Below are 144,179 nucleotides of genomic sequence, written 5' to 3' on the forward strand. Positions count from 1 at the left end.
AACAATAACAGGGGAGGGTTCGAAGTAAAGTAAAGAACACAAGAAAATGAAGATAGGCAAAAACGAAGACGCAGAATCAAAGGCAAATGTAATGTAAACGGGATCATTTTGCGTCAAAACAAAGTGAGGCTGGTGCGAGTGGGATGGTGCTATACAAGACAAGCGGGGCAAGAGGGAGAAGAAGCGACAAAAGTTGAGAGAGAGAACGCCACTCAAAGAGCGTAAAAGAGCAAAGAGAGCGAATAAGAAGAAGAGCCGCCGTTATTTGTTTGACATTTATCAAGAGCAACAATAACAAGAAACTAAAACAACAAATGCAGGGAGAGTGCGAGCAAGTGAGAAGGGGATAGCCATTTGCTTGACATTTTTAAGAAACAATAAATAAACAATAATAAAATGTTCCCAATCTAAACATACAAAAACATATCCATCAAAAACAACAATAAATCCGGACTTTGTAGGAAAACATTTATAGAAAAATTAAAAATGATACAATACAAAATGACGCTTTGAAATTAACAATTAGAAAATAAACTTAATGACAACATGCACAAAATTCAATGCACAATTATAACCAAAATAAAAGCAAGAAGGTAAATAAAACTAAACGATGAAAAGAAAACGACAAGTCAGCGTCTAAGAAAAATGCCATAAAAATAAACAAAGATTAACGAACAAGCGTGGATGGGGGAAATCGTTGACTTCTATGCAATTTTCCGCCTATTTTTACACGCTCTTTATGCGAAGAAAGGCGTGAGAGAGAGAGAGAGTGGGAGAGGGAGGGAGAGGAAGAGCGTGCTTAATGCAAAAAAATATTAAACATGGCTAAATGCGTTCAACCGCCCGCCACCCACTCTCCCGCCGACCCTCTCCCCCTGCCGCTCAGCTAGACAATAAGGCAAACAGAAGGAAGAGAAGAAGCGGCAGAAGAAGACGATGAAGAGGCACCGTGGAACGTAAATGCAAATGGCAATGGGATAAAGCAATTACCAATGTGCATACATACATATGCTTGCCGATCAATCTATGGATACAGTGGATATGCGAATGCGATTGGGAATGGTACACAAATTTGAAATTCTAATTATCCAAAATACGTATACAACATCCAGAATACCACAGATTACATTGGATGCTCGTCCTCAGATAGGCTAAATATGCCAATTGAATATATTGCTATAATCTTTAGATCTAGGAGGGTTTATCTATAAACCAGATACATAACATTATTGCGAACGCGTGAAGGGCACCCACATTTATATGCCATATTTTGCAAACCTTGCGACACTGTGCACCATGAGCATGAGCTACATATCTCGTTGGCGTCCCATCAACAACTTTTTTGGGTCTATATAGCCACCGATTCGGATCCACATCTCTACACCTCTGGCTGCTAAAAATGTTTTTGTTAATGCCTTTGGATTTTCGCTTTTCTGTATCTTTACTTGTGTGCTTTTCTGTATGCAGTGCCGCTTTTGATGATCGTTTTGTTTTCACTTCATTGAAATTTAATACATCTACCGGCACCATTCACAGGATCGGAATATAATAATAATGAACATATCTTTTGACTTTATAATTACGCCCTTATTTGAAAAGTGTTATATTATAATTATATCATTAGCAAATGTTAACCTTTACTTTGTATTATCAAAGTTAGTCACTTTTAGGATAATTACTAACTACAGTTTGGGATTTTCCTACTCAAGGTCAGAGTTATCTTAAAGATTTATCCAACCATAAGTTATAGACGTTCTACAATGTAGAAAAATGAGATTATAAGGTTAAGATAACGCGTTTCGGTTTCAAATAGTTTACCCCCCTTATAGGAAGTTCTCTTTTCACACACACACACACACACAGATACTGTATCTGATATCTTCAATCCGATTCCTATGTGAACTGTGTGTGATATTGTGCGTGTCTTTTAATTGCATTCAATTTCGGTGCTCGACATTTGCATATATTCGAGTCCAATTCGAAACTACATGCGACATTGGACGGGTTGATGGTGATAGTGGCGATGATGAAGATGGTTTGATGGTTCGGTTTTGATGGGATGGTTTCGTGGGAGTGCGGATGCGTATGCGTGATAGGGATGGGGATGGTGCTGTTGTGGTCTGGGGTTGTACATGGCAACAGAAAATTTGTCGGGTTTGTTTGCTTTATTGCTCCACTTTTGCTTGTGACTTTTAGTGCCCTGGCCGCTGTCGCTGCTATTTGATTTTCACATTTTTCTTTATTTTGGTATCACATGATTATACAAACATACTCCACACTCAGATACAGATATGTATACCTGCGGCCTGTATGTGTGTGTGCGTCTGTGTGTGTGTTTGTTCGGTGGAAAATGTCTTTTTCGAAACGTTCTTTTTGTTTTGTTTTATTTCTTTTTATTTGGTTACTTTTTAGTTTCGCTTTTTGAGTGACTGATCTGTTGATCTCCACATTTGTCGCTGTCGTCGTCGTTTGCTCTGCACAGCAACAACATGCACAGTGACGTCAAAGTTTACCTTCATTCTTTAGTTATCTGCAAATATTAAGAATTCCAAAGTAGTGCTAATGATGTCGATTAATTATTGCTCTTCTACAGCTATTCCCCATTATACAAGCGCTTATCGTTCGACTGAATCGCTGATAACATAATAAGGCATTTTTATGCATTTCAGATTCAACTGTGGAGTACAGTTATCATTTCGAATGATTACAAAGAAAAATTAAAATCCAAACTTGAATTAATTATAAGTGTAAAAGATTAAAGGTTATGTTGAATTCAAAAATTTTATAGGGTATGGAATGTGTGATACGAATATATTTTTAAATCACGTGTTGTTGTTTGGTACGACGAATTAGGGAGCTTTGGTCACTCTGAAACATGCTCTTTCTAAGCTTTTGCGCTCTCTTTTCGCTCTCTTTTGACTCCGTCTTGTTGTGCTTTTTTTGCACCTGCTTAACTGTTTTTGTTTTTTCGCCGTTTTAAGCGTTGTTTTGTGGGTGCGCAGGGGCGGGTTGGTAATGTAAGCCCCCCCCTTTTAACGTTGCCATGGTTCTAACTGGTTTTTCGAAATTCCTTCGCACTGCAATTTCACTTGCCCATTGGTATTTGGCCCCCAGAGCGAGTTGTATAACTATTTATGTGAGATCGTGTATATAGACCAGGCGACAACAACTACAGTGCGGCCTCCAAAGCAGCAATTACTTACGAATAGTTTTGTGACCTTAATATCAAACGTTGATTGCGTTTCAGTATACATAGTCTTATAACTCAGTTAGTCTAGGTTTATAAATGTCATAATTATTACATAATTATAAATTCATTTATTGCCAATTAAAGAAGTTCCCACTGTACCACAACGATAACCGCATGGCAAAACGAATGGGAGAGCCAAAGAGAGCGACACAAACACAGTGGCGTCGCGTAAATAAGTTGTGTGTAAACAATTGGGGCCGCTCTCTTGCGTCTCTCAATTCACATCTTTGCGAGAGAGTTTGTTTATGCGCCGTTTGTCCCACATAATTTTTGTTTGTTAGTTTTTCTCCAGGGTTGTCATATGTCAACAAAACTAAGCCATTGATATATATGTATATTCTTTATACAAATATATTTCAAGACCATACATGAGTTTATAGAAAGTGCTCTTTGAGCATCTGCATATGTATTTTCAATTTTACAAATATATGATTATAAAACCTATATTAAAAACACCCATCCCATTTATGTATGTTCATTGAATGACAACCCTATTTTTCAGCTGCTTCTATATGAGCTTCAGCTTTGTTTTTCTGTGTGCGAGTGTTCTATTTTCCAACACACACGTTTTTCGTTTTCGTTAATTTCGCTCTTCTCTCTATCTCTCTCTTTCGCGTATTTTTGGCCAAAGCCACGTTGTTGGATAAAACGGTTTGTTGGAGGCGAAAAACCGGCCGGAAAATTGGGAAAACAATTCCTATTGGAGTTCCGCGAGATCTTTTCTCTCTCTCACTTTTTCTCTGTGCGCTTGTGTTTTTCTGGGCAATCATCAAAATTTTGTATATTTCTTTTGGATGACAAACGAAACGATAAGAACTTGCTTTTTTTCTTTTTGTTGCTTATCGTCATTCTGACTTTCTTTAGCTTGCCTTGTTTGTTTCCTTCAGCTCTCTTGCCCTTTTTTCATTCTCTAATTAACACGTTCGCATTACAATTTTCATTAATAGAACAAAAAGCGAAGAGAGTTACCAAAACTAGAGCGATATTAAAATACAAAACAAATACGCACGCAGCGTAAAAACAATAACGGAATCTCTCTCTCACTCGTTCTCACCTAATAAATGCCGATACATTGTATTTTTGTTATTTGCGCGCGGGTGGGTATCGATAAAAACAATAACAACAAATCCAGAGAGATAAAGAGAGAGAAAACGCGAGTGTATTGATGTGATTGACTTTTTCGCCGCTGCGTGTGACATATGTTCACCCACACAGAAGCAGTTTAATACAGTGTGTAGCATTTATGTAAATGCGATGAATACCTTTTGCCGATAATAAACACCAAGGCACAGTGGGTCAACAAATTGCTATTTTCAGCTTGTAATACTAATTCGCACATAATTAGGTTGTATCATTATGACTAACAGTCACTAGTAATTATAATAACATGTACATTTGTCTCTAACTTATTCTGTTAGCTTAAACAAGACAATTCAACACAATTTTAAGTTTTGTAGTTGTAGTGATATTATGTTGTAATATTTTATTTTGTTGAATTATTATCACCTTTCTTCCCTTAATATGTTCCACTGTGCAAGAACAACAACGCGAGGTAACTGTAAGCGCTGCGTCTTCTTCTTTGCTACTTCTAAGTTTTGGCAACAACAAAAACCATGTGTTTGCCACGCGCTCAATGCGCTCTTTGCCTTACACAGAGCGCAAGAGAGCACCGCTCTCTTCGATGCCATGTGTTTTCCGTTCCATTGCTGAGTTTCAGAAACAAATCAAAATCAACAAATTGCAACCATTTCAATCAATTAGCCGTTTGAGCCTTATGCTAATACGGCAGCTCGAATATCAGCAATGCCAGATTTAAGTTTTCCACACGAAATATTTTTCGACTGAAAAGTAATCGAACAACTGTGTGTGTTTTTGTTTTATTTGTTTTTTTTTTACGCTTTTCAATGTTGTTGTTGTTCTGCCTCAGCTGACGGCACCGCCGACTGCGCTGCTTGTCGTCTGGTTGACGTTCTCGCGTTCGCCGCCGCATTCATTTTTTTGCCTTTCAGCGCAGCGGACGTAGAAACGTAAATGTATTTACAAAAAAGAAGAAACCCCCTTAAACAATAAGCTGCAATAAGTAAACATCAGCAAAAAAAAGAGAAAAGTAAAGACTCCAAAACAAACTCCAAAACAAAGCAAGCAAAGCCGTTGATGAACCAAAAATAATTCAGTAGGTATGCCAAATATTTTTTTTTTACAAGTGTATTTGTGTTTAATTAATTTGTGATAATTAATACCATAATCCAATACAAAAATTGCAAGTGCCGCCAGTAAAAAAAAGGAAACAGAGATTCGCAAAAAGAAAAAGAGAGAGTGCGCTGCAAAGCCAACAAAAAAAAACAGTGAGTGCCAAAAAAATAACAGAAAAATAACAGGGAAAGCAGCAACAACACATAAAGCAAAACTAAAACAACAAAAAGCTCAAACAACGTGGTAAAACAGCAAATGTTGTAGGAATATTTTCAGTGCTGCCCATAGTATGTGTGTGTGCGGTGTGCGTGTGTGTTTGTGTGTCACCAAATGTGCGTGTGTGTCCCCCGCTATGTTGTTGTTGCTGCTGCTGCTTCTGTTATTTCCACTTCTTTTCACGCCCCCCGCTTGGAAAACGGGAAAATTGGAAACTGGAAGCAAGCGAAATTATCAATGATCCCTCAAAACAAAAAAGGATAGGGGCGTTTCTACTGAAAAAAAAGGGGCGGGGCACCCGCATGAAAAATTAAAATAATCCAAACCACAATCGCTAGTTACACACAATATTTTTCAAACTACTGCACACACAGAAGGAAAACAAATTCAATTTGATATTATTTTTAGACCAAATAGCTGAATTGAAATGTCAAAACGATGCTTTGAAAAATGTCACTGCAATTTTTGATAAACTTTCCATTTCTAATTGGAATGTTCAGGAATTGAAAATGTTGTAAACTCTAGTTAAGCCGCAAATTTCGAGTCTTCGAGTCTCTATCAATCATTTTCAAATTAAATCGTCGCCACCTGTTGGCCTTTTATATAAGCACACTCGCACACACACACTCGTGCAAAGAACGCATATCAATCAAAATCTGGGTTATTTTACCCTCTTCGACTTCAATTCTAATGCAAATCCCATGCCGAATGTTTGACACCCTTTTACCTAAGCCCATTCTACCCCGAAAAGTGAATGTTTGCGCTTTACAATTTACACCAGCTACTGGTGGACCTAACTATGATGAACTTAAAAGTTCAATTTTGTAAGATCTCGTGTAAAGAGCTTTTGGAATCACTGATTTAAGATTTGTATATAAATTAGAAGTGTTTAGTGTTATCTCTTTGTTATTTGAATAACACGTTTTTTTTGTGGCTTTAATGATTTTCCACTGTAATCCACTTTGGTTTGTTGTCACTTTTTTCTCGGTTTCGCGTTGGCCTGTTACCCTTACATGCACACACAAATCTACACACGAGCGTGGTGTGTGTGTGTGTGTGGAGAGGGGGTTGGGGTAATGGGCGGGCAGGGGAGGGGGTGTGCGTCGCCGCTGCGTCAGCAAGAAAATGTTCTGGCAGAGAAACGAGGCGCAGAATATCGACAACGCTTTGTCGTTGATTATGCCCTGTATTTGATGGCCCATGTGGGTATATTAGGCAGATAACGCCATGTTCACTTGTAATTTGCATACATCAAATCCAAATACAAAGACACACAACGATTTGTAGTCGTTTATATAATATGCTAGCACGAATTTGGAAGTTTTAGCAGTTACAAAGTGATGATGATGATGATCGCGATTGGTTTCTATGTAGGGTATGCTTCGTTTGATTGACAATACGCGTTACTGGTTTTATTTTGGCGTCGTTGTTGTTAGTGCTCTTGCATATTTCATGTGTGAGTTAGCGATCGTGTGATTTGTTGCTGCTCTTCGCTCTCCTCTTCTGCCCTCTTTCTCTCCCTCCCATTCACTTACTCAATCAGTCACTCACTCTCTTTCTCTCTCCCTGCCTGCCTGCCTGCCTGCTTCTCTCCCTGTCTCGCTGCCTTTCTCTATCTGACCGAGACGCTAATTTGTTGTTGCTAGTGGTGCTATATAGCATATATAGCATATAGCGTCGTGTCTTGATAAAGCGACCTCGCCATTGCCTGCCTGCCTTCTTTTTTTCCATTTTCATTTTCTTTTTTTTTTTGTTCCCTGATAGTTAACCGTCTTCTATAGTTTGTAAAATTCAGTTGTATATCATCGATAGAGAGAAGTGACGAAACACTCCGCTAGCACTTATGCAGATTGCGAAGATCACGTGAAAATAGTAGCTTTAAGTTTGGATTTAGGGTTCATAGGCACACGCTGTGCTAATTGCAGGGCGATTATGCAACGAGCATTCAAGAAAATCCAATGAATACTTCAGACTTTCAAAGCTCTTGGCGTTGTGTGTATTGTTTATTGTTTTTCCTACCAATTGTTGTAGTTTTTCTTTTTGGTTTTTGGGGTTGCGTGTATGCGTGTAGCGGCAATTTCCGACTTAAAAACCAATTGGAAATTGAAATTCCTTGACGCTGGGCGGGATTAAAAACTAATTGAATATCGGCCGTAACATTTCCGACGTTTCGGGGGCGGCAAGTGGGTGGTTTTTGTGGGTGGTTGTCGTCGGCACGCAAGACGCCCACCACCCAAAAACAACAATAAAGCCAAAAAAAAAAACTCGTGCTGTCGTAGTGGCTTCTTCTCTTTTTATTTCACCTCGTGTATTTTTGTTCTTCTCATGTATGTAACTTCATTCCAGTTTTTAATGATAATTAGGGCAAAGGTATTACAAAAAAAATTTAATTTGTTCCTCGTTTAACAATTTAAATAAGCTTTTCAAAATAATAAACATTTCTTGTTGATGTGACAACCACAAAACAACAACTTCTTAGTTCTTGTAGAACTTTTGAATGAAATGCTTTTGTAAAGTGTATTTGCACTTAATTACTATAACTAAGAGATTTGAATAAGCTGATTTATTTGAGCTGCTTGCGATCTATGCACGTGACCGCTGCTGTAAAGGCGTGTGGTGTGCTTTTTTTGAGAACCTCAGCATAGAAGGCAAACTGAGGCTGAGGCGTTTCTGTTTGTTGATTACATAAAAAATGAAAATAATTATGTACGTACAGTGCGTGTGTGTGAGTGTGGGAGAGTGTGTGCTGGTGTGTTCAACTAAAACGCACACACGTGCCACGAGAGCTGTGCCAACACACTCACAACCAAGTTGCTAGCGCGATAAGATATAGCGACTATTAAAAAACAACAACTAAGCGGCGGTAATAGTGCGCAAAATGCAAACAAAAAATAAACTAAAACACAAAAAAAAAAACACTTAAAAGTAGCAACAGGAGACGACAACTTTGTTGTTTCGTCGTCGTTTGTTATACAACAGCCAAGGCGGAGAAAATAGAGCAAACGCATCTGCATCCAAATTAGAATTGGAATTCGAATTGCAATTACAATCGGATTTAAAATAGATGCAGCGGAAATAGCAGGTCAAAAGCACGTTAGCAACACGTTAATTTATATAAATGTATCAATGGTTATTATTAACAAGGATTTGCGGGAAATTAGCAGATTTCAAGAAATTAAATGGAGGTCGAGCATATAATGTTATAAGTCAAGTTCCTAAAGCAATCACAAGTGGCATATTTTTAAGATGAATAATGCCTCCTTATGCGAACTACAATTAAGACTCATAATTGGTTTTTAGATTTCACTTTGCAGCGATATACATACATACATACATACATACATCATATATTTTTCGTTTTCATTTTCAACTCGAGGGAGCATACATATTTTCCATTTGTAATTGTTTAGAATACACCTGTTTCCCACTCTCCGCCCATTCAGACTTACATATATGGAATGTTTTCCCAGCTGTTAGCACATGGTTCACATGTTCGTTTTTCACTCAATGCTGAGCAAATGCAGTATGCAAATTAATATGTATAGGAGAAAATAATACAACTTTAATAATCGTTAGCCAACAGTACGAATACGTAATGCCAACCGCTCCAACTTGCTCCTATTTCCATTCAATTATCAATCCATCTATTTAACCAAATGTTTAACGAAAAAATAACGTGGCTTCGTTCGTACTCTATATTAGTTTTCTTCTTTTTTTTTTTCTTAATGTATGTTTTTTTTCTGCTCGCCAACTCTTCAACATCAACGAATGTGCTAATTAGTGGGAAACGTTTAACGTACGAGTCTGTGTCAATTGGTTTAAGTTGGTTGATTGAAGGGCATCCCACTGTGCCTGTGCATGTGCCTGATGCCCACTGTACGAGCGTGCCAAACAAACAAACAAACGAGCGCAGTGTTTGTCAAAAGTTTTCATCCCATTGCTAACCATTTGCCAGCACGCACTGATCGCTTACAGTGAGCACTCGCTTGAAAGGAAACGATGCTGGGTCGAGTGGATTTGAAAATGCCAAATAATGACGTTGATAGTTTGCTGATACAAAAAATTCACTTGAGAAGGTGCCGCGTGCCGTGTTATGGAGTGCTCCCTGTAGTTTGCGATGCTTAGAAATGTGGATTTCAATCAATTTTCGACCATTTGCTGATATACACATTACACATATGTATGTATGTACGTGTTAAACATGGCTGGCGACACTTTGGTGGACTGCGTGAAATGCATTTGTGGCATTCAGATTCAGATTTTAGTTAGTGGACAAGTATGCTCCCTTATTTAGCCACATCACGTATACGCCACCGATGCACAACGTTCTCGCTGTTATCAGCAATTGCTGGTTTTTCTTCTATTTTTTTTTTTTTTGTTTTTTACGTTTTTTGTATTTTGCTTTTTTATGTGAGAACGTTTTCGCCTGCTGCCCACAAAAGGGTAAACAACTTTTGCTCTGTCAACACTGAACACACTCATTATTCATTATTATTTTTGCCTCCCTTTTGTTTTGTTGTATGCACACATATTGCTTTTCATTTTATTATTATATTTGTGCTTTTTTTTTTTTTTTTTGTTGTGCTCTTTTTTTCGCGAGGGAAATGTGCGCTTTGGCTATATTTAGTTGTATTAATTGCGGTTGACCCAATTTGTTGTTCTTGCAAAGGCGACGCCTTGTGTAATTGCTTCGAGCAAAAACAAAGAATAAAAAAAAAGAAGCAAATTATAGAAAACTAGTAAAAATAAACTCAACTAAACAGCAGACGGTGAAATGCAGATGTGCACGAGGAAAAGCCAAAAAGAACACATGATGGGTTTATTTTGGTTGAGCGACGACGACGAAATCAATTGAAATTGAAATTTTTCGTCGGCCAAAAAAAGTCGAGTAAAATCAAGCTGAATAAAATCGAAATTGTCAGTCGAAAAGGTAGCGTTCGTAATTCGTCGTCTCAGATGATCGAGGTTGTTTTATTTTTTTTTTTGGTTTTCTTGATGTATTTGTTGCTGAATTTTTGTGGGGACTATCGGGGACTGTAAGTTGGCCTGGCAACAGCGAAAAAGTCCTATGTATGTAAATGCCAAAGCGACAAAACAGCAAACAAAATGTACTAGCAACATGCCTGCATAAATGTATGTACATACATATGTATGTACATAGATGTAAAGACATTGTAAATACTTTCGATACTGCACCACTTAAATCGAACTATTATTAAAAATAAAATAAAGCTTATATTAACCAATTAAGCAGGTCATTGATTAATACATTTTACATCTATGTTTTGAATAGGGTATCAAAAATTTAGCACATAAATTAAAGTAAAAGAAATATATATATTCATATTTTATTCAAAAATGTAGAAATTGCATCACTACGTATGTGCGATATTTTGCATATAAAAAAAGTTTATGCAGTTCTCTTAACGTTTGTTATATTATACATATTAGTAAAAAGTTTACAAAGTACCGAATAATTGTGGTTAAGTAGCCAGTAATATAACCGCAATTGTGTGCAGATTTGTAGATACATAGATGCATGCACACACATGTATGTATGTACATCTATTTATTGTACATCTGAATACATACTTGGCTTACGTGCATTCATTTATATTTAGTTCTTTCTTTTGTTGTCTCTCCTGCTGCAGTTTTCACCGTCTTCTGCTGCCCATTCCTTTGGTTTCTTTTTAGCTTTTTGTGTGTGTCCGTCTTTTTTTGGCGTGCCCAAAAAGCCGGCAAACTTCATTTGTATTTACGCTCTTTTCTTCTTCTGGCGCTTAATGCTCTTTGAAAAACGCTCGCGCTCTGTGATTTTCTCTTTTTTCTTCTTCTTGTTTTTGGCTTTGTTTTTTTTGTTTTTTCTTGGCGTTTTCATTTTCAATTTCGTTGTTGTGCGTGCGCCGTGGAATGGGGAAAAAGTTGTATAAATTTATTTATATTTTCAACAAATATAGGATGATACATAAGCGGTCGTCGTTGTTCAATTTTCCGCTGCTATTGCTAAAATTAAATATGGTTAAACGGCAACACCGAAAAGCAACAAATACGAAACTAAAAACAACTCAAACAAAGCGTGTGCACTGCGCGAAACTTGCTTATATTGTTCAGTTATATGAAAGCATGTAAAGGGTTTAGAACACGTTCTATGGAAAATTTATATGCAAACAAAGCGCAAATAAAGAGATTTTCTAATAGATTTCATACTAAAATTTGCGAACATTTTTAAAAAATTTGTTGCATTTTTTTCAGTGCGTTGCTGCATTCGATATGTTGTTGGTATTGGAATATTTGCGTTCGCTTAATTTATTTAGTGAGTGTGCGTTTGTGTTTCGGCTTCTTGTATTTCCTGCTTTATCGCGTACCTCTTTGGCTCTCTTCTCCCCCTCCTCCCCCACCCTCTTCTCGCCCAGTTTTTGTCGCACGTGTCGCTTTAGATTGTGTGTTTTTTTTTTGTTTTTAATTTGGCAAGCGGATAATTCGCTGGCGTTATATTAATTAATTTAATTATGCGTTTAAGCAACTATTGAGCTGGTTTTTTTTTTTTTGTTTATTTTTTTTTTGGGAAAATAAATGTTTGCGGTGTTTTTTGAGGCTTTTAATGACGTGTAGTTTTAGTTGCTAATGTACATGTGTGTACTTCTAAGTAATTTAATCAGGCACTTGACTAGATTGTTTTATTTCATATAAGCTTATTTTCATAATTGAACAAAACATGGGCAGTTATTGGAAAACGCTATGACTTTTCATAAAAGCATCCGATTTCTCTTATTGTATAAATTTGAAGAAAATTATGACATCTTTTTTGATTGTTACGTATAATATTTTTAAACTCGTGATTTGGTTTTTGGTCACTTAGGTCATCAAATTTGTTTGGTAAATTGAAAATAAAATTAGTTATTTAGTCAGAAGTAATGACGTATTTTGTTGAGCACACATTTAGCTGTTGCCATTTTGTTTATTTATAAATATTTTGAGAATTGTCATAAAAATACAGACTTTCTGAGTCACTTTAGCTAACCAAAGAGCGCAGCGAAGAGAAGTTTGAGAGCGGGCCAATTGAAGTAAGAGCGAGAAAGAGTTATTTTTCAAGCCTAGCCCAAACAGCTGTTTGTTGTGCCTTGTTTTTGTTTTTGCCTGTGGCTTTTGTTGTTGCCACGAGATCCTTGCCAAAAGTTGTTTATGTTAAGGAGAAGCAAAGAGGAGGAGAAGGAGAAAGCGGCAAGGGCTGTCTGCAGATAGAAAGAGACGGATAGCCAGCAGCCCTCCATAAGCCTCAAATTTAAGTATTTGTTTTTGTTGTCAAAGTATAGTTTTATTTCGCATTTATTTGTCGCATTTGTATTTGTTTCTGCTCACTTCAATAAATGGCAATGTCATGCGCGAACGCACAACACACTCGCAAATATATAGAGAGGTGTACAGTAGGCACTCGAAAATGGGCAATAGAAATCGATATTGTATTAGAAGTACGTGGACTTTCTAGAAGTTTGTCTAAACTGGTACTACAGTGTGATTTAATAGTGCATATATGAATTGAAATGTACTGGTTAACAATTAAGTTATTATGCACTAATATTCACTTTAAAGTTATATATTTTACTGTACCTACTCACTAGCTTGTTTACGACGCTTTGACTTTGCTTTGGCTTTTATTTATTTTTATTTATTTTCGCTTTGCCGGCTCTTTTTCTCTCTCTCGTTTCTTTGCTCTCGTACACAATGAAAGCTTTGTGTGATTTTTGCCAGAGAGAGAGAGAGCGAGCGTGTGGGTGTGGTGGTGTGTGTGTGTGTGCTGGGGAGTGTGGCTGGTGGGGGTCGGTTTTTCAATTGCTGTTGCCGCCGCTTCGCTTCATTCGTTTGCCTGCTCGCGTGCTTTACGGTTCGAGATTAACGAGAAAATCTTGTAAAAACCTTTAAACAAAAAAATCACCTACTGGTTTCATAAACAAATTTTGCGAACAAAATATATAGAGGCACATTAAACGGAGAAGCTAAAACCTTCAACAATTTCCTAAACATTTAAGCATTTTATTTTTTTTGCGTGCAATAAAACGACAACGAAGCTGCGAGAACGCCTTGTATGGAGGTATGTGATACTGAATCAACACAAATTAAATATAAATACATTATAGAAGAAAACAAAATATTTAAAAGCGGGCCATAAAAATAAAATAAATATAACAAAAAAGTGTGTGTGTGTTGTTGGTTGGTGTTTGTGTGTGAGTAAAACAAAAATAATAATAAGAAATACGAATGGCAAACAAAAAGAGAGAGAGAGAGAGCGAGAAAGAGCGAGTGTGAAAGAGAGACGGAGGATCGCAGATTACAATTTGAATTTTAAATTGGTTTTTTTCCAATCAAATGTACAACTTGACATTTTGTCATCGATTCCCCATTTGAGCTATTTCCTTTATTTTGCGTAATGCCCAATTTTCTATACATTCTCCGATTTCATAATCATGCCTTAAACTTAGCCACTAAATGTATAAAAATAACAACAACTAAAATAAAAAAAATGCCCACGAAACGAAAACCACGTTGAAATTTCATTTATATCCCACTCTTTCTCCGGCTGCCCTTTCTCTTTGGCATTCTCTTTTGGTTCTCTTTTGCCTTTAAAGCAGTTAAAACTGCTTTTCCACAGTCAAAGCTCCATAATTGAACCAAAAAGGCTATTTTTAAAGTATAGAAAATGTATTACGCTTAACTAAAGACTACTGCACTTTTCCGAAATTGATAGTAATATTAAAACTCATGAGTAATTTGTTTTGGAGCCAGATTTTTTGTAAAGAGTACACTGCAGACTAGGTGACACACTAAAAAAAAGAAGATATGCTCTTATCGTCCCCACTCTGTCTCTCTTTTACGATTTCTCGCACACACACGTGCAATGACATTTATTTTTGTTTTTTTTTGTTTTATGAAAACGACGCGAATAAGCTAACAATAAATAGACAACAACAAAAGCGATCAACAGCAATTATAAACGCCAAAAGCGCTTTTCTAGCGGCCTTGTTGCGTTTTTCAGTTTATACAAAAACCAAAAACAAATACAATACAGACGTGTATATAGAAAAACTTAGCCAAATTTGTACAGATTTGTTGCTTTTTTATTTATATTTATTCCAAGCACTCGACTGTATTGTTTCAATATTTTTTTTCAAGAACTTTGTGTTTGCTTAGTTTTTATAGGTATTAGATGGGTATTTAGGATAGTATTTATAGATGGTGGATGTGCATAAAATATAATACAAATCGGCATACTTGCGCAGAGTTTCAAAGTTTTACTTTTCATGCACTATATTTGATGCACCCTTTTAGTTTTTCAATGAGTTTCCTTTACGAATTCATATTTTTCATAACTCATACGCCCTGTTGTCGGTGTTTTATTATTCTTTTCGATGATTTGACCCAGGCGTATACGTAATGTGCAAGGCAAAGCGTAAGAAAGAGGGAGAGCGAGAGAGCGCGTGAGAGAGTGACTTACACACACACATACGCACACTTACCGACACCAGTGCAGAATCACAGACATGGCGGCCACAACGTCAGGCATTACGTATACGCCGCGTGGTTGTCGCCATCGCATTTCTTATTTTCTTTTCATTTTATTTATTCTGATATTTTTTTCTTCTTTTGTTGTTGTTGCTGTCGCTGGCATCGTCTATCGAGAAAATTCTGAAAAATTCTTCGATATTGATGATAAAAGTAAACCGTCTTGTTTTTAAGCGCATTTGAACGAAGTGTCGACCTTAAAATTGGTGGGAAAATAAAAATACAACATATTAATTTTAAAGCGTTTCACAAAAATATATTATAATTGCTTATGATACTTGCAGTTTATGCGAATAACTAACAAGCAAGTTATACAATTTCTTGGATACTGGAGTTTAAAATTCTTATCGCGGTTGGAAAAACCAAACCCAACAGAAAAAATCGAAATCGCAAACATGTATTATAAACATTTTCCTCTACGTAATTGTTTAAAAAACATTTTTGATTCACCTTTGTTCTCTGTTATTTGAATGAATTTCTGAAATTTTTGTTTATATTTCATCAAATGAGAGAGAGAGAAAGAGAGACAACGCTAATAACACAAAGAAAGAGAGAGAGAGAAGTTCTCTCAAAAAATGCTGCTGCTGCTTTTCCTTTTTCGCCGTTTCTCGCTTTTATTACACTTTCTGTTGTTGTTTTTGCTGTCATTTAGCTTTTTGCCTTCTACGAGTAGTATGCTATCTTGTTGATGGCCGGAAGTATGCAAAAGCTTTTTTCTCTTTCTCGCTCTTTGTTACGTGAAATGTTTTGAAAGCTGTAGCCATAATTTTACCTATTTGCCTATTGTATATTTTATTTAAGACAAATCAAAATAATTAAACACAAATGAAACACAAACACAAAGCATTGTAAATCAAGGCAATTGCCATTACATTTTATTCAACGATAATTGTAAATGTACATAAAGTGGAAAATGCCGGCAACTCATTCTCTTTGTGCCATCTGACAAACGTACATATTTGTATTTTAATATATGCATCATTATTATTTTTTTTTTGTGTTATCTCACGCTCTTCTTTTTCGTATTACTTTTATTAAAAGAGGAAACAACTCATTAAACATTTTTCCATAGATTTTTCCCCATTTTCCCCACTGGCATTTCAATTGGGCGACAATTTTCACAGCAACAGCAAGAAAAACAAAACATGCTGGCTCTCAATTATTTGTTTGTTTGTGTGTATTATTATTGAACCAGTCGCACGCTGATTATTCCACGAGGTTTAACCATTTTTCAACCGTATGCAGGGTATCAATTGGAGTAAACGGTTGTATATAGTCGAAAAAGTGGGCTAGGAAAATTAGGCGGAAAAAAGCTGATCTTTCGTTAAAATCTAAGAGGGGTGATAATGTAATTGAATCATTGCATAGAAATTTGCATTATGAATTCTTGAATAAATGTATTCATATTCATATTTTCGTAGTATTTCTTTCTAATTTAATGGGTATCAACGAGTTGGGACTCGCTATCGAGTCGTGGCTTAACTCCACTTGCTAGTCGGTGGTTTTATTCGCTGCTAAGTGGCTCCCTTACGATTATTTTTTTGACACGCTCATAAGCATCCGTGTGCCGCATTTGTGCACACTTTGCTACACATATATCATATATCTGGATGAATCATCCTCCATCATCATCATCATCACCGTAATCATCGTCATCATCATCATGTTCTCCTCAGTAGCTTCATGGCGTTTCATTAGCGTGGCTGCTTCTATACTATTTTCTATTCCTTTTTTTTTTGTATTTTGGCTTTTGTTTTTTAGCAAGCAGTTAGCCCAGGTACAGTTACCACTGATTATTTTGTTTTTGGCTTTTGCTGTTAATTGGCTGGCAGAAGAAAAGACCCAAATGCAAAACCTGCATTCTCTCCTGTTCTCTTTCTTTCCGTTTCCTATTTTTTTTTGTCGGTGGGTGGATGAATTTGGGGGGTTTTTCAGTTGACATTTAAAATGGCTCCATGCTGGAGAAAGGTCTTCAGGTCACAGCCTAAAAGCTAAAAAGCCAGCGAGAGAGCCATTTCGTTGACGGTGACGTTGACGTTTCTAGAACACAGTACTAATCTCGCAACTTTTACAGTGCACGCTTTAAAATATAAAAGAACAAAGTTACCAGCGATTTCCGAGTAAATTTAGTTTGTTCTGTTACAAACTGAGTCCCAAAGTAATCAAATTAAAATACAAATTCATAAACGAGTTTTGCCTGTTCGCGTTAGGAAAGTTCTACTGTAATAACAAACCGTAGCTGCGGCTCAAAATCAAATGCGTAGCTTTCTCTCTTTTTTGTTCTCTTTCGAACACAACAATAAAGCTGAGATAAACAAATTCCAACTGAGAGCAGCGGAAAAGAGAGCCTTTCACCGGGCAGAGAGAACAAGAGAGAGAGATGAAACATATGTATCGGCATTTTGCGATGGAGTTTTTCCAGTGTTGCATTGGCCAAAAACTGCTGTTGCTTCTCTTATTCTTATTCTTATTCTTATTGTTCTTGTTTATTGTTGTTGTCGCCATGCGGCCATATTTGCTAATTAATTATGTCAAAGGCAATAACGCACCACCTCCACCTCCGTTTCTCTTCTTCTAATCTCAAACACGCTGTTTTGCTCTCGCTCTATTTGTTGCCGCTCTCTTGCGACGCTGCAAAATAAAATATTCGTAAGCGTCTTGTTATTATTTTGTTGTTGCTCAAAAAAGAAAATACAAAACAATACAAAAAAGACAAAATAAAAAGTTGCCAAGACAACGAGTAGACTTTCGAAAAAAGAAAACAAAAATTGCGTCGTTTTTGCTACAATAAACGAATTCCAGACTATGCACAGTAACAAATATTTAAGCAGATTGGCAGGAAATGATTAAAGTTAGATTAAAATGAATCTTATTTAATCAATTTCATAATTGATTTAAAACAAATGTGTATTACTGTGGCATTAAAGCATTTTTTCTGTAACTGATGAACGTATCTTCTCGAACACAAATTCCAAGCATTTGTTTTCCGTGTACAAAAATAAATACATTCCAGGCTGTACTATTTGTTTGGGCGGTCAGTGTAATGACGCCGACGTTGACTGCGCTGTCGGCGTTGGAGGTCAGCGGAGCTTTGTATTTATTGTTTTTGTTGGCCGTGCGTTTCGTTCTCGTCGCGTTTGTTGTGTTTTTCGCATTTACGGTTACGGTTTTGTTGTGGCGCGCACTTTTCTGCCTCTCCTCGTTCTCGTTCTCTTTCCCTCCCCCTTCCCCTCGTTGTCTCTTTGCCCTTCCTCTTGGCATACGTTTTGCACATGCAAAACAATGGGTAATAATCAGGTAGGTTAGCGCAAGAAGAAGAAAAAGGAAATACAGTGTGCACTCGAACGGATGAACTTCGATATGATTAAGAAATCAAATATAACACTTTGATAGCCTATCGCAAGTTTTCGCAATTACCGGAAGTATCGCAAGTTGATACGTTCGTTTTATCGCGGTCCCACTGTATTAGCTAGTAAAAGTAAATTTGCTTCTTGGACATTTCTATTGTCGAGTTTTCGTTAGTTTCCGTAGTTATTCTAGCAGTGCCTGCCCCCAAATGAAAATCAATAAATAATAATACACTTTGTTGGCTGCCCCACTCCCCCTTACCGCTCGCCCCCTCTCTGTTTAACCAACTATTCGCCCTCTCATTCGCACGTTCGTTTTGCGATGCCCAACGGCAAATATATGTTGCCCCTCGGGCAAAATGAATATTTAAGTTAATTGCCTTTGATGTAATAGCATGTGATGAGCAACTGACTGAATGGATGAATAAATGATGTATACATTACTCGATTACTTTGGCTATCGATCGATCATGGATCCTAGAATTATTAAAAAAAACATTTTTTAACCTCTGAACCTTGAAAATGAAATCTTTGGGAATATAATAAACATATTTTCACTGGTGGCAAATTAAATATTCGATTACTTTCGTTTTGATTGGTCATCGATCATTGATCTTTGGACTCTCATTGATTTTAATTCGAGTCACTGGGAACTTTAAGCTGAAGAAAATAAGTGGAAACTATAAGGGAATATACGTCCGCATACAGAAATACTGATAAGATAATCTCCACACAAATTTAGAAAGAGAGGGGGCTACGAGAACAGAGAGAGACAGGTTGATTATTTGAGAAAGAGAGCAGGTGAAGTGCCAACCCCGTTGGCGTCATAAAAATGCCACAAAAAGCAAACACGCGTAAATTAGAAGTAACAACAAAAAAGAATAAAAAAATGTCTTCGATTGCATAAATTTTAGGAAAGGCATTATTATTATAGAACGGGTGGGAAAATACCCAGTAAAGTATGCAATAAAAAATGGCGAAGGACGTTCAATAACAATAAAAACAAACTGATAAATAATTACATATCTCGTCATCAATCGCACTTCCCGAAAAGTCAATTTGATGACCGTACAAAGTGCAGTGAATTGATAATTTCATCAAACAATCATTAGATCATCAGCGTGTTGGGCTAAAAATATAAACTTGGCTTTAAATAGCCGGATAACCTAAAAGGAATTTCATACCTAATGATGAGGCAATCAACTGAGATGTTTTAGCCACTCATAATGCTTGATGATCGCATTCTAAAATGTCTGAATGTAATTGATGTCATACCAACGGGTCACGATCCCAATATCACAATCGTTTCTTGTACCAATGCAATAATTATTACCATATGCGATATCTTTTTGTGTTGTAAGTGCAGATTATAATTACGATTTTTGGATTGGCAAACCTAAAGTTAAACTGGGCGAATTGCAAACTTGCAAACTCTGACTCAGAGAAATGACCAATCCTCTGTGTCTAAAATCTTTGCCCGATGATGTAATAAACAATAACTGTGGTTTTGATAAATCATGCAAATTAAATTAGATGTTGCACAATGGCTTGAATTCTTTAAAAAGCAAATGGGGTTAATAACTAGAACTTTGGACTAAACATCTTCTGTTTACTTTTCACTTGCAGCATGTCCACAGATAATCCCACACAGTTGCTGACCACCCGTGATTTGAGCCAACTGCGTGGACATCTGCAATCCGGCACAGTAGCGGTGGCCTCCACGCCCACTTCTGTGGTGGCAGCAGCAACAGTGGCTGCCGCCCATGGATACCGCACCATTGCACAACCCCAACAACCCGCCAACAGCAGCAGCAGCAGCAGTAACAGCACCAGCACCAGCACCACAGCAACATCTGCAACATCTGCAACAGCAGCAGCAGCATCTGTAGCAGCAGCAGCAGCAGCATCAGCTCAACCACCTGTAATACCACCAGTTATATCCACAAGCAATAGCAACATGCCGGCAAGTGCCTCAAAATATGTATTTCTGCAACACAATCACAATGGTGGTTTTACGGCATACGACGGCTCTGCAACCACAACAGCGACGGGCAGCACCGGAACTGTGGCTGCCACCGGTGGCAATATAGTACTCCTGGCCGCCGCGCCACTGGATGCGAGTACCGGCGAGACTTTGGTCAATGTGCGAACAGCTGAAGATGATGGAGAGTTGCGCTCGCTGTCCTGGCTCAGCGATACCAATCTAATTAAGGGCATTGTGACCACAACAGCCGGACAGGCGGGAAAACGTGGTGCAACGGTGGCTATCAAGGCGACGGCCGGAGCAACAGGAACAGTAGCATCCGGTGCAACCAATGGCAATCTGTGTATAGTCAGCGATTTGATAGAGGAGCTACCCACTAATCTGAGCGAAACTAGTGAACAGGAGGCGGCCGGAGGGGCAGCAAGTGGGTCACCAGCAGGATCGACTGTGTACAGCACCACAACGGTGCACAAAGGAGCCAGTGGCACCACCACCGTGGTGGAGTACAAGGCCAGCAAAGCCAGTCAACAGCAGCAACAGCCGCAACAGCAGCAGCAGCAGCAACAGCAGCAACAGCAGCAACAGCAACAACAACAGACGACCTATTTGCCAACGCCGACAAGAACCACTATGGTGGGTCACGGCTATATGCCGGTGGTGGTGAGCAGTGCCAGCCAACCCATACTCTCGCCCGCCAAACAGCAGCTACAGCAACAGATCTATGTGACCAGCAATGGTAGTACAACAGCCAGCGGAGGAACCATCTACAAGGCAGCCAGCCAGGCACTTAGCTCGCCAACCACCAGCAGCAGCAGCAGTAGCAACACCACCACCCACCATCCGCACAAAAAGTATCTGCGCGAAAAGATGCACGTCCAGATGGATCATAGCAGTCACGTGGCCTCAACTGTTACGGTGGTCAGTTCGCCGGCCTCCTCGAACAATTCCTCGATTAGCAGCTCCAACACTGGCTCCGTATCCGGTTCGGGATCCTCGACAGCGGCTGTAAATGGTGGCAATAGCCCAGTGCCGAAGGCCAGTAGCTTTAGCACCGTATTCGAGGCGGTCAACTATGCCACATCGGCTGCCAACAACAGCAGCAGCAGCAGCAGCAGCAACAACAACAGCAGCACACCCAACAGTCAAGCCATACTCCATGGCCAGGAGCCACCGGCTGTGGTAACCACAACGACTTTGATCAGTGCCGGATCCCTGCCGCCGGGCTATAGCTTCGTCAATCACGTGGCCAGCACGCCGCATGTGCTGTGAGTTCAGATCCCCGATTTTTTTGAAGAAACCAATAACTAACGCCTTCTCTTGCAGTGCCACACCAGCGCATGTTGCCTCCCCGGAGACGCCACCCGGAGCGGCTTTGTTGCCAGGAACATATTATGCCACAAGCACCACATCAGCGGGCACAACCACAACCACTTTGCAGCCGCGTAGTCTGCAGTTATCCGTCTCGCCACCGCCGTCTAATTTGACGCCAACGAGTCAAGTGCACAATGGATCACTAGGAGGAGGAGGAGGAGGTGGAGGAGCTAACCTGCGCAGTCCCAATAGTTATGCCAGCTACGAGAACGAGGATTCGCTAAAGGAATTCGATCTGGTGGTCAGCTCACGCATGCACACAAGCACGCCGCAATATTCGGTGTCCAAAAGTGGAGCCAACGGTTATGGTAGCGGCAACAGCAATGTGAATGGCGCCGGAGCTGGTAACAATACGCCGCAAAAGCAAAAACATCCCAATAACGTGCCATACGATCCGCTAGTGCATACCAATAACAAGCCGCCATATAGCTTTAGGTGACTATATATATACACAAAAAATGAGATAATTGAGTTTATATTTAAATGTTATCAATCAATTGCAGTTCCTTGATCTTCATGGCCATTGAGGGTTCGAATGAGAAGGCACTGCCCGTTAAAGAGATCTATGCGTGGATTGTGCAGCACTTTCCGTACTTCAAGACGGCACCCAATGGCTGGAAAAATAGCGTGCGCCACAATCTCTCGCTGAACAAGAGCTTCGTTAAGGTGGAGAAGGCGCCCAACATGGGCAAGGGATCGTTGTGGCGTGTGGAGCCACAGCAGCGCCAGAATCTCATCCAGGCGCTGAATCGTTCGCCCTTCTTTCCCAACTCGGCGGTGGATAAGATCAGTCCCTCGCTTAAAAGTCCCAGTGGTGGATCCGCATACGATAGCCTCGATGGCGGCAGTATTGCGGTATCCTCGATTCAGCCAGTGGCTGGGGGTGCTGGAATTGCAGCTGCCGCAGCCGTGGCTCTGTCCACGCCCACCAAAAGCAACGGTCTGGTGCTGGCCAATGGTGCTAGTCAGGCGACAAACGCGGCCAGGCCGCATAGCCCCAATGGTGGTGGCAGTGGCAGTCATGCCCGCTTCGATCCCAAGCTATTCCCCAATCTGTCCAAAGCTTTTCGGAATATACGCGAGGATACAGTCGGTCAGCCGCTGTTGCAAGATGCCCTCGATGACGAACTGTCCGGCGATTATCACAATAATAATAACAATAACAGTGGCAGCAAGTACAATTTCGTGGGCTTGAATGGCAGCGGAGGTACTGGTTCCACCGCAAATGGAACTTCCGATGGCATCAATTTCGCGCGATTGGCACGCGATTGCGGAGCGGACAGCATGGACGATGTGCATGCGGCGGCGGCGATGCTCTACCTCAAACACGGACCAAAGGCCTTTAGTGAGCCCTTCCAGAATGGGTAAATAATAACCATATACCTCTTCTAGTCGATCCTAGTTATCTAAGCATTTGTTATTCTCGCCCTACAGAAGTGCACCGGTGATAACGAGTTCGCCCAGCGAGGATCACACTTATTCGGCGGGTGGCAACAGCAATGCGGACAGTGGCTCCTCCACGCCACTGACCAATGGCAATGCCCTGGCCAGCGTGGCGCATGCCGTCGCTCAGGGTCAGAATAACCAAGGAGAAGCTGGATCCGATAGCAACTGCGCCAGCTCGGATGCTGCCTACGATAGCAGTGAGGAGAAGTGAGTTTTCACATAGCATTTGCTGTATAATTGATGTTTCTAAGTAATGGCTTTTGTAACGTTATCTCATCAGTCACAACATCACACCCGAAGAGATGGCCGATCGGCAGCGACATCGCGACGGCGTGGACGCCCTACTCTCGCTATCTGGCTCCTCGATAGTGGAGTGCGGTTCGGTGGCCACCACGCATTATCACAGCAACGGCAGCAGCGGCAGCAGCCATGGATCCCCGCACAAGCGAGCCTCGAGTCACAGTTTGGAGGAGGAGCACCAGCAGCAGCACAGGGAACAGCAGCTGCAACAGCAGCAGCAGCAGCATCATCTTCAGCAGCAACATCACCACCAGCAATTTGGCAGCAATCAAGCCGTCTACACCAACGGCAGTGGCAGCAAGATGGCATTATTGAGCAGTGCTGCCGCCAATGTGGCACTCGCCCAACAGCAGCAGCAGCAGCAGATACACCAGGATCTGTACTCCTCGACGGCTGGACACAATGCCAGTATGTATCTGGGTGGACTGAACAATCACTGTCTGCCCGGTGGAGGCGGTGTAGGCTCGGTGGGCGTGGCGGCGGGCCTGTTGCCACAGCATTTGAGTGCTGCGACGGTGGCAAGTAAAAATAAGGTGAAACCACTGCGGGGATTACGCACCAAGTTTAAGCGAAAGTCCGCCTGGATGCGGTGAATATGGCGACAGGCTGGCGGCAAATGGACCTAGTACAGCCATCCAAAGATCGCCATCCTAACCCCGCCCCTAATATACGCCCTCCCGCCCCTGCGATCTGTTGTTGTCTCTTTCTAGAGCAAAAATTGTTCAAATCACAGAGCATTTAGACTAAATTTCGTAATCTTAGAAAGCCCATATTTTCTGCCTTTTTTTTTTTTTTATTGCTCTACCTTTTACAATTTCTTGTGTGTTTCCGTTTTTGTTATACAAGTTTTTTTTTTTGACTACAATTTTTTTTTATTATTATTTTTTAACTTTAGCCCTAATGTTTTAGGTTTTTTTTTTCTGTGACTTTACTGTGCCCCGCAATTGATTGTTGGCCATTTAATTATTACTTGATTAACTAATACTATATGATTTATAAGCCATCCTAGCTGCAATTTCTTACAACTCCTAGCTGTTAAGTGACTTCTTATATTTTAGCTTGTAATTTTAAATTGTGCAAATATTTTACAGACCAATCGCAAAACGAAATTAATTTTAATGGCAACCATTTGAAATCGAAACCAGAGTAATAATGGAAATGTATCTGGTTTTTTTTAGGGCCCACAATTTGTTGTTAGTTTTTAATACATACGAAACTGTAGTTTATTTGTTTTAACTCGCGACACGAGGGACACAAACGAAGTGAACTTTTCCAGCGTATCAGTGACAAAGTTTATATCAAAGGAAAACAACACATAAAACACCAACAAATTGAGCTAAGTAGGAATGTAGCTAAGTAAAAGAAAACACGAAACGAAATAACGAAACAAAACAAAAAAAAATTGTAAAAAGCGCAAGAAAACGGAAAAAATGTAGAAAACAAACGCAACGTTTGTACAAAGAGCAACCAGAATTAAGATTCTTTTTTATTTCGGGTTTTGTGCCGCAAGAAAATGTTTTTCCTACACTTATAAGATCCAAAAAAACAAAAAAAAAACACCCTACTTACATGATCTAAAAACAAGCGATATAAAAATATATGCATATACATATAGAAGGAGCGTTATATAGAGAAACTTAAGATAAGCCAAGCAAGAAACCCACAAAGAAACACACATTTAGCGCCTTATATATTGAGTCCTTAGCTAAAACGAAAGAGAGATCTGTTGAATTGTTTGAACTGCTTTGTTATACGAATGCATGAGTACATATATATATATATAAATATACATATATATCTATGTATAGTTAAGACCCCTACCTATTTTGACCCGCCCAGTAATCCCCTCCCTCCCCTCACCCCACACGACACTCAAGCAAATGTTAAATCAAAGATATTTAGTTGTTAAGCCAGGGAGTTAATTGTAAGCTTCATTTAGATGGTTACGTAGTTGAAATGCTAAACATTTGTTAACAAGAATCAAACCGTAAGCTAGCCGATTTTAGTTGAATGAACCTCCTGCGAAAAATTTCCTACCCAGGTGTATATACAGAATGGATTTAGCTGTTGAAATGATGCTGCACATCTTTACATAGGCATATTGTGGAAACCAAGAAATACTTATTAACAATTAAATAAGCGAATGGAAGAACTTGACAAAGAACGCCCTAAGTGTATACACTTCATGTACCTTTTTAGCAAAAAAAAAGCAAACAAAACGCAAAAGCAAAGATCGCATTAAAATTATATACATACTATATTTAAACTACCAATTACGAAACTAAACTAAATGTTGATGTCAAAGAGAAACCAATTTGCTAGTTGTTACAAACCAGAAAAGAAACGAAAACAAAAACAAAACAAAAAAAACAGAAAAACCGATAAACAATGTTAAAACTATTTTGTTTCCTCAAACACTTATTATTAAGATTTAGATTACGATTATGGTTTTTGTTTTTTTCTTTAGTTCTATTGCGTAAGAATATTGCCTTGGTGCAAATTTTTGGGGAAAGGAATGTGACTAAAATACCAGAAGCGAGAGCAACAAAATAATTGTATACCTAGCTTTAACTTAAGGTCGTAAAAAACAAGCAAGAAGAAAAAAAAACCAAAACCAAAATACACACCTTTTTCATAGAAACCTACGCACGACACACAGTGAAAGACAATCGCCGCCCGTGTTGTTGTCGTTGTCGCTTAAGTTTAAAGTTTAAACAAATTCTATGTAGCTATAGTAATATATATATAAACTACACACTCACACACACACACAAACACAGCAATAGCAAAGTACATATACGACAAATATTGTTATGCAACCTTAAGCTTTAGCGGAGATAAGATGGAGAAAACTATCTGCCCGATCCCACAGCTTCTATATCCCATATCCCATATACACTTTATATCTCACAAAAACAAAAACAAACAAAAAAACAATCGATGAGCTAAGCAGTTTTGTTACCGTGTTTTTCTTCTATTTTAATTATTATATCGCATCATTATTATTATTATTATTACCGTATATATTCATGGTATATATACTTACATATATGATTATACAACCTTTTTTTGCGTACCAAATACACACCAATCAAAATGTGAAATACTTTTTTTTACCAACTTTGTGTTTTATTTCGGTTCGATTTGATCCTACATCATTTTATCATTTTGTGGGTTGTTATTTTATTGAATTTATTTCTATTTTACTATTCGACAGCGATGTGAATATAGCTTGTAATAGTTGTACATAAATGAGTATATAGGGTTTATATAGAGAGATCGGATTCTGTTGAACTATATTAAGTGCCTGCCTCCTCCCAAGATGATGTTGAAAATAAAAGAAAAGAGTAATAAATTAAATTTAAAACCCTGGGCCAAATCCAGAGTAGAGCTTTGATTAGACGACGCACTGTTGCCAATTTTCATAGATTCGTTTGTTGAAATGTTAGCTTGAAGCTAAAAGAACTCGATCCTTAAGCCCCGCCTTGCTTTAGCCTGAAAAATATAACAAAATATAACAAACAACGATAGGACACTCACAAAACACACACAATGTACAGACTACAGGGTATCCAAAACATCTCGAACTCGACAAACCGAAGGGATTAAGATACATTTGCCCACATGCAGATACTTACAGATACATAAAGATACATACGTGTGTATCTCTCTGATGAATAGGATGATCAATCTGTTTGCCCTCCAAGGTTTCAACTAGCGCCTGTTTTTATGTCTTTAACACCTCTGTACCAAACCAAGCAAAAAAAAAAAAAGAAAACTAATTCAAAAGATATATAAACACATACAAAAGCAAAGTAAATCAATTAAGATACTTAAGAAATACCAAGCAAAATTTAAGCAAATCAAACATAAATTCTATTTATATATATACATGTGTACATATGTTTGTACATACATATGTATGAAAGCAGAGAAGCAAAGAAAACAAAACAAAAAATGGTTAGGATGAAAATGTTACCCTGTATTTTTTTAGACATAACATTTTTCTACTTTTTGGACGATGTAAAACTCAAAGACAAACAACAAAAACGGAACAAAAAAAAAATCCAAGAAAAGATTGTAAAAAATGTATGCATATGAAAGGTAAAATGTATCATTTCAATTTGTTGCTAATTTATAGAAAACACACGGAACAAGACGAGCAAACCAAGTGCGAAATGCGAAACCGATTTGGGACTGATCTTTGGGCCTGTATCTTTGTGTATAAGCGAATTGTGTATGAACATACAATAAATAAATTACTCTCCACCTATCTGTTGATATCGAGCAAAACCGTCTGGCTTTTTCATTTTTGGCAATATTTTATTTCAATATCTATAATATCTACTTTTCAGAGTTGGTTAAAAACTTTTCTTTCAATTATAAATGCCTTCGATTTTAATATATTTGTATTTATGTACATTTCAATGGATCTCTTAACAACAGTCAATGAAAGAAAAAAATTTTTGTTAAAATCGTTTTATATTATTTATAAAACCGTTATTTAGTAAGCTTTTTTAATTTTACCAAACTCACCAACTCAAGCGAATACACCAACCCACGTAGCGGAGACACCTTCCCCATCTAGCGAGTGCTCACACCCAGGCGGAAAGCGCATAGATATGCGGTTCAAAATGGTTTTGTAGCAAGCAGCTTTCATTTGAAAAACAGCCGGCTAAATTCAAATAAAAGTTAAAATAAAACTTGTATTTTAGTTTCGTTCGCTTCCCCAAAATGAAATATAACGTTCGTATTGGAATACAGTAGATTCGTCTTTATTGAATTTGATTTTTCTGTTCAGTTTTACATGCTATATAAACTAGTTTATTAATCATATTATTATTATTTATATTCGCATTATCTCGTGTTTCTCATTTCTCGCCTTTTCGTCTTTCGTTTGTTTTTTTTTTATTTTTGTCATATTTTGATAATTGTTTTCGTGGCTGTTTCCTTTTTCTCGTTTGATTTCTTGAATGCGCTTTGGTTTTTTTTGTTCTTTGCAAACCGCTTGCTGGAAAATCGTTTTCAATGAGTGTGAAATCAAAAACACAATTACAGTTTAGCTTAATTAAAAAAAAATATTCATTACCTGTTAATTTATTTTGTTTTTGCTTGTTAATTTTATGCTCGTGTGCATTTATACAAGAAATGCTACAAAAAAATGTTTACTTTTGTTTTGGTTTTTGTTTTTGTTTTAAGTTTATTTTGGTTAATTTTTGTAAGTTTTTGCTTTCGCTTAGGTCTTAGAAAATGATTTCGAGGTTGCCAAAAATTGTATGTGCTTAAGTTTAATATCTATGTATAATATATATATATAACTATATATGGTTTTTCTTGTTGTTTTTGTTTTTCTATTTACTTTTGTTTATATGTATATTTTTGATATTTTTGCTGCTTTTTCTTTTTCAATTGTTTCTTTGGGCACATTTTGCTAATTTGCTTAAGAGTCTCCTTCATTTTTTGTTAGTCTCCTCGCTTCATTTTGCATTATTAATTTATTCTGGTTTTATTTTGTTATTTGTATTTTTTGTTATTTGTTATGTTCATTGCATTTTTGGGCGGATTTCAAACTGAAAAACGGAGCTGGCTGTCCTCATCTCAAGATCATTGTCGGTTGAAAACTAAGGGAATCGGTTTGGTATCGGTTCAATAGATCTGTTCTATGTGTTAACTACGGCTCTTTATCGTTATCTTTATCTTTATCTGGTTTTTCTTGTTCTGCATCTCATCATCATCATCATCATCATCATCGTTCATAATCATTTTGCATAAACACTATTATGTTATATAGAGACTTTTGTATATATGCATATCTGCTGGTTAACACTATATGGTTATTTCAAGTCTGTTTTGTATTTACTCTTTACTTTGGATATACTTTTTGGATCTGCTAAAATAACTTGCTATATCCCATCCACTTCTTACTCCTTATGCTTGTATGCTTTTAACATAATATTGATATGGTCTGGTTTTTTGTTTTCTCATGTTTTCATGTTTTCATATTTTCTTTCTGATCCATAAATTTTTGCGGGTTTTCCTCTCAACTTCTTATGTACAGCTAATGTGTAGTGGGTGAAAAAGAGGAAAAGGTGGAAAATGTAGGACAATTGGCAAAGTGAGTGGAGTGTGTGCGCATATCACCATGGGCTTAAATTCACTTATATTCACGTTTATTCAGATATCTCTGTCTAAAGGTCTACAAAAAAAAAACACAAATCATTTCTTAGTCGGTATAAAAATGTGTGTGTGTGTGTGTCTGAGTGTGTGTGTGTGTTTCGAATTGGAAGGATAATTTCATATATATCGTATTTACAGCTCAACTCTTTTGATTTGAATCAATAAACGTTACCGTTTCAATTGCTTTGTTTAAAATTAATTACGTATGTCTTTTTCTTATTGGGAGCAGTACGGATCTATGCAAAAAATGTCCACTGCCTACATTACATATACATATACACATATATGTATGTATGTATGTATGTTTGTTATGTGGATCAGCGCCTTTCCATCGTTAATATCTGTACGCTTTACTTTACTTGGCTAGCACCGCATATTGTTAATAAATATAACTATTAAATGGTGTGTATAAAAATGCTGATCATGCATATATATATATATATATATATATAACTACGTCCTATATAGGCTTATATCGGCTATCGGCTGGGTGGCGAGGGAAACTCCCAAAAGTATGCTATACAATTGCAGAGTGTTTCTGTGTCTGATCTTTTCATTTTTTTTCATTTCATTTCATTTTTGGACTTCCGGGGTCAAGGGTTATAGGTCATGGGGTTGAGGGGATTACAAGAGATTTGCGAGTACTTTCGTTCCTCAGCGGCATTTTCTGCGATTTTGGTGGTTTTTTTGTTGTAGGAAAATAAAAAAGGATATCGATGGGTTTTTTTTCGTTTAAGAAAACATTTTTATTTGATAAAGTTTCGATCATGTTCATGTATTATTGGTATGTTGTCGCTTGTGTATTCGCTTTTTTCCTTCGTTTAATGTATATATATTTATATATATATATAATATTTATATTATAATTACAATAATAATAATAATAATAATAATAGTAATAATAAAAATACGAAGACAAAAAAATTGTATTTAAGAAATAATTAAAACTAAAAGTTGCGAACCATTTCAACGTGTCGTGTAGGTTTTTTTTTTGTCTCAGCTCAACTTTCTTTATCCATATTTTGTATATATTTTATATATATTTTATTTATTACTTGTTTATCTCATATCCATATAGATGTAATTTATTCATTAGCTAAAGCGTATGAAAATGCAAAGTATTTAACTCGATAACTTAAACGCAAACAGGAGGAAAAGAAACAAATTATAAATTTCAAGAAGATCGTAACAAATTTCGCTGACAGCGGGCAAAAATTGTTTGCATATTTTTAAAAAATATTTTTTTTAGTTCTTTCGTTTTTTGTTTCTTGTATAAATTTCGCAAATTGTATTCTTTTTGTTTTTTAAAGGTTTTTGAAATGTGTTTGGTATATGTTGGTAATTTGTTTCTCTTTATTACTCGTCTCATATATATGTATGTAATAATAATAATAATAACGCGGCAAATTTTGGGCCTATGCAAAAATGGTTTCGTGTAATTTTAATTTATTTAGCTTTTTTTTTTGGTTTGAGAAATCTGTTTTTTGTTTAGCTTAAACATTTAGCCTAGGAAAAAAAAGGTTTAAATATTTCTTAAAATTTGTTTTTTTGCTCTTCTTGGTTTTCTATGTTGTCTCTCTTGTTCATATAGGAAAACAGATTCTTTTTTGTTTGTTTTTTTTTTTATTTTTTTTTGTTTGTTTATTTTATAATTTATTTAAGATTACGATTACGTTGTAAACTTAAGAGCTAGGCAAAAAAAAAATTGGCTGTCTTAGATTACTGTTTTTGTTTTGAATTTTTTTTATATTTTTCTTTTGTGTAATTTCTTTAGTACGATATGCGGTTTGTGTTTTTTTTTTATTTTTATCATTAAATATTTTAGATTCACAGAAAAAAATTGTTGTTATTTATGCTAGGGTTTAATGCAAATTTAAATTACCGTTAGGCTAAGTTGATAAATTTTTCACTTTTCGCACTTTATATGCAATATGTATAATTATATATAATTATGTATAGAATAATTAGATTATAAATAATTTAGTGCATTTTGCATGTTTATTTTTGCTATAATTATGAATTACTCAATTTGTGTTTGTGTGTGTTTTTGTTGTGTAGGCGTATTATATATGTGTGTGGGATTTTTTATGTAAATTCAGAATTTACAAAGTTTATTGTTATATATTTTTTGTTCTCGATTTGCCTTTCCGTTCCTCATCGACATATATTTTGTATTATTTATATTTTTAGTTTTTGGGCAACAAAATAAGGGAAAACTTTTCTGCTCGCTGCAATTCAGCTTTGCTTTTAACTATCTTTTACTTTGGATTTTCATTTCCATTCCTTCCACATTTCCCCTATCAATTTCTGCTTTACTTTGTTTTGTTTCCTTTTCCTTTTCCTTTTCGTTTACGTTTTTGTTTTATTTTGTTTTTGTTTTTGTTTTGCTTGAGATCAAAAGATAGTTAAACAAGTCGGTTGCTGAGGGTGGTAGAAGGTAGGATTTTTGTTTAGGAAGAACGACAGCAAGATCATGCCTCGCAAGAAATCTATGTACAACGTCAATCGTTAATCATCATTCATTTAATTATTTATTTACACTTAACCAGCTACACTGCTAATAATCATATAATAGTTTCTCAAAAAAAAAAAAAATATATATATATGTATATGTATGTATAGAATAGAATTACGTGTGTAGTTATCAATCCTACCGCCTTTGCTTACAGTCTTCAAGTAGAAACAAATCGAAAAATCGAAATCGAAATCGAACATCTTTGCAAGATCAAATCTTTCACTATCAATTGGATCTCGACATTTTGGTTAAAGTTCTTCGGCAAGTCGGGGGTACTTAAATGGGGTTTATTTTCTCATTAATACTTTTGCGCTGCTCTCTCATCATCCTTATCATCATTATGATCATCATCATCATCATCATCATCATTATGATCATTATCATCTTCATCGCATAGCGTCTCTAAACTTTTAGCTACAACTATTACAACTCCTCAACCTAAGGCTACCTTAACGGCTACAACTAACGCCTATATTTAGTAGTTAATGTTTAATAAAAAAAAAACAAAAAAAAATATATAGTTTTCTAGTGCCTAAGTGCTATTTCTATGTATGTATGCATGTATTTATGTATGTATGTATGTATGTCTCCTGGGTCCTCACATCGTTCAAACATTCAAACTTAATCACAAGTAAACGCGTTTCCATCTCCGCTCCGCTCCTCTCTACACATTGCACTGAATTCATATTTAGTTCGATTAATTCGGTTAATTCTGTTAATTACTTTAGTAATTCCAAGCGGCTGCCGCAGTTGCAGCTGCAGTGGTTACCGCTGGTGTGCTGCTGCTGCTGCTGCTGCTGCTGTTGCTGCTGCTGCTGCTGGTGGTGGTGTTGCTCTCTCCGCTGGCAACGGAGGAGGCAGTGACTGCTGGAGGTGGTGGTGGTGGCGCCAGTGGAGCTGGCATCTCCTCGGAGGAGGCAGCGCCAGTGCTGCTCAGTCGGCGAACTCGCACCATGCGCAGCTTCTCCTCGTTGATCACCTTCAGTTTTTGCTGCTCACTGCTCGCCGTCTCGTCGCTGTCCAGTTGAATCGCTTGCTGAACCGTTGGCTCATCATCGTCGTCCTCCTCCTGTTTGATGTGCACCTCCGGCTCCATGAAACGCTGATCGATCTCCAGCTGGGCATGCTCATGATCGGAATCGTTGCCGCCATCCGTTGGCTTATTGCTATCCGCATCCGTATCGCGTCCATACTCGGATGCCTGCATCACGCACACACCATTGATGATGCGCTCATTGTCCGCTGCTGCAGCGGCGGCGGCAGCAACGGCGGCGACAACAGCACTGGGATTGGTCACCGCGCCGGCGGGATTGACCCACTGTGGTGCAGCTGGCTTGCGTCGCGAACTGCGCACCGCATTGGACATGTAGGCGGCGGCGGCGGCCAATGCGGATTTGTGCAGCACCTTCTCGTAGTCGGTGGTCTTGTCCTCGGGCTCCTGGCCCTCCAGCGATTCGTTGTCACTCAGATTGTGACCAGCGCCCTCCATTTCCATATCATCCTGATAGTCATCGCTGCGTTCCCGCTTCAATGTGGGCATCGATAGATCCAGACCGCTCATCTGTTCCTTGAATGCCTGATTCAAAGCCTGCAACTCATCACCGCCAGTGGCGCCAACAGCGGCAGCTGCTGCAGCTGCTCCAGCGGCCGCAGCGGCACCGGGAATCCCCGCCAGACTGCGTCCCAAAATGGCAGCGGCCGCAAAGTATGGCGGATAGGGTATGGGGGCACCGCTCATGCCCATGCGCTCCTTGTGCAGCTCCAGCAGGCGCTGCTGCAGCAGGATGCGGAATTGGACGGGATCGAAGGGCGTGGCACTGGTACTCTCGCGACTCGGAATCGGATTATCCTGACCGGCCGGTCCATGGGGCACCTGTTGCTTCAAACGCATGCGATGATTGTGGAACCAGTTGGTGATCGTACGCGTTGCCAGACCCAACTCGTTGGCCAGAAACTCAATGGTGCCCACATTTGGATACGGATCCAAGGCGAATGCCAGACGCAGTGCCTCCTTTTGCTCCTCGGAGAAGAGGACACGTTGCTTTTTGCTTGGCGGTGCACCACCGACACCAGAGCCCACAGATCCGGGACCCGGACTGCTGGTATAGAAATCATTGGTATCATTGCTGGAGGTATCGCTACTATTGTCCTGCTGATTGGGGCCCGTGCTCCTGCGCCGTTTGCTGGCCTCCCGTCGCTCGTTCTTCAGCAACTGCAATCGCTCCACATTGTTGGCATCGCTGAGCCACAATTGCATCCGGATGAATGGTTCCCGGCCCTTGATGGAGAGCATGTGCCATGGTTTCGGTTTGCTCAGCAGCTCGGACACGGAGCCCTGAGAAAGTCCCAAAACGGCTTCGCCAAATATCTTCTGACCGATATTGTTGGCCAACAGCGCCTCCTTGATCTTGGTGGTGATGTCGTGCGTGTCCAGATCCTGGGTCAATGCGGCCATCTCGTAAACGGTGGGCGACATATGCTGATGCAGACTACGCATGGCATTGGTGCCATGCACCGGCATCAGCATCGGTTTCTTATCGCTGTTCGATGGATTCGAACCGCCCTGATTGCCACCCGGACCACCACCTGGCTGTGCACCACCACCCACCGCCGATGGTGGCAGACTGATGGCATGTTGGGGCGGCAATCCCGGCGAGGTTAGCAACATGCTTTGGTGATGCAGCGCAGCAGCGGCGGCGGCCGCTTGATGATGCTGCTGATGTGGATGCTGCTGCTGGGCGAGATGTTGCTGCTGCTGTTGCAGATGCTGTTGCGCCTGCTGCTGCAGATGCTGTTGCGCCTGCTGTTGCGCCTGCTGCTGCGCCTGCTGTTGCGCCTGTGCCACTTGCTGCTGCTGCTGTTGCATGGCCGCCGACATGGCCGCCGCCTGCATTTGCTGCATCAGATGCTGCGCCTGTGCCGGCTCCTGCAGCTTCAGTTCGCTCATCATCTTTTGCATGGGCAGCGAGGCCGCTTGCATTTTGCTGGCCAATCCCTGCGGCATCTGCGGACTGCCACTGTAGCTGCCCGTGCGCATTAGCTTCTCGGGCGCGATCTTATACTGGCTGGCCACCAGCTTGTGCACCGCATTCTCATCCTCCAGGAACATCTTCATGCGTATGAAGGGTTCACGCCCCTTCTGCGTCAGCATGTGCCATGGCTTGGGTCTGGCCAGTAGATCGGATACGGATCCCTGCGACAAACCCAGCACAGATTCGCCAAACAAACGCTGCGAAATGGAGTACTGTGAAAGGGCCTCCTTCACACGCCGCACAATATCCTCGGTGTTCAGATTGTTGAACATATCGAACTGTTGCTGTGTGATGGGCGGCAGCACCGCCTTGGTGGGTCGCTGTGGTGTACTGTGGTGCGGCGTCACCGGCGGTTGGGTTATCAACGAATTGGTAATCGATGCCATGCGCTGCAGCGGACTGGCTGTCGCCGCAAACTCCTCACCCTGGCTGCTCAGTGCCGGCGGCAGGATGGAGTTGCTCAGCGGACTGGGTGCTGCCGAATTGCTGCTCGCACCGCCGGCTGGCGGTGCGGCTGTTCCAGTTGGTACACTGGCACCACCCGATGGTGGGGCAGGTGGTGCGGGTGTGCCGCCACCCTCGGATTTGCGTCCGTGCAGTGAGCTGGCATAGGCATCATCGCGTTCGCCATCCTTGGAGCAACTGCTGCTGCCGGCGCTGTGTTCCAGCGAATTGCGCTGACCATTCAGCTTGATGTCCTTGGCAGCGGCGGCGGCCAGCGAGAGATCCTGTGCACCATTGAGGACCTGCTGCTGCAGCGCCATCAGGCTGGAGAAGTTGGGGAACTGTGCCTGTGCCTGGACAGCCTGCTGCTGTTGCTGCTGGTGCTGCTGCAGCTTGGCAATCTCGCGCTCGAAGACGTGACGCATATTCTCATCGGCCATGGCGGGAAAGGCATTGCTGGCGGCGCCCGGCATGCCAGCGGCTCCTCCAAATAGCGAGGGTGAGAAGAGAAAGCTGCGAAGGAGACACCACAAGATGATGATGATGATTATTGATGGCATCAGTTAAACGTTTTGCTTCAAGTGCCAATCATTTTGAGGATCTGACGATTAAACTTACCTTGGAAATGCTGTTTCACGTGGCGTGCGTGCAATTAGCTCCTGATAGAGACGTGCCATCTTGTCCTGGGCCAAATCCTCGTGCCGCAATCGCTGCTGCTGCTCCCGTTCCCTCTCCCGCTGCTCGCGTTCCCTTTCCCGCTGCTGGGCAGCGGCTGCCTGGTCGGGATTGAGATGCTGGTGCTGCTTCAGCTGCTGTTCCACCTTGAAGAACGGCGATGTGCAGCTCTGCGGTGGCGATTTGCTATCCTCATTGCTGTGCGAATCCTCGCCGCCGTGACTGCGATGCTGGGCCACGCTGCTCTGTTTCATCAGCGATGAGGCTTCGCTGAGGATGTGGGCAATCCGATCCTCGGACATGGAATCATCGCCGCCAGCGCCGCCGGCACCACGACCCGCATACTGCGGCAGTCCAGAATCTGCAAGATGACAACAAGATTTCAGATATATTCCAGATTAGTGGTGGTGGAGATGATGATGATGATCGTAAAGCCCATTAAATGCTGTAAAAATTTATGCCAAGCCGGATCATTTATATGGGGCTATGCTCGCTCGATTGCCAGGACATGGACATGGTCATCGACATGGACATGGACATGGATATCGGCATGGATGTGGAAATGGAAGGGGGACTTGGAACCTGAAACCTGAAACCTGAAACCCAAACCAGACTGAAACCAATTAAGCCATAAAGCGTTCAAAAAGCCAAAGCGAATTTGCGGCCATAAAGCGGCGCTGCAGTTGAAAGGGTTCCGCCAAGTGTCCACCAAATGCCACGCCTCTTGCCCAGCCGCCTAGCCAATGCACTGGCAGAAATTTCGGTCATGGGGCAGCTCAATTATAACCAGCAAGCACAAATACAAACACACACAAAACACCAAACCGAACGAACACAAACGCAGCTCATGAATGGTGCGCAAAAAAAAAAATGTTTGTGTAAATTCGTGTTATTTTTGTTTTTATTTTTGTTTTTATTTTTGTTTTTATTTATATTTTTTTTTGGAATTTTTTTGTACATCCCCAAACCTGAGTTTTTCGCAGCCAACGCTGGACCTCAAATAGTTGTTCGATGCAAAAGCGTTGCGCTAATTTGGCACGCGCCTCGCCTCAAACCCATGGAAATGCTCATCGAAGCGAGCGTCCAGGAGTTGAATAAACGAAACGAAACGAAACGAAACGAAATGAATAAATGAATGAATTCAATTGCAATTGAGAGCGGTCGGAGGAAATGCACAAAGTAAAAAAATGAAAATGAGAGAGCGGGGCTGGGAGATCATGGAAAAAATGTAAAACTGAAAATTGTTTGGCTGAAATTCAATTGAAAAGCGAAATGGAGAAGCGTTTTGCTTTTTGACTTTTTGCTTCTCGTGACAGAGAGAATCGAGTAGTAAATTGCAAAATAATCACACAAGTGGTTCCGAGTCACCCACCTACACTCTGTATACTCATACCCATACTCATACCCATACTCATACACGTACTTGGCGTGGCGTGGCGCCCGAACAGGGACCATTGAATTTCCTGTGTGATGTCCTGCGGCATGTTTTTGTGGCTGCCACAGCCAAAAAACATCAATCAGCCGCACACGTTCAGCGGCATGGAACGCTATGAATCTGAATCTATGAATCTGTGAATCTGCAGCTAATGGGTATGGGTATGGGAATGGCAATGGGTTTTGCGAAATGAAATAACTGAAAATCGCTTTACAATTGCCAAGCATAATCGATGCCCAAAGGAGCAAACACTTGGCCGCAAATAAAACTGCAAGAATCGGACGCAAGCGGAAACGGAAATCAACACATGAATGACAAATGTCCAGGCAACGTTTCCTCTTTCCTCTTTCCTCTTTGCCCAACATCCTGGCTGACAGCCATTGAAGCGAGAGATTTGAAAAATCTAGGGTGATATGATAGGGTGAACTCCTGAACTCCACGGATACGAGAGTAGATGGATAAAGGCGATCAAATGGCCAACTATAGTACAATAGCTACTCCATTCTATTTTTTTTTCCCATTTCCATGGCATAAAAATTGGAAAAACGATTTTGTGAGCATTTCTTCTTGTGTTTTTTTTTTTTTGCTATATGTATGGGAGACATCCTTGTCGTCGCTTCATTTGGGGATTACAAAGTGTTTTTGTGTTATAAAGTCGAAGATGACATTGATGACACCTGGACCTGGAATGACCCAGCCCACCCATGGATGGCAATTTGGTCAATAGGTATGGCTCGGTTTGGTCAGACACAGACAGCTTAAGCGGTCTTAGTGGATGATTGTGGCCAGCTGGATGAATTTCGCTTTTGGGTATTGGATGTATTGAATTCAGTTGGCTTTAAGCTGAACTATTTGCTGCATTCGCAAACTTAGGAGTTTTCTTTTAGCGAAAGCAAAATTCAAATGGGGAAACATTTGCTACTCAATTTTTATTGCTATTTGCAATTTTGCTACTTAATTTCCATTGCTATTTGTAATTTTGCTACTTAATTTCCATTTCTAAGTATTTGTAATTTTGCTACTTAATTTCCATTTCTAAGTATTTGTAATTTTGTTACTTAATTTCCATTGCTATTTGTAATTTTGCTACTCATTTTCCATTTCTAAGTATTTGTAATTTTGCTACTCAATTTCCATTTCTATGTGTAATTTGTAGCGTTCATTTTGATAATTTGGCCAAAAATTTAAGAGTCTCACGTGGCGCATTTCATTTGCTGAGCAGACAAAGCTTTGGAACCCATTCTCCAAAGGCATCCTTGGTACTATGGTACTATGTTCCAAAAGGACTTCCCCCTGAAGTTGCCCGCAGTTTTTTGGCCCAACTTTCGCTGCCATCCTTTATGGCCATCATTCAACTTTTTACTATATATATATATATATAGAGAAAGAGATATAGATAGCGAGTTTTTTTTTTTTTTTTGGTAGTTGGAGGCAGCAGATATATATTTGTCGTTACCGTTGGCCACTTTTTTGTCTGCGATTTGCATTATTTTTTCCCGTTGTGTTGTATGTGTATGTTGTATGTTGTTTGTTGTGTAACCCACACCACGCGGTGTGTGGCTGTTTGGATTTTTTGTTTTGTAATTTATTAGAGAGGAACATGTTGACCAAATTGTCATTCAAAGGGATTTCGGACCGGCAATCGGACGAGCGAAATATGCGCACCAGATATGAGCTATCATATTTGTCTAGCACATACCAAATATATATACCTTTATATATCTATATATATCGTATATTTTTATATGACAATCTAGACCCATGCCCTTACTCCTATGGCCTACCTCGCAATTTGCTTGATGAATATTTGCCTTTTATAACAAATCAGAGGACGAAGAAGCCCCGGCAATGGAAATGGGAATGGAAATGGGAGCCCAGACAGTGGAGTGAAGTGGCTGCTTCAGCTGCCGAAGTTCTTGGGGTATTGGAGCCTTGGGGTTGCTCGATTCGTTTGTGTTTTTTTTTTCTTTTTTTTTCATTCTAATACAATAAATATTTGCCAGCACACAAATATGTAATCATACTTCAACATGTCGCGTCGATCTGAAAGGGTTATATATCTATATATATATACACATATGTATGTATATATGTATGTATGTATTTAAAGGGTAAAAATATGAGAGGACGGAATTGAACGGCACATTGAAATTGGCACACGCACGCAATTTGCATTAATTGCAAGAAAAATTTTCTAATTAAAATGCCAGTCATTTGTTTTTCCTTTTCCCTTTTCCCCCGACTCACTGGCTCCTTTGGGCTTCCCCCTTCTTTCGAATATATACCCCTTATTTTGTCAGTTGCTCCTGTGTATTAGCAGAAGTGTCAATTAAAAATAAAAGAAAAAAAAAGAAGCGAAATGAAAGACAAGGCCAAGTGGGTTTTTACAAGTGGGTGGGTGGTTTGTTGCCTTCAAATGGAATTGGAAACCAAATTGGAGGCTTCTTCTTCTAGCTGAGCAGAAAGCAAACGTAGCATGGCGAATTGAAGAGTTTCGACAGCATGGGAAAAAATGCCAAAGGCAAAAATGGGCTCTACGTATGTGAACTCATATTCTGCACTGCAGCAAGTCATCAGCTGTTAACAAAAAAAAAAAAAAAATAAATAATAATAATAATAAAAATAAAAATAAATAAAGAACGTTTTGCTGGCATTTAAGCCATTCGAATGGCACTTTTGCACTCATTGTTTGTCTTGCAATTAAGCAGAAAATATGCGAGAAAGAGATGGCTCTAAGGCTGGTGCGAAAGAGAGGGCATTGGGGAAAGAGACGGAGACAGAGACAGCAGCCAGGAGAATTCGATGTATGGATGGTATGGTATGGTATGGTATGGTATGGGTAACGTGCAGCAACTTTGTCTTGCATTTTAATTTGTTTTCGTCATGATTTCGCTTTGTTCTTCCACCTTTCAAAACCCCCCACTCCCCACCCCCCTCCATGGCCAACATCCTTCGCTGCTGTTGTCAAAGTTCATTACAAAGTAATTAGCTGCCTTATATGCAAAATAAAAAGCACAAAAATCAAGCACGAACACGACATGTGCAACATTAATTTGTTGTGTGTGTGTGTGTGGCTTAAAAAGTTTCCCATTTTGTCTGCTTATTTTTTTTGGTTGATTTTTTGTTTTTGTGGGTTATTTTATTTATCTTTTTATTACAGTATTTTTCGGTTAGTCCTCATCAAATTATTAGCACTCCCTGATCGGAGGCCATTACTCTTCGGCCGTGGCGGCACTTTCATTCCTGATTGCCTCATTTCGTTCATCACAGAACATATCAAAGAAATTCAAAATAAAATAAATTTTAGCTACGCTTTCTTGGTCTTTCTTGGCTTTCTTCGTCTTTCTTGGCTGCTCTACAACGTTGTTTGTTGCTGCTGGCGATCGTTAGATTTATGAAAATTGTTGAGCGAGCTTTATGCTAATTTATGCATATTGTTTGGCCGGCCCACGCAGTCGAAAAATCTTTCACCTCCCTCCCCTTAAAACAAAAAAAAAAAAGAATAAAAAATAAAAAACCAACTCATCTGTCTGCTTTTGCTACCGCAATGAGTCGCCACACTTAAGCGATGCCACTCAATGAACAATATTTTAATGGCCACAGTGACAAAGTGTTGTTGCATTGGGGATGTCACAAAAAAAAAAAAAAAAAAAAAGGAAATCCCTATCGTGCATATCATATTATACAAATATACAGCACTGTACCTGTCTTTACTGTCTAATGTCTTTAATGTGTATAAATAAAATCAAATGAAATAGAAATGGGAATGGGAATGAAAATGAAAATGGAAGGGAATACAATCGAGTGGGGGAAAAGGAATTGATACGCCCCGTTGGTCACTTAGTCAGAGCAATATCTCCCAGCATATATGTATTTTCTTTAATTTCTTCGTGTGGCATCAACACACACACACACTCGCACACTCGCACACTCACACTTTTAGCCCGCTTTATGGCTTGTGACAAATAATTTGTGAAGCGGCCGCAAATAAATGTGTGGCAGTCTGCCTAGCTTTTTTTCTTTTTTTCTATTTTCTATTTTCCTTTTTATTTGTTATTTTGTATTTTGTATATTTTCCTTTTTGTTTTTACTCAGCCGCATCTTTTCGGCGTTTGGAATGCTTTTGTTTTGTCGAATGCCGTGTGCGTTGTGTTTTTTTGCTTCTATTCTTAGGCACTCGCACTCGCACTTTTTTTTCTAGTTTTTTTTCTGTTTTTTTTTGTAGTTTTTTTGTATCTTGTCTTGGCCCGAGTTGGCCTGGCTAAAAGCAAATAAATGACAACGGCGGTGCCTGCTGAAAATTATGTGTTAATATGCTCGTATTATTAGCTGCTATAATGGCTCCGTTTGCCTTCCGCCTCTCAACTCCTCTGAACTCCACTCGCTCTCCGCTTTTGTCCGCTTTTGACATTACGTATACGCCGCGTAATTTCTTTTCTATTTTTGTTTTTTTTTTGCTTTGTTTATTGCGCTGTATTTGCCTTGGCTTTGAGCGCCATGCTAAACGAGTTTCAATTGAGCACTTAAATCTCCCCCTGGTCTTTTCTATTTTCCTACTTTTTCTTCCCTATCAAAAAAGTCCTGTCTAAACTTTTTTTTTATTATTTTTTTGCATTTGTGGTTTAAGCAAACTTTACGTAGTGAAAAAAGGGAATTGACCTGGCTGCAGCGCAATAAATCAAACAGTTTGCCACTTATCGATGTTATATTTGAAATAAAAGCAGCTAAAGATTCACATATTTGATTTGCCAACCTTTAAATTGCTATAGCCCCATAAACTTTCATCGATAGTTGAACTCGTGCGCCCCAAAACGTTAACCCTTCGCTGGCAGTTTAATATGCAACAATTGTCGTTAAATGTAGAAAAGCAGGGGAAACAGCAAATAGAAGCCAGCAAAAAAAAAAGCAAAATAAAAAGAAGGGAAAAAAGAGAGGAAAACAAACCGAAAACGCAAAAACTTTTGCTTGAAGCTAGTGCTGCTATGCATACCCTGCAGTGGCATGCCACCCACGACCAGCAGGCACCACCCTAGACCACCCTAGACCACCCTAAACCACCCAGCACCACCCTCTTTTTGGCCAGCCACAAAGACGACTTCAAACGCTCGGCACGTCAACGTTTTGCATGCCTCGTTGAAGTCAGTTGCAGTTGCTATTTGTTGCTGTTGCTGCTGTTGTTGTTGTTGTTGTTGCAGTTGGTATTTCTTGTTGTTGTGCTTGTTGTTGTTGCTGCAGTTGTTGTTATTACTATTGTTGTTGTCGTCATCGCTGGTTGTTGTTTACATTTAATTCAACTTCACGTTGTTCGCTGTATGTATGGCTATATATGTATATATACTTTTTTTTTTTTACCATTTTTTTCTGTTGTTTTTTGTTTTAAGCCTTTCACAGACCAATTGTCACGGCAGTCGTCGCGTCGAACCAGCTCCTTCCCCTCACCCCCCCACCACCCTTTTAGCAACTACTCCCCCCCGAAAACCCCCCGCCCATTTTAGCGGTTTCGTTCATAACGCGCTTTAAACAATTACAATTCAAAATTCATTGACGCGCATCCTGGGTTAACTTTTGCCACAATGACTTCAAAGTATTGTTAGCCAACAGAGTTGACAGGGGCGCCCATTGGCAGGGTTGCTTAGAATGCACTTGGAAAAAAAACGTCAATCAAAGTTGATAGCTAGTTAATGCTCATTAATAAATTATAGTTAGTAAACGAATGATTGCTGGCCCAACTCTTTGTGTTTGCCTATAATTACCAATGGTAAATGGTTATTCAAAAAAAATAGAAGTAGAATAACCTCCGTTGCACTTTAACCCCTCTCACCCCACCCACCGCACTCTTAACCCTCTGCTGGCCAACTTTAACCCCCCGCCGCCGCTCTAGCCATCAGCGACTCTTCTCTATAAACAGTCACAGTTAGTTTAGCTGCCATGAGTAATCGTCATAAATTAATTGTCAACATTTGCATGCACTTAGACCAACACACACACACACACACACACACGCACATTTGATTAACTTTGCAGCAGGTGAGGAGTGGGGCTAGGGGTGCTGAATAAAAGGGGGGGAGGGAGGGGGTGTTTCGAATGCGTGCTAGCACTTTCCACATACATACATATGCACATACTTTTGCATTGACATATTTTCGCTTTTTGCGCTGCCAGCAACTTTCGTGCACTGATGACAAACTGATGACTAATCAATAAGGGAGCGGGAAACCAAGACAACTAGATAACAAGAGCAACTAATAGACCAAAAATTGTGAAAAATAGTGGTAGTAAATGTGGTTACTTTTGGCCAAAATGTTGGCGTGAATGAAAAACGAAAAACTAACAAAAGAATTCAAAACAACAAAAAGTAAAAAGTAAAAAAGAAGAAAACATATTAGATTGAAAAACTAACAAAAAATTCAACAATTCAAAGTAAAAAGAAAAAGAAGAAAACGAAGAAAAAATTTAAAAATTCAAAGTAAAAAAAAAGAAGAGAACATATAAGATTAAAAAACTAACAAAAAAATGCAACAATTCAAAGTAAAAAGAAAAAAGAAGAAAACATATTAGATTGAATAACTAACAAAAAAAAAATGCAACAATTCAAAAATTCAAAGTAAAAAGAAGAAAACATATTAGATGGAAAAACTAACAAAAAGAAATTCAACAATTTAAAAATTCAAAGTAAAAAGAAGAAAAAGAAGAAAACATATTAGATCGAAAAACGAGACAACAAACTGAAACGAATTCCTGTTCATTTTCACGCCTAATGTGCGAATTTGCCGAAATTTATGGCGACAGCCAAATGGCCGCTCCAACTGCACCGCAAATGTCTCTCTTTTTGGTCCCCAACGCCATGCCACGCCCCCCACCCCCTTGGGTGCCGCTTCTGTTACCCCCAGTCCCCCCCCCCCCCCCCCCCCCTCTTCTCGCAAAAAATGGCGTCGTCAAGTTTGTTGTCGCTGCTGCTGCTGCTGTTGCTGCTGCTGTTGGCACGTTGATTATACGCAAAAATCAAAAATAATTAAAATTTCACAATTTAATGTTTTGGCCGGCGGCCAAACGAAATGAGAAACGCCAAAAGGCGCAGGAAAAAAGAAGAAATCTGAAATCTGAAATCACAAAACTGAAAACTGAAATCGGAAAGCGGCAAAAAGGAGTGAGGACATCGAGCACATCGTTTGAAGTGCGCGCTAAAAGGATACCAGCTAGTTCACTGAGATACACTGAGATTGCGACTGAGATATTTTCGCCACCTGTAAACTGTAACCAACTGGCAAAGCCCCATCTATCTACATGCATTTAACAGTATTAGTATTGCCACTCACCTTTCTTGGGTATCAGCGATTTGAGCAGCATGACGGCATTATCGTCACAGGCCCAGGCGTGCATCTTGCGATAGCTATCGCGTCCCTTCTCCGTCAGCTTGTCCCACGGCTTCGGTTTGCTCAGCAACTCGGACACGGTGCCCTGCGACAGTCCCAATATATATTTGGCAAATAGCCGCTGGCCAATGTTGTGCACCGAGAGCAATTCGCGTACACGTCGCGAAATGTGCAGGGTATCCAGCGCCTGATTGGCATACTTGTCCATGTTGTAGCGCAACATCTCCTGCAGCTTGGCCTCCATGGGATCACCTTTGGGTATTAGCGATTCACCCAAACGACCGGCCATTGAGGCGCCCGGTGGCAGCTGCAATTCGGAGTCGGCGAAACGATAATGGCCACGCCCATCGCCACCGGCGGCCACTTGAGCGGCGGCGGCAAATTGAAACGCAGGCGGCAGGCCGGGCAAAAAGCCCGGTCCCAGGGTAGCAGCCGCATGCTGGGCATGTGCGGCCATGGCGGCAGCGGTGGCCAAACCATTGCTGGTGGCATCATCCTGCAACAGCGATTTGCCGCCATTCAGTGTGCTGGCCAAACTGGCCGCCAATTGAGCGGTGGTGCTATTGGCATTGCTGCTGTTGCTCGCACCACTGCCGCTGCTACCACTTGCATTGCCCAGCGCTGTGGGTGTGCTCGAATTCGAGTTGGATTCGTTCGCCGCCTGATGGTGCAGATGGTGCGCCGCCGATGGATGCAGCAAACCGCCATGACCATGGCCATGCAAGTGATGACCATGATGACCATGCTCGTTGCTTGCCGCATTGCTGTTGTTGCTGCTGCTGCCGCTGTTTGGTTGCTGCTGCTGTTGCAGGTGATGATGATGTTGCTGGTGGAGGTGTTGCTGCTGCTGGTGGTGCTGCTGCTGCTGCTGGTGGTGGTGCTGCTGCTGGTGGTGTTGGTGGTGGTGCTGCTGCTGCTGCTGCTGGTGGTGGTGGGCATCTAGGCGAGAAGAGTTTGAAGAGTTGGAAAATGTTGAGTTAACCAGTTGACTAAGCAGCGCTGTGGACGATGGTCCATGTTGCTGTTGCTGTTGTAAATGTTGTTGCTGTTGTTGTTGCTGTTGCTGTTGTTGCTGTGAAAAGTGTAGATGTTGTTGCTGCGAAAGGGGTGGTGCTGCTGTTGGTGGTGCTGCGGGTGGTGGCGGCGGCGGCGGTGGCGGCAGCAATTGTGCCTGCTGCTGCTGCTGCTGCTGCTCGACCTTAAAATTTTGATAAATTGTTGGCGTTTTGCTCCCATTGCTGCTGTGCCCCGTTTCAGCGACAAAGCCACGGCGCCAATAGTCGTTGACCAGTTGTTGGGGCAGGATCACCGGCTGCTCATCGGTGGCAACCTCCTCCAGCTCCTCCACCTCATCGTCATCCACTTCTTCGATCTCCTGCTTGGGCGCCGCATTCTCATGGCTGGCTTTCGCCTGCATCTCGCACTGGCTTGCCACTGTTGCAGGTGCTGCAAGTGTCGCCAGTGTTGCAGTTGTTGCAAGTGTTGCAGATGATGCAAGTTTTGCAGTTGTGGCAAGTGTTGCAGTTGCTGCATGTGCTGCAGTTGTTGCATGTGCTGCAGTTTTGGCAAGTGTTGCAGTGGTTGCAAGTGCTGCAGTTGTGGCAAGTGTTGCAGGTGTTGCCAGTGCTGCAAGTGTTGCACGTGTAGCAGTTGCAGTTGCAGTTGCAGTTGGCGACACTGCGTCTTCTTCTTCTGCACGATTTCGGTTGGTTTCTGCGGATAACAACAAACAAATTGGGCTATTTGTTGTTGCTGCTTTCGAAAAGCAATAGCATATGTGTTCTTATTGTATATTTGTATTTTTGTTTTGTTTTTATTTTGGTCAACAACATCCATGGAACATAACGCCAAAAATGAATCAAAATTTTTTGTTGTTTGCTAGCCAGTTCTTTGTTTTGTTTCACAGCCACAATTTTTGTCATTCATTTATCAAATTTGATTTTCTCGGTTTTTCTTTTTTGTTTTCGCTTGCCAATTGCCAATTGCCAAAGTGCAACAAAATAACAAAGAATCTTCGCCGTGTTGAAGTATTTGTGTATAAATATATACTTGTATATAATAGTATAATCGTATATGAATTTATGATTGAAATTAGCGATAAAGAGAGATGGTGTGTGTCGTTCTGCTATCGATAAGCATGCAGAACTCAACAGCAACAACATCAACTTCATTAACAACAACAACAACAATATCAACAACAACAATATCAAGAACAACAACAATGATAACAATTTGATATGAAGAAAAGAACAACAAGAGCAAGAATCGCTCGATGCAAATATTTTGCCAGAGGTGGAAATGAAAGGCGAGTTTGTAAGTGAGAAGGAAAAAGGAGAAAAGAAAACGCGAGCTGTTTGCCTTTTTGGCCCATAAAATCTGGCGCCGTCTGTGGCTTTATTGAAGTCCCTTCCTCAACTCACTGCCCCCTTCCCCCCTCCGCACCCCACCCTTCCTCATAATATAATTCTTCTTCGTCTTCGGACGGTTTATCCTCCGCCGGCGATAAGCGCTCAAATAAACCATAAAAGAAACAAAAAAAAAAGAAATACAAAAATAAAATAAATCAAGAAATACAGCCTGCGAACGTACGTACAGTCGTCGGTTGGAAATCAAAGCGATTGATAAAGCCAAGAAATATCGGACAAGCGGAGCATGCTGCTTGGTGGCAGGAAGTAAGCAGTGGAGGCCACACACACACACAAACCGGAAGTACGCACTGAGTTGAAGTGATTGCAAGACGACTTGCTATGCGAATCAAGAATCAAAATCAAGATCGAGAAATGTTGCTGCTGCAAGTAGATATGCTAACTCTGGAAAACTATTTGCAAATGTATTTTTTATTTTTTGGGAATTTTTGCAAACGATACAGCCTGCTTCTTGTATCTAAACTGCTGCTTGTATCTAAACTGCTTCTTGTATCTAAACTGCTGCTTGTATCTAAGCTACTGCTTGAATCTAAACTGCTGCTTGAGTCTAAACTGGTCTTTGAATAAAAAACTGCTTCTTGAATCAAAACTGCTCCTTAAACAAAAAACTGCTCCTTGAATCCAAACTGCTCCTTTAATCCACACTGCTCCTTAAATAAAAAACTGCTCCTTGAATCCAAACTGCTCCTTTAATCCACACTGCTCCTTAAACAAAAAACTGCTCCTTGAATCAAAACTGCTTCTTAACTCCATACAACTCCTAGAATCCCATCCTGCTTCTCAAATCCACCCAGAGAATTGAATCCACCCTGCTCCTTGACTCCACACTACTCCTGCAATCCACACTACTCTTTGAATCTAACCTGCTCCTTGACTCCACACTACTCCTAGAACCATTGAATCCACCGCGCGAGTATGGAGCACTTACCTTCGCTGAGGGCATCGCTGGCGCCATTCTTGAGCGCCTCGGCGGCCAAGGCCTTGGTCCGCTCGATGAGCAGTGCCTGGAATTTGTTGGGGTCATTGGCGCAGGCGGCGGCAGCGGCGGCCGCGGCTGCAGCGGCGATCGCCGAATTCGGACTGAGCACATTCAGATCCAGCGGACTGCTGCAAGTGTAAGTGTAAAGTGCATTATCAGTATTAAATTGCATTGCTTAAATTGCATTGATTTTTCCCCCAGTGTAACTTGCGTTCCCTTTAGTACATAGTGTATGGCATACGTACTGCTGTTCCTTTTTGATTTTGAGCTCGTTGCTATCGATGGAGTTGCTGTTGGTGCTGGTGTTGGTGTTGTTGGCATTGACCGCCTCCCGATCCTCGGCCTCGTCCTCCTCGTCGTCCTCATCCTGTTGATGCGACTCCTCTGGCTTATCCTCCGCTTCCTCGCTGTCCACCAGCATGGCCTGTTCGTCATCCTCATCCTCGTTCGCCGTTGCTAGTGGCGCCTTTGTGGACTCCGGCAGATCGGCATCCATTGCTCTATCGGCTGCGGTATTCAGCTTCTTGTTGTTGTCGCTGCTCTGGCTATTGTTGTTGTTGTTGGTGGCGGCGGCAGCTGCCAAGGCGGTTGCCTCGGCCAGCGCCTCATTGATTTGCTGCTTATCCAGACGCGCCTCCAAACGGATGATGTGCTGGCGCTTGACCTCCAGGTGCTCCTCCAGTCGCTGGATCTGCACCAGGTGCGTCTGCTCCTGTGCCCTCAAGCGTTGCAGTTCGTCCAGCAGTGCTTTAATCTGCAATAAGTCAAGCAATAGTGATTTAGATTAGTCAATTTTATTTAAACAACATATAGGCTTATATATGACTTCTTAAGCTCTTGCAGTTCTAAAGTTCTTCTCTATCTTTATGCTATTGCCATTTCCCATCGATAGCTGTTGTGTCTTGTGTTTTCATCGTTTACCTTCGGGGAAATACACATTTTCCTCACATGAGCATATGTACGTGTGTGTGTGTGTGTGCGTGAAAAGTTCTCGAGAGTTATAAAATAATTTTTAATAAAATTAACAACGACGTCAATGTCGCTCGTCGGTGATTGCCAGGGTGGTGATGGTGATGGTGATGTTGGTGGTGGCACAATCAGCCCAACCACTCAACCACCCAACCGCCAAATGCCGCCAGGTACAGTGAAGCCCCAGCCCAGCAAACGAGGATTCCGCCCCCAGCTTTGCCGATGTGGGCTTTGTTTGGAACTTTGTTTGTTTGATGAAAATATGATAATTGGCAAATTTGACAAGGGAATTTTTCTTAAGTGCGTCGACAACATACACACACACACACTCATACACACAAACTCTCATCCCTTCTTGATTTTCTTGCCCCTCCCCCCACACACACACACACCCTTAAAAACGCCCCTTTTCTTGCTGAAAGTTGACAAGATAAAGTTTTTCGACAGCGCCGTGTGGTATGCAACGAAATTTTTTAATGTCAGCCAGGTGGGCGTGTGTGTGTGTGTGTATTTGTTATTATGTGATTAAAATTAATTTTACTGCGCGGTTTTTAATTGAAGCATCTGCCACGGGGCTCAAAGCCAAACTTTACCTGCTAGAGTTTACGCTAAAATTGGAATATACGAGTATCGATCTCAAGATGGGAAGTGACTTTGTAACCAGGTGACTTTATTGAAATTGATTAGCAAATTAATCACATTATATTTGGTTTAATGCTAAACAAAAACTACCAATATCGAGGCTGTTTAAATGAGGGGAACTTTATCCATATGCAAATAAATAAAACTAATAAGTTGTGGAATCAACATAACTCTAACTATGAACTTGCGTGTCACTGCGTGATTTGTGTCGAACATGGGCATAAACAATAATTTCATCAACATGGGAACACCACCAATACCACTTCATGTGTCTATTTTATCAATATTTGTGGGTGGTGGCCCCTGATGATTATTGGCCATAAACAATGGGCCAGAAGCATAGCACATAATTGGCATTAAAAAAGCATCAAGCAACATGCGTGTATTGCCGCATTGCCATGTGGCATGCCGAAAAATGCAAAACAGCCGCCAGCCGGTTAATTCTATTATCAATCAAAGGATCCAGGACATGTGAAAGAGTTCGGCTATGGGTATGAATGTGGGTATGGGTATGAGTATGGGTTTGTGTATGGGTATGAGTATGAGTATGGGTATGAGTATGAGTATGGGTATGAGTATGGGTATGGGTATGTGTGTGTTTGGGTTTGGGTTGGGTTGTACGAAAATGTTGGCATGCGTGTTCGATTTTTCATTAGCATACGGGATACAGCGAACTTACTGAACCACCCTTTCGAATAGAAGAGACATGACAAGACGACAAACGACTCAAATTAATTGCATAAAAATCCTATGGGTGCGGTAAGCCAGGAGGTATTTTTTTTTCTTTCCATCTCCTGAGGGGGTGGCTCTTCTAATTGCCAACTGCTTGGCAGACAAGCGAAGCTCACAGCTCACAGCTCACATTCCCCTTCATTATTTTTTGTTTTCGGGCAGAATGTAAATTTTTCAGCTTTCTTAAATAAACGTAATTAGCGAAAGTCGCACGGAAAACACTCGTCGCTTGGATTTTCTTCATCTTACTCATTCAACTTGGCATCCTTGCGAATGCGGAGTAGTAGTCACACATGTGGCAACTGTACCAACTGTACCGCAGGATCATGTTGCGATTCTTAAAGATACCTTTACTGCACACTGCTACACTAAGTGAAAAACTTAATTAGTACACATAAATGACAACGAAGTTTGGGCTCAGCGACGTATGCAAATTGTTAGCCAACAAATTGTGGGGCGAAACTGTCATTTCGATTTTTGGCATTTGTTCGAAAAACGAGCGGGCAAATGAAAAATATGAAAATATGAAAACGATAAATCAACTTTTTGGATTTTCAGCACACCGCACAGACAGCAGAAATCATTTTCAACCCTTGAGCACAAACTTTCTGCAACTCCTTCTGTGGTTGATGAGGCTGCAAACTGCTATATATATACATATTATATATATATATATTTACATATATATATATGTAACATTCAACAGCAATCAAACAAACTATAACAAATAATTTTTGTGGGGCAGGAGGCGGTGGTTCATTGAAGGACGCCTGTGTTGGTTTTTGCCTCCTGTATTGACTGTGAAAATTATGAAAATTTACATTTTTCCCGACCCCCCAGCCAAAAGCTGGACAAAAGAACTGGACAGGAGAGTTGCTGTTGTTGCCACTGGATTTCCCTTAGTTTTGGGCCATAATTTCTGGCTACAAATGTTGGAAATTGATTGGGAACGGGAAATGTGGAACATTAGCAGCGAGCGCAAAGCAAACGATTTGTAATTAACAAAATTGCCAAGCAGCCGAAAAGCCGAAAAGCATTTCGCATTTTACCCTTTTGCATAACAATTGACAAAGCAGTCAATATACATACGACTATATATGCGATGGGGGAAGGGGGTGGATTTTTTTGGGGGGCGGAGGTTTGGTGGAAACAACAATAACAAACACTCGAAGGCAAAAGACGTGAAACGTCGCACAAAATTGGCAGCAGGAGTTGCGCCTACACATGGAAAAATCTTCAAGTGCTTATAAAAATTACGCACTTGAAATTAAGTGTTGATTCAAATGATTTTGATTAGCGCTTCGATTGCAACGATTTGTGATTTGTGATTTAAAGTTGCGTTTTCAAATGAACAGCAATTTTTCGCTTAGTGCGACAGAAGGAAGCATAAAATGCCAAAAGGAATTAAGGTTATGCCTCAGTCTGCTGTCTCTACACACACATATGTATATATGTACTTATGCCACATGAGGCAAGGGTTTTGCAGCAAGGAGAGTGGGTGGTGGTGGGGGTGTAAAAAAAGGGTTTAATCAGCGAGCAGCAGCATCTCACACACACACACACACACACAGATACACAGACACACTTGCACACAAAGACACCAATCTACAAATACAAATTAACAATAAGCAATCAAAGACACACACACACACACACACACAGAAGCAACGAAGCTCTTCAGGGCTTGCTTATAAAATAATTCTCTTCTGTACTTTTGTTCCATATATATACATACATATATATATATACATATATAAATATTTTTTTTTTTAACTTTTAGGCCGTCAGCTGCCAATGGCAAAGGCAAAAACCGTCAAAGGAATTAAAATTCATTCGGGCATAAAAATTTTAAAATATATATATGACTGCCAGCAGCAGCGAAAGTGGAGTGATGGATAGAGATAGCGCATGTATAAAAAAGGGGTAACTTTTGCCAGCAGCAGCATCAACATCAGGTGGCCGGGGGAGGGGGGGGTGCTTGGGGGTTGACTCTGTTGTTAATTTCCAAAAAGCCAAAAGACAAATGAGTAAAAGGCAACAGCCGGGGAAGAAGCTGCGTCTCAATGTCGTCAACTGTTTTTTTTTTTTTTTTTTTTTTGCTTCCTTGCTGAATTTTATGTGCCACACAGCGAGAAAAGACATGTTGCTCATCAGCTAACAGCTACTTGGGAAGCGTACAAAAGACGCAGCATTTTCTCGCAGTGTTCGTTCTTTGCCGTGCAGCTTGTCATTGATTTTTGATTGTTTCAAGTGTTGCCAAAGGAGTATGCAGTATGAAGTATGAAGTATGAAGTATGAAGTATGAAGTATGAAGTATGGAAGTATGAAGTATGGAGCATGGGGAATGGACGGACTGTGCGGGGCCTTCGAGTGATAAAAAATCGAGAGAAAAAAATTTTCCAGGGGGGGGGAAGCTTAAAAGTCTGCCAAGTGCACCCCAGAGCTTTGACGCCAAGGCTTTTGTTTGTTTGCCTGCTTGTATCGCTGTGGATGTGGATGTGGATGTTGCATTTTTGCAACTGGCAATGCCCAAGTTGGCAATTTGCAACAAAAGATAACAAAGAATATGACGACCGAGAGCGCAAACAGAAACCAAAAAAAAACAAGCAAAAAGAAAAATAATAAAAGAAAAGAAGCGAGTGAAAAGCGAAGAAAATAAAAGCGGAGAAAAGCAAACATATAAATACAGAGCAGAAACAAAGACCCCGAAAGAGGTCACATATGGAGGAGTCCCTATAGTAAGTATAACCACCCCCCCCCTCACACCCCCACCCTTCCTTTCACCCAGCTTTCCCATCCATGCAGCTTCAACTTTTATCCTATCGAAAATGATTCATTTGGAAGATTTCCGTATTTATGATATTCATGAGGGTACTTTCGTTCACATTCACTGTTTACTTCCACTTCAGTTCGAAGCTGCTGGCAAAATGTACATATTATTGGGAAAAAATCCAACGTGGGTATCATCCATTGAATAACCACTTTGTTTGTAATATCCATAAACGAACAGTTCAATTGAATATTTGGAACGTGCTTTTGATTGCACGGCCTTATTCACTCATTCAATCGCCTAATTCATTCACTTATTCATTCATTCCCACTGACAGACAATTCATCAACTTAAAGACCTCAAATCGCAGGTAATTTCGCCAGTATTTTTGCATTATTTGTCAATTGCCCGGGGGTTTTTCAAAATTCCAGGGGCGGTGGGAGGGGGGGTTTACGAATTCGAGGGGGTAGGGGAGCTCTGGCAATTTACAACAATTCAAAGGCATAAATCAAACATTTTGCAAGTTGAAGTTGGCACGAAAACGTGCGTTTTGGGTGGCTAAAATAGGGGGAGGGGAGGGAGAGGGGGAGTTGGGGGGTGGGGGATTGTCAGTTAGTCAGTCAAATAGTCATTCAGTCAGTCAGTCATTCGTTCATTCGTTCACTCGCTTATTTGCGCGTACACGCACACAGTTTCACAGTTATTGAATTGATTTGAAGGGGTTTTTCCAAGGGGGGGGGGGTGGGGGGTTGATTTTCCAAGGGGGGTTGGGGGTGGCATCTGAAGCTCCCCCTTGGGGGCACACGCAATTCGCAACTCGTTCGTCTTTCGCCTTTCTTCCCTTGATGTTGTTGTTGTATTTTTTGGATTATAAAGTTTTGTAATTAAAATTTGACAGCTTTACAATTCCCAGGATACCCACACCCCTTCCCCCCTTTTGCTCCACCTTATCATTCAGAAAATATGGAAAGTGGGTGGGGGGTGGTAAATATCTTCTTCCTTACCGCGCATTTTCTTATTAGAATTTCACAATTTTACAATTTTCGATTTATGTTTCGATTTTATTGTCTGCCATTTTGTGCGTGAGAATGGGAAGACAAGGATTTGTGCCATTGCCCTTGCCCATGTTTAACCCTTGAGTGGGCGCACTGTGTGCCTTAACCCCACACCTCCTCCCCCCCACTAACAAACGTGCTTACATATGTATATTTTTAATCAAAGCTGCCCACCTTTAACCCAAACTGTGCTCCAACTTTTGTTTCTAATTCGTTAAACTTTTGCTTAATAATTGTCTGGCTGGCACATCAAAAAAAAAAAATAAAAAAATAAAAACCCCTTGACTTTTATTCATATTTGCCAAAAAATAATAATACAAAAAAAAAAGTGTAGAATCAGGTTTTTATATATTTTTTGTGTCGATAGGCACTCGAAGTGAGTTGGTATGGTGGGTGGTTTTGGGTGGTTGGGGTGTTCCATGGGTTATTCGGTTTTCGGGGCCCAGTCAGATGTCTAATCCTTTTGCTTATTGATATGATATCTGCACACGCAAAACCAAAAACAAAAAAAAAACAAAACAAAAAAGGGGAAATCCGAAAAAGGTTGTGTATGCCAGCGAAATTTTATTATATAGGTTTTTTCTTTTTTTTTTTTGTTGTTTCTGTTTCTGTTTCGTTTTCTGGTTTTTGGGCCGGGGGTTTGAGAGGTCTTTCATAATCAAAAAACGTTAAAATCATAGTCTAGACAATAATTTATGAGCACGGCACATTGCTCATCTCCTCGGTCCTCGGGTTTTTTGGTCCTGTTTTTGGTCCTTTGCCCGCATGGAGGAAAGCCCCCTTACCCCCTTCCCCACTAAACCCCATCTCCCACTTAACCCTCGAATGCCAATCAACATCTCTCGAGCAAACAGTCGTAAGGCTCGAACCGAAAGTCCTCTTCATCCTGTCTGCTGATGATCCTGCTGCTCCTGCTCGCCGTCATTGTTTTCTGTGTGTGCTTTTACATTTTTTTTTTGTTTCGAATTTTTTGGTTATTTTTTATTCGTGTGTTAGCCCTCGATGGATATATGAAAATATGAGCAACGGATGGGTATAAAATTCCAAATGTGGGGTTTGTCAGTTTCTAATGGTTTCAACTTCCTTCCGCTTGCAGTTGTCCTTTTTGCCAGCCTTTTTTTTTACTTCTGTGTTTGTGTGTTTCAAGTGAAATTCGTGAAAAATTGGAGGTTAAGCAGGTGTCTGCAACTGCAACACACAAAGCTACTTAAGGGGTCAAAGGAAGCACGTTGGCTCAACGAGAGGTTAAAGTCAACCAAATGACAGCAAATAATGGCGAACAAAAAAGTAAGTAAGATATCGATGAAATCGAAATAATCGCTAAGCAAATACAAAATGTATTTCGAAGCAAAGAAAGTCACTGTTTTTTTTTTTTTTTGGTACCCCCAGTTTCGTGGGCGTGGCCGTCAGAGGGGGCGGCACTATGACGGGACACTAATTTGATTTGAACATCAGCGTCAACTTCTAATTGAATTTCAGCCCCTCATCGCTGTCTGTGCATCGATTAACTCGCCTGCGTCTCCTTCTAAACTCAATCTTCGTTTGATGACAATTTCATTCCTATTAGACGGTCGGCAGTTGGAGTGGAAATGCATAAAAAGCAGCGGGAAAAGAAGTCGAAGAAAAAAAAAATAGATATGGCCAGCTTATTTTAATTGCCCGCCTTGTTTCGACCAAGAGAGGTGGGGGGGTAAAACGGAAATGGTAGTGAAATTGGTTGAATTTTTGGCTAAGCAACGGTGGGTTAAAATGTGCATTTTATGTCAAATGATAGTTACTCATTGCAAACTGCAAAACTAGATTTACTTTTATTTTATTGCACACACAAAACATTTTGTTATGCGTTCAAAAACCGAAAGAAAAAAAAACAAACAAGAAAGCGAGAAAGCGAGAAAACAAGAATAAAATCAAGTGTTACTATTTATAAATTAACCCCACAACGCCCACTGTGCGTCGTCTGGGTCTGCGGTCGCATTTTGACCGAGCCACGGCAATTATTTTGACGACGCTTAATTTGCGTTGAGTTGGAGATTTCTCGGATGCGGATGATGACGAGGAAGACGAGATGAGTTTAGATGCGATGCCATGCCATGCGATGCGATGTGATGCGATGAGTTCAGATGAGTTGAAGACTGGCGATGAAGATTGGGAATTGAAGATGGGGAATTGAAGATGGAAATGGGATTGGGAATGGGAATGGGAATGGGGTTGGGGATGGCGACGATGTCGCGGTTAACTTGCATCAAAATTGAAGCGACAGCATAGCAAACTAATTAAAGACCAGGCATTTACCGCCCCAAATTGAATGATTTTTATGCTTAGCCTTTTTTAATTGTTCGAATTTCGTTGAATTGCTCTGGGCACTGCGTTTGATGGCCTTCCTTTACTCCCACCAAAAAAAAAAAGGAACTAAAATGCAGAGCATCAGGCATAAGGCGCTATAATGACATATTTCACGTTCTATGAAATGAAATTAAATGAAATGAAATGAAATGGCTTTTTTTTGAGCCACAACTCTTCATTCATTTTGAAATCAATTGTGTAGTTAATTGCTAAGCTTGCTAGCTGTCTAGGTGCTGTTTTCTTTTCCGCACATCATACAAATATATGATCATCATATATGTATGTCTGGTCTTTATTTAAATTTGTTTTCTTTGTGCCATATTTAATCGCGTGTTACTTGCTTACTACCACTTGGCAATTGTATAAATTCTTGGTCTTGTTTTTTGTACTTGGCTATCTATCATAATAATCGTTTTGGACTGTCACACGTACACACAGCGCCGAAGGTTGGCAAACAAAAACGCCAACGGAGGCTAATCAAACACATCAGCAACATCAGGCAGCAAAAGCAACAGCAAAGCAGCAAAAGCAACAGCAAAAGCAACAGCAAAGCAGCAACTTTAACCATGACTGCTTGAATATATCTGCATGCTTTTTGCCACTATGTATCTTCAAGATAATAAATTCAAATGCAAAGTTAATTAATTGCCGAGTTTGCTATTTGCCGTGGGATCAGCAAAAGAGCAACATGTTGCTGCTACCTATCTACCTACCTACATACCCATGTATTTTACCAACGACGACGACTGCCTTGCAAACTCAATTTAATGGTAAATTAATAAAAAGAAATGAAATTTGATTTATCGACAGGGCAACATGAAGATGGAAGATGTGAGTTGCAAAAGTGTCGTCGTCTTTTGCTAATTGAAATGCTAAATTTCCGTTCATGCCTGTAATTGACTTGGAGGCCCAGAGGTGCGATGTGAAATCGAAATTGACAATTTTACAGATTGCCCAGAAATTTGTGTGTGTACCAACAAATATTAATGGCTACAAGACTTTGGGCCACGACTTGGCAGATTTTTCATTTGAGCAAAACCAAAACCAAACAACCCACCCACCGCCACCAACTTCTTCACTCGATTATTTGTTGGCCATAAATCACGTGCGAATTTGGTTTTTCCTTTTGGCCAATTGCATTTTCGACTTGTCACCGTTTTAATGGCCTCCAATTAGATAGAGCCCGTGTGTGCATGTTTCTATATTTATAAAGTGGCAAAAGAAAAACAAACAAACAAACAAATAAAAAACCATAAAAAATTGAAAAGATTTTCCCTTTAATGAGGTGTGCGCGGGAAAGTTGAAAATCCCAACAAATAATGCTGAAATGCTAAAATGCTGAATTGCTGATTTGCTGATGCCACACAGCCACGTTGCCGCAGCAACAACAATAATTTTTTTAAATTCCAAATTGAACTGAACTAGCTCACGCAACAACAAAAGCCCAAGCGAACGAAAATAAGGAAATAATCAATTTAAAAAAATCAAAATCACACATTTACCCGCCACAAAAACTATACTAAGTACTACTACTATATACCATACATTCATTGCTCCGCAACGCAATCAGTCAATGTGCGACAGAGAGCGATACACAGCGAGTGAGAGAGAGGGGGAGAGAGTGATAGAGAGAGAGAGAGAGGGAACTATCCATATGGCCGAACTGCTCAGACACACTCACTGATCAGAATCCATATGCGATAAATAAATTGAATTTATCCGCAATTGGTCGAAAATGCCAGGGGGTTGGTGTCTATAGGCTACCAAGTGTGTTTGTGACTCGTCTCATCAGTGGCGCACTGCAAAGGGGATCAAGTAGTTTGTGATAGAAATAGCAGCTTAAAAATAATACTAAACATTGCAAGAAGCTTAAGAAGAAGGCGCACTTTTATTTATCGAAACTCCGTAGTTTTGCCTACGCCACTGCATATAGTACGATAATGACTGTTTTTCACTTTAATCAGCAAATACAAATAGCAACCACAGCCACGATAAGCGCAACAGCAACAGCAGCAACACACAACAGCAGCAACACACAACAACAGCAACACACAACAACACACAACCCACAACACACAACCCACAACACACAACATCAACATACAGCAATGATTGCAGGCAGTAGTAGTCCTAAACTAAGCTCAATGTCTCCAGTAATCCATGTGCTTTGGTATTTGTGTGCTGATTGATTTGAATTGAATAATTGCAATTGTGCGACTTGTATTTTTGTATTTGCATTTGTATTTGTATTTGCATTATTATTATTATTCGTATTCGTATGTCTTTTTGTACATTTTCAGTTCGTTTTTGTGCTTGAATTGAGACTAATGACATGTCGAGATGGATGGAGACGACCATTTCAATAACTAAACCACTAATCCAATACGAAATACGATGTTCTGTTGCCCTCACCCGTTTCATAATATATGTATATCCCCTTGTGAGCAGCGCACCAAAAAATATATATTTGCTTATATATTGTATATTGTAGTCAAACTTTTGCTTCGATTGGCATAATAATTCATACTAAATTCGAATAGTCGCCAATAATTTGGTTTGCTTCGTTTCAATTCTTGAACATTTGACATGTGCAAAACGCAGCAACAACAACCACACACAATCAACCTAATATAATGAGAATCAAATTAATAAACAAAAACGAACAAAAATCTAAAATAATTGAGCTCTTGCCTTGGAATCAAAGATTACGAATTTCAATTATTTCTTGTTTGATTAGAAAAAGAGAGACTGCGAGCGCAAGTAAAAATTAAGCGACAAAATAAAAATAAAAACCCAATTTCTCAGGCAGATCGATTCCGATGAGTTGTTTAAACAGTTGATCTGGTTTTTTTAGCCGCCTTTGCCGGCTGAGTTTAATTTTAGACCATTTGCGTTAGACATTTGATGGATTTTCCGCTCGATTTGCATTTAAAAATAACACAACGGCATTGTCTTTTGCCTGGAGCGTGTATCCAAATATTTGGCTCTATAGCACATATACCATATTTATATATTTGAGACAACCCTTTCGGGGTTTTGCCTCTGACGTGTGCGGTCTGGGCAAATAACTATTCAATATACATACATATATTATGTCTATATATCTGTATACTCCAATTCCAATTCCAATTCGAATTAGTTGAGCAAAAAAGCCATCCGTCAATGCGAGAATTAGAATTATATTATTTTTGAGCGCCCATCGTGGGATCGAATTAAATGTGGGGATCGTCGCAGTCACGCGATGATGATGATGTTGATGATGATGATAAGCACAAATCGAATTTGTGCATGAAAAATTATGATTATTTCTATTATTATTTCCAAACCGATTATCTATCACGTCCCAAATGTCCGTTTTATGCTGGTCAACGAGATGCGAGATGCGGGACACAAAACTACTTGTACTATATGTGCTCAATAATCGTGTTGGTTATCAGTCAAATATATGTGTTTGAAAGGTTCCCAAAATGTTTTTATTTGAAATATATTCGTTACTTGGCAGCTCTTTTTTATAACCGCATTGAAAAACCTCAATTTTTTTTGAAAAAAAACACACCCCTTGTACATAAATGCCTGTGGTTTTCAACACTGCTAATCAGATATATTTTCGTTTTATTTTTCCTTCTAGTGTTAGGATAAACAGCTAAATCTAGCCGCAAAACACTGTAGATACAACCTTGATTTCGCTTTTTTCACTCGTTGTTTTTATGGTGCATAAAAAAACAAGTGGATGTCGAAAATTGTTGATAAAAAACTTTTATAAATTGTATATATACATGCACATTTTTGTAGGGCAGATAAAAACCAAAAAACAAAAACCGAAATTGTGAACGTTATTTAATAAATACATTTCTTGTATTTCGCTGGTTTTTTCCGCATATGCTGTTTGTTTTTGTTTGCGGCGTGTGATAAAAATTTATAACAAACTGCCACCGTACGTGTCGTTTTTGTTTGAAATTATTATGTGCTTAGTATTGGCAAAAAAAAAAGAAAACAGAAAACAAAAATCGAAGCGGAAGCTGCTGCGTTGGCTGCTAATTTGCTGTTCATTTGTTTGCTCTGTCAAGAAGCATTTCATTTTGCTTCTCTTTTTCTTTTGTTGCTAGCTTTTTTTTTTTGTTTTTTGATAATATTTTCTCATTTTTTCGATGCGTTTTATTTTTGGAAGCAATGCGCGGCCCAAAAGCACTTTGTCTATAAAAATGCACTTCTGCGAAAAAATAAACACATGCCTCATAGCCAAAACAAACGCACTGCAAGTTGCGGAGCTGCTGCACTTCGGCTCTAACAACAAACAACTGTTGCAATTCCATTTAACATCATTTCTGGGCAAAAACGCACAAAAACGCGCAAAAACTCGCCCCAAAACTCGCGCCCCATACAAATGTATGCAAAATAATAGTATTCGGAGCAAACAAAATGCATTTCCCAAATGAACTGAACATGAACATTGGAAATAATTCTATAATGTAATAAATTATCAAGTTAAAGCTTGAGAATATCCTTTTCTTGTATTTCTCCTGTGCCATTTTGCTATTTTGCATGCAAGACAACTAGCATTTTGAACACAATTGTGTATCGTATATCCCAGGGCCTCTGCGCTCATATGCCTGTCGATCATCTTTGGCTGCCGCCGTTTCGAGGACAAAAAAATATTGTCGCATATTTATGAACATGTGTAACAGATAAATCTGAATCTACGCACACAGCGGCGCTCATAAGTGATTTAGTTGTCAGTCGAGTGCATTTATCACAGCTGTGCATGGACAGCGGTTTTCAGGGGGGGCGGTGGGGTTTCAGGGGGTTAGGGGGGAGGGTGGGTGCTTGGAGAGGTGTCGTCCGGGCGCCAGTAATCAAACTAATGAGCTTGGGCCCACCAACAGGCGGCGAAAATAGCTTTAAATGGATTTCAAATAAGAAAACGCGCACAAAACGCGAGCAAAACGCAGGCTAAAAGCCAAAGCCGCGCGGAATGGCAGTGGCGCGCAGAGGGGCTTTAATTATACATATATTTCGCTTGAAATTTAAAAGCTAAAGTAAGATTTTCTAGCCTTTCAAAATCAATATATGCTCAAAGAATTTATGAAAATTTTTTTTTTTAACACTGAGTTTTTAAAGCCCCCATGCACGCCACTGTGTGGGTGGTTGGGTGTCTGGCCAAGTGAAGTGATAAAACATTAAAGAAATGCGCTTCTCCTTGTATTTTGTTGTTGTTGCTGTTGTGCTTGGTCCTCTTCTTATCCAGCAACACCTAGGGGTTGCTAATGGAAGCGAAGCCGCTGCTGTTGCCGCTGCTGTTGCACTTAATGGCAAATGATAATGATTGATGCTAAAATGCAATGTGCAGCACTCCCGCCGAGTGCACATCTTCGAATCGCCACAAAAAGCCGCACGAAACACTTCAAGTCAAAGCTTTTCACTTTCACGGGTGGTTTTTCTGGATAAGCAATCATTCAATGCGGTGCATTCATTACAAAAAGACAAAGCAAAAGCAAAAGGAAAATTAAAACGAAATGGGGAAATGGTAAGGATTGTGTCTTATTTTTGCATTAGGGAAATTGCTCGGTTTCTGGGGACTTCTTCTAATGGGTATGCTGCTTATAGAACGAAGTCGCTGTTTGATTTACGAATATTGAGATTGCTTATAGAACGAAATCGCTGTTTGATTTGCGAGTATTGAGATTGCTTATAAGAGAAAGTCGCTGTTTGATTTGTGAATATTGAGATCCCTGTTTGATTTGCGAATATTGACATTCATAGCTGCAATACTTTGCAGCTTCAAGCCCGTAATGTCAAGTAGTCATTGCTGTTTTATCCATCTCATACCCATTTCCACAAGCTACATCTTTCATTCATTTTTTTTCTTACCCATTGGGTACTGTGTAAACAAAGGCATTCAACAAATTTGTAGGCGTAAAAATTGTCTTGTCAATATTTTAATGATATCACTTTACACCCCCTGCTTTTTCCAGGGTCCTTGTCCTTGTCCTCGCCTTCGTCCTCGTCCTCGTCCTTGTCGTTGTCGTTGGGACCCCGTCGTCCTTATTTGCCAGTCGCCAAAGTTTCCTTCTAACTTTTTCCCTTGACTTCATCGTGTCGCGTTGAGTTCGCTGTCCCAGGGAAAAAGGCTCAAAATCCCTGACTGTATGGTCCGATTTTTTTTTTACTTATTTTTTTTTTTTGGTTGTATTTTAGCCAGTTTGTCCCTTTTTGCCGCTTCTTCTTGTTCTTGGGCGTGTAAAGAAGAAGTCAAAAGTCCCGCCGCTCATTTGTTTGCCTTGCATATATATGTATATATAAATATATATTTTTTTTTGTTTTCTATTTTTCCCGGTTTCGGTTTCGTCGTACTCGGGCAACATTTTTTCTGTTTGGCTAGAAAATTACAAGAAAAGTGGCCGAGTGGTTGGAAAAGTGTGCGGATAAACGGGTGGGAAGGGGGTAGGGGGGTGTTTTGTTTATTTGTGCAAGTGTTTTCTCAATTGTGCGTACTGGTTTGAGGGGTCGGCGGTCGGTCAGTCGTGCGTCGTCGTCTGCGGTTGAAATTCCTATCCTTGCTACTCTGGTTAACTTTTTTACGCTCCCTTCACTCCTTTTGCCCGCCCACGGCATCCTTTCCCAAACGCTTTTCCCCAACCGCTTTTCCCAGCCGCTTTTCCCAGCCGCTTTTTCCCCACTTTTCCCTCACTTTTCCCCCACTTTTCCCCCCGGTTAAAAAACACACTTGCACATTCCGAAATTCCGGTGTGGGCGGCGACGTTTGTCTAATCTTAACGGTTTTACATTTCATTGCGCCGGGTAATTGTCCGCCGCTGGTTTGGGTGGCTATTTCAAGGATATCAAGGATATTCGACCTTAGTGCGCTGCAGTTTATTAAATTAAAAAGTCACTTAAAGTTGCTGCTTTTCTATGCTCATAGGGTTGCGTTTAATCCCTAGTACTGGGATTACCTGGTAACGAGGGCTTAAGAGGTGGACTTTCCGTTAACAGTAGATATTTCAATATATTTATTTAACCCCTCTGCCTAACAGTATATATTTTTATATATTTATTTAACTTCTAGTTAACAGTATATAGTTAACAGTATATATTTCATTTAACCCCTCTGCTACATATACTTGAATATATTTAATACTTTACTTTTGGGCTATATTTTTGTTGGTTCATGTAAACTATTAGCTCTGTTAAACTTAAGTTTATTGCCAGCACCTGTGTATCGGTTATGGCCACTTAACCTCCGGTTAGTTGGGACTTACCTCTTTATCTTTGGCAGCTAGTAGAACAGCAGGCTGTCCATTGTTGTTGTTATTGTTCTTCTTCTTGCGCTTCTCGCTGTTGCCGCTGCTGCTGTGATTGTTGTTGTTGTTATTATTGTTGTTGGTGCTGTTGTTGTTATTATTATTATTATTATTGTTGTTGTTGTTCGTGTTGGTGTTGGTGTTGCTGGTGGCGGTGTTGCTGGCATTGTTGTTATTGCTGGTATTCGTATTGTTGTTGGCGCAATCATCGTCCTCCGCCGAACTTGCAACATGTTGCTCACTTTCATTGCCGCCACTTGCAGCGCCACTGCCATTGTTGTTCTTTCGACTACAACTATTATTGCTATCGGTTGTTGTATTGTGATTATTGCTAACATTTAAACTAGCCTCCCCCGCATCCTCCTTCTTCTCCGCAACATCCTCTGCATCCTGCTGCTGTTGTGTTGTTGTTGTTGCACTTGGCTCAGTTCTGGTTTCTTGCTGTGCATCCAGCTCCATGTCATCAGCATTCGATTGCATCGAGGCATTCTCCTCCTCCTCATCATCCTCCTCCTCCTCATCCTCATCCTGCTCCTCCGCCTGTTCCGCTTCCGCTTCCGCCTCCTCCTCGTCCTCCTCCTCCTCCTCTTCGTCGTCCAGCTCCTCCTCGTCCTGGTGACTGTTGTTGTTGCTGTTGCTGTTGTGATTGACGTTGCTGCTGTTGTTGCCGCTCTTCATGTTGCCAGTGGCAAGCGTTGTTGCTGCCGCTGCTGCTGCTACTGCAACTGTTGCCGCTGGCTGTTCTGTGGGCGTGGCAACTTCATTCGCCGGCGAATGGAGGGGCGATTGCTGTTGCTGTTGCTGCTGCTGTTGCAAGGCCGCCGCTGCTGCCGCGGCTGCCGCCTCCATCATCATCATCTGCTGGGCGTGATTGAAGAAGAGTTTGGGATTGAGGCAAGCGCCGCCAATAGCGCCGCCAACACCGCCGCTCTGTTGCAATGTGCTATGCAACTGCTGCTGCTGCTCGGCGCTGAGCAACGGCGGCGAGGGCGACGGCGTATTTGTGTTTGCCAGCAGATTGCTGCCGTTCTGCTGCTGCAGCGTTATGGCCGCTGCAACAATGGAGCTGTTCAGCAGCTTCTCGCTGTCCGTTTGCTGCAACTGTTGTTGCAACTGTTGCTGCTGCTGCTGCTGCTGCTGCTGTAGCTCGATGTCTTCGATGTCGTTTGTGTTTGCTGTTGCTGCTGCTGCTGCTGTATCGCTGTTCTCGCTGTTGAGATTGCTGTCGGGATTGCCGGTGGATAGCTGCTCCTTGAGTGTGTTCACTTCCTTTTCGGCAAGGGTTGCGCGCTGCAAAAAAAAAAAAAAAAAATGAATTAATTAATGTATTAATACTAACGTCAAAAAACAGATATTATAAATATTTATGCAAAAAAACGACGTGGCAAAAGCTGTGCAGCAAACATTAGGCGCATATGTTGCTTTGAACACGAACAAAAAGCTAAAAGTTTACAACACCTTCCCCTTCTCCTCTGCAACACTGCTGCCTTATTCAGACTTTGCCAACTATCGACCCTCATTAATTTTACTTTTAAAGTCATTACGGGTTAAATTTAGCCAAATTAATACGTTGCAAAAACTTTTGCCAGCACCAAACACACACACACACACACAAACACACACAATCACACGGCAAATAGGCCAAAAGGAGTCAGACGGAAGGCTTAAAAAACATTCCGGGCTATTTCCGTCTGCATTAGCAACCAAAACAACAACAGCAACAACAACAAGGATATAGGAGCAGGACCAACAAGAAATTTATAGTTTATCGTCGGTATCGATAAGCCCAACTTGAAAATGCTATTCCCTGCTATTAGTGACCTGACCTTCGATGTTTCTCCTACTCTGCATTCAAATGCCAAAATGTGAAATTAAAACAACAAAATAGAAAGCATTGCAAATACAACAGAGAGCAAAAAACACAAAAAAAAAGAAAGTAAGGAGAGTGTAGAGAAACTCCCAAAGAAGGTTACAAAAATATGCGGTGCAAACTTTTTTGGCAAATTAGTCTGGAACCCAAACCCAAACCCAAACCCAGACCCAGACCCAGAATACCAGAATCAGGATCTCCCCCAAGTTTTAAGGCTTCCATTTCCATTTCCATACCATTTCACCTAAGCCCCAAGCTCCAAGCTCCAAAGTCCAAAGCCCAAGCACCAAATGGCAATGACTTTTGCTTCGATTTTCCGTTGATTTGCTCAGTTTGGTTTGGTTTGGGGTTTTTTTGTGCAATTTTATTTGTATAAATACCGGAAGCTTGCAAAAAACCAGGACTTCGGTGGGCGTTGCAGGCAATAAAGAACTTTGGAAATTAGTCGTTGGGCTAGTGCTTACTATTTGGTGTGAGTTTTAAGCCTTTGCTTTTGCTGTTGCTTTTGCTGTTGCTTTTGCTTTTGCCTTTAGTTCTTGGCCAAATTGTTCCACTTCATATCGATGAAGGTCCTTCTGCCCACCGAATTGCCAAATAAAGTTAAGCAGGAAGTCGTTACACCGAGTGCAGAAATGGGCAAAGGCTATGGCTAGCTCTCTAGTTGAGTTTTCGTGCGCTGTGACTTCTGATATTTCAGCATTAAAACATTGTACATGGTACTTAAGAAATATTGGTCAGTTTGTGCGGCTTTAAAAAGCAGCAAATATACATTGTATGGCCATAACATTCCCTTATTGAACTTTCCCTAAAACTCAAGCCACAAATCGTTCGACATGCGATGATTTGGAGTGCGCTTAATGACAATATCCCTGCGAAAGGCGAATGGCAATGCCATTCAGGCATATTTGTCAACATCATCATCCTCATTACGAGCAAATCGAAGGGATGGGGGGTTGTGGGGTGGTGGGGTGTGGGGTGGTGAGTCTCGCATAGATATATATTTATGATATTTAAAAGCTCTTAAGTACAAACAACAGACAAGTGGTTGGGTGCAGTTTTGTCCTTCGTCCGACGTCCTTTCGAATGCCAGACACACTGGCAGACAGCTGGAAAGTGGGTGGGCTTGGATGGTTTCTGGCCTGGCTTCCCTTTACCCCTCTTTCTCTCTCTCTCTCTCTATCTCTATCTCATTCCCTCTATCCTGGTGGCTCAGTGGTTGCTCTGTTTTAAGACCTCGGTTGGCGGCTGCTGCCACTGTCTTGTTGTTGCCGGTTGTCGTTTCCCGTGAGCTGCTTAAGCTTGAAAATTGTTTTCATAATGGCCAAAAGCGAGCGGCTTGCAGAAGGATACTTTTCCGTTTTCATTTTCATTTTCATTTCGATGTTGTTGCTGATGCTGATGCTGATGCTGATGCCCGGTTTCCATTTCTTTCGCTGACTTTTTGCTGGACCACCAAAATCGATCAAACTGAAAAGCAATCCACGTGGGAAAGGCAGCACTTGTTTTTCCTGTCCAGCTTTTTCCACCTCGCAAAACTAGTTTCTTGGAAAATTTTATACGCAACGCAGTCGTCTGTCTGCTGGGCAAATCAATTAATGCCCAGCGAGTCCAACGATTCTGGATTCTGGCCCACTTTGAGTACGGCTTAGCAGCAGTTGCCAACCAAATGAGTTAATTAACTAAAATGCGGGTGGCTTTGCTCGGCATTTTTTTTTTTCTGTTTTCTGTTTGGAGCGGGTTTTCCTATGTTGTATTTATTTTATTTTTTTTTTGTGTTTTTTTTTTTTTTGTTTTTTGAAACTCTGCCCACTTCAAGGGCTCGCGTTCTCGTCCTTTTGGCCCGTGTGTGTGGTCAGCTTATGGCAAGGCAAGGCTTTTCGTATTGAGCACCCTTTTAGCGTGCCCCCCACAGCTGCCCCGTTTATTTTTGGGTTTCATTTAATATTTTGCCGGTTGCCACTTCAAAGGAGCTTTCCAAAAAAAAACATATATATATATATGTATATATATCGCACGTAAAAACGGGTAAAAACTCTCGCGCGCGAAGCAAAAATGTTAAGTGAAATGTTAGCCGCTCGTCTAAGGGTCTCTTAAAATTCCAGTCATACTACAAATTGAATTGAAATTGGGCATGGTTGGCTAAATTAATTATATATATATATATATATATATATATATATAATATATATAAGTTTAAGTGGATTAAATTCAACTGGCATTTCTATGGCTCATTTGTTTCGTTCGCAGACTGCAATTGTATCAACTATCGGCAAGTTCAACTTGAAAGTACTTATCCCATTTTGAACGCCTGTTTCGGTTTCGGTTTCTGATTCAGATTCAGATTCTGTATTTTATTTTTTCTTTTCTTTAGAATGTTTTGTGTGTCCATAGCCATGTGTGTGCGTATGTGTGTGTGTGTGTGTGTGTGCGTGTGTTTGAGTTGTTTGCTCGCAATTGTCGTGTGCTTGGCACATGTCAACTCATTCGCCAAAAACCCCGTGCCCCTTGCCCCTTCTTCCTGCCACCCCGCCCATTTTGCACACCCTCTGAAGTTGCAGCATGCGGCATTGTCTCAAGCTGTTTGTCTGAAGTGAGCTTGCCTCAAGACCCGCGAAAGGGGAATTCTCTCTCTTTGGAAAGGAGCAAGCAGCAAGCAGCAAGGAGCAAGGAGCTGAGCAGCTGCTGTCAGGACTTCGGGACCTCAGGATTTCTGAGCTTCTGAGATTCTGAATTCCTGAATTTCAGTATTTCTGGATTACATGATTCCCGCACTTTTCTCCATTTTTTTATGTAGCAGGGAGGTTGGGCGAGAGCACTTTTTGTAATTAGTACGAAGGCAATGTTATGAATTGTGCTTCAACTTAAGCTCGAGTGCCTTCATCTTCATCTCCTGCTATTCCAAAAAAAAAAAATAAAGGGGGCACATTCAACCCCCTGTTGCCCTGTTGCCGCCAAGGGGTAGCAACATCGGTATGGACATGGGGTATGGGTTAACACGCGAGGCTGCATTGTGCGGTTTTTGGACAATAAATCAAAGCAAATCAATGCAACAGCAACAACGCATGGCGAGAGTGCAGGAATGGGGTCGTGAGGGGGTTAAGGTGGCACACGCCGTTACTTCTGCGATTCTTTGATGCCAGTACTGCCCTACTGCCTAGTTAGCCGCACAAAGTCGCAGGACTTGTGACAAGTCCCTCCCTTAACCCATGACTGCCACTTAAACGCCTACATGACATGACAGGCATGACAGGAAGAAGAAGCTGTGCCCCCAATCGCCCATAAAAAAACGAGTAGCGTTTTTTTTTTTTTTTACAATTACACACACATTAAGCAGCACAAGCCTAAGATAAAGCAGAAGATGGCTACAAGGGGTTAAGCATAGATGTGTATGTGTGTGTGTGTGCCTGTCTAATGAGAGCGAAAAATTATTGCAGACAAAGAAGGCGGGTGACAGCCACAAATGCTAGAATAAGGATATATACATATGTATATATATTCTTGAAAATTGGAGCATATACTATATGCTTAAGCAGATATTTCGAAAAATCAAAGGAGCTGCATAACCTTGATTAAAAATAAGAAACAATCAACACAACTAGCGATTAAACTCTTTCTGCGCCTGGGAAAACACAACCCTTTGCCTGCAAACGCGACTTAATAATCCCTCTTCATAGTCCAAAGCGCATTTAAGTAGCTCAACTCTTATCCATTAATTGCTCGGTCTGCTTTTCAACTTAATACTTCAGGAACTTCAGCACGAAGGCCCCCACATTTTGTTGCCACACCCACCGCCCCCTGCCCCCTGCCCCCTGCCGCCTTTAAAAAGCATTCTTCAGATTTGGGGGCATGCCTTTGCATTTGCTTTACAATTTCAAACATCATTAGCAACGCACACAGAAGAGGAGGCTTTGAAAAGGGGTTGTGGGAAATACACACACATGTGCACCAACACATATATATCCCTTTTTGCTAATTATTTATTTAAATATTAAACAAAAAATCCCCAAAACACACACTCACACACACACACACACACACACACGCAGAAGGAACGAGAGTTCAAATCCCACCTCACAAAAAAGGAAATACAAAAAAATAAAACTGCAACAAAAACCGAAAAAAAAAAGAAGCAAAATGGAAAGAGTGGCATAAAATCAACACACACAGAGGAAACACCACACACACACACAAACACACACACATGCAGAGGAAGAGAAAAGACGAAAATGATGTATTGATGCTGAAAGAGAGGGGGCGATGATATGGGGATCCTGTCTGCACACAAATAAAAAACACTCGCACACACAAGACAAGCAGGAGTAGAAGAACAAGAAAAGAGTGAGAAAGACAACGAGAGAGAGAGAAAGAAAGAGAGAGATGGAGAACGATATGGCTGTGTGTACAAATACATAACTGTACATTCGTTGAGATACCGTTAGAGATTGGAGCGCCCCCTCTTCTTCTGGCTAACTAATATTTTCTAATTTAAAATTCTGTTTCTTTTTTATTGCCTCACACGAACACACACACAGAAACACTCTCCACACACACACACTCACACACACTCACACACACTCACACATACAGACACAGGCATACGTATGTAAATTTATAACATTTTCTATTTACTTATCAAAAATCAGGCAAAAGGCATTGAGAAGGGGTTGCTGTTTTTATTTTATTTTGTTCTATGCTTTTTTCTGTACCGTAGCTGGGGGGAAGGGTGGAGGGGGAGTTGTTGGTAACTGAAAACTGCGTGCACGCCCAAATGTATGCTATACAAAATATAAATTAGCTTTGATATGCGAAGCTGCTGACGAAGATGAGAAAAGAAAGGGGTGGGTAGGGGGGAATGGGGTCCTGTAAAAAAGGATTATATACACGCGTGCCCTGCATATGTGTCTGTTTCGTGTGAAAAGATGCTGGAAAAAAGGATTAATGCGTGCGCCAAAGCAAGAAGAAGAAGACGAGACTTGGCTCAAATTCACAGTGTGGGGTTTTTTCGATTTTTAATGCGTCACATGACAGCGAAGAGGAGTTTTCTGTGGAAAGAGGCCAGGGGAATGGTGGAAACTCAAGTTCCTACGGATTTTGTTTTTTCACTACGCCAAAAAGTGTCAAAGCGTATGTGTATGTGTGTGTATTCATAATACCAAAGACATGCGAGTGTGTGTGAGTGGGCATCAAATTAGAGGATTTGAATTTGTAGAGGAGGGGCTATTTTAAAGGTTTGGAGAAGTAAAGTGAAGCAAGTTACAAATTAGTTCGAAAATCAGGTATATTTTTTAGAAACTAACTAAATACGTTAACTCCTTTATACAAATACCACAAAGGCAAGTTCCATTTGCCATTCGTGATTAACGAGAGGCATTGCAAATCCCCCTACGTTTTCTAAACAACCCTTTTTTGGAGTGACCACTTCCCATCCCGCTTTTGAGTGACCAAAAGTAATAATAATTTTTTGGCTTATCCTTATTATTACATAACGTATGCATACCTTTTTTTGTGTGCGGCCCAAAAAGTGCCCATACCCCCAAACAACAGGACCAATCGTACATCAAAAATGAACGCTGGACATTGTACATACATACATGTGTGTGTGTGTATTAGATGACCCTTTTTTGTGATCCAGTGGGTGGTTGGGTGGTTGGGTGGTTGGGTGTGTGAGCCCATTGTTCTGTCTGCCACCTCCCCCCACCCACACAGTTTTCCGGTAGGCCTTTTTCGGCCAGGATTTTTGTTGTGCGTACTTTTTCTCTTTTTTTGTTTTTTTTTTTTTTTGTGAAAAGTAAATAATTAAGCATTACACTGACCAAATAGCACAAAGCAAAGGGTGTGGGGGGAGAAGGGGAAATGGTCAAGTCAAGGCAGAAAACAGGCCCAGACAAATACAAATAAATATAACTCATATGTGGGCATTGTGTGGGTTAAAGGGGGTTGGGGGGATATGTGTGTGTGTGTGTGTGTGTGTGTGTTCGGTCAGGCCATACAAATAATGATTAGAAAGCCCCGCCCCCGAAACCCTTGTAATTTTTGACATTTTTATGCGGGCCTCAAAATGCTTTCAGTGGGGATAAAAAAGGAAAGCCGAAGGGTTGTCCATTACCTTAAATTTGACATTTTAAAATCTAAACGAAATTAATGATTTCACTTTCCTTCTCGCTGCTGCTGGGTACAGTTGTGCACGAAAGCCTAAGCATGTGAATGTGAATGCCTAATTAAATAGTAGTAGCATGTGAATCCTTTTTGGCCTTAATTTAGACCAAAGCATTAATATAAATGAACGTATTAATGCTTAAGCTGCCGCAGACTAGAGAATCAATAATTCTATTGGGTGCTAGCTAAGCTGGCGATGTCGAAATATCTCTTAATTAAACCGAAAATGAAGCAATTTATTATTTGCGCTTTAGAGCGAAGTTTCTTTTGCTACAACCGAGATGAGACGAGACGAGACGAGACCCTTTTTCAATCAAAATTTCCAATCAATGTCAATTCATTATGCCGAGTTGCTCCATCTCTTCAAAAACCAAGGCAACCAAAATTCGATGGTTGGGGTTGATGGGCTGGTTGGTTAAAATTGTAAAATTGTGCTACTAAAGCAACCCCGAAGACAAAACTCAGTTGGCATTTTTAATGAAAAGCCACGCCAACAACGTTGGGAGCGAAGCCCAAAAGTTGCCTGTCAAGTTTTGCCTAATCAAAATCGACAACATTTTATAGTTTCGGGAGGGGTAGGGGGAGGGGGAGGAGAAGGGGCTTTCTCCTTTCTCTATAGCAATGAGAAGTGAGAAGGTCCTCTTACCTTTTTGGCGATGGCTCAGCCCGCAGCAGAGTGTGTGACAAACAAATATTTGAGAACGTAAATCAGAAATCTTTCGCTTTCATTTGGCAATCCTTTTGTGAGTGGGGAAAATCTACGAGTGGAGTGAAGTGGAGGGGAGTGGGGTGGGAGGGGGAAATTTTGGGGTTGCTTGTGTCCTGGGCAAAATCGAAAAACATTTCGTGTATTAAAACCGAAACGAATTAATTTAATTAATTACAATCATGTCTTATTAGAGACGTATGAAGAAGACGACGACGACGAAGACGACGAACCAAGACGTTGTCCTTTGGCAAATGAAGGGCTAGAGAAGGGGCGGAGAGGGGGGAGAAAATCAAGGGGGGAAAATCGGGAAAAGGACGACAGTTTTGTTGCTGGCAAAATGGAACAACAGCGCGTGTCAGCTGCCAAAGAGTTGCTTTTGTTTCAAGTGCTGCCAGCGGAGCTTAGTGGGTTAAATTTCGATGGGTTGTTGCGGGCGGTTGGCGGGGGTAGGCGGGGTAAGGCGGGTGTATTTTTGGTGGGTGTTAAGGGTGAACTTTTGGGGGTGGTGGCGCCAAAATTTTATGCTCACATCATTTATAAATGCCTGATTTGTTATTTACAAAACGAGACAAGTTGCGGCATTTCGGAATTTTCCAAAAGGAGTTGGAGTAGCATACATACATACATACTTGTGTGTAAATGTAAGTATGCGTGTGTGTGCTTGTATTTGTGTGTAAGTGTGCGTGCCCCGCCACTTAATTTGAATTTGAGTAATTGCCCAAGGAGTAGAATTCGCAGGCAAAAGCTTTGTTCACCCGATTTTCAGTGGTTTTATTTTGGGGCCAAAATTTAAAGTTTCATTTCGGATATCATAGAAATTTAGTTTCCATTTATATAGTAAAAATGTGACTCAGACAAAGATAATGTCAGTGCACATATAGCAGCACTTCATATATAATTCTGGCTTCTTTTAACACTTTGTTGGCCATTGTTGTTGGCGCTGCTGTTGCTGTTAATTAATTTCTGCAAAAATATTTATTATTATTAGTCGACCCGCAAATGGCGATGGCGATGGCAATGCACTCGGCCAGCCAACACTCGATTTATATACATACGTAGGTATGTATGTATGTATGTGCTTTTATATCTGCATAAAAATGCATGCCACTGATTCGCACTGCCCCCCACTCCCCCCCAAACACCCCCCTCTCCTGTCTGTATTTTTTTTTGTGTTTTTTTACCCCCCTCAACGACTTGACTGTCACTAAACGGCTCATCTAACTGCAATGCTTCATAGAAATTTGTTTGTATGGCCGGAGGAACGTATCGGAAAAGGGAGCATTATGGGGTTAAGGGGGCTAGGGGGTTAAAGGGGGGGGGGGGGCGGTCTGGCTGGCGGGCAACTTATTTTTACAACAACAATGAACCAGCGCGTGAGCAAGTGAGATGGAGAGAGAGAGGGAGCGATAGAGAGGGGGAGCACAAATCACAGAAATGAAAATCGAAAAGTGCATGCTTCGCCCATATATGTAATATCAGGCAAATGAACAGACACAAATATATTTGCATATATCTTTTTTAAATACACATAAAGAAAATATGTAGGTCAGCGACAGGTAAGATTCATTTTATGCATATCATATTTATACATATGCAATTTAAAGTACAGTCATAATCATACATATATATGCAATTTAAAGCCCAGCTACTAAAGATCACATTCAATTAGGATTATTATTTACAGATTTATTTGGAAATGGTAAATATTTTTCCACGGTGCATCTCTATAGCTGCGTCTGTATATGTATATCAGCGTACTATATACTTTGTAGCCGAGAGTTGGGGCAACAACAAATTTACACTCCAACAGACGATGTCGTCGTGCCAGTCACTCAGTCAGCCAGAGCGGCTGTCTATAATGCAGTACCGCCCCCCCTCCGCTACCCTCCGCTCCCCTCTGCACCCCTCTGCACCCCTCCTTGTGCCATATTCCTCATATCGGCTGATATATACGCGCACATTTATATATATGTATACCTATGTATGTATAAATACTCGTATGTGTCTGTCTGTCTTCATATCCCTCGACTCTTCTATAAAAATAGGCAAATAATTATTTAAGAATTTCTTGATTAATTGGCAACGTTGTTGTTGCTGCTATTGCTGTTGTTGTTGCTGTTGTTGTTTTTGTTGTAGTTGTTGGGGCATGCAAATGCTGCCGCCGTCGTTGGCCAAAGCGAGTAAAAGAGTCAGAGAGGGAGAGAGCGATAGCGAGAGAGAGATAGTAGCAGACTGATGAGGCATTTTGGCCAACACTTGATTGCATTCTCAATTGTTTGCCGTTATGCATTTTTGCCAATAATTCACATAAATGGCGAACGAAATCTTCCGTCCGTCGCACAAAAGACATTTGCAATTGTTTTCTAGATGTTTTGAAGTAGACACACTGCAACTTAGTTGCATTAGTTGCAACATGAAATGCAGCATGCAACAAAAAAAAAAGAAAACAAGGGGCATTGCTATTTTAATGGGCGATTTTAATTGGATTGAATCAGGAATGAAGCAGGGAATGGAGTATTTTCATTGAAATGCCATTCATTTGATATGATATGATATGATGGCTTAATGCAAGGCAATGTGTGCATACTGCATATGCATATATATTCACAGGTGAGATAATGATTTCGCTGGCTAACCAATTAATGAAGTCAATGGTATGCTAATTATGCATCTAACACTTGTTTTTCATTAACCCCATGGCACTTTTTAATCGTTTTTCTTTTGTGCATTACAAATTGAAGTTGCCAAGTGACCTAAATTTGTACATTTAAAGTATATAAATATATACATACAATATATATATATGTACTTTATCCAGTCGATAACTTACTGCGTGGATTTCATTCACTGCGGCGACAGTTCATCCTTCTCTCTGGAAGGCAATTAGCATATTTTATATCAATTCTTGTCATACACGCATTCCACACCTTGCCATTTAGTCCACCTCCCCTTACCCCTCACTTAGCACTCACCCCTCACACACTCCACGTTGCCCCAACCCCCGCAGAATTCAAGTGTCACCGCCCTAACAATTGACAAAGTTGCACAAAGGCTTGCCGAGCGAGAGCGAGAGAGGGACGGGGATATGGGGGGAAAAAGAGACGAGACATCGCACTCCTTTTGATGCCTCCCCCCTCGCCACTAATGCCCCCTTCTACTTCGGCGTTCATGTTCATATGTTCACGTCTGTGATGTGCGGCTCTCGTTTATTTTTATCAACTTTAGTTTTTGGGCTTTTTTGCGCTTATTATATGTGGCAGACACCGAAAGAGAAGGCGAGATGTGCAGGAGAGAGAGAGGGGAAGAGAGGGAGCGAAATGGAGAGACATCTCGCAGATTCAAATTCAGATTCAAATTCAGATTCAGATTCAGATGCAGATTCATCTTGTCGTTCCGCATAAATAACTGTCGTCTTCTCTCTATTTCTATCTCCATCTCTATCGCTATCGCTATTGCTATCCCTATCGCTATCTGCTTGCCTGCTCTGTCTGGCACAATGCATATGGCATTATTTCATTAAAGTATTACAATATTAATTCGATTTTCACTAATTGACAAGAAGAACAAGAGCAGACGGCGCAGAGACAAAGCGAGAAGAATTGAAACGCAACTGAATTTGAGAATTGTGGCTGTATGAGAATTGTGGCTAATTACGAAGATGCCATCAATACGGATTCCTAATTGAATTTTCATTTGAATTTTTTAATTTCATTTGTGGTGTATTAGTGTGTTTTGCTTGCATTCTACACATTTTCTACTCTTACCACCAAATTTTTGGCGAAACAACGCTCCCAATCCTGGGCTTAGTTTTGACCTGATTTCGAGCCTGTTTAGCCGACTTTAAGCCACTTAAGGCAAATGGCAGAAAAACACAAAAAAAAAAATAGAGATGAAAACCCCTCGAAAAAATTCGCGGATAAACAAAGGAAAAAAGCATAGAGCTTCAACGAGAGTGAGAGGCTGAAATGAAATGGATATGAGTGGGTGGTTTGGGTGGCTGGTTTCCAGAGTCTGCAAATGTTGCGGTTTTTACGCACAACATTGGCTTGGTGGTGGGGGGTGGGGGGTTGGTTGTTGGCTGTTGGGGATTTTGTATGCGAGTGAAAGAGAGGGGCTGAGACAAACTGTTGCTCGGCATTTTGCGTTGGCATGTTTGGTATGCTTCTGACCCCAAAGTACAAATCAATTGCATGTGTATGCTGCGGTGACTGTGCGTCTCTGCCTCTCAGTGTGTGTGAGTGTATCATTTGCACATCACACACAAAGACAGACACACAGTCTGCAGTCTGCACACAGATACTAAACCCATACAGTGACAAACTGGCCACGTGCTGTGCTGGACTGCGATTTCGATTGCGAGTGCGAGTGCCTTTTGGTCAATGCCAGCCGACTGACTGCCGGCCTTGTCTCCCTGCGAAATTGTGTCAATTGCAGTGGCCACTGTGGGAGATGTCACCAGCCACCCACTTTTCACACACCCAACACCCAACACCCCACACACACACACCCACACACCCACTCACACACACATTGTCCACACTCAACGCAATGTCAACAGCATGCGCAGGTTGCGCGAATTTTCACTAAAACTGGGGCGGTGGCAATTTCCCAGTTTGCTGTTTTTTTTTTTGGGGGGGAGGGGGGAGCAGCAGCAACCGAGGCCTATGACATTTCAATGTCAAACCGCGTTTAATCGGCATAATAAACGGCAGCGTTGATTTATTTCTTGGCATCTGTATCTACTTTGTTTCAGCCTGCTATTTTTTTGTTCAACTTTCAAGTAGATAAGATTACAAGCCCCTCAATAAATGCCACCCTACTTGCCACATCTATTTTCCCTGGAAGTTGACATTCTGCGAATTGCACTTTGCCTATAATTTGTGCCCTCTTCCTGCAATCATTTATGTATTTCCTTCGTTTTTTTTTTTTTTTGAGCAGACGACGATGAGTGGCGTGACCTTCAATGCGAAATCAAAATCAAAATTAAAATCGAATGCTCCCACGCATTCAATGGATGAATGCTTAATGATGATCGTATCCAACAATGAACATAAAAAAAAAAAAGAGAAAGAAAAAGACGACAAAACCGAAACGAGGCGAACGCTTAATTTAATTTCCTCCAGACAAAAATGTGAAATTCGATCGAAGGCATTTTGTGTGCCGAAAAAACAAAAAGCCCAACAAAGAATCGCTCAAAAGCTGAAGTAATTTTTTTGGTTTTTTTTTTGTTTTTCGTGGGGTTTTGCATATCGACAAGGGCAAACAGGAAATCCATGTTTATGTTTAAATTAATAATAATACAAGAGAGAGCAGGGCACATACATCTACATCTACATATATATATATATATATGTATTTATAATATAAGAAGGGTATCAATGAAATGCTGCCCATTGAACGAACTCTGATGGCGATAATGATGTCGCTGCTGCTGCTGATAATGACGATGATGATGATGATGGTGATGGTGATAATGATGCTGACGTTATGCGGGACAGCATTAATACAATAAATTATATTATGGCTCTTCCTGTTTGCTCCGATAAATAATAAAATGAAAAAAAAAAACAGCAAGCCAGCGAAGAACGAAATTGAACAATATTTTGCGCTCTCTTCTTTGGGCTTTAGCTGTAGCTTTGGCTTTAGCCTTTTTTTCTCTTTTTTTTTTTTTTTTTCTTTTTTTTATAATTTTTCCTTTTTTGCGGGGGATTGATAATAATGCCTGGTCGTGGCTGGATCTGGCAGATCTTGAGCGTCTGATTTGTGCAAATAATTGAAATTTGCATATAATGAAGGCGACACACACTGGGGGCGTTCAATAAAGGGGGAAACGTGGGGGGGAGGAAATGGGGGGCTTTATTTTCTTTTTTTTTTTTCTTAATTTTGTCTTTTTCATGAATGAAGCATTTCATGCACAGTAGCTGCAATCAAGTCGTGTGCCAACTCTTTTCGGTCCCAGGATCAGTCTATTGTAAACTGCAAACATAAATTACATTTAAGGTGAAGTAACCCCCTCTCCCCCTCCCCGCCCTCTTTACCTTGAAAAATATGAATAAAAAAAGAGGGAAACCCTAAAGCCCAAAAACTGGTCCGCAAATTGATGATCATCTGGTAATGAGCATGATGATGTTGCTGTTGCTGTTGCGCCCACTTTGTGTGGGCGAGATGTTGCTGTTGTGTGTCTGTTGTTGCCAAGTTGTTGCTGCTGCTGCTGCTGCTGCTGCTGATGCTGATGCTGCTGCTAATGGCAGACAGACGAGACAAGTTTTGACATATTTTGTTGCAGGAGGATGGAGAGGACAGCACCAACAACAACAGCAACAACAACAGCAGCGACATGAATGAAACGCAAATGAATGAAATGCGGCTCGAAGGCAGCAAACACAAGCACACAAACAAAAAGCGCAAAAAAGTGAAAAATATGTATGCAGCAAAAAAAAAAACGAGGGAAAGAGAAATCTGCAAACAGGACCCCCAATCACACGTGTGTGTGTGTGTGTGTAGTTATCATTATAATGCCAGTCGCGACAAACATCATTAGTTGCTCACCACCTTAAGTGGAGCAGAGTGTCTGGCCAAGGAGGAAAACAGTGAAAAACTTACGAATTCCGAATGAGAGCAATGAAATGGGTGTATTACCTGCAATGAGAAAAGGAAAATAGTTATTAATTTGATAGGTATAGTTTATAGCATAGTTTATAGCATAATTTATAGTATCGTATATAGTATAGTTTATAATATAGTTCATGGTATAGTTTATAGTATAGTTTATAGTATAATTTGGTAAAGTTTGTAGTATAGTTCCTAGTATAATTTGGTAAAGTTTGTAGTATAGTTCCTAGTATAATTTAGTATAGTTTTTAGTTTAGTAAAGTTTATAGTTTACAAAATAAACTTATTTAAAGTATACCACTAATGTTAAATTATGCATGAACTCATTCATTGTTCAATTAATCATTTCTTTGGCTTCTGACTTTATCAGTTCGCTGGAAACCATGGAACAGTGAATAACTAGTGGTGAATCACGTTAAAATCGTTGATATATACACATTTGTATCAAACTGCGATCAAGGTTAGGTAAGCTCACTTAATGAAATCTACAAAGACATCTTCTTATGTGCGACACGGGGCAAATAGCTAGTAAATCACTTTAAGTTTCCGCTGCGAAAACTGTAGGAAAAAGCAATTTCCGCTTAGATCACCTTTTGCCATTCGCAAAACAAAACCGATTTAATATCTTAACACTGTATACGCACCAATCAATTGGCAATTGGCATAACCGCAAAAGTTGGTGGAAAGTATGGCGAAGCAAAGTCGGTTGGAATACGTCGGTAGCCGATATAACGCGTCAAATAGCAATTAACAACTGATGTAGATAATTTGCTGGACAAAATATTCTGAGCGCGAAAAAACTTGAACCCACCGAGACATACATACAAATACACACAAATATCTACATACATACATATATCAAATCCATATAAATACACACACACACACACACACACACACGAAATGGCCGCAGCATTTTGTGATAAACGACAAAATAAAATCAAATCTAAAGCTCCCAAAAAAAAAAGCAGAAAAAAATAAAGAGAATACCAGAATTAAATAAAATAATCACAAGGCACCAGCTACTGAAACTGCCTTTGTGTGTGTGTGAGTGTGTGTGTTTCTGTGTGGCATTAGTTGGATAAAGCTAAAGAAGAGCAACAATTTCTAAACAAATACATCATCATCATCATAATTATAAAATGAAACTCCTGTTGCCGCTTGTTTTTTATCAATTTTATTTGTGGCCGTGCCGAGGAGCCGGGGATAAGGGGATCAGGAGGGGATCAGGTGTTATAAAGGCCATACATTTCGTGTAGCAATGTTTAAGTATTGCTAAAGATACCAAGAGTCAGAGATGTACATATATGCATGTGGGCACCAGATAAAATTAAAGTCGAATGTGTGCTTAAGATATCTAGACAAAATAGCTGCCATATTTATATGGAGACGTAATCAAGTCAGTCAGAAGTAGAGCTTCGTCTATTGGCCAAGGGTACAGATACGGATACAGATACAGATACAGATACAGATACAGATACGGATACAGATACAGATACAGATACAGTTACAGATACAGAGTGATACTCTGTACCGCCCCATATATACCGAGCTATACCGATAAGATCTGCGCACCTTATCTGCCCCCTGATGTATACGCCTATATAGAAAAACACACATATATAGTATATATATAGTAGATATAGTATAGTATATATCCTCGCCTGCTTAGTGGACAAACAAATACGCGTATAAATAAAAGCAAATTACAACAAAAAGCGAGACGAGGGTGCCAGCAAAGATAAGAAGTCAAGAAGTGGCAGTCATACAGTATCTGCCTGACGAGCTCGAAATATGGCCATAGATATAGCCGAGATATCAGTTAATCGGTGGGCCATATAGACACTCACACACACTCATAAACACACTCATACACATACACACACTCACAGAAAGATTCGCCCGCATGGCGGAGACAATCGTCATAAATTGTTTAGTTGTTGGCTAAACATGTTGAAAGATTTATGGTAGGGCTATACGGCCATCATATAGTGATTTGTAAGAAATCGGCCAGATATACATGTAGATATATACATACATATATATATTAGGCGATGTGACTATGTGGCACGCTGATTAGGCAATGTCGTCAGTTGGTTAGTTAAGTGTGAAAAACTGGAAACCTTGAGCTACTTGGAGTATTTGCTCTTGACGTCTGGAGGTTTTTTTTGGATACAACACCACTAGACCGAAACTGATCTTAACAACTAATCCATATACTACAATTTCATTTGATTTTAGTATTCTGCTATAAAAAACTATTGTAATGGCTTTTCTGAAGCTCTATATATGTTCGAGAGTATACAAAATTAATGAAAAAGCAAACCAAAATGACATGCAATGATATACGAGCAAGGGGGAGAGAGGGGCAAACAGAAAAAAAAATGGTATATATCGCTTCTATCTGTGCACACAATCGGCGAATATATAAACGAGCGAACTGATATATGTACGTTGGCCATCTATATATCTATATGTATCAAGCGAAATCCCTACAATAAAACGGGGCGGAGCACAAGTGGCAAAAAAATATCGAAACGAAAAGAAATGAAGGAAACGAGGAATGGGAAATGGGAAAGCAAAAGAAGAAAAATCTGCCAAGTGAAAAGAAATCGGAGCCAGCTGAAGCTCGAATGGCAGTGGAAATGCGAATGGAAATGGTGAAATGGGGTGGGGGAGGGAGAGGGAGAGGGGTTTGGAAAATGGAGGTGGAAGGAAGCCTCAGCATCCAGCAAATCCTGATGCTCCATCTGTATCTGTATCTGTGTCTGTGTCTGTATTTGTATCTGTCTCTGTCGCTGTGTGCACGTACGACTATATATATATAAATGTATGTGTGTGTGTGTGTCTACACCTATACGTAGCTGTTTCTGTAGTTGCCAGCACTCGAATAAAATCGAATAAGCATAAAAACGCATGCCATAAGGATACAGAGACGAGTATGTGTGTGTGTGTCCTGAGTACATAAGCCGATGCGATGCTGTATCCATAAGATACACTCCATACACACGTCTAAGCGGGCTGGATTTGGGTTGGCTGCGCCTCGAACGCATATTCAATAATGACATAAATAACACACAGGCACACACGCACACTCACACTCACACACACACACACAGTCACGCAAACGACAACCTCCTTCTTTACACCTGCTTTTCTTCCTTGCCGCTCGTTGAGTACGCTTCTTAGCACCTAAAAGCATGCTACTATTTTTTCACTCGCCACTCAACAACAGCAACAACAACAGCAACACCAACAGCAAGAACAACAAGGATTCCCACCAACACCCATGCATGGCATTCTGTATCTGTGTGTGTGCACTTGATTACATTTCTGCTCTTCTTCTCTTTTTCTCTTATTCCCCCTCCCCATCGGTCGTTTTATTTATTTTTTTTGCTTTTCCTTTGGCTCCCTACACATGTATATTATATATGTGTGTATATATATTGACGTTAAAACCCCCCCCCCTTAACGCTGGTTGGGCGCCTTTGAAACTTGGGAACTTGTCAACCCAAACCCCCCGAAAAGCCAATCCCCACCCCAATTCAATGCCCCAAAACGCACGAGAAAAAATACAACAAAAAAAAAAAAGAGGAGAGAAACCCCCTGATAGTAGGGGTTGCATAGGGGGTTGGAAAAAATAATAATAATAAAGAAAAAAACCGAAACCAAAACCGAAACCGAAGCTTAAAGGGCGCTGAGAGAGAGCGACATCGCCATCGACAGGAAAAACGAACACGAACCGAAAAACGAGGCGTACGAAGAGCTCCTCTCGAAAAATCGTAGCTCCCAGAAGAGGGAAGGCGCTACGGCGGTAATGGGTGGAAAACTCTGGGTGGTGCTGCTGCTGTGGGTGGTGCTGCTGTGGGTGGTGGTTGGGTGGCAGCCTCACATTTCAGGGCCTTGGCTGTTGATGGCTTCCCAATCGAAATCGATGTTCGTATGTATTTCGCTCCTTTTTCTCGGTTACTTTTTGGATTTTTACTTCTTGTTTTTTTTTTTTTAACCTAACCACCCTAAAATAGAAATTTCACTCGTTTGCTCGCTCTCTCTTTCTCTCTCGCTCTGTCTTTCTCTCTCTCCCCCTTGTACTCTCTGCACTTTTTTTATTTTTTTGGGTGAGTCCTGGTTGACAATATTTCTTGGGTGGCAGCTTTAAGGCTTCAACGATGTTCGGCATTGAGTCGAGTGAAAGTGCCGCCTTGTAAATTTTTCCTTTTATTTTTTTATTTTCCTTTTCTTCACCCCCCTTTGCTGGTTTTTCCTTGTGTTTTATGGATGTCTGGTAGTAAGATTCCCCTGGCATCCCCCCCCTCATTGGTTTTTTGTGTCTTTCATTTTTTTCCACTCATTTTTACGTTCTTGTTATATTATTATTCTTTCTTTCTTTTTTTTTATAGCTCTAAAGCTTCGGTTTTCGAGTTCGGGTGCCAAGATAGAAAGGGACAGCAAGTGCTGAGCAAGAGAGGAGGTCCTTTCCCAAAGCATAGGAGTGAGGGTCGGGTGGGGGGGGGTGCTTGAAAAAAAGGAACCCATACGGGCAATACCAAATTGGATTGGTTTCAGTTTCGGTTCGGTTCGGTTCGGTTTATGGGGGGAAAAAAGTGGGTGTAGAACTTTGTCGAGGGGGGTTGGTTGTTGGGTGATTGGATGGATGTCGTGTATTGGCATCTAGGGGAGGGTGACTGGGTGTCTGGATGGCTGGATGACTGAGAAGGAGCACAACATTTTCCTCTCCTCTTCTGTTTCTTTTTTTTTTTTGCTTTTTGGTTTGCTCCCTCGCTTTCCTTTTTTTTCTCCACATAAAAATTTGTGCGTCAATTGAATTCGATTGGACGAATCCAGAAACGCACGAGTGGATTTGTGTGCGTGTGTGTGTGTTTCTGTGTGTGTGTGTGTGTGTGTGTGTGTGTAGGGAGCGAAAGAAAGAACGGAAAAAAGGGCAGCGCTGTTGGCAGCGCAGTCAGCGACAACGAAAAGCTGTTAACCTTTCGCACATAAACACACACACAGACACACAGAGTGAGATACCCACCGTATATATATATATATATGGATTGCTTTCAATACATATCGGCAACGCCTTTCGGGCCCCACTTGTGATTGGTTTTCACCGCACAGGCAGAGGCACAGGCACACATACATGTATATGTACGTGAGGTACTACGGTGTATATAGGGCGGCAGGGGTAGCTGATACATTCCCACAGTAGTTGACCCCAAGTAACTTGGCTTCTGCTCTAGCTAACCAGATGAAACTTTGGCAGTGCCTGACTTTGGCCATTCAGTGCTGAATTTGAACAATGCAAGGAGCTGCGCCCATTGGGCGGCGATTAAAAAGATGTCAGTCCAAGGAACTGGACTTCTGATTGAGTTGGATGCTTTCTTTGATATGCCCAAGTATGGGATTTCAAAAGTAATATATTGTACATTTTACCAAGGCCAAAATTTAATCATTCTATGCATTAATCTATCGCTGATAAATATCTAAAAAAAAAATATATATTTAATTAGTCACTTTACTACTCAGCACACAGCCTCACATACTTCAGAAAATGATTAACTTACTCACACGACGGGTACCCAAAGTAACTAATCATTTAAAAGATTTTTGATATTAATATTTATATTTAGTATAATATATTTTGATTTGTTTTTTTATTTGTTTGGGGAAAACCAGTCAAATCACATTAGTCAAAGTTAAGATAGGACCGAAAGTGCCCTAAAACCCATGAGCTGTGAACTGTGAGCTATTAAGGCAAACCCCAAAGCACTTTGATCCATAGTAAATACGAAAAATGCGCCAAATTAATGAATCACTGGGGATTAGTGCTTATCGCGTTCGAGTTGCGAATGAACCAGTTATCGATCGTGAATCAGAGGGCAGGCACGTAAGAGATCTTAGGGCAATCGTACGACATGGGATTCGGTTCGGAATCGGGAAGATATATGTATGTATGTATGTGCATATGTGTGGATATATATCGTATGTGGTTCGAACCGCTCGTCCATTGGCCCCTCCACCTTTTTCGGTTTTCGGTTTTCGGTTCGCCTGTCGATAGCTGATACAAACACACAGGCACAGATACACAGACAAGTGCACACACAGGGGCAGACAGGCATGTGTGGATTTTGAAACCAGTCAGGCAAAGCGAACGAATCATCGGCCGTGTGCTTGTGTGTGTGTGCGCCAGTCAATAACGTCCAATCAGGTTTGTTAAAAATCTATCTATATATGATGTTCATGATGACGGCGACGCAGTCGATGTCCGCACACTCACACTCACAGTCACACTCACACACACACACGTTGAGCAGCGAGAGCGAGCGAGAGAGAGAGAGTGGGTGAGGGAGAGCGAGAGAGACCCCGCTCGACGAAAACGGACTCAACTGCAGGCAAACACCCTCTACCCTTCAACCCGCCAACCCACCACCCACCACCCTTCACCCGCCACCCCGTTGCCTCGTCTCTTGCCGCGCTTCTGCTCTTTCATTCATTTGCTCTGGGTTATCGAACACACATTGAACCGAGTGCCGGTGTGTGTGTGTGTGTCTTATCAGCTGCAACTGCTCGCCTCCTCTCGCTCTCACGCTCTCTGTCCCTCGCACCCTCTCTCTTTCACTCTGCTTATCGCCATCTGCCTCACTCGTACGAGCGGGCCTTTTCGCCCCATCTCACTCTCTCGCTCTCGCTCTCTCTCTCACACACACACACGCTGTGGCAGTTTCACTCAATGATTCGCTGCGTATTGAGCCTTATTTTGAGTGGTCTCTCTCACTCACTCGGTCTCTTCAAAAAAAAAAAAAAAACCAAGCTAAAAACAAATAAAACACAAAATAAGTAATTGCAGTTTCTTGGTTGCAATCGAGAGAGAGAGCACTCTCTTCGTTACATTTTCTCTGCTCTTCTGCTCCTCTGCTCTCTCGTGGATTTTTTGTTTATTTCTGTTTTTCACTGATTGATTTTCCATAATATCCAACCCCAGGCAGTGACGTCGACAGCGGCAGAGGCAGCGCTGCCCTCGCTCACGTGTGTGTGTGTGCCTGTGTGCCTGTCGGTGTGTTGGTGTGTATTGAACTCTTGGCCAATGGCAAAAATTTCCGATTGCGTACGATTTTCCAATCAAAATGGCACACAATGAAAATACAAACTGTCAACGACTGGCGGCTGTTAAACGCTGTCAAACGGATTGGATTGCATGGGAAATGAAAATGCAAACGTGCAGCCACACTTCAAATGAAGTGCAGCCTCACTATCGCCACTGTTTTCGGGCTAGCTCTTGTGAGCTATATGCATGGACACTAGGGACAGTGGAAAGTACCTTCACCTACTGCAGTAATCACGCCCATTCCCCATACTGTGCCACACTTGAGTTCACAGAAAAATCAGAAGGTCCAAGCGCAGCAAATGCCGGCTCCTTGTGCGCATCTCTGACATATTTCCAATATCATTGGTCGATAAATACCGAGTAAAACGATTCGAAACGAAACGTACGAAAATGGCTAGTAAGAGGGGAGAGGGCGGGGGGTTGTGGGGGGGGACTTAAAGGGGCTGGCCTCGTACATAGATCCCTCCCAGCTCACACACACACACTCAGTTGAGGGGACAAGTAAAAAATGAGAAAGGACTCGCTTCGTTTGTCCTTTATAGTTGAACGTACATATACAAACATACATACATATGAGTACATATGTGTTCACCACTTGTTGTTGTTAGTTGGGTGTCCATTTGGTTGGTGCAAATACACTGTGCTTTTTGAAGTGCCATTTGAAGTAGCCATTCACTAAAATGTAGCCCTAAGTTTCATGCTGTACATGAGTCTATTTAAACTATTAATTTAATATTGCCATTGGGTACTTCTTAACAATCTTTAAATTCTGGCTTTAACCATGTTGAATTTGATGCATTTTCACGACTTGCACTTAGCTTCAGTTTGCCAGGGATTTTCGTTTCCTCCTAAGATTTCCGATTACCGATTCCGATTGGTTTCCGATTACCCAAGAGTTCCCTTACCCACACACACACACACATAAGAAGGACAAATCCCTCTTTTATCCCCATGGCCATAAACGAAGTCTGCCAATACAAAAAGAAGGCGTTGTACTGAGAGACCCATCCACAGACTGCAGAGGCATACCCGCAAGGTCCTTGGAAGGAAGAAGGGATCGGAAGGAGGGATTCCGATTGCTAGGAGATGGGTGTGTTGAAGGACCAAACGGATGGGAGCTTCAAACGGGAAGTACGGGGGTAGGGGGTAGGGTCCTTCGGGGAGTCAGTGTCGACGCACTCAGAACTGAACTGAACTGAACGGAACAGAACGGACATGGACAGCCGGAGCAGAGAAAAGAGGATACCCAGTGCAGGCGTCGTCCTTCGTACTCGTCGTAATAACGAGTTGTGGGGAAAGAAGTAGGAGGGCGCCAAAGGGGGGGCAGATGAGGAAGTGAAAAGGATGAGAAGAGGAAGCACTGGGTCCTGCCGAGGACTACACAAACGATGATGATGACGACGACGACGACGTCGACGACGACGACAATGTCCTTTCACATTTGTCGTTTTGGCCGAGACGATGGCTTCAGCTTTAGCCCCACAGTTCGCTGCTATCTCTTTCGCTGTCTGTGTATTGGTGTGCCTGCGTCTGTGTGCGGAGGGACTGACTGTGTGTGTGTTTGTGTGAGGTGGTGGTGGTGGCGGTGGCATAAAAAGTTTACTTGTCTGCGATGCTGTCTGCCCCAAACTGCTGCCAATTTTTATGCGCTCCCTACATCTTTTTTTTTTTATATCCACCTCCAACAGCAAAACCACCCAGCACCACCCACTGCCACCCTACACCTCCTACCCTACACCCACCTCCCCCTTTTGGCTGCTGCTTTATTTCATTTCATCTTCACTTTCGGGTTTCGTTTTCTTTCTTTCTTTCTGACGTGTATAGATTTTTGTTCGGTAGGGATGATTGCCAGCTTTCGGGGGGTGGATGGATATGCTGGATACGCTGGATATTGGGGGTTGACAGGAGGAGGAGCCGTACATTCCGATTCAAGGATATTTCCCGATATGTGGAAAAAGAAGAAGAGCAACGAGCAACGAGCTACCGCCAGAGGAGCAGGGCGGCAAAAAGCAAAAAGCATATAAAAAAAAACACTGAAATGAAATGAAATAAAATAAAATAAAGAGAAGCTCGAAGCTCGAAGCGAAAGAAAAGACAGGAAAAATGGGAGGAAATTGGGTAGGGGCTATGGGGTCTTTGGGAGGTCCTAGGAGTTCGACTCGCTCTCTTTCTCATTCTATGTGTGTGTGTGCCTGTGTGTGTGTGTGTGGCTCCTGTTCTTGATTGCGCGCGTTAGCAGAAATGAAAATCGGGAGGAAAAATATATATACAAAAAAAATACAAAAAAAAAATACGAGGAAAAATGAAAGAAAAACGAAGTTGGAGAAGAAGAAAAAGCAATCGCGGCATATAAGAAATAAAAAAAAAGAAGAAGGAAAATAAGGGAATTTATTTCTTTTCGAGCGCGCGCAGGATTTTTGCCATTTTCTATACATATACACATATATATATATATATGTGTGTATATATACATGACCAGCAATCCATACATAGCAATGCATATATATATATAGATATATGTATAGATATGGCTATAGATATTTGTGTGCATGCTATATACAATCTAGAATGGCTGGAGCACTTTTCTGAATAGCTTTGGCCGTGTACATGGCAATAAATTGCCCTCTGCCAGCGCTATTTGATGATTTTTATGCTCCCTATCTTCACTTCCCCATATCCTGGCCCCCATTTCTTATTTTTTCGCTGGCCCCCCTTATGGAGGCAAGCTCACGTAACTCGCTTACTTGAGTGGCTATGAAGCTGGGACTCTTGACTTAGGCTTAAGTCCACGCCAGCTCCATCAATAATAACTGAAAATCTTTACAGATTTCGACGGTTTTTAGGCAGCAGGAAGTAGGAAGTAGCCAGCAGTTTCCGGCTGCAACCGATTTTAAGAACTCTATTGTCACTCGCCATGGAATTGTTAACAAGTATCTTGGCTTTTAAGTACAGAAACACAGAAACACATTCCAACATGCAAACACACGATAGCAACAAAGTTAGCATATACAAATTGCTTGATTAAAATGTATAATTATATGAAAAATCCAATATGCCCCCACAAGCAAAATGCTAATGATCAGAGCTCATTGATCCGTTTCACCTGAAACCTAATTCAATTTAAAACAAACAAAAAATCCACCTACATGTTTTGCCCTTAGGCGTAAGCAACGCAAGTAGCTTGACTTTTGGCCAGGCAATAATGATCAGAAACTGTGCACGATTTCCACATTGATTGGAAACCCGAAAATGTATAAAAATCAAAGAAATGCCACAAAAAAAAAAAAAATATAAACAAAAGTGAGCCACAGTAGCGAAGCCACATTTATGGCGATCGCGCAGCTTAAAACATCCGGTAGTTAAACAATCTTACAATGAGCCTAAGCTCGGCTAAGTTGACTTCAATTATCAGACTCAGTTTGGTTTGGTTTGGATTCGGTTTGGATTCGGTTTTGGTTGTATTTTCTTCTTCATTTTATTTTGGGGAAATGATGGGGAATGATGGGGGGGGAATGGGTTTGGGATTGTCTCGTCCGGCGGCCAGATAATAATCATTAGTATGATCAATTGCCCGGGCAGCGAGCAGAAAAAGTGTTGCGTTTAACTGGTAAATCAGTTCGACTACCGGCTGAGTTCGTATCTGAGATATGAGATCCAACGCCGGACGTTGGCGGCGGAAAGACACTTAATTGAATTCGATTTGACGACTGACTGGATGGATGGATGGATGGATGGATGGATGGACTGACTACCGACTAGCAGTAGTAAGTGAGCGGGTCCGACTTTGGCATGTCAATGTAGAACAAACGGAAGTCGCTCCAAAATAAATTGAAAGCAAAGCTGAAGCAAAAGCAAAAGCAGAAGCAGAAGCAAAGCTGAGCTCACAGCATAAATAGCCCGAAAATCAAAGGCAATCAGCAGTTCAGTTGAAACAAAAGTCGAAACAGAAGCGGGGCCAACATTTTATTGTTCTACATCCATATCCATATCCATATCCACATATCCACATCCATGTGTGTGTTTGGATGTGTGTAGGCTGCTTCCTGTGTTCATCATAAAAAATCAAAGTAATAATGCGTGTACTTGCGTTTGCCACTTTATAGATTTATTAGGCGGCAGACCGACCAGAGACCCTCTCCTTATTTCCACAGCTCCCAGAGATTCCAGATTCGAGCTCAACAGAGTTCCCAACTTTTTATGCTCAACGGAAATTCAAATTAAAATTGAATGCCATAAGGGAGTGAGTGAGTGCATCTGACAATGATGCGTTTCGCCCGCCTTTAATTTGATTTCTCCAGTTTCAGTACCAGTACCAGTACCAGTGCCAGTACCAGTTTCAGTTTCAGTTCAGTACGGTTTTTGATTCGAAATGTGTGCGATTTGCATAAGAACAGAACTGAACCTCTATTCAGCAGATGAAGTCGTGGCAATCGAACATTAAAAACGAAGGAAAAATATAAGATGAGCATTAAATGCGCGGGCGTGCATATAAATCAAAATGCGGACTTATGTTTCTCCAACAATGAAATATGTGATTCAATGACTTCCTCCCAATTAAAGGCTGCGCTTGGCTGTCTATTTTTGGCTTCCTCAAGGAATTACAGACCTCATTTTCGGAGTCGAGTCGAGTCGAGTCGAGTCTCCCATTAGCTGTAAAAGGTGTGCTCCTCCGATCTGCCCATATATCATATATGTTTGTTATAGTATAGTATGGTATGGTATGGTATAGTGGCTGTGTGCGGGATGTGCGACGAATTCAATGAGATGCGCTCGGGATCAAGGAGGGGAATTTAAAGATATGGAATGGGATATGGGATATGGAGATGGGAAGCCAGGAGCTATGAAGTGTTATGTCCAACAGATGTGCGATAAGTGCAACAAAAACAATAACTTGGGGGCTATTATTGGGGTGTAATAAAAAATAGTGTCGACTTTTTGGGAAAAAACTATTTAGCTATTTAGCAAAGTAGCAGCAAATGTCCATATGAACTAGAAACTAAAACAAAAACAACTACGATTGCAAACACAGTAATTATTTAAACTTTTAGTCAGCTTCCTGCTTTCATGATATTTCTCATAAAAATTTCCGTGGCACAAAAATCAAATTCTGTGGATTACCAAAAAACAAAAAAAAATGTTAAGCAGTAAATTCCCTTATCACTGATTCACTTCCTGCCGCCGTTGCACAAAATATTTCTACATACTTACAATATTGTATTTAACACTAAGCTGTTTTAAGTGGTAACTCCCAATGTACACATACCTGAAAAAAGAAGAAACAGAAAAACATGGCATTTAGACAAGTTTGAAATGTATCTTAAATAATCTTAATGTTTGCGAAACAAGTATGTAGATAAATTTATTTATTTATAAATAATAGTGTTTCTTTTTTTTGGTGGGGATTCATAGAAGTATCTGCTGTGTTGTTTCAATGCGATTAAATGGGGGCCTTGAACGGAGTTTTTGGCTTAAAGTCGCCCAACTGTTGCCACCCCGAAAAAGAGTGAAATGTTCTAATTAAAGCCAACAGTAAAAGGCACAAACATTCGCTGGCACACACAAACACACACACACATACAGTGGCAGACGGGAAAAGACGGAAAATGTGCCAAGAGGCAACGATGTTGACGATGATGACGATGATAATGATGATGATGATGACGACGACGACTACGTCGGCAGTGAAAACTAACCTCAGACAACAAAACAATAACGAAAATTCTAAGCAAGCCGACAACGACGTCGTCAGCTGGCCCGGCAAAAAACTAGCAAAAGAAATTAAATTTAAAGGAAAACCCAAGCGGGGAAAGAGGGGTGGGGGGGTGGAGTACTACTACTACTACTACTACTACTAATACAACTACAACGAATCCCTGGTACTTCCGAAAAAAGGCACGAAAACCTTGCCTAGTGTAAGGCGCCCTCAAGTAAATTAAACGCTAGCCCGCTCTCTTTCACACCACGCTAGCGCCGTCTCTTTCGTCGGCTGGCAGGCAAAGTAGCAAAATTAGTATCAAAAAGAGCCGAGCAAAAGGACGAAGACGTGGTCTAAAAAAGGGGGTAGAAAATAGGGAGTACTACGTATGTGTGTGCCTGTGTGTGTGTGTGTGTGTTTATGGAGGTTGGGGCTTCGAAGCCAGAGAAAGACAAGGCACTTTTGGCTTTGTGTTAGTGTTGTTGCCAGTGTTTGTGAGTGTGTTTTTTGTTGTTCTAGTTGTTGTTGTTGTTGCTGTTTTTGTGCTGTCTTAAACTTAGACCACGTCCTTGAGCTTCAATATGCCAGGCTATGTGTGTGTGTGTGTGTGTGTGTGTGCAGGAGCTGTTGAGCCTACGTCTAAACTTTAAAGCGAGCAACAGTTTAAAGCGAGGCAAAGTCACAGCTACTTGTAACCTACTTCATAATTTCAAATATCTCTAGCTTTTCGACTTCTTTAAGGCTCATTAAATGTGTGTGTATTTGAGTTTATATCATTGAAGGCGAATTCTTTAATAGAGCTGTGCACTTTAATACGCAAATTCGTTGACGCGGTCACACTAATAACTGCAAAAACTTGAAACTTGTAATTGAGTTTGCAAAACTCAAAAGAATGAGTTCAAAATTGGACTTTAAATTTAACTTTAACTTTCTGTGAATGCCACGTTTTAAGTGTAAACACTCACGCCCACTGCCTCACTTTTAATTACGCACGTTTTGCGGTGGCGACAGCGAGAGAGAGAGACAGACAGTTTTGGGGGGAGTTTAGGTGAAGCGGGAGTGAGATGGGTGCTATTTGGTTGCATGTGCGCGTCTCGGAAAATGCGGCAAACGCATGATGCCACCCCACACCTAGACCACCCACCCAGCACCCAAATTGCTGCTGTTTGTTGCTGTTGTTGCTGCGTGCATTGCATGTGTCCTTGAAAGTTTTTGGCATAGTTTTTGGCTGGCACCGAAACACAAGGCAAAGCAGTTAATGCTCTCTAAACTCCTATGCTCATGTGTGCGTGTGTGTGCATGTGTGTGGGTGGGTTAATGACACTGCAGGCTGGCCACACTGTGTGTGTGTTGGAGGGGTGCGGGGTGGAAAGTATCTCTGGCCACACTAGTTACCAATACGTATGTACATATGTATGTAAGTCAAGCTATGCAAACACAACATTGATTCGGCCGAAATCAAATTAAACACTCGAGACCCTTCGGCACAGGCCACTTAAGATTCATCAGTTGACCCTTGTTGTTTTCGTTAGTTTTATTGAAGCAGGGCTTATCATAAGCCACCGATCTGGGCCAAGAGCATGATATGACAGAAATTATGACTTCATAAACGGTTTACTCGAACTACAACAGCAACAAAAAAAACAGTGTACAACAAACACGCACGCACACACACGCACACACACACACACACAGCACACACACACACACAGAGAGAGCACCAGAGAATTCAATAGAAATTTAGCAGAAAACCCTCGAAATGCCAAAAATGTTTGGCAATTATGCGAAGGGAAAACTTTGGCCCAAACATTATATCATAATTAAAGGGAATATACTACATATATGTATGTGTGCTTATCAGTGCTTGCCAATTATGAGGGAGGGGGGCATGGTCCCGCCCTCGCTTTTATGACCTCTTAAATATTTATGATGCCCCGATACCAAATGAGCCAGCCAAATGAGCAACTATCATGGACACACACACACACCATAAAGACCCCCCTTTCCCGCCATCAAAAAATTTGGGGAAAGAAAAGAACCACAAGAAACAGAGACCATTTGAAATAAATTTTAACAAATTAACAGTGGCAAACTAATCCCCGAAACATAACAATGGTCCATCGCCCACACACGCAAAAGTATTGGCAATCACCATAAATTGTCACAACTGATATCCTAGACTATAGCCTATACTATATACTATAGCACATACTATGCTATAGCATATAGATATACTATATCTGCAGATGTAGCGCGGCGGGAAAAGTTATAAAATTTTATGACAAACTTTGCTTTCCTTTGTTGTGCCTTCAGTTTCTTTGTCCGCCTCTTGGATTTTCAATAAATTTTCAGTTTTTTTTTTGTGGGTTTTGGTCGGAAAGTATTATTCGTATGTTCTGGTTTAAAATTTATTTGCCTGGCTCGATCGAAATATTGTGAAATCAAAAAACAAATAAATTAAAAGAAAAATACAGCAACAAAAACCGAAAAAAAAAACAAAAAAAAAAAAAATAGAAACAAAAAGGAAAAATTATAACGTAGCGACATGTGAACTAGAAGAGGCAGCAGAACAAAGCGTACAATGCGCTCTAGTTCCCATCGAATCAAATATACGGCGGCAAGAATTAGTTCCCCAACAATGGGCCACGAAAACTATGCCAAATTGGGGGAAGGGAAGACGTCGTGTGGCAAGGGGGCAGGTTGGGGGTATGGGCCCTGAAAAAAAAAAACTGAAAAAAAACTAAAACTCAACTGAACTGAACTGAAAAGTCAAATTCAAATTCAAATTCTATCGATGTGTGGATATTTTTATCGAAGTCGAGTCGAGACCGGAGCTGATCACTTCGTCATGTCACATGAACAACAAAGAGGAAGAGCGCTACACACCCCCCTCCTCCCTCCACCCTGCACCTCACTCTTTCGCACGAGAGACGTACAAACATATATATATGTATATATATATATTTAGTACAATATAATACCTTTTAATTTAATATGCAGCTGACGTGCGCTCTACGATCGCCGTGCGATCAGTCAGTCAGTTCGCTTTTGTCTCTCTGTTGGCCATTCGTTGTATCTGTATCTGTATCTGTTGCTGTTGCTGTTGCTGTTGCTATCTCTTTCGGCGTTTTCGGTTGAAAATAAAATAAATCGAAATGACAGATCATTAAAATTTACAACAACACCAGCGACCAGAGACCAGAGACCATAGTCCCAGTCGCAGTCCCGATTCTGATTTCGATCCCAGAAAAGGCAACCATCGGTTCTCTGGGCATTATTTTTTCATGCCTTTCGAACAAAACAATAACAAGTTGAAGCAAACGACTAGCAGATACCCCGCACTTCTTACCAGACATGTTGCATACCCAAAGGTACAACTAAGTTGTCTTTACTTTCCCATAATCGATGATGAGCGTGAATCGCTTAGCTTGTAAAGATGTCACTCTATTGCAAAGCTAATCAATATGCCTAACGTATTTTACAGGGTACTAGAAAGCTGAAAACAAAACGAAGCCACCGCCGCAACGAGTTATATTTGTCGTTGTCGATCAGTTTTTATGTCGTTCGATATGGCAGCAGCGAAAATTTTTTATTAGCCTCTTCCCCAGTGACGATGGCTGCCAACAAGTGCAATTTGATTTTATGCATGTCTATATATGTATGTATATATATAAATATATGTATGGAAATTGTGTTTCCTTGTTCTTTCGAGAATTTCGAGTTGCAGTTGCAGATGCACAACAGAAATCAACTGAGATCATCAATTTGCCAAAAAAGAAGAGAAGCTGCCACCAAAGAGTACGCCCTATGTAGACTACTACTTTAACGCTTTCCCCGAATTTCCAAATTTCCAAACACACACACATTATCTGCCCGGCCTGGCTGCAGATCCATAAATTAATAAATAAAGATATTTTCCGCCGCACATTAAAAAAGTGTTTTTTTTTTTCCACGCCCCCATATTGTATATTTACCCCCAAAGCGAAAAAAGGAAAACAGAAGACCATCAATGAAATGCACAATATTTACGTCCATAATTTTCTCTAATATTTTCAACAGCTGACATCGAGTAACACCAAAACTCAAGAGGCTCATGTGTGTGTGTGTGTGTGTGTGTGTGTGTATAATTGACACTCAATTATTCGAGAGCGGGGGTGTTGTTGGGTCTACTATATGTTTTATTTTCCCCATGTTTCTTCATATGGGGGAGTGGAGTGGAGTGGAGCATTACGCTATGCCATTATCTGAGCTACTTAGCAACCGTTCAACTGCCACTTGTTGGAGACCGACACCCCCATTTCCATCAAACAAACAACAACAACAGCTACAAAAAAAGGAAAACCGAAATATAAAAAAAAAAGAAAAAACCAAACTAGCTAATAATACAACAACAAGCGGCCACTTGAGGCCACCACATCACAGCATTAGTATATAGAGTGGCACAAAAGATTTCCGCTGACAAAAAATGGAAAAGAAGAAAAAAAAAACAAAATCTCTTTCTTCTTTGAAAAGAAGAAAAATTGAAGCGCGATTGATCACATTGATCGCTGGCTGCCAGTTGTGTGTGCCGTCTGTATATCTAAACAGACAAAGTATTTAGTAAAACACGAGCACCAACAAATATCTCGAGTAGCTGTCTCTGCTGAAACACTGATGAAAACTACAACATACTTCGCATACCAAAATGACATGCATTCAAATTTAAATTATAGTACCATTTGCAAGAGTTCCAAAAAGCGCTGAAAATGTTATAGTAACTATGAAAGTTAAATCAACTTTTATACATTTACTGTTGGAAATTTTTTCTCGCAGTGTCCTGTTGATCTGTCTGCTCGTTGTCGCTGTACATTTGCAGTTGATCTATATAGTAATTCATATGTTTAAGCATTATTTGGGCACAACAACAAACGGATGATGATGATCCACACAATCCACACAATGGAAATGGAAGGAAACTTGAAAAAGCCGCGTCGTCAGCAGAAGTAGAAATCTATCTGAATGATGAGGGGTCTTCAATTGAATGCAGAGTTTTTTTTCTTTTTTTTTTTTTTTTTGAGTAGCAGAAGCTTCTACAACTACAGTAGCTACAGGGGCATTAGTGTGTGAAAAGCAAATCCGATGGGCCGATGAGAGTTTTTCCCAACTTGCGACTTGCATGTAGGCGTATCGAGATTCATAGATCTGAAAATCGAACTCTTGAGTTCGTGTTTGTGTTCGTGTTATGCCAGCAAAGTTCTTGAGTTCTATCAATCGTTGAAGTTGCATTTCAGGCGAAAGATGAAAACGATATGTGGCCAAAGCGCACAAACATACACATATAGAGTAAAAAAACTAAAAAAAAAAACCGGGTGATCAATAGGGAAATCAAGTGATATGGCAGCTAAAGCAGCTAAGCGGGAAAAAAAGACAAATCTAAATATAGGAAGAGGAAGGGAAGCCAACATGTGCGCATTGTTTGTCACTGTTTGGTCGCAGACTTTTGTCAGCCACCGTACGGCAATAATTAAAAACATAAAAAAGAACAAAATATAAAAGGAAAAACCAGCAAAGGGTAGCCCCCAAAACTAAAACTGAAGACTGGAGTTCTGGAGATCTGGAGAATCGGAAAAGAGAGACTGCTGGCAGAGGGAAGTAAGTGTATTTTGCCTACTTAATCATTGTCTTTGTGCTGCTGCTGCTGCTGCTTGTGCTGCTGCTGAGTGTGCGTGCAACATGCAGCATCTTCAACTCCACATTCACATCCACATGCACATGCACATCCATCTGCAACTGCAACTGCAACCGTTGCTACTTCTTGATTTGATTTACGCCTGCCAATGCTTTATGATTGAGTGGGGCACACATACTCACTACTCGGCGACTCAGATAAAATGCATAAATGTGTTTTTATTTTACTCGGCATCGGCATCGGAATAGGGATCGGAATCGGGATCGGAATCGGACTGCCCCCCCTCCTTAAGAGGCAACCCCGCTTTTCATGCCGCATATGCCGCTGATATATATGTATATATGTATATATGTATATTCTTCGCCCCTTCAACTCCCTTGCTCTTTTTTTACGTCTGTTGCCTTGCAATGAGGCGCAACATTTTGTGGCATGCTGCAGCAGCATAGCTAGAAAAAATGCAAAAAACAAAAAAAAAACAAACGAAAAATATAAAAAAAAATTGAGAATTTTATCCCAGCTGTCCATAAAAAAAAAAAACAGAGGAATATATTATTTTCGTTTGATTTTTGTTTTTTTTTTTTTGGTGCCGAGAGAGAAGCGCTCGAATTAAAAAATTTGGAATTGTGCTCAGCTCATTGAATAAATCAAACTCATTTGCATACCAACTGATAAATTATAGCGAAACAGGCCCGACAATTGACAAACTGGCCCAAGCCCGGTCGAAAAATGGAAAACCGAAGCCAATCCCAACCCCAATAGCAACCCTTCTGGGCGGAAAAGAGCAACCACCCATGTGAAAGGGTCAAACAGCAGAGATGAGGGGAAGGGGAAACCCCTTTTCCAAGGTCCAACTTCTCGACGGGAATGGAATTAATCGAACGATGACAAGATCCGAGCTGCAAACGAGTTCTCCCTGTGGGATTATGATTATGTCCGGAAAAGCGAATATCACACGGAATCCTTATAAAAACGAATGCAGTACAGTCAGTTATTAGTAATAGTAATTTATAGCAAAGGAAACTAAAGATTTTGTAAAAAATTCAAAACTGGATTCAAATATTTGATGTGTGCATCAACTCAAAGTCACGACATCATTTTTAAATATAAATCCTTTAGTTTCAAGTAAATGTTACGAACCTCTTATCGCAAACAAAAAGCAACCGAAAATTCCGTCGAGCTCCCTCAGGAGGAAATTCCTAATTTCCTATAAAAATAATCAGCAAACAACTTCAACGCACACAGTGCAAAACCACAAAAACGATACGATACGGAATCTTGGGGGAAAATTTCACATAATTAATTATATAAACATTTCGCCAAGCTGCCGTTACATTTGTGCAACTATAAAGCTCAATCGTGCGTCTGTCGATTCTGATGAAAAAGAAATACATACATACACATTTGTATGATTCTAAGGTAAACAGCTAAAGTTATGCCACATCAAATACATATTTACAATAACATCAAATTAAACATAAAACTGCTTTGTGCATATAGCAGAGATCCGTAGAATAGCCAATGGATTGCAAATGGTAACAAGCACTCAAAAGTCAAAGCGAATTAAATTCTAAACTAATTTTCATGTCGTGCCAAAAATAATAAAAAGAGTGCCGCGCAGACGACGAAATGCATATGTATGTATGTATATATTGCAGGGGCGTTGGCAAGAGGGGCAGTGAGGGGGGGCGTCTGGCGTGGGCGTGTTAGGCGCGCAAAAACCAACAACTTAATTAAAGCATCAATAAAAAATTGTAAAAACATCTGAAAAACGCCACGAGGACAACGTTGTAAAATTGTGTGCAAAAATTCGGTTCACTAAAAACCAAAAAAGAAATACAAAATTAAAAGAGGAAAAATGCAAAAAGATCAAGAGATGTGCGTTTTTTGTTTTTTGTGATTTTGTTCCTTGCATTTTTTTTTGCCTTAATGGAGCGAGCCCGCCAATAAAATCCTTGATCCCCCCTGCCAATAATGATGATTCCTTTTTAATGTGCACTCCTCGGGCGTTGGTCATTACTCAAGAAACGAACTTTTTTCGAGGGGACTCGTCGTCAGTTGAGTTACTACTATGCTACTATACTGCTATATTTCCTTTTATATTTATATTTATCTGACTGTGAGTCTTATTTTAGTTTTATTTTTATTTTTTTTTTTTTTTGCATTCAACGAACGTGAACGTATCGATCACACACAATGTTGCCAATACCAAAAGGGTATTTTCTCGCGAGTGGGGAAGCTCACAAGAAACTCATCATCATCAGTTCGTTTTGGTTCTGTGGCAAGTTCCTCTTCGTTTTCCTCTCGAAAAGTGGGCGTGCACAAAATGATATTTTATTCAATATCCTCAACATCAGTAGGCTATTTTTTGTGTGTGTGTTTTTTTTCGTGTTTTTTTTTTCATTCGTTTTAACGATTTGTCCTTTTCAAGCGAGAGAGAGAAAAAAAAAAGAAAAACTCGCCGTGTAGGAAATCAAATTGATGGAGAGACACACATGAGAAACCTGAAATTAAAAACTCATAAGATATCGACTGATATATTGAGCTGCACAAATTACTGACAACTGAAAGATGAAAGAAGCATCAGCGCACACACAAAAAAAAATACCACAAAAGCAAAGATTTTCAAGACAGGTTTGCCATCCTTTCCCCTTTTTTCCGCTCCACAATCCACGTTTTTGGTTTGGTTTGGCTTTTTTTTTTTGCCTTTGTTTTCCTATGTCCCTCCAATGTGTATATGTAAGTACATATGTATGTATGTATATATATGCATATAAAAAGACAATTAGTTGTTATTAAGTTGTACACAAAAGCCGTCGAATCTTTTCTTTTCCACCGATGCCGATGCCGCTTCTTCATTTTTGGCATCGCCAGCTTTTGTAAGAGGATTCAGTTCGGTTTGCTGCGTCTAGATGCGGAATTAATGATGCAATGACAATTGATGCACACCACGCAAAGCGCATTTAGCATTTAGCATTTATGATATTTATGATATTTATGCTCAATTAGTGTCGCTGTTTGCCGTGTGGCGATCCATCCATTCCCCAATCCCCATTTTCCCACTTTTATGAGAGTGTGAAGTTTCAGTTTGATTTGATGACAGCCCGCAAAGTTACATGAGTTTGGTTTGCAAAAAAAGACTTCTGATTTTAGTTTGACCCACCACAAGCTTTGATTTTAAAGAAATGCCCAAATACACATAGCCCACATACTTAAAAAAAAAAAAGGGAAAAAAAGAAAACCCACTTTAGTGCTGTGTCAAATTTCAATTGATTGAGATGACTGGCAGCTGAGTTACTTGAGGTCATTGCATTCGATTGATAATCAGCTAATTATAGTACGGCCTAAACATATCATATGGGAAAATAGAAATTTGAAGTGCGTTTGATGGTTAGTTAGTTCCCAAGTTACTTGAGGACACTCCACTCCACTCCACTCTACTCGGCCGGCTTCAATTAGCTTCAATGGCTATTCATAATTAATGCCATAAACCGGAAAGAGAGGCAAACAGCAAATAATCATAATAAAAATTGATCGAGCACACACACAGCTACATACATCTATCTAAATATGCACGCCACACATAGTTCATGAACTCAATTTTTAATAATAATTTCCAAATGATTTTTTATTTCACATTATTAGTTGCGTGGTAATTCAGATCGAGTTCGAGTTCGACTTCTCGGGTTCTCGGGTTCAGATCGACATATCCATCCATCCACCCACCACAAGCTTTTAATTGTTCGATTTTCATTTCGATTCGTCTCGTTTCGTTTCGTATCGTATTGTATATGGTATAGTATAGTATAGTATAATATAGTATCGTTTCGATTCGATTCGATTCGTTCGTTCGTCGCATTTTGTTATAGATACTATAGATATAGCGATGTGAATGTGATGGTTTCTGTTTTTGCTGCTGCTGTAGCTGCCGCTTCTGTTTTAATTTCCGTGCTGACAAATTAATTTAATTATATTAACATATCTTTCCAGCGATCGAACGATTGAACTGACTGAAATATTTTCGTATATATATGTATGTATATATGTATATGTTTGCATCTGTGCTGTGTGGGTGGTTGAATTCGGTCTGTGATTCTTGTGTTATAACCCCTTTTTTTCCCCCCATCCCCCACTTCGGTTTCTGTGACTCATTAGCTGGCTTCTCTGGCAGAGAGCGAGTAAATTGCACTTAAAACGCTAAAAATTATACGACACACGCCGCCGCTCAGTCCACCGATCTGATCTCTATCTGTATACAGTATCTGGTAATATGGTATCTATGGTATGGTATGGTATAGTATGGTGTGGTATGGTATATGGTATATGGGCAAAGGGCTTAAGGGACAACCCTTGGCTGCTCATTTTCGGCATATGCAAATGCCGGGACGCCATCTTTGAAAATTAAACTTTATAAACTATCAATGCTCGTCCCCGGTATTCCATATTCCGCATTTCGTATTTTATATCCGTATCTGCATCTGTGATGTTGCTGATGTCGCTGATGGTGGTGGTGATGGTGACTACCCTATAAACCGGTTTCAATTCGATTAAAACGGAACCTAAACTCGATTTTCTCTCATCTTTTCAATTTAATTTTGCCTTTTTTTTTGTAATAGTTTTTAAGTCAGCAAATGCATTTGGCAATTAGTTCGGTTTTGTTGTCTTTCCATTTGCATTTCCATTTCCATTATTATTTTGTTTTTTTCTAGTTTGAATCAGCACAAATCAATGACAAAAACCTCATCTTTCGTCTAGTTTTCGGTTTTTGGTTTTACGGATTTCGGTAATTGTAGAAGCTATAAAAAAAAAAAACTCTGTTCGATGTTAATGGGTCAAGTTTATAGATTGCATTACGGAAATTAATTTTGCTCTTTTTAACTTTTGCTTCTTCTTTGGCTTCTTTGCCTTTTGTTTTTGTTCTTGCTCTTGTTTTGTGTTTTTTTGGTTAATAATTTTTTTGTGATCGTTTTTTCGGTGCCACCGTTCTATATATTTAATGACAAAACTTTGTGTTAATCAAGCACAATTTTATTGTTGCCTTTTCGAATTCGATTTGTGTCAATTTTTTCGCGCGCGCTCTGTTCTTGAAATGTAAATAAATAAATAAATAAGTGAAATACTATAAAAAGTTTTGTATCAACTCATTTGGACAGCTGTAGACGTCTGTCTGCGGCTTGTTTAACTTATTTAATAAACTTCTATTTTTGGTTGGCAAATTTAATTATGTTTGAATAACCTTTTTTTTCCTCCTTTTTTTTTTTCTTGCTGCCGCCGAGAGAAATGGTATTTTATTTATGGATCAAGTTCTAATTCGGTTGTCTGTTTGGTTGATCAGCATGCGATGGCATGACGGAACCTTTCAAATATTGATTCATTGATTACAATCGATCATTGGCTGAAAGGGGTTCTTGAAAGTTCTGGGAGACTCGCAGCTTTTGAAAGCCATTAAATGATCGTTAGCAAAGCGGAGGGTGCAAAGAATCCAAAACAGGGGCGTTTTTTAGATGGGGTTTTCAGAGCTCAACACTCATTTTTTACATGTCAACATCTAATGTTCAAAATATAAGAAGCAAATGCATTTAATTAAAACCAAAAACCGGTTGCGTTTGCAATCCGCAAAAGCCCCATTCATAAAATCCTGCGTACACCACTGACTTTAAGTAATCCTAACGAGTTCTGCGGCTTCTCATCTTTTTGTCTTTGTTGTGGTTCTCAAGAAAAAGTCAATAGGATAAGGATAGTATAGTATTGCTTTTGGTTTTGCTTATTTAAGTTTTATTAATTGCAGTTTGCATTGCCATATCGTGAAGCAAAATATTTGTTGAGCGTTGAAAAACGCCATTCACCGACGGCAAATTTCTAGATTTCTAGATTTTCCTTTTCCGCGAATCTCAGACATGAGTCTGTAAAATTCCCTTGCATTTCACGATCAATCGAAGAAAAAACTCCAATTAAAAAATGTTCCCGACTGTCGACGCAACCTAATTAACTTGCCAAAACCATATAGAGTGTATATTTATATATAGAAATATTCAAAAATATACATAAATACATACTATATATGCATGTATGTATGTATGTACAGAGAACAGTTGATATTTCCATGTCTGGCCGGTCTGGCAGATTTTCTAGTTTTTTTCCCCCCATTTTTGGCCTCTAATGTTATTTTGCCGCCTTATTTGTTTCGGAGTCTGGCATTTGGCCAGCGTAATTCTCAGCATCGTCTGGCCCCCGCCTCCCGATTTTCCACGCCCCCTTATACACCGAACCCCCATTCCTCATTCCCCATATAGTCTCTTCCGTCTGGCCGATCTTGTCTGGCTTTAGGCTTTATCTTTTTCGGTTCACTGGTAGAGTAGACAAAAAAAAAACTATGCAAAAAAGTTATTCAAGCAATAAACTGTTCACTTATTACTCGCTTGTTGCACTTTGCATTATTGCCTTTGTTTTGTGCAAACAAATGTTGCTCAGAAATCAATAATAGCGGAAAAAAATAAATAAATTTACAACAAGAAATTAGACAACAATAACGGACGGACAAACGGACGGACGGGGGCGCAGCAACAATAAAAACACATTTGCCTTAGACACGCAAACTCAATTAGTTAACTTAAGTTAAGTTAAGCAGTTGGCGGGGCCTAAAAATATGGGGGCTGTGTGGGGTTAAGGTGGGCGGTTGGGCGGCTGGGCGCTCTAGGGTTATTGTTGTCAGTTGTGGGAGTTTCCAGTGAAATGCAACGAATAACACAGAATATCACAGAACTCGAAAACTATTCACTGTTTATTTACGATGATAATTGCACATTTGTGTATGACTTTCTAGTTTCAGTTTAATCGATGTTTTTTTTTGCATTTAGTCTAATACTCTCACTATAATACTCTATTTTTCTCTTTTTGTACTTTAAGGTCTCAAGTTTTCACTTTGAATTCACAATTTGGTGTAAGACTTCATTTCATTCATACAAAGTTAGAGAGCGCAAGTATCAAATTGTAAGCCACCTAAAACAAAAACACAGGTGTAATTTCATCTTTTTGTTGACAAAAATAAGATACACTTTGCATGTAATAAAAAAAAAAAGGGGAATAAAAACGAAGCTAAGCAGCTGAAACACTTTTGCAGCAAACATTTTTGAAAAACCACCAATAAAAATTGATCTATATTCACTATAGTCTCCTATTGAAACACGAAACTTGAGGCTTCCGTGTTAAATGTTTAACAACAATTTGTTGGTGTAAACTTGGCTTACCTGTTGCCAAAACTGTGCCAATAAATAAATTTGCTCCTTTTTGAAAAACCAATCGTTGATTGATTGAACAGCCGTCAGATCCATATCGGCTGTCCCAGCGGCTTGTGGCAATGTTGGCTGCATTCGTGGGCTTTCTTGGGTTAATTCAATAATTCTCAGTCAGTGTTTTATGCTTTTTTGTTTTTTTTGTTTTGTTTGCTTGTTGTTTTTGGGCTTTTCAGTTTTTGGATTGTACCAATTTTGGGGCTTATAAGGCTATAAGGCCTGGCATTATATTTGTGTTCTATGCTGTTTTGAGTTCAGCTTTTCTGTTTGTCGTTTCGATTTTACTTGTTAGTTAGTTGTTATTAATTGGTTGTTGTCGTTTTTTAGTCATCACATTTACACCTTAAGTATTATGTTTCTTGTTACGTGCTCAAAAAAATGCATAAATAAGCCAATTTCGGTGTGTTATTATTATGATTTTATGGTTGGTTATGTGTTATGTTTCTTATTTTGTTCACTTTAGGTTCCGGAAAAAGAATCTTTTGGATTTTTTGGAAGGCGGTTGGTTCTTCTTCTTGCTGCTGTTGTTGTTGTTGTTGTGTGGGAGGATTTTGTTGTTGTAGTTGTTGTTGTTGAATGGTGAGGGTATAATGTTGTTGTTTTGGTTGTTGCCTGTTGTTGTTGTCGATGTTGATGTTGTTGTGTGTGTGATTTCTTTCAAGCCATTATAATTATGTTGCCGTTGTTGCAGAAGTGGTAGTAGTAGTTGTTGTTGTTGTTGTTGCTTTCTGGCTGTGACTTATTTTGCACATGTTTGCTGTCGTTGTTGCTGTTGTTGTTGTTGTTGTTTACACTTGACACTCATACTCGCGCACATATTTTAGCGAACCAAAATGCACTTGAAAAAAATAATAAACAGTTATATTATATTTAACGTTCGTTTAGTCCCTTTTGTGATTTGGCTGTGTGCTGTTTTGTTTATAAATATGATCAATACGTTTCTTCTTCTTGGCAAGCGAGATTCATTCTTTTGCAATTAATTTCTTTTTTTGTTGATGAATTATTTTTCTTGTTGTATGAAGTGGGTGGGGGGGAATTCTTCGGCACACACGCACTCACACACACACGACGTACACACACAGTGACAGAGAGAGGGGGCACACACGCACACACACCCGCGCCGCGGCTAAGAAGAAGAAGAAGAAGCTGCACTGCCTTGTGGGGCAGTAGAATCCAAAAATCTTCTGAAATTCTCGATTTCTTTCGGCGACGGACGAACGAAACGACGTTGCCAGTCACGAATGCTGTTGATGACTGAACAAATCGAACGTTAACGAAGCGCCGACAACCCTCTGCCGCAGAGAGCGCCGACAGCGACGTCGCCAGCGACAGAGGCGCCACAAACACACGAAACACACTCATGCAGCGGCAACGCTCTCGCTTGCGCTCCGGTCTACGACTTGAGCGCTCTCTCGCTCGCTCACTCGCTCGCTCTCTCACGCTCCGCGCGCAAGAGAATCTCACTCAATTTCCGTGCACTGCTTTTGATTTCTTTCAATAGCTTTTTGATTTTCTCACTTTTTTTTTGTTTTTGTCGTGCTTTCCTTCCCCGCTTCTTTTTTTTTGTTTTTACTCTTATGTTTTGAGCATTTTTCTGCGCCGTCGCATGTCAGTTGCATGTATTGAAATTCATTCATTCACAGACACTTTGCCTAGTGCCCTCCCGCTCGTACATCGCTGTTCTTATTGGAAACGAAAGAGCCAGGCGCTCGCCTCTCTCCACTGCGCTTTGTTGTTCTTGTTGTTGCTGTTGTTGTTGCCTATTGAGCGCAGGATTGAGTGCAACGCCGACTGCGACGCCGGCGGAGGGATGGAGATTGAGATTGATATTTCGGAAACTTGTAATATTTTTTTGGCTTTGGGTTTGGGATTTACCTGAAATTCATAACAAGTATTATTTTAAAAATTGATATACATTTTTTTTAGGAATGTAAGCTGCAGGATGATGTAAGTTTTAGAAAACAGACTATTCATTTAAGGCAGTTTTACGATAAAATGTTACTAAAAAGCAGCTGCTTAGATTCAAATTTCTTATAATGATGAATATGATGATATATGAGCTCAGTAAAATATGTTATAATTATATTAATGAAAGAAGTAAATAGGAAGTTTAAATAGGTAGTTTAATAGGAAGACAAAGGTTAATGCTACCAAGAATTATTTTTTAATTAAAGTTATTGAGTTGTTTTTAGAGGTACATAAATGTCAGTTTCTATTCCTTCGCCACTTTATGATGCACCTTAAATTGCAATCCCAACTGGATTCCCTTGGCTGGCTGTCTGTGTTCGGCTCTTCAAAAATCCATGGAATATTAAATTGGCGAGTAATCCCCATTTCAGTCTCCTGGTATTTTGGGTTTTTTTTCTGTTTTTTTTTTGTTTTTGCAGCATACCCCTGGAATTTGCCGTCCCATTGCGGGATTTTCGCATAAAGAAAAGTTCAAATTGTATCGAAGCGCCAAGTGCAATGCAGACAGCCCCCTTGTTTTTCTCACCCCTTCATTTCTGCTGCGGGGAAAGGGGAGGGGGAGGGGGGGCATTTTCCAAGGGGTTATGGCTTACACCTAAACTGAGACTGAGACCGAGACCGAGAATCCAAGTCGCAGTCGCAGATGCGTTGGCTGCAGTCTGAGAGGAAAAGCGCTTGAAAGGCGGTAGGGATTTGGGTGGAAAATTGTCGGTAGATGGGTAGAGGTGGTGAGGGGTTGGGGTAATATTGGGGGCTTGGAGCTGCTCGGGGACTTCGTCGTCGGCTGGCAAAAATAACGAAAAATAACGAAAATAACGGGAGAGCCGAGAGAAAGGGCAGCGCCAACTACACGAAGACAAAAAACGATGCTTGCTTCCGCCGTCGGCGTCGAAAAATGTACTCACCCCGAAAAAAAAGTACTCATTTCATTTTATTGCTCCTAGTTTCACCCCCCAACCCTTAACCCTACCCCCTACCCCCTACCCCCTACCCCCTACCCCCTAACCCTAAACCACCCACAAAGGTAAGCGCATTTAGCCACATATTATTGGGCAAACCAATGGGATATTTTTATATGATTAAGAAATCATAAAGTGCAATGCAATTTGCAGGTAAACATTTAAAAGTACTTAAAAGTATTTCAATCAAAAATCATTGCTTGTTAAAAAAATAAAGTACAAAATCATCGCTAAATTCTTTTAAATTTATGAAGTTGAAAGTAAAGTCATGAGAATGTTAAAAGATGAGCAAAAATTCCTTAAAAGTTAGTAACATTTAAAAATGCACAACTATGCTGTATTACAAATTAAGCAAGTGCATTCGAAATACACTACAAATCGCGCATAAAAAAAAAAGTGTCTCCGCCAACCAGCAGAATTCCAACTGGATTAAAATCGCCGGAATTCAAGAAACCACTCAATCCAAATACTCGCAAGACACTCACTCACTTACTCACTCACTCTCTTGTCTTTGAGCCAAAAATGCAAGGGGTTCGAACTCGTTTTCGAAAAATTTTCGAACTTGCTTGAAGACATGCAATTTATTAAAAGTTGATTCCCTTACCTGTTCTATCTCTATTTTTTAAGTTGCTTATATTAAATTTCTCTTAAAATATATTTTTTTAATTTTACTGTACTTTTTTATAATTAATTAAAATTGATTTAAGTAAGCGCTGCTGCAAAGCTAATCAGTTTGATTGATTGAAAAAAGGCAGCTAGATTCTTATTAATAAAAAGAGTAGTTTTTGCATTTTATGTATATTTTTTATTTTATTTTTGAGCCTAAAAGATATAGTTTCTTTTGGAGATTTATCTAAAAAATAACTATTTTGTTCTACATTTTCAAATTTGTCAAAAGAAATATAAGCAACTGTAAGGGCGGCTTATTAAATATAAATGTAATTAAAAAAATTTAATAAAACTAGTTCTTTCTATTAAAAATAAAAACTAAAACTATCTCACTCGAGCCCCAAAAAGCGCTCATATAGACAGCCGCTCTCAATTTTCGATAATTCGCATAATAAAAACCAAATCGCACACACACACACGCACGCACACACATTGCCAAGTGTCACATAAAAAGTCGAAGAAGAAACGCAGCGGCAGCGCAGCCGACTGAGGCAGCGGCAGTGGCAGAGGGCAAGAGACTGACAAAAAAAGAAGAAAAAAGCGAAGCAAACGATTTAAGCCCCGCCCCATTTGATTGGCGAGCAAAAAGAAAAGCAAAAAACAGAAAAGCAGACGACGACAACGTCAATGGACAACACACACACGCACACACACACACCCATGTATGTCACACGTGTGCGACTGTGTGCGGCTCTGCCGACGCCGACGTCACTGCTACCTGCGCAGCAGCAGCGGGACATCCAATATCTGTTGCTCTCGCCAAAACTTAAAAACATCAATAAGAAATGATGACATTTTTAAGGAAGCTTCTATTAATCTTAATATTAAGAAAAATACAAAAATATAAGAGTAAATCTATTGACATTTTTTTGTTTACAAACTAACAAAAATAGTGAAATATAATTAAATATATAATTAAATATATAATTAAATATTTAATTAAATATTTAAATCACAAGCAAGATGAAATTTAAAACAAGTTTGCATTGAAATAACAAAAGAACTTCAAATAATTTTTCATACTTAGAATTTTAAATATTAAAACAGTCGAGATTAATGATTATTATAATAAATTGACAAACTTTATTTAACGATCAATCAAATATCGAAACTAAATAGTAGTAAATTCATATATTAAGTTAAACTTTAGCTAAAAGAAATAGTTTATATACTGCAAAGCTAACTATGATAACTACATATGTATATTAAGTAACTATGTATGTTGACATTAAAATATTAAGATAGATTTAGGGAAAAAAATTCAGATTGTTCTCAATTCTTTTCGTGGCATAAAAAAATGAGTCAACATAAATTCATTGTAATTGAATGATTTAATAAGAAGAAAAATGTGATTAAATATTTAATACAGAAATCAGCTCAAGAAATATTTAAAGCACAGCTTAGCAAATTTTATTATATTTTTTTTATGATATTACATGCAACCTTTTGAGGTAAAAGTTCAGGTAATACTAATGGTAAGAAATCAAAGAAAAGCGAGGATAAAAAGGGAGAGAGAAACAACAATTGCCTCGTTGTATCTCGCTCGCACCAAACGCCATTGAATGTCTCTTCTTTATATTTCTGTTTTCTTTTTTTTTACTTTTTTTCGAACAGCTTTTGGCTTTGATTTTTCTTCGGCTTTCAAGTTTACTTGCTGGCCTCTCGCTCGCACACGTTCGCGTTCTCTCACTCTCGCGCGCGCTCTAGTAACTCACTCTCCCACCACTCTCTCGCACTCATTTTCGCACTCATTCTCTGTCGGTGCGCGCAGGCGCTCTCTCTTCGCTTTTGGATTTTGAGTGATATTTTTTTGTGGCTCTTGCTTTAGTTTTATTATTTTTGTTTTATTTCTTTTTGCGTCGACTGCGCTGCCGACTGCGTCGGTGTGTGAGTGCACGAGTGCAAGGGAGTGAGCGATATGCAGGTGCCGATGATGCTCTTGCTCTCTATCTCGCACTCCCTCTCACTCGCTGGCATTCATCGTTGTTGCTGTTGCTGTTGTCGCTGATTGAAATTATGATTTTTTATTATTAGTTGTGCGTGTGTGTGTGTGTGTGTGTGCGCGCGTGTGTGTGTGTGTGCGTGTGTGTTGGCCTAACTGTTAAAGTGTCATATTAGCGTTGTTTTTGGTTGGCTGATTCGACATGTGCTTGCATGTGTGTGCGCGTCGCAAATTGATTTGATTTGTTTTGACTTTTTTCGGGTTTCTTGGGCAACAAACGAATCAATTCGTTTTTGAGCAGTGTACGCTAGGCAATTTAATTAAAGATACTATACAGCTAGTGCATATGAATATTTCAGATTGTTATTATCATTTTCAAATCATACGATATACGAATAATAACCTTCTTTTTTATATATGTATGTATGTATTTTCAGGCACGGAAATTGTTTTATAATCTTAAAACCCTTTTTTATTGGTTTATAGGTTCTTTAAATTCTTTTAGCTTCTTATTTACAAACTTGTACTTCAACCAGCTGAGTTTCACACACTTTTCTATAATTTCTATCATATCAAAGGGCCTGCTAAACACTTTCACTTGCACACACACACACACACATAGTCGAAAAACCCATACACACGCCCATTTAATGCGTTAATTACTGTTAATTAGACGTAAACATGGAAAATCTCACAAAAAATGCTTTCCCTTTCGTTGCCAAAAAGCAGCAACAACAACTGCAGCAACAACAACAGCAACAACTACAGATTGACAGCAATTACAGAAGTAGCTCTGCCGGCGTCAGCAGCGCCACAGGACATCGGTTGCCTTTTGACCTTTTTGCCAAAAAAAAAACAAAAAAAAAAATAGCAGAGAAGAAAAAAGAATAGCAAATTGCATAACACACATGTGCAGTGAGAGAAAAGAATACCATACAAATGTAGGTGTAATTAGTATTAATCTTTTAATCTTTTGCCTTTTATTTATTATTTATTTATTATTAACCTATTACACTTAACTTTATTTATTTATCTTTATTATATTAACATTTAACTCTATTTATTTATCATTATTTAATTAAGCTTTACCATTATTTATTTATCTCTATTTTATTAACCTTTCACTTTATTTATTATTTATTTTATTTCTTTATTTTATAAACCTTTTACTCTATTCATTTATCTTTATTTTATTAACCCTTCGTTGCTCTGAATTTGTTAAATCTAAGTTAGCTATTCTGTAAGGCATACACTGAAATAAATTATCCAAGTGCTTGAGCAACATATGGAAGATGTAGAGAGAGAGCAACAGTTGATAGCCGTGTATTTTGCATTGTTTCGCAATAAATGCGCGATAATTGCACACATGAGGAGAAAGGAGTTCGTGAGGAGTGAGAGAGAGAGAGAGAGAGAGGGGGTGGGGAAATGTGGCAAGTACGCAAAGGTGTTGCAACTGCAAGGGGTTGAAAAGGGGTGAACCTGAAAATGGGAAAAATGGGTTGAGGGGCTGGCAGGAGGGGAGGGGGTGGCTTCAAGACGGGGGTAATAACAGTGCGTGCCATTGTTGCGCGCCTGCACATTGTTGGTGGTTTGCAAAACACAACAACAACAACAAAAAAAGCTGCGCGCAAAAAAAAAAACAACAAAAAAATTACACCAAATTTAGCAATGCGAATTTGCAGCACAAGGATCGAAGGAGGTGGAGAAGGGGCAGCAGAAGGGGCAGGGGGGGTTTGGGCAATTTCACCGAAGGGGGTAAAAGGAGCAACAGGCGGCAATTGTTGCGCCCTCCGTAATTGCGTAATAGATAAATGATTCGCGAATTGCTGTTTACACGGCCGCAGGCCAAACGCGATGTGAGTGAAATTTAATGCAAGACTTAATGGGGGAGGAGGCGTTGGTATTTCAAGGGTGGAGGGGGGGTTGTAAGGGGGGCATCAATAGCATTTGAGCGCTACTAAAAACATGAGGAGCACGCTTTTAATGGAGTAATTTTGGGGCATTTTCAAAAGAAAAGCATTCAGTGCCTGCTTAAGTATATCATATAAAGTATATCATATTATCATACATATGTATATGTATAACATATTATCATATTTAACATATTATCAAAAATAACTTATAATCATATATAACATATTAGCATACTATATAACATATTATCATACATATAAAATATTTTCATATGTATCATATATATCATATTGTCATTTATATCTTATTATCATTTATATCTTATTATCATTTATATCTTATTATCATTTATATCTTATTATCATACATATATATCATATTATTATATATAACATATTTTCATATATATCATATTATCATATATAAAATATTAGCAAAAATAATCATATATAATATTTTATCATTTATAACAACATGATATATAACATATTTTCATCTGTATCATGTATATCATTTATAACATTTATATCATATTACCATATATATCTTATAAGCAACATATGATTGCCTTTCAATCAAAGTGAGTCCATCGAAAAGCGTTCAACACCTTGTTCAATCTAAGCCCTTGCGATTGATAATATTGCGGCACATTTGAAAACTGCGACTCGAAAAGTTGGCCATCGCCGGGCAATTGCTGCATGTGGCGCAGCTAACCAGCTTTTGCCATCCAGCTGCTTTTCAAAAATAAATTCCAAAATAAATACAAAAAAAAATAAAGGTGAGAAGAGAGGAGAATAAATGAATTACCTCGTCCTGGCAGCCGACAATTAAACACCTTTGCTCATTACTCGCCTCACTTGGAATTCGGAACTCGGAACTCGGAACTTTGGACTTCGCTTCGATTCAAGGGTTTGTCCGCTTTTCATAAAAATCGAAAGGGTGCCCGCCCTACAGCCGGGTGTATTTCCATACACATATATATATATATACATATATATTTTATATATGTATATATATCTCGATACGGCTCGTGCTAATTTGCATATTGCAGGCGCAGTTCGGCGGAGCTCCTTTAAAACCATCCCACTTCCACTTCCACTTCCACTTCCTAGGCAGTAATTTTTCTTTCTTGTCCTTTGTTGAAGGCGCTTTCTTCTTCGGTTCGGTTTCCTTCTTATGCGGCTTAAATTATTATAATCAAGCGGGGTAGGGGGCAGCGGGAAGGAGGGGGGGAGGGGGGGAGGGTGGCGAGTTTTAGAGTCTAGGGTGTCAGGGTGCCGAGAAGATGCCAGCTGCCTCAAGTTTCGATTGCCGTGAAAAGCGGCAACGTTGCTCTCGATCGCAATGATCACGCGGCTGCACTGCATCAAAAGTTGCATTAACAAATTGGGAAATGGTAAACAAAAATTGAATTAACAAATTAAGAAATGGCAAAAGAAAATAGCATTAACTAATTGGTAAATGGTAAACAAAAATAGCATTAACAAATTGGGAAATTGCCAATCTAATGCCAGTCGTTAAATTGTATTTATGCATTCAAAGCTTATTTTTTCTTTCAAATCAATCTATTTCAATCAACATGTTCAATCAGTACTTAAAAAAATGCAATTTCCTGAGTATCTGAATATTTATATCTAATATATTTAATGCGAAACTGGCAACATTTGTTTTCTTCGAGTGCCGCTGATAGATGAGATCGCATTACGCTTTGGTAAACATCCTTCAACGCCTCGGTAAGCGTAAGCGCCTCTTTAATTGGAATTAGAATCCGACAGATGCATTTCAGTCGCACACCAAATTTCCGTTGCATCTTTTTTCGAGCTTTTCGTTCTAATTACGTCCAATGGACACCGATATACCTGGACTTGTGACTTCTGACTCGTGGATTGTGAATTGTGAATTGTGAATAGCGGATTGCTTTGGATAGCAAAGCAGAGACAAAAGCGAAGGCCTGCGCTCCAACTTGTAGATACAGATACAGATAGAGATAGAGATAGAGATACAGATACTGAGCGATATATATTGTAGATACAAAGTGAACATAGAACCAACGTCAGCGATCTCGGATTTCGTTAGCATTTGATCGTGTTTTAAATTTGTTTTGGTCTTTTGGTTTTCGGTTTTTTGGTTTTTTGGTTTTTCGGTTTTCGGTCTTGGCTTTTGCTTTTGTGGAATTGTTTTTGAAAGCGTGATCTTCTGACCACAATGGCCGCCAGTTGCCAATCTCCTGCATTTGCATTTCAATTAAACTGAGATGCCTCGATTGCGATTTGCATGGAAAACGCATAGCTCATCATCAGCGTTTCGTAGCAGATTTATGACTCCTGCATATGCCGTCGATTGCAAACATTCAAATATTCGAGTAACACCAAGTATATCGTATCGTAGATACATACAATACATACAATTGGCAATCGCAGATAGACATAACGCATTATAGATAGCGGCGATTCCTGCGGGAACATCAACTGCACAAATGTTTCATTTTTTTCGAACCCACTTCTGACCTTTTTCTAATGAGTGTGCACAACAACACCCTCAACCCCTGTTGCCTAACCAACGCACAGTGGTTCGAGATATAAATTTAACATCATTTTCCAATTTGAATAAATCATAAAAGATAGAACCGTATTGCGTTAGCATTTTGCCAATAAATAGAAACTTTTAAGAAATTAAAATTTAAAATAATAATTGACCCCCTTTTTAACGACACAAACCACTGTGCTGTGTAAAGTATCTATATCCTGCTATCGGCTTTTAATATGCAGATTTCGGAACTTCGAACGATGATTGCTTAGCTATTTTTTTTCCTTGGCAAGCTGTTAGCTTTTAGAGCGGCAACTTGTGCCTTTTGAGATGCCTGTTCTTTTTCTTCCCACAGGGGAGAAATCTTTCTTGGAAAATTACCAACTAGCTGCAGTTATATATAATGCTTGGACTATATAATTTCGCTTCGAGTTGTGGGCGTGGCCGCCCTCGCTGGCGAGGTAAACTGTGTCGTTTGCTACGCATTGACACGCTCAGTGCGCCAAAAAAAAAAAAAATGAGAAAAAAAAGAGGAAAAAGAAATAAAAATGTAAGAAAAAAAAATCATAGAGATACAAACGTATCTAATAGATACATGTGAAAATCATGCATTTGACAGCGCTGGGAAAGCCAATGAATTGTACTATTGGATGGATGGACTTTGTGTGTGCATCCATGAGATACAAAACCTCTAAGCGACTAACTGCACGGAAACGTGTTATGACAATGGAGCCATCAGACCAACGGACTTTTGGCGGGAAACTCTGACTCCGACTCAAACTCAGATTACTATTACTGGGCACTGAGGAAAACTCAGAAGAAGAAGGGGAGTTCTGGTCTATTAAGCAATGCTGCAGCAATGCTGCGAGTGGCGCGTATCTTAAAGATACAAGTTAACTAATAATTAGCTTTGCCAGCAGCCACAATTGCAGACAGCGGACTTACGAAATTTGTGGGAATATTTTCATGTTCGATTGTTCAGTTTATATGGTGAATCATACAATGCCTTTCAAGCAATTAGGCATTTTTTTTTTTTTGGCATATTCGAATATTCACAATTAAATTGCCATGTTGTGGGGCAATATAATATACAAATATAATAAATAATTATATATTTAGTTGATGGCATAGACTGGTATTTCCAGCTTGCCCCAATTTCGTAGCTCTACATTAATGGCACGCACTGTAGGCGGCGTGTGAGTAAATAAGTTAACTCCTTGACTTATTGTTTTCATCTTTCGTTTTTAGTTTTTCATTTTTCGCTTTTCGTTTATGGCGCTTGCTTTGTACTTTGAGTTTGACTTTTATGGCCAACTTGTGATTATTTTCTGTTTTGTGTTGAATTATTTTTTCTGTATTTGTTACTTTTAAGTTTTTTTCTTTTTTTTTTTGTGTTACTCGTGTTGGTTTTTGTTACTCGTTCGACTTTTGGCCCTCTCAGCGTTTGGCAATCCAACGTCTCCGGCATTCGGATGCAATTTTCGGCTGGCATATAATGGACAACAATTTTATTGACATTATTTTAATTAGCAGTTTCAGTTTCAGTTCGAGTTTTTTGTTTTCTTTACTTTTTTGATTGTTTTTGTTTTTTGTTTTAATTTTTTTTTTATTTTTTGTTTGTGTGTTGCCATTGTTTTGCATCTCGTTCGTGGCCGAAGTCACTAATTGAGGTTAATGGGGCTTCTTGAAATTGTTTCAGCTTCCCAAAAAAAAAGAAAAATACAGCCAGTGATTTTTCCCTTTGCCCACCTTGATTGTCAGCTTCAAACTATAAATTGCCCGCTCAGACTTTGATACGTTCGCACATTCATTTTCAGCATCAACTTAAGTTTCAATTTCAGTTTGAGTTTGAGTTTCAGCATCAGCTTCTGTTAATTCGCATTTATGGCTTGTATAATAATTGAGATTTGATTGTTCGGTTTCCATCACTCTTAAGTGCCACTCGCCAGTCAATTGTACTCGACTCGAGATCTTTATTTCTGGTTGCCAGGTGGATTATTAATTTTTAAGTGCCAAAATTGCTGGATAGACGTGTGGCGAACTTTTATGTACATTTCAAGCTAGATGTGAAGATATTGAACATTTTTCAAGCGAAATCAAGGCTAAGAAGAGTAAGAAACTTTTGCTTTAAAAAAAAATACTATAAAATATAACAGAAAAGTAAACCAGCAGCGAAATCATTAAAAAACTATTTGCAATCGTCTTGGGCGCACAAGTAAAAATATAAAAAACATTTGATTTCACACAGGACGTTGGGATTCGGTTTTTGGGCATCATTAATTTGCATTAATTCCGAATCAAGGAATGCGAGTCCTTTTGAATCGAATTACACGAATTGAGCATATGTGTGACAGACTCGTAAGGATGTGGATGTGGATGTGGATCCAAGGAGAAAGTGGAGAAAGGCGAGTGAGGAGAGAGAGAGCACGTCCTGCCTAATGACATTTTTGAGGTTGACAGCAGTCGAAAAGGGTTTTCCACCGTCTGCAGATGCGCAACGCATATGACATTTGTTTATTTGCATCATTTACCTTCTTCCACTTCAGACTACACTCTTTGCGTAGATTTTCGTTTGCTTTTTCCATGCAGACTTTTCTCCACCGTTTCTTACCGCCGTTAAGTAGGCAACAACGGGGCAAGTAAAGGATTATTAATGATGCCGCTGACAAGTGAAGCGAAAGAGTAAACCGCAACTGCCTCTCTCTCTCTCTCTCTCTTTCTCGCTCGTATGTGATTTATTGGCATTTTCCAACATTTTCTGGCATTTAGCAAAAAGTCTCTCACTCGCTCTTCCACTTTTGCGTGCCCCATTTTCCGGTAATTCAGAAACTCAAGAGGAACTCACACAGGACATTAGCATAAAGAAACCAACGACGTCATCTCGTTTGGCCCATTGATTAATGGTACCGAACAACAAGTGCGTGAGCCAATCAATGGGCTCCCTTTTTACTACTAAGCCTCAAAGTTTATCTATTTATTCTGTGGGAATTCCATCGCACAATGCAGCATAGGCAATAGCTACATACATACATATATCTATATGTATATATATTTGGTGCTCCAAATTTGCATAACCATTCAGGAGGTAAGTTTGTGCGTTCGTGAGAAGCGGCATGTCCTTGAGTTCCTCGCCTCCTCTGCAACGGCAAAACTCAGCAGACTCAACGGTGGCAAACACACGGAAAACAACAACCTACATCACATTATGCCAGGACAGGCAGTAGTCAGGATTCTCCCTCCAGCAAATTTTAGCGCAGGATCAGGATTAGGGGGGTAGGAGAAATGGGCGGAGAAAGTGCATTAGATGCACGCATCGATATGCGAAGCAGGGCAACAAGTGCGTGGTTAAGATATTCGACGCAGGGTTACACTCGCTATATATGCTATATCCTATATCCTATATGCTATATGCTATATGCTATATGCTATATTCTTATTAGCATAGAAAGTACAGAAAAATATGCACTCTCTGCTAATTAGAAAGTAACAAAAAACTTGCGTTTTTATGCGCTTTAAAAACATAAAGATATACATTTCATGTCATGATATTTCATATCAGTGACTTAAAGCGTTATTGAACTTTGGGCTTCACTTTCGAAGTCGCCAAAAGTCTTGGCTTATGTTTAAGAACCCTTTTAGGAATCCGAAGCAACCATGATACCCTAGATACCCTAAATTCGAATAAAAGGAAGGAAAAGAAGAACAGCGAGGGTGGCGTGGGCGAAAAGCAAACAACGACAGCGGCAACATGCTCATTATTAACTACTAAATAACATTGGGCCCAAAATGGGGGCGGCCGGAATGGGCTGCCAGAATGGGGGGCGGTGGAGAGGGGACAGGGGGCGTGGCAGCAGCATGGTTTCAGCCATGGCAGCTGAGATGCGGCGCACATATGTAAACTTGCCTTTTTGCCCATTTGTATCTCATAGATACGCAGGGCACATGGCTGGCAATTCGCCGTTCGCTGTTCGCATAACGGTGCATTTTGCTATGCGGCCCGCGAAAACTTTGCAACAACAACAACAACAACAAGAGCAACAGCAGCAGCAGCAACAACATTAGCAGCAGTAGTAGTAGTAGTAGCTGCAACATACGACATACCCAACAGCAACATGCCGCACACACAGCCGCAAACGACGACCTTTTCAAGCCTTAGCGTCTGGTTTTTATCAGTGCCTGGTAAATCTGCAATGCCCCCACCCCCCACCCCCCACACCCCTTAACCCCCTGGCAGCCCCTTAACCCCCTGAAACCCCCTTAACCCACCTAAAAGCCAGCATAGAACCATTGCACTTGCCGTTGGAAATTAATTTTCGTGCAACAGTCGGAGTTGTCTAGAACAATAGACAAACAGTTGCGACCACAGAAGCTAACGTGTACCCCTGATATACGTACATACGTAGTATAGCACTGCTATTATAGCCCCTGCACACACACACACACACTCACACACACCTACACACACACATAAACACACACACTATATGATTTGATTCACTCAATAAAAGTTGAATTGCGGAAAAGATTCACACACGCGCTTTCTTGGCTGTTCATCAAGAGTTCGCTATCGACAGATGATCTTGAAACCAGATTGGTTATGGATGCATCTGGAGCAGCAGTAAAAAAGAGAAGAACCATGGATGAGTATCTCGTAGTGCCAGGCATTCCTGGCACTCTCTATTCGAAAGATAAAAGCCCAGCAAATCAAGTGGGAATCAACATCGTGTTAAGCTATAAAATAGCGTGAGATCCACAGGCAAATATATAATATAATGTAATATAAGACAACTGTCATGAAATTACAACTGATTTAGGCTAGTACTAACTATATATTCTATTATTATAGTACATATATTATTTATTCTATTATTATAGTTTATTTATTCAGCTGCAACTGCTGCTTAACCAGTTAATACCGCAAAATCAGTTCAGAATTGCACACTTAACGATTTACCCATTTAATCTGCTATATAGAAGTCAAACGACATAAATGCTACATAGAAGTCAAACGACATAAATGCAGATTAATTCCCGAAAAACGACACAATCCCAGCGGGATCTATTGTCTGCCACTTGGGATCGCTCACATATCACACATCGGCATCAACTATCGCAAACAATGCAATGCCCGAAAAAAGCCAGTAAACGATGCCAAGTTGATCTCATTACATGATACATTGCCCTTTTTTTTTTTTCGGGGAGAGTAAAAGGGTTAGGCACTTTCACCCTTTCGCCAAATGTTTTGCGCTGTTTTGCCAACTTTCCATTCTTCGAGCTGGCAAATTTTCGCACAAAAAGGATTTGGGTTTGCATTTGGGTAAATTGGGATATGAGTTCGATAATGGCCTTCGGACTTGTATCAATTACCACAAAATGCCACTCGAAATTGTCGCAAATCGCACAATGCGAACAATCAATTCGATTTTGGCAAATTTGCCAAATAGCCGAGTTCCTCAAAGGATGCGAACATATTTGTTGTATCGGGGCACATTTCAACCCCCTTAAAGGATGTGCCAGTTTTTGTTACGAACGATTTGCATAATCATAATCTTGAGGCAAGTCCAAGTGCAAGGGTTGATCTGAAACTCACATCTCCTCACATCTCAAAATCTCAAAATCTAAAATCTGAACTCTGATAGCTGAAAACTGAAATCACGACCTCGATCCTTTTTGCCTGATTCCGATTTCAATACACTTCCGATGCCGATCATTTGCATATCAATGCCGGCGGATATTATTTATTTCCATTATTTTGGGTATTTCTTATTTTGAATTTCGCCTTCTATACCTTCTTCTATGCGTTCTAATGGGTGCAGATGTCTTCTGCCTTGCGATCGATGCCTTTCGGCCAGCGCGATTTTCTCATAATTATAAATGCAGACCCATTTTCTGAGTCGGTGTCGATATATTTTGGATTTCGAGACTTTCGGCCCAACAGATGCAAGTTCCTGGTTGCTCATCATTTACATAACCAAAACTCTTATTGATTGATCCCTGCTTCCTTCCTTTTTTAGCCAAAGAGTTTTTTTTTTTTAGAGTTTCGTCGATTTGTTTCATATGTAAATAACAGGCGGCAGCTGAATTTCTTAGGCATAAAGGTGAAAATGCCACTTGATGGTCACACAACGAGATAAAAAATGTGTGAAATTTTCAGGTTCGCTGCGATGCATAATTTAGATTGATATTACTTTGACTTGTTGGATTCCTTCAGAATTGAAGCACTTAAAACTAAACTTTTGAATGGTATTTCAGTAGGAGAACTGCGTCTTTAGCAGAGCCTTCAAATTAACTAAGAAAATCCTACCGCCCTTCGATTTCCGCATAATTATCGCATAGCCACAGCAAAGTCAACAACTCCCCCAAGTCGCGATACCTTTTTATTATAGAATTAAACGAAAAACCCGCCACCGGGGAACAAACCCATTTGGAACGCCACACTTGACCACTCACACGAACCTATAAAGGTGAATATATATTCTTCTACTCATATTCGTACATAATATAAGGTATTTGTATTCGTACATAATATATGGTATTTGTATTCGTACGTAATATATGGTATTTGTATTTGTACATAACATATAGTATTTGTAGTCGTACGTAATATAAGGTATTTGTATTCGTACATAACATATAGTGTTTGTATTCGTACATAACATATAGTAGTTGTATTCGTACATAAGGCAGCTTACACACCTATGCCTACATAAAATGCTAATTTATGGCCAAAACCGATCTATTAACTTGAATGTCAAAATAAATGCGACCTGGCCGAGCAACCCCCATATATATCTATACATATATATATATATATATATATATATATACAGAAAATTCTATAGCCCAAGGGTCCCAGCACACAGCACAGAAAATAACACACAGGGGTCAGTCGAAAGTCCAGTCCGGGGACTCGATATGCCACCATTGGGTGTCATTTGATTAGCATAATGCAACTATAAATGTGTTATAGCTCACTTTTTACCAATACCGCGACCTTTTAACGCGACTTTCTATATGTACATATACATATGTATGTGTATTTGTTTATGTGACTCTTGATATATACATTTAGTTGTGTTTAATGTTGACGTTTGGCTATTTGCCCGCCGCTCGCCAGGTGGAGAAATGCTAATGGAAATGGAAGTGGATATTCGAATGGGCGAAAAATGGACGCTCGAATGGTTGAGGTATAGTGTAATTTGAATATTTATTACGTTATTACTGCCGACTAAACATATGCCATTGGGGAGGACTTTCAATTACGTGACACAATACCCGCCACTTCTATTTTCACTCCTTAAGCAACCAAGTTTTGTTTCGTTTTAGAACTCTGCTGGAAAACACCAAAATCTTTAAAATAAATTCCAATTTATATAGGCTTATTTAGACTTTTAAATTTGTAAGCAGTCGTACTTATTTTCCAGTGTGCTATCTCGTAATTAAGGGCAAAAGTTGGGACTGGAGTAGTGTGTAGTGTGTAGTGTGTTCTTGACTTCTATGGGTCTCTGCTTATCTGTCATCTCGCTCCATCATCAGCTTATTTGCTTCTTCTAGCTGAAATTTATTGTTCGCTCTGCGTACGTGATCACCCATAAAGGTGTAATAATTTTTATCAAGTCCCCCCATACCCCTTATCCCCTTATCCCCTTTAACCCCGATCCCCCAACTCACTTCCAGTTCGCCCTTATGACTTATGCGTGCGTTGCATTGGGAGGCACTATATCATCATCATCACCATGATCGCCTTATGATGATGGAAATCTTTACGCAGAACTCCTCGAGTTCCGAGCTTTTGGCATCGCTGAGGGCACGTGTCGGTATTCTAGAGCCTACGAGTTTTTATGTTCGAGATCATTAAAACCATTCTATGTCTATCGATTTTCGGGGTTAACTCGCTCGTGATCAACGTGCCAAAATAGCGATAATTTCTTGAGGCAAGCAGATGCAAAATTAGGAGAATTATGGACTTTGGGTTGGACTGCTCTCAATTTATTTTGGGTTTTTTAAAACTATAATTTATACTTGTATTTATACCATTAATTTTATACACACAAGTAACTGGCTTAAATCCTTGTCTCAGCTACCTTTCATGGTCGAGGATTGATGGCATCGACTGAAACTAGCATTTAAGCTGATAAAAGAGGCTAACCCACCTTGTGGCCAAAAGGTGAGAGACCTCCATTAATACACCGCCTGGTATGCCCAGACATGCGTTCCAAATTGCCAGCGACTTAACCCCATTTAACACCCCCTTTTTTTTTTTGGTCTGTTATCACCTTTCAATAATAATGAAATGCACATGACCAATTGGTGGCAACAACAACGACAGCAAAGTCGTGGCAACAGTCAAGTTAGCCCAAAACGAGGGCTAGAAAAATGACTTCAATTAACCATTCGACTGACCAGTGACTAACCAAAAAATGGTTACTTCCATGGGGTTAGTTCCACATTCAGGAGTTCCCGTTGGCAGGACACGCACACCATATACGTATAGGTATAGGTATAGGTATAGGTATATGTACAGGGGTTGAAGGGTTGACAGGTCCTGGAATGAAATGTTGAAATGTAATGTGTTGTTTGGTCTGTTGGCGACCCAAATGATCGTGGCGCCACCTAGCGGCCATCTAGGGTACACAAATGGGAGGGGGGTTTTTCCTACAACTCTGGCAAAACTTAGTTTTTCCAACGCCCAGCCGACGGCTTATCGATTCGCATAAATTAATTCCCATTTAAAACGAATACGAATACGAATAAAGTCAACGACGTCGGTGTGGGACATTTTTACTTGGTTGAGTATGAATAGTTGAATAGTATGAATAGTTTGAATCAGTGGTGTAGTTTTCAAAGGGGTTTCATTTGTGGTTTTAACTAGAAGCTAACATACAAGATCAATCGCATCTAGTAGATCATCTACCTTCTTGTGTAATTGATAGCAGCCCCCGTTTGGCATTTCTACTCCACTGCTATTTGCGATAATAGTTGGGTTTATACTATGAATTTATATGGAAACATCGCATATATATTTGCATTTTGTGTGTATATTAACATCAGGTGTATTGTGTATGCATATGGAACCAATAGATGACGAAAGTCGATGTGGCCAACTCACACACATTGCATGTGAGAACTCATTCGCTGGCTTTTGTTTAAGAAGTCCGAAATTTGGCTGCGACACACAGCACAGTGGGCCTATTTTGCAATAAATGTAATAAAATTTGATTAAATTTAAGATGGTACTAATTATGGTTTATACTAAATGGATCAATAACAAACCCTTTGATATTTTAAGATCAAGACTGCTATAACCATATAACTTGCTAGTTATGCAACAATTTTATATGTTAAAGATTATTGAACATGTGAAACGCAAGTAATATTCATATGCAAAGAAATTCGAACACACAGCAATGTACATATATAGCGCCGAAAAAAAACAAAAAAAAATATATAGGTATAAACTTGACTAAAAGGACTCGAGGGAGATATTAATCTACTTTTTTCCGCCGCCAAGGGAAAAAGGGAAAAAGGAGCAAGGAGCAGCCAGTGAGCCAGGAGCCAGGAGCCAAAAGCCAAGCGTTTCATTCGTTTCATTTCGCCTCGTTCATTATTATTACCAACTATTCGCGGTTGTTTTAACCTGATACCCGAAACCGAAAACTGAACGGAACCCGGCAGGAAGTACACACACACACACACACACACACACACATATTCACACACATTTTCACGGGCTTTCAGCTGCCTTTCATTCCATTTCCATGTTGCTCCATTTTGGCCACCGCTCTTAACTTTTATTGTTAACATGCAATTCATTTATTAATAACACTGGTATTCATACATCAGTGCATATGTGTTGCCTGCACTATACCCACACCCTTTTTGCAATATATTCCCATGCAAAGTAAATAAAACATATTAATCCATATTATATTGGGGGTATACAGTAACTTATTTGGATGACTTATAAGCAAACGATTACCTTTATAGCCTTTGTACCCATTCAGCACATTTAATTATCGTTTTTCTTCTCTTTCACCAAAGAAATGTTCCCACAGAATGTCTGGAGAACGCAAGTTTCTCAGAATTTCCGTACTGATTAAATGGTAAAAAACAAAAAACAAAATAAAAAAAAACAAGAAACCCCGAAAAGTAGCCGCCATATTGTGCGCCATATTAAAAAGCTTTGACTCAACTTGTCTGTCTCGCTCTAAACTATCACTATCACTCTCCTGCACTCGTTAAGATTTTGTTGCTTTTATTTTTTTCTTCGTTTTGGGTTTTTTTTGTTGTGTGAACTAAAATCATATTTTGTAATAAACTTGTACACTGGTTTAATTAACTTCACACGTTATATATGCAATGTCTCTGCTGAAGTGGCCCTTTCCGATCTTGGAACGGTGCTTTCTTGCCGTCTCTCTCGCACACAGAAAGAGACGGAAAGAGAGAGAGAGAGACAGAGAGGGAATCGTCATATATTTTAACGAGTTTAATTTGAAAAAACCTTTAAAAGGTAATTAACGTATATTTTTGGCAGTTTTATGACAATTTCGGTTGCTTATGCTGTTGCCTAAGTAAGATACTCACACAGCAAAGAAACAAAGTTATAACCAGATACCAGATCCATATTTGTTTTACTTGGGAGGTTTGTGTTTTTTTTGGTTTTTTTCTGTTTTTTTTTGGGCTGCTACTGCTGTTGGCCAAGTGCGGAGAGTGTTTAAAAAATTACTTAATTGCTGTCATAAACTGGTGACTTTTTTCCACTCTTATTTGCTTTATTGTCATGACTCGGCCGCTTACACTGACTGCCAAAAGTTAACTGACCACAAGACCGAAAGCCTTTGCCCATTCAAATCAAGGCGACTTTTGTGCCAGACTGTACCTTTTGTCAGACAGCCCACAAAAAAAAAAAAAACAACAAAAAAAAAAAAGCAGCTGCAATCACAATAACAATAATAATAATAGTCGCCGGGTAAACTGGTTGTTAATAATAATATTTTATTGTTATTGCATTACCTGCTAAATGATTAATTCGAAAATGTTGCCTCAGTTTCAGAGTTTCAGTTGCCAACAAACAAAGGTACGAGTATATACTGTATGCATGTGATTTTTTGTTTTCGGAAATCGTTTTCAAGGGGATCGTGGTGAAATCATAGGCTTAGTGTTATATTAAGTTAAATAGTTGCTTATTTAGTAATAGTTGCAAATTATATTTTGCTATAAAGAATCATACATAAATTATACTTTTAGCATAAAAGTATAATTATAAAAGTATATATATATAAATAACATTTTAATTGAAATGACATGTATCATATCATTCGATTTAAGTTATGATCTAACTTCCTTCAATTTAATTGAGTTACTTGATTATTTAAGTAGCCACTGCCACTGAAGCTGAAATGCGGGATTTGGGTTTGTCACTTCGTTTGCATCGTTAATTCAAATTCAAATACAAACTCAAATTGAAATAATGCCGAAATTCACATTCACTTACTCATCGTGTGTGTGTGGTTACTTAATTGATATCTTTTTGTTGCAGCTCTTACTAGTCGATGCCCATTCAGATTCACATTCAGATTCATATTCAGATTCAGATTCACATTCAGATTCTGATTCAGATTCACATTCCGATTTCATTTCAGATTCAGATTCGGTTTCTGTGCGCACTTTTAGTATTTCTCTTGTTTCTGCGATGTCTCATTATTTTGCTGCCTTCGTTTGGGGCTTTAATCAGGAAGTTTTTAATTGCGTCGTACGTTTTAACTGGCAGCTAACCATAACCATATCAACCTCCTCCCTGCCCCTTTTATTACCCACCCCCTCCCCCCTTTTCCGGCCGCCTGTTTTGGGGCAATCATCGTGTGGCGTCATTTAATTGAATTATTTCGAACAACAACAGCAATACAGAATGAAAACGAAAAAAAAATCGTGAAGAAATCAAAAAGATTTCTGCGCTTGATTTTCGTTTCGGTTCCTTTTTATTTGGTGCCAGCAGCTTCCCCATTGCATGTATATAATTAATTTTTAATTTGTCTCGCAGAAATTGGGTAATAAAAATTGTAAATTGTGCCAAGAAAAATAAGAAAATGCCGGGGAAAGGTACATACATACATAGCAAAGCTATTGGGGAAGGATATGCTCGTCGCACAGACTTCAATCATTAGTTGAAAGGATCAGTCGAAGGATTGCGAGAGGGTTGAGGGTTGGCTATTGTTCTGCAGGTTTATTGAGCTGAACTCCCTTTTAATAATTCGTGCACTCAGCGAAAATTGTGCACTTGAACTATAGCTATATTCAAATACTAACTAATAATAATTAATCACTTGGAATTTATATTATTTAGAAGGCTTTTGCTTTTGATGGTATAGTTAGCATTTTTTCAGCTGCGTTCGACTTTTTTTCTTTCAGTCGTTGCTTTTGCATTATTAATAATGTAAACAGTGTTTCTTAGCCAGGGCTAACAATCGGCTGCCCTCTCCAACCCCACCCCCCCTCCGAGTTTTCCTTAACCCCTCTTGGCCGCCAGCTGCAGTTGACCAGCGGCAAGGAAAAATGAAAAAAGAAAAAAAGCACCGAAAAAAGTTATTATAATTTCCTTTTTTTTTTTCGCCCTTAACCGTTTGCCTATATATATGTATGTATAGATATATACATATGTATATACATAAATGTAATTTTTTGTACAATTTTTTCTCGTTCTACCAGTAATCGTCTTCGATATTTCTTGACTTCGACTTCGACTTTGACTTCGACTTCGACTTCGGGTTTTTGGACTTTTGACTTCGTCGTCGACGGAAACGGAAACGTAGCCAAAATGCGACGCCCTGCAGTCCCCCTCCCCCTCCCCCTCTCTTGTCCTGCTCTGGTTTGTTGTTATTTTTCTGGTGTAACAATAAAATTTTCTGCCCCTTTCTCTTTTCCTCCTCTCGATGATTGTATCCTTTACTGGGGAGAAAAAACGCGGGGAAAAGTAAATGAAAAGGAATCAAAGGCTGCAATATGCCGCCCAGCAATGTTGACGCCGTCTTAACCCTCTACTGCCCCCAACCCCCAACCCCAGCGACACCGTCTGTTGCTGTAGTTAAAATAAAACAAAAAAAAACCCAAGAAAGAAAGAAAGAAAGCCGCAACCGACACCGGCAAGCAATTGTTGTGCTGTGTTTGGGTTATTTCTACTCTTTTTTTTTCGGTTTGGTTTTTCCATTCTTCAATTTTTTTCCTCTCCTCTTATTTTCATAAACTTTCAATAATTTTTTACATTTGCCCATTGGCTGAAGTGCGCTGTAATCGACTCAGTGGGGCATGTGGTATATTAATAAAGTAAAATTAATAATAAACTAAAATTAATAAATCAATAAAAATTAAAGTAAATTTATATTAACAAACACAGGAAGGGTTTTTCTAGTTAAAAAACTACTTGTGTTTTGTATCAAATGTATTACGTTATTGGAAATAGATGATACACTTTGCCTTACTATTTAGTAATAATATAAAATACTCAGCTAATGTTATTTTATATTATATTATTATTCGAGTCGTTGGCGCTTAACCTTTTACACTCAGCTTGCAGCCGAAGATTTTGTTACACAAGTCGAAATTTCTTAGCATTTTTTTTTGTTGCTGTTTGAACCGGCTCCTTATTAATTTTGGTGCAATTTTTCGCCCCTTTCGCTGGCGGCCCCCTGGAAATTCTTTCACCACGTTCCCGCCCTCGAATTTGCCTTGGTTATCCTTGGTTATCCTTGTATCCTTGTTGTTTTTTCGGTGGGTGGCCGCCTGCTGCTTATCGTAATTCATTTGGCATTCTTGTTACCCATTCCAGTTTTGTGTTGCGACTCCTGGCAAGGCGGCCCAACATTAATTTCTATATTGAATCCTTTTTTTTGTTTTTTATAGACTTGCCACAGACTTTTCGCCCACCTTAAAAAAATCCCCCCCTTTTTTTTTTGTTTTTGTTTTTTTTTGTTGCGTGCGACGGATCGCGTTTTATACCATTTCTATCTATCTTTCGCTTAAATTGTCAGTTAAGCGACTTTCGAAACACAATGCCGCGACAAAAGCAAAACTTTACACGCACGAAACTCGGGGATTGGAATGGAATGATATCTGGGTACTTGGATACTTGGATACTTGGATACTTGGATACTTGTATACTTGGGCACTTGGGTTAGTTGGTGGTTTGGTAGTGAGATTGAATTGGCTGGGACTGGATGGATCGGCTGGGTTCCCAGCGTGGCTTATAATTTGCGATGGGAAACCACAGTGAAGACCTATGTATCTGTATCTGTATCTGTATCCCATGGATGCGTGTGCTTCCCCATTTTATTTCCCATCGCTTGATGGATTCTTGGTTTTGTCAATGTTTCACGTAGATATTCAAATATACTAGCTGTAATCAAAACTAGTTTAGTTAGTTAAACAAATTACTTGTAATTCCTTAACCATCTAAACTTTAACCTCTGATAAAGATAAACTTTTCCCTTTCTTTATTTTTTCGGTTCACTCCACGGAAGTTGACATTAGCCTGGGTGATGATGCCCAGGGAGAAAAGCAAAAAAAAATAAATAAAAATAAAAAACCAACCAAAAAGACAAACACCGAGAGTGGCAAGATGAAAGGTCTACTACACATGGAAATTAAAAAATAAATAAAACGAAATGAAATGAAATAAAAGGAAATCAAATGGAATGGAATGGAGTGGGGAGAGATAGGAAAGACATTCACCCAGACGCTCAAGACACAACATCCACATCCACCTTTTAATTGTGGTAAAAATGGAGTAATGACGGAGCTCGTCGGAGTTTCGGAAGTTGGCATTTTGACTTAGTATTATGTACTATTATTGTTATTATTTTAGTTACCCGTAGCGGTCTTAGACAAACAGAAAGTCCGCATTGCATGCCGTCGCTGATATTTTCAGCGGCTGACTCTTTGGTTCAGTTTAGTTTTTTATATTTTTTTTTTGATGTGGCTCTTAAAGGCTGACTTGGTGGGGTCGCCACTCCACCACTACACGACTACCAGCACAAACAATAACAGCAGCAGCAGCAGCACCACCACCACCACCACCACCGCTCTTTCTACGCAACCACATCCGGCCCTCGTCTTTTGGGGAAGTAGAGAGCTGTCTTTGAGTCCGACTCTTTGGCTTGACTTTGAGTTTCGGCTCCCACACACGTGAGCTTTCTGGAGCTGGAGCTACTGGGAGCCACTAGAGCCACTAGAGCCACTGGAGATACTGGGAGCTACTGGGAGCCACTGGGAGCCACTGGAGATACTGGGAGCTACTGGGAGCCACTAGAGCCATTGGGAGCCACTGCAAAACAAGAGAAAGTTCAGTGGGTCAGGCCAAAAAATCGCAGGAGGTGGGCCAGTTATCACTTGAAGATAATATCCAGAACATTGCCTCGGTCATTCACTTGACACTTGGCACTTTGCAAAAGGAGCTGGTGGGAAAATGTGGGAAATGTGTGAACTTCTGTGCGGAATGATGTGGAAAATGTTCAAGGATAGCTATTATTACTATTACCAACTGCCAACGAGAGCATAACTAAAGCAGCGTTTCTTATTCAACACTTTTTCCCATTTCAGTTCCTATGTTGACTAATATTTGTTAAATTTCCGATTTTATTTTTTTTCGTTGCCAATTTGTTGTTTATTAAAATTCGCATGTCGTCGAATTTGACATACGCCTGTCAGAACCTGGAAATTACATTTATTTTTTTCTCTCCAATTCGTATTCGTATTTTTTTGTTCCTCTCAAAGACGGAAACATTGTTCTTTTTCTTTCTTTTTTTTTGCTAGAAATATATATATAATTTTTTTTGAGGGTCGTCTGGCAATCGGTAGTTGGTAGTTGGATGTTGGGGGAGTGCAGGGTACTGGCAAGTCCATCAATCATCAGTCACACATCCAAGGCGGAGCAGAGCTGCGCACTCAACGTAACATTCAAATCAATCAAAATGCGACTGCGACTTCTAACTGTTATGTTTTTATACACATATATATATTCCTCATTTTTTTTTTTGTATGTATATTTATGTATTTTTGTATCAGGGGGGGAAAATTCGAGCCCTTGGCTGTATGCAAAACGCAAATCTAATTTTTCATCGAATGTGTATATGTGGCAAATAGTTCATGCAAGAATTTCCCCGTCATTTTCCTCCTTTTGCTGATGAAGTTGTTCGGAATAATGAGTAATGTGCCCGATTTCGTTACCAAGTGGGGTGGTAATGCTCATATGGCGTGCTCCATCCATATGGTAGCTGAGTTGAAGCACCCATCTCCTTCACCAGCTGCTTTGCGTTTTTTTTCTATATTTTTCTATAATATTTTTCTATACTATTTTTCTGGCTCAAGTAGACCTTGGATTCCAAATCCTGCTGTCACAGGCGAGTGGAAAACATTCACAGCCATTCAATCATTGCCTTGCACATCTAAAGCACTCGTTTGGCTTACAAAATACATCGTTTATATTCTAATATTTGGCTTGAATTTCGGTAAGTACTTCTACTTATAGCTGTTAATTAATATAATATTTTAAATGCAACTGAATAGCTAGTATGTTTGCCGCAAAGCAAGGGAGCTTGGCAGCAAGAGGAGTGCGATATTTTCGCCTGGGCTGGCATCACAGTGCGTTTGGCAGGACCAAAGGATGTGACAAGACCTCGGCCACAGTGCTCGCCAGCCATTTGCCCAAGGATCAGCAAACGGAGCTACTTCCGGAGGAGCCACGAAAGCCGGAGGAACTTATGCAGCATTTGGGACCGCGTCGCAATGAACAGGAGCAGCGAAGGATACGCAAGGCTCAATACGAATCGCATCTGAAGGAGTTGCTCCAGCACAAATCCGTGGACGCCGAAATGGCCATACAATGTGTGCCTTTTGTGAAAATGCCTTGCGGTTCGGAAAATCCGCTAAAACGGCGTTACGATAGTGCCGAATCACTACTCGAGCAGGTCAGCGATCCCAAGGAATTGGCCAAGGAGGTGATCAAATTGGCCACCGAGTTGCGCATGGAGCGGCAGAAAAATGAAATTGTCATGCAAAGTTTTTTGGATCTAGAGGAATTGTTATTTCTGAAAAACTCTGCGTCGAGTTCGGAAAACTCCGCAACGAAACAAGCCAGTCAAAATCAATATAATACCTTTAAACCTTTTAGAAAAGATTAAATTAAATTAATTAAGCGTATTTTGTAATGTTAAATAAATCGGTTTACAAGAAGGCATTTTCAGAAGCATCCACAAAGCGCGGCTTTTTCTAGTTTTTCCACTTTTCCGGCCGAGGAAATGGCAGAGATGTCACTTGTCTAAAAATAGCGTTGTGATCGCATATAAATTATAATTGAAATTATCCATACACTGCTTGTTGCTGCCTGATAAAGCGCTGCCTCGAATCAGAATCAGAATCAGAATGTGAATATGAATATGAATCTGAATCTGAATCTGAATCTGAATCCGAGATATATGTGACAAGTGGAGGAGGGAATGCGAACAAAACGAAAAGAGACGCTGCTGTTTGCCGTTGATGACTTGATTTCAAATTTGAAATGATATTTTAAGAAACTAATGCTCGGTGGTGCGGGGATCTGTTGGATCTGTTGGATCTGTTGTATATGGTGGACCTGTCTTATCCACCCCCAAAGCCCCCAAGCTGCCCCACCAGATTCTACACCCTGCGACACTTGGTGGGCATGTTAAATGTCATTTAATAGTTGACAGTTGCACTTGCTTTTGCTTTTGCTGTTGCTGTTGCTGCTGCAATGATTATTATTGCAGTTTATTTTTTGTATCTAGCAAAAATTTATGTGTAGGTGGTTTTAAATTTATGTGGTCGTCGTTTTCGTTGTCGTTTTTCGTCGTTGTCGTTTTAGTTTTCGTTTTTGTTGTCGTTGTCGACGCCAAAACAAGTCGCGAAAAATTCTTTTGAATTTGGTTCGTTTTTCTTTAATAAAAGTAAATTTTATTGCTTACACTAAAAATGCATTGCACTGTGTGTGCTGTGTTCTGTAGGCTAATGCTCTCGTTGCTTCACAGATTCAGATTCAGATGCAGAGTCGCAGCGAAAGATACATTTAAAGATACAAATACGTATGCTGATGCAGATCATTTGCTTATTGAAGACATCCTGTGACTTGCATCCGTTTCGGTTCACTTCTGGCGCCCCTCAATCAAATGCAATCAAAATGTTGTATTAAAATGGGTCAATCTATTACTACTGTGGCCTTCTGCACAACTATACTTGAACTTAACTTAAACGATTAATATTAAATAACAATAAAGCGCAAACATTTAAGCTGTATTATGTTCAAGCTTTTTGCCAAAACTTTCCATGGCCCAGCAATTATTTTGGATGAACTTTGATCGCTGCTTTGATTTTCACGCACCTCGCCGATCTTGGCGATCTCTTGGCTGGGGTCGAACCACCAAAAGGTGAATAGAAAGTTTCCGTTTATTTTGGCAAATCATAAAAATGGCGATGGTCATGGATCACAGCCCAGGAAAACACGAAAAAAAAGCCAACACGAAAAAGTCAAAAAGAAAAAAAATACAAGCGTACAGTTGCGGATAAGCCGAAATCAGTCAAATATTCAGACGCCAGTCGGTTTGTCAGTTTGCCAGTTAGTCATTAAGTCAGTTTGCCAGTTAGTCATTAAGTCAGTTTGCCAGTTTGCCAGTTAGTCAGTTAGTCAGCTAGTCAGTCGGTCAGCCAAGCGTCTCCGAGTTCAAGTTTTCTTATCGCCGGCTGCTCAAATTCCACCTGCTCTTTTTCGAGTGTGCGCCATTTTTGAATTTCGTTTTCTGGACGAATGCCTCTAATATGAGTTAACAAAAAACCCAAATATATAGGTATATATATATAAAAATAGAAGAACATAGAAAATGGGCAAGAAATGAAAACATTTTTCAAATTTTATGCTCATTGTTAGTTATGTATATTTTTTGTATTTCTATTTTTTTTTTTGGGTTTTTGTATTTGGCTAATTAGCGTAGCCCCTGGGAAATGGAAATGGAAATGCCTCTGCCTCCGCCCGCAGCTCTCAAAAGTCGAGTTTCCCTTGAATACACGTAGTACCAAAACAGCCACACATAATCCCACATCCATATCCAGGTTATAGTCGTTTTTTGCATAAATTAAATATTTTTCGGTTGGGCCATTTGCCGGTGGGTGGCTTTTTGGCCCAGTTGACTGGGCATTCGAAGGTGAGCGAAGAGCGTTTCGGGAATCTCAAGAGCTTGTAGGGGAATGCCCATGGCAAATGGTGGAGGAAACTCAGGAATGACTAGGGGAATAGGGTAGAAGAGGTTTGGTTCCTTAATCGAAAGATCTGTAATTACAAAGTAGTTATTATTCTAACGCCAAGAATGTCCACTCACACGGCGTATTTTTAGGGAAAAAGAGAAATGCATAGACAATGAAATCAATTACAAAATGTATTCCTCAGCTAGTGAATTAAGCTACAAATATTAATAAAATATTATTTTATTATATCATTATTATTATTATTTTATTGTATTATATTTTTCTTTATTCCATTATTTTTTATTATATTTTTCTTTATTATATTATTTTGTATTACATTTTTTTTATTATATTTTTCTTTATTATATTATTTTTTATTATATTTTTCTTTATTATATTATTTTGTATTACATTTTTTTATTATATTTTTCTTTATTATATTATTTTTTATTATATTTTTTGTATTATATTTTATATTATTATATTTATTTAGTCGACGTGCTCTGCTAAAAGTGAAGTAGCGAAACGGAAAGATCTGAAAGTTATTAAAGCGTAGACTTGAATACTTTATATTGTTTTAGTGGGCTTTTGGCGCTAGATTCACACTATGGCAAAATTAGCTGAGCCCCTTCTTTGTTGTTATGCTCGCATTTAGCTAACTACTATTATGATTTTCTATATGTACTTCACGCCGCCATTGTGGTTGCCCATTTGCCCGGGTTCAATGACTAATTTATGAAAGTTGCCCCGACTTGACTTTAATTTTTATGTTTTTTTTCGTTTTTTTTTTTCAATTTTTGGGGAAAGATAGATATAGAACAGACCACCGGAAAGCAGGCAAGTGATTTGCAGGCAGATTTTCCAGATCACATGCACTTCCATCGAAGTGTGTGTGTGTGTTTGGTTTATTTGCCTGATATGATGTTACAGATTCCCTAAGAACTTTCACCGACTTTCGCCGCATAATAATAATAATACAAAAAAAAAAACAGAAACACCCAAGGATCTGAGGATTCCGGGAAGCGGATATTTGTGTTGTTTGCCTGTGAAATTTCGCGTTCACTTGTTGTGGTCGCTTTGAGGGGCATTGTGAGCACACAATAATAATGGGCTCAATAGATTACCCACATTACCCAGAACCTGAGGTTAACCGACAGCCAAACAGGTACATGTGTACCTTTGGAATTGAAGTGCCGACAAAGGAGTGGCAGGATCATTGGAATCTTGTTGCATAGGATATCCGGCGATGCGGGGGATGAGGGGATCTGCGATTTAACGCCTCTAATTGAGCCATAATACCTTCGATATGGCCCCAAAATCGAAGACATTCGACATTTGTCTCGCTTTTCGTGTGCCGACGTTGCGTTGAGAGTAAATCAATTTTTATGCCGCACTTAGCAGTTAAACTTGGACACACTGCTACACTAGAAATGTTTTCTGACTTGGTATTTACATATAGATAAAGTGAACATATAAGAAATTAATTTATAAAATATATTATATTTTATAATATTTTACAATCGATTTATATGAGAAACATAGAAACTAGAACTTGCATGATTTTGTAACTACAGAAAGCAGTCAGAGTTTTCTGCTCAGTGCACAGATGCCATCGAATACAAAAGATACAAAGATACTCGCGAGCCTCTAGTTACATTAAATATGCATCAAAAATTGATGATGATGCATTTTTAACGATTCGAGGAGATTTTTATGTCGCCAGAAATGCATTTGACAGAGCATCGAGTTCGTCAGATGTATGGGCCCAATACACATGTCCATCATTCCATCCATCCATTCATCCATCCATCAGTCCATCACCATCGACATCTCCATCTCCATCTCCAGCTCCAGCTCCATTTCCATCTCCATCTCCAGCTACATCTCTTCATTTATTTGGACTTGTTTGTCGCTTGTCTGCGCCTCAATTTGATTTTAATGGCCTTTTGATAAATTCCCCCCTCCCCCTTCTTGGTGGCGCCCCCGTATAACTCCCTGGAGAACTCCTCTAAGATGTGGAGAAAAACCTGGATGGGATGGATGACTATATGTACATATATGTAGTTGCCCTTGGAACGGGTAGTACATGTCATCAGCGCTGGGCGGCGCCACTTTGCGACGCTCACACGCTGCGCGTTAACCTGGACAGTTTGTAATTATTTCTGTGGCCAAATTGAATTGAATTAAAGCGAAGAGGTGAAGTGCACACGGAAAGCAATGGCAGAAACCATCAGGGCAGGCAATGGGTCTTAAGAACTAAAGAACTCGACCTGTTGCTACCGTGGGCAAAAGTAAATGTGCAATTTTCCAGTCATTCCTGACTTTATTTTATATATTTAAATATTACTGCAAACATGCATAGCTTTATTTTAATTTAATTTATAAGATTAACTGCGGCTGCGCCTAATATACCCGTCTTTCATCAGTGCGCTTACCCAGCATAATGAAGCCGGGAGTCGAGCGCAAATGAACAACGAACTTTTTGGCCACAGTTGAGTGATTCTTGGGTGTCGTCGTCATCGTCATCGTCGTCGTCTTGGGTCTCCTGGTCTTCTCTGGTCTTCTCTGGTCTTCTCTGGTCTTTTGGTCTTCTGGTGGTGTTCATGGCTTCTCTTTGGCGGTTGCCTGTTCATCGTCACCAGCGTCAGTCGATGACGCCGTCTCTGGGTTGCACCTGTGTCGGTGGTAATCGGCAGGCACTGGGTGCTTGGTACTCGGTATTCGTAACGTACTACTACTACTAGTTCGCCACTCTCCACTGAGACACCAAAAACCACGCCATCGATGGAGTACCCCCCCCTCGAGTCCACTGTCACTGTCAAGCGTAATCATAATTTATTGTAATTATTTTGTATTATTTTTTAAAATTGTTTTAATGAGTCTTAGTCGCTGTCGTTGTCGTCTTCGCTGGTTGGTTGGTTGGTTGGTTAGTTGCTTGGTTGCCTTCTTCTGTGTGATCGCTTTGGCGTTTTACTTGATTCTCCTCAACAACTAACTACCTATGTGGGTACATACACCTAGCGACAGTCACCTCGATCTGCTCGTAATTACATTATAGATATTTTCATGCTGTGATTACCGTTGTCTGTCGAACGAACGAACACCAACAACCAACAAACGAACACCAAACACCCAACGACAAGTGACTGACTCTCCTATGGCATTTTGTCAAACGTACAAATTTCATAATCGGAAGTGTTAGGTGGGCCGAAGTGTTTTCCGAGATGTGTGTACTATGTGTGTACTATGTGTGTGTACTTTGCGGCGAACTCCCATTATCCGGGCACTTTTAATGAGCCGCAATTATTGAAATTTCTCGAATGCAACGGCCCATGGGGAAGTGCGGCGACTCTGGAGAGAAAGAGGCGCTTATGGGTATTTCCTTGTAAAACTTTTCATGAGATTTTTTATTTCGTTTTGGGTTTTGAGTTTTGGGTGTTTGTTGGAAATCGGAAATTGAAGATTGTGTGATTAGTGCGATTGGTTGGGTTTTTTCCATGGGAAAATCGTGTTAATCAAGGCGACGCAATGTGTAAAATGTTAAATGTAAATGCTTATATGGTAGAACTACTTAATGTGTGATAACTTTATAAGTATTCTGGTAAATAAAATATCATATCACATCACATCATTGCTATTAATATCAACGCATTAAATTCCCAACTTAATTTACGATACTACTTAGTCCACTTTTGGGATCTCATGATCATTGCGCAACGCCTGTCATCTGTCATCTTTCAGTTTCGAGATGCTGACGCTGTTTTTTCTGGCACCTGTTGCTCTGTTCTTATGCAAATATGAAATAGTTCCACACTGAACAATGCGATCCCTGACAATATATATACACACACACACACACACCCTGTTTTTTTAAAGGAGGGAGGGAGGTGTGTGCATAGGTAGAGGGTACACATTTTCGGGACTCTGATACTGATAAGCCATAGATTCATTTGCGTTTTACACTTATCAGAAACGACTTGCGTGAATTGCGGGGGTGTTCGGTGTTCGGTTTATTTGGTCTCCGGTAAGAGCGATAAGATATAGAACCGAGAACTCATTGTCTTCCTGGGCATTTCAGTTTATTTTACGTTTTTTTTTATTTTCCACATTTTTTTTGTATTTGTATTTTGTGGACTTCAGCTTCAGCTTCAGCTTGGGTTTCATCAGCTAACCGCAGCATGCCAAAGCCATGAGGCCAATTTTCCTATTGGTTTTTTCCTTTTGGTTTTAATTTTTTTTTTTGTTGTTTTTTAAGGGGAAGTTGTCCCCCCCGAACAAATATGTCAGTAAATAGAGCAAATGCCTTAACTATACTAACACTTTACATTAGGAATCATAGAAATTATTTCACTGTTTGCCTGTTCGCGATAAGGAATTCCTCAGCCACAAATAAGTGGAAGCTCAACCAAATGAAAAATAACAAAAAAAAAATAAAATACAATCATGAAGGTTTTTGTTTTATTTCCATCACATCTGACATGTGGTTAGTACAGTTGGGAAAGTCAATAAGATTAGCATCCGTCACATTATCATTATCAAAATCTGTGGCTGCGCTTAATGTGCGTTTCATAATTGAAACGGTTTTCAGCTGATTAAGATGATTAAGGGGATTTTCTGGGCTTTCGACACACTGATTCATGCTTAAAGTTTAACATCAAGTATTTAATACATATATTTATGTAAATTCTAGCGGGGCAGAGCCTTATTTTAATGGCACGCACTGTGAGGTATTCTGTGCCTAGTTAAAACTTCTTGCTGCTCATCATCCACATCATGATTGTCGCCATCGTCGGCGTGCCCAGCTCATTACTTTTATGACTCTTCGTGTGTCGGGTACTGTCTCCCCTCTATTCCCCTCCCCTCCCTTGGGGTCCACCTGCTGAAAGTGATCTAAATCTATTGACTGAACTCCCAGAGCTGCTAGTACACACCTGAGAACTCGAGAGCAACTAGCGAATGGGGATTGTTATGAGTTTTTATGATATGCTGCCGCATATTTCTGGTTAACTATTTATGCCAGCAGCAAGAATCAAGCTATATACTATATACACCTCTTTGCCCCTCTTTATGTGTATTTCTTTTTTATTGCCATTCATGCATAATGCCAAAAAGATAATAACAAATAAATTTTCCAACTATGTGCCCTCTCTCTCTCTTTCGCTCTATCGCTTTCTCTCTCTCTCTCTTGCTCTTTTGCAGTCGGTGTGGTAATTATTAATAAATGCCTGCCCACACCCTTTATGCCTCCTGGCTGAGAAGCCTCCTCTTTGTGGCTCTCTAATAGTATTCACGCTTCGCTAAACATTGAAGAAAACTTAAAGACTGCGACTTGGAGACCACAGTCGCAAGAAGCGTCTTCGAATCTTCGGGCTCTCAGGTCTCTGTAAACTGAATACTGAATACTTCAAACTTCAAACTGAATACGGAAAAACTGAAAACTGAAAACTGACTGGTGACTGGTGACTGGGCCGTGCCCTTAGAGTTTCGCTTCGAACAGAGGAAAACAACCAAACCAAACCAAACCAAACCACCCGACAACCAATTGTCTTTTGGCATATTTTCAAGTTGAACGCTCGCTTCTTTTTTTTATGTTTTTTTTTTTTTTTGTTTTTAACCATCTTCCTTCTACCATTTCTGGAGATTTTCTAGTGCGATTAAGCGAAAAACGAAACAGTCTCATAAAAAATATTTTCTCTCCCACTCTGGCGATTGTGTTTGCTTTGCTCATACATAAATATCGTGGAAATGTGGGGGAAAATGGTGGGGAAAATGGTGAGGAAAATGGTGGCTTTGGTGCTTGAATCTCGCATTGAAACGCAAATTGCAGATAGTAGCTGTGGTCAGGCGAAGTTCAATGGCAATAGCTTAAAGTTCATTCAATGGTAATCTTAAACAAAAAACTGCGTAGTTATATTCACTTACTTAGCCAAAGTTACTGCAATCAATAGCTCAATAACAAAGAAATCTCTTTTTAAGCTTAAAATAAAAACACTCTGCAAGCTGTCAACGTTCTGCTGTCAACTCGCCAATAACCCATTCATATTCATTCATTCATTCAGTCGCTTATACATGCATTCATTCTAGCTGAGAACCCTCGATTGGGTATTTTGGTATTTTGGCATCACCCTCGCAATTCCGCAAAACTGCTTTGCATATTGACATCATCATTTTGCCAGAGACGACAAACTGTCAAACAAAACAATTGCTGTCAAATTTACTACAATGAGCGTACCAATGGTTTGGTATGGTAAAAAAAAAAATGTAAAGGGAGCTGTCAAAGTTTTTATGGCAGGCCAAGAAGCAATTTCAACATATCAATAAATTTTTGACAATTCCCAAAGACACAGCAAACGAAAAGTAAAGTAAAAAAAAAAAAAAGTGAAAGAGAAAAGTAAAGTAACGTAACGTACCGAAACGAAAGGAAACAAATGCCAGGGAACACCTTTTCAATAAATTTGCTACAACTGTCAGCGAAACAATGTCATTGTCACGACGCCCTCACCGAGGTCCTTTGCCCTTTGGCCCACCCCTTCCGCCAATGTCCTGACCCCACCCCTCACCTCTTCACCACGTTTTTTTTTCAAGGAATATCGCGAAGGAAGCGAAGGAAGCGTCCTATAAACCTGTCACAGGAGCCGGGTTCCATTCAATTGCAGCGAAAAGCGAAAAAGACTGCCAACGACGACATTATTGTCGCTAAACAAACGATCAAATGGCAATTTAAAAGTTTTTATTTAACACTAAATCACCCACACCAACGACCAATGAGCCACTGAGCCACTGAGCCACTGAGCCACCCAAACCCAAACATTCAGCCACCTGACATTCGCTTTCTTTTTCAATTTCGAACCCTTTCGACGAAAACTCAACCCTTGCGCGATTTTCAATAACTTTTGTGCCGGGCGAACAAAAGGCGCCAAACTTTAGCGACTTAAATTATGGTCTTTATTCGTATTATTTCTTCCTTTTCTTTTTTTTTTTTTTTTTGTACATACTTTATATATGTACGTATTTTGTTGTGTTTTCGCTGTTGTCAGTTTTCTGTTGAGCTCATCGACTGCCGCTGACTTTTCAACTCCCCCATGGCATTTGGCGCTCTTGTCTTGTTGCATGCATTCAACAGAAAAAAAATTGCTATAATTCAGGGCGGTTGGGTGGTAAGATGTGGGTTAAAGGCATCAAGGGGTTAAGGGGTTGAAGGCAAGGATATCGGAGGAATAGGAGTGAAGGACATTTGACACGGGCTTTGATTCCTGACCTTGTCGCTACACCTGCAATGTCTCTTTCAGTTTCAGATAGATTTTATTCCCCAAAGGTTTTTGAATAAAAACGCGGTGTTTATAAAGCATATTCAACATGGTGGGAACCACGCCATTCAATTGGCATTCCAACTTGATAATTTATTAGCTCCGATAAATAAACAGAATCAATAGTTAGTCCAGCTTCGCTGCAAAGGATATATATGTATTTTTTTCCCACCGATTATTTTCACAGATGACTCACTGCTAAAGTGCTACTTCCAGGGCTGAATGGCTGCATTGGCTCGTTCGGAACGCTTGTTCATGAATGCAATGGTCAGATGACGTTTGGCCGGAGTTAGAGCTTGCTTCGATTGCACCGGCTGACCCATCAGGGCGATGCTACCCAGACTGCTGTCCACCGGCACGGAGCGGTTACGTCGACGGACCCGTGGCATTGCGTTGGCACGACTTGGAGACTTCGATCGATTGGGATTACTAGTAGTAGTATTATCATTGGCCTTACTAGTAGTATTATCAGTAGTATTATTAGTATTATTATTGAGCTTCGGTGGCGGCGGTGGGATGCTGGGGATCATGATCCGCTCGCTGGTGGCGATGGGCTGGCGATAGCGTCTGCCCGTTGGCAAACGCTTGATTCGCGAGCTCACGCGCTCCACAGAACGATGATCCTGCTGATCCTGTTGATTCTTCAGATTCTTTTGATTCTTCAGATTCTGTTGATTCTGTTGATTCTGTTGATCCTTTTGATTCTGCTGATTCTTCTGATTCTGTTGATTCTTCAGATTCTGTTGATTCTTCAGATTCTGTTGATTCTTCAGATTCTGTTGATTCTGTTCATCTTTTTGATTCTGCTGATTCTGTTGATCCTTTTGATTCTGCTGATTCTGTTGATCCTTTTGATTCTGCTGATCCTTTTGATTCTGCTGATTCTTCTGATTCTGCTCCTTCTTGGCTTGCTCCTTGCCTTGCTGAGTCCTCTGCCATCCACCGCGGGATCGACGAAACACGCCCGATCCATTGCTCAGTGGATCATCGATGGCCTCCTCCCGCTGCAAATCTCTGATCAGACGCTCCTGCATCCGGAGATTGTGCCTCTGGCGACTGGTCATGTTGGGACGTTTCATTGGCGAAACTGGCTGGTTAACAGCCAGTCTTTGTATCAGTTTGCGACTCTTTTCCTTTAGCAATTGACACGGCGGTATGCCGACTCCGGCATTTGGTATTTGCGTTGCACCGGCGGCACCTTGAAATTGATAGGGCGTATACCATGGGAAGTTCACCTTTCGCATTTGGCGACCCACATGCGTTGATCTTTTGGCTTTCAGCTGGCCAGAGTTTCGCACTGTCTGCACCTTGTTGCTCCTTGCTGCTGATTGCTCGACTTTTCCTTTGTTAGCTGACTTTTCCTTTCCTTTCGCATCGTTATTGTTCGAGCGCTGTGGCGTTTTCTTTAGTTTCAATTGCGATCCACCCAGCAAACGTGCCTTTTTCGAGCGCTTAACTATCCACGGTTTTTCGTAGCTTCTTTGCGGATTTTTCTTGAGTGTTCTTAGCTTCGATCTGGATTTGTTTTTCTCCACTTTTTCCGCCTTTTCCGCTGCTGGCTTGGCAGTTGCAACTTTTGTGGCTCCCGCCTTTATGCGTTGATTCCAGACTTGACTCTTCACATTTATGGTCTTGTGGGATCTTTTCGTGCGTAGTGATTGCATCGTTTTCTGCACAGGCGACACTTTTTGCAAGCGAACTGGCGAGGGAGACCGTCGGGTTTGTGGCGCCGAAGGTGACCCCGATCGTTGGTGAGAAGGTGACCCCGCTCGAAGGCGAGAAGGTGAGCGAATGAGCTCTTTCTGTTGGATTTCCTGCACTTTCTTCACTGGCCGAGGCTTCTGTTTCTGCTCCTGGCACCGTTTCTTCTCCGGCTGTCGCTTTGGTACTGGAGGAACCTTCTCCTCGTTGATTTTGCCGCCATCCTTTGGTGGTTCTGTCTTCTGCAGATCGGTTTCCTTTGCCGCTTTCTGCGGTGGGCATTTCTCCGCTGTATCCTTAATCTGAATAGAACG

The 144,179-nt window shown here is 40.1% G+C and overlaps 4 protein-coding genes across 10 annotated transcripts in view; 2 read left to right on the plus strand and 2 right to left on the minus strand.

The window, feature by feature from the left end:
- Window positions 1-5,259: 5,259 nt before the first annotated feature.
- Window positions 5,260-27,805, plus strand: LOC120455353 (mucin-5AC). Of its 3 annotated transcripts, none has more exons than XM_039641448.2 (6): window positions 5,260-5,427; window positions 20,191-21,813; window positions 21,872-22,354; window positions 22,423-23,283; window positions 23,354-23,572; window positions 23,646-27,805. In XM_039641448.2, exons 2-6 carry the CDS (start codon window positions 20,192-20,194, stop codon window positions 24,256-24,258), a joined length of 3,798 nt encoding a protein of 1,265 aa, XP_039497382.1. In that variant the 5' UTR covers window positions 5,260-5,427; window position 20,191; the 3' UTR covers window positions 24,259-27,805. The 3 variants fall into 3 exon arrangements, with proteins under 3 accessions (XP_039497382.1, XP_039497385.1, XP_039497384.1); XM_039641451.2 differs by having other exon boundaries at window positions 5,260-5,423; XM_039641450.2 differs by lacking the exon at window positions 5,260-5,427 and adding an exon at window positions 13,513-13,748.
- A 3,407-nt stretch (window positions 27,806-31,212) lies between these two features.
- LOC120455457 (homeobox protein cut) lies at window positions 31,213-106,876 on the minus strand. Of its 3 annotated transcripts, none has more exons than XM_039641677.2 (7): window positions 105,593-106,876; window positions 64,489-65,820; window positions 48,967-49,475; window positions 48,671-48,849; window positions 45,260-46,255; window positions 36,452-36,869; window positions 31,213-36,346 (listed from the first exon to the last, which is right to left on the minus strand). In XM_039641677.2, exons 1-7 carry the CDS (start codon window positions 105,713-105,715, stop codon window positions 33,082-33,084), a joined length of 6,822 nt encoding a protein of 2,273 aa, XP_039497611.1. In that variant the 5' UTR covers window positions 105,716-106,876; the 3' UTR covers window positions 31,213-33,081. The 3 variants fall into 3 exon arrangements, with proteins under 3 accessions (XP_039497611.1, XP_039497610.1, XP_039497612.1); XM_039641676.2 differs by having other exon boundaries at window positions 45,260-47,029; XM_039641678.2 differs by lacking the exon at window positions 45,260-46,255.
- Window positions 106,877-131,980: 25,104 nt separating this feature from the next.
- On the plus strand, window positions 131,981-132,863 carry LOC120455945. Of its 2 annotated transcripts, none has more exons than XM_039642482.2 (2): window positions 131,981-132,114; window positions 132,177-132,863. In XM_039642482.2, the coding sequence occupies exon 2, from the start codon at window positions 132,178-132,180 to the stop codon at window positions 132,784-132,786; it is 609 nt and encodes a 202-aa protein (XP_039498416.1). In that variant the 5' UTR covers window positions 131,981-132,114; window position 132,177; the 3' UTR covers window positions 132,787-132,863. The 2 variants fall into 2 exon arrangements, with proteins under 2 accessions (XP_039498416.1, XP_039498415.1); XM_039642481.2 differs by having other exon boundaries at window positions 131,991-132,114; window positions 132,173-132,863.
- Window positions 132,864-142,140: 9,277 nt separating this feature from the next.
- LOC120456807 (serine/arginine repetitive matrix protein 1) overlaps window positions 142,141-144,179 on the minus strand; it is a 2,938-nt gene continuing 899 nt past the window's right edge. The window contains exons 1-2 of one of the 2 annotated variants that reach the window (XM_039643844.2): window positions 142,361-144,179; window positions 142,141-142,299 (exon numbers count right to left, since the gene is read on the minus strand). The exon at window positions 142,361-144,179 is cut by the window's right edge and continues 899 nt beyond it. In XM_039643844.2, coding sequence (XP_039499778.1) covers window positions 142,371-144,179 — 1,809 coding nt within the window. In that variant the 3' untranslated portion in view covers window positions 142,141-142,299; window positions 142,361-142,370. Of the gene's footprint in view, window positions 142,305-142,360 lie in introns of both variants that reach the window. The other variant, XM_039643843.2, reaches the window with a different exon arrangement.

Source organism: Drosophila santomea, chromosome X (assembly GCF_016746245.2).
Source record: "Drosophila santomea strain STO CAGO 1482 chromosome X, Prin_Dsan_1.1, whole genome shotgun sequence".
NCBI lineage: Eukaryota > Metazoa > Arthropoda > Insecta > Diptera > Drosophilidae > Drosophila > Drosophila santomea.

What these genes read in the sequence shown, in the direction of transcription:
- LOC120455353 (XM_039641448.2), top strand. Translation starts at nt 20,192, where the DNA reads ATGTCCACAGATAATCCCACACAGTTGCTGACCACCCGTGATTTGAGC. An exon ending in GCCAGCACGCCGCATGTGCT is followed by an intron (nt 21,814 to 21,871) that starts GTGAGTTCAGAT and finishes CTTCTCTTGCAG; the next exon opens with TGCCACACCAGCGCATGTTG. An exon ending in AGTGAGCCCTTCCAGAATGG is followed by an intron (nt 23,284 to 23,353) that starts GTAAATAATAAC and finishes CTCGCCCTACAG; the next exon opens with AAGTGCACCGGTGATAACGA.
- LOC120455945 (XM_039642482.2), top strand. Translation starts at nt 132,178, where the DNA reads ATGTTTGCCGCAAAGCAAGGGAGCTTGGCAGCAAGAGGAGTGCGATAT.
- LOC120455457 (XM_039641676.2), bottom strand. Translation starts at nt 105,715, where the DNA reads ATGCAGCCAACATTGCCACAAGCCGCTGGGACAGCCGATATGGATCTG. An exon ending in CAGCGATGCCCTCAGCGAAG is followed by an intron (nt 47,030 to 48,670) that starts GTAAGTGCTCCA and finishes TGTTATCCGCAG; the next exon opens with AAACCAACCGAAATCGTGCA. An exon ending in ATCGCTGATACCCAAGAAAG is followed by an intron (nt 36,870 to 45,259) that starts GTGAGTGGCAAT and finishes GTCATCTTGCAG; the next exon opens with ATTCTGGACTGCCGCAGTAT.